Source organism: Suncus etruscus, chromosome 11 (genome assembly GCF_024139225.1).
Source record: "Suncus etruscus isolate mSunEtr1 chromosome 11, mSunEtr1.pri.cur, whole genome shotgun sequence".
Classification (NCBI taxonomy): domain Eukaryota; kingdom Metazoa; phylum Chordata; class Mammalia; order Eulipotyphla; family Soricidae; genus Suncus; species Suncus etruscus.
Window position 1 is genome coordinate 99,114,143 of NC_064858.1, and position 110,781 is coordinate 99,224,923.

Below are 110,781 nucleotides of genomic sequence, written 5' to 3' on the forward strand. Positions count from 1 at the left end.
CAGGGGTTCCTCTGGCTATGTGCTCAGAAGTCGCTCCTGGCTTGGGGACCATATGAGACGCCGGGGGATTGAACCGCGGTCCGTCCTAGGCTAGCGCTGGCAAGGCAGACACCTTACCTCTGGCGCCACTGTGCTGGCCCCTCATAGTAATTTCTAAGTGGGAAAGTTGTAGTGTATAAAATGATAGAGTGAAATGATGATAAAAAGTGAAAATGACTAATCACTTTTAGGTCTGAAAATAGGGAACTAGAGTGAAAAAGATTTGTGGTGATGAGAAAATCTCGAGCATTTTAATGTTTATTTAAAAAGTAATTGTTAGGGCTAGATAGTACAGTGAATGAGGTGCTTGCCTTGCACATGGCTGACCCCACCCCATCAGATGGATCCCTGAGTACCATTAGAGTGATTTCTGAGTGCAGACCCGGAAGTAAACCCTGAGCATAGCTGAGTGTGACCCCCGCCTCCCCCCCCAAAAAAAAACAAACAAAAGCAAGCAAACGGAAACATAATACTAAAATTAAGCAAACAATTTTTGGAGGCAAGGAGGTGGGCAGCATCGAGGGCATTTTAAACATTGTTTTGGGGATAAAGGCAATGCTATTCTTCCTCCCAAATTGTCATTTCTTTAAGTAAAAGCTACCTAATTTTGAAGTGAAGCACAGACACACATACTTTGCCTTACAAACCAGGGAGATGGTGCAAAAGGCTGTTGTGCACAGGAAAGCCCTGAGTTGATCCCCATCCCTGCGTGGCTCCCCTGAGCACTGCTGAGCATGCCCTCTCCATCAGCTCCCCCCAAAGAAGAAAAAACTCACCCTCAGGAAAGGGTTCTATTATTTCAGTCGGTTTAAAGGTATTTGGTGCTGGTCTCACTTGAAGTGATAGGATAATTCTCTTTCTATTCAGTTCCGTGGTGGAGCAAAACAGAATCGACTCTACAGTCGTCGTCCTTCAGACATTTCTAAATTTCTCAGTCTATTTATGAACATCAACAAACACTTTGTGCATACTTCTGCCATGGCTTGAATGCGTCTATTTTCCTTTACTTTAGCTTAACTAGTAATGGAATTCCTGAGGTTTTGAGAGGAATAGTGTTGGCAAGCTTCGTTTTCAAACTAAAGGCAAATTAAGATACCAAGCAAACAGAAGGAGACTATTACTTGAGAAAGTCATCTTAAAACTCTGCTGACATTTGCAAACCCAGTGTCTTATATTTATACAAGCTTTAGATAGGAACTGCTATTTTTCTAAAATTGTTGGTTTAAAAATAATTGTTACATTTGTGCGTTTAAAAAGTTGCTTCTAGAACACTTTGGTTGTGCCTGAGTTCAGCCTTTTCAGCAAAATATTCAGACATTTTTGGGCATCAGAGTTTTGGTCATATTCTACCTCAGATCAGTTAAAATAATATATCTATTATCTTATAATAACAATAATAAGATGGATTGCGGATATGAAGAATTTTACATGTTCCATTAACATTTAATGTAGTATAAAATGCTAATTGGCCTCTGTACCTGTTAATAATGTGCTACTTTCATCTGAATTAGGAAATTTGAATGAGTATTACTAACATGATAAATGATAGCACTTACCATTTTTATATTTATTTGCTTTTATTTTGGGGCCACAGTTGGTGATACTCTGGGGCTGTTTACTAGCTTAATTCTCATTAAACTACATGGTGCACGGGATTGAACCCAAAGCATGCATATTAACCCTTTAGCCTATCTCCCTGGTTCTATTTTTGTGTTCTTTTTTTTGGCCACACTCGTTGATGCTCAGGGGTTACTCCTGGCTTTACGCTCAGATATCACTCCTGGTTAGGGGGACCATATGGGACACTGGGGGATTGAACCATGGTCCGTTCTAGGTTAGCACAGGCAAGGGTGACACCCTCTTGCTTGCACCACTGCTCAGGCCCCTATTTTTGTGTTATGTTAACCATATTGTTTCATTGTTTCTAGAAGATAATATCTGTAAGATCTTCATAGGATAATACTAATTACAAATATAACTTTCCCTGGTTAAATCTACTAAATTCCAATTTTCACCTGTATTGTTAGTAATCATCTGTGGCCTCAGTTATTTATGGAATACACATTGTGTATAAGAGCTATTCATATATATTATTTCTTGTTAAGTTTGGGGTCGGAGCAATAGCACAGTGGTAGGGTGTTTGCCTTGCACGTGGCTGACCCAGGACAGACCTAGGTTCAATACCCGGTGTCCCATATGGCTCCCAAGCCAGGAGCAATTTCTGAGCACATAGCCAGGAGTAATTCCTGAACGCCACTGGGTTTGGCCCAAAAACAAAACAAACAAACAAAAGTTCTTGTGCTATAAGTTTCTCCAGGATAGGAATGACAGTTTCTTAAATACTTGAGCAATTCTCCACAATGCATTGCTCTCTTGTAGATGGTAGATACTTCAGTTTATTTTTCTTTTTGCCTGTTTAATAGCTCCATATGCTGTACTTTGTGTTAGAGGTTGAGTATATGAAACCCAATAAGGTAAAAATTCTGCCTTTTATATTGCATAAGCTTTCAGAGGAGATTCTGAAAAGAAATAAATTACAGTACTATTTGTCATTCATTTTTGATAAGAAATTTGCGAAAGCCAGAGCTCTACTTCTAATAGTGTAGATTTTTTGATTTTTGTACTTTGACACTATGTTTGTAGTGTCTCCCAAGTTTTTGCATGTGTTTATCCTCCTAAATCCAGCATAACCCTAGTATCCATTTTATAAATGGGGAAACTGTCTTAGAGATGTTACATAACTTGCAGAAGGTCACTTAGCTAATACGTCAGAGAGTTGGGATACTAGTCTTCAATGCCAGGACTTTTAAGTGCTGTTGACATTTTAGTTCACTTAATTCTTTGTTGTCCTCTGCATTGTAGGATTTTAGCAGCATCCCTGCTTTCCCCGAAACCATGAATACGTTGACACAAAGAGGAACATAGGGCACAACATTTGAGAGGACACAAAATTTGAGGAGACAGACACTCATGATCTTTTGCAGCCCTGCCCTCATTATAATTGAGAAAATTCACCCACATCAGCTACTTGCTCCTGGGCTTTTTGACTTGTTCGTTGGTAACAGCAGGACAGTCAAATACCAGATTTATGTCACCGGTCTTTCGGAGAAGAGCAGTGACAAGCAGGAACTTCTTGGCACGTTTTGTCTCTCATCCCAGAACACTCTTAGATAAAAGTAGTAATAAGACATGGCTTTCATTAACACTAACTAATAGTGCCTTCTAAATATTAGATCTTAGAATCATTAAGTGACCTGTTTATAAAACAAAGAATTGCTTCAGACAAGTCAGGACAATGCAAAAAAGCATACATTGAATTTTATTATTATTATGTTTTTTTTTTTTTTAGTTTATTTATTTTGTACCTCCTCGTTGTTATGCCATTGCATTTTTGTTTATTATTTTCTCCTGTCTTTCCTTCAGTATAATTTCTTTTTTTGGGGGGTAGGGGGAGGTTTTGGGTCACACCTGGCAGCACTCAGGGGTTACTCCTGGCTCTATGCTCAGAAATCACTCCTGGCAGGCTCAGGGACCATATGGGATACCGGAATTCCAACCACTGACCTGCATGCAAGGCAAATGCTTTACCTCCATGCTATCTCTCCGGCCCCATCCTTCAGTTTAATAATATTCATACTCTTTTTTTTTTTGTTTGTTTGTTTTTGTTTTTGGGTCACACCCGGCAGTACTCAGGGGTTACTTCTGGCTCTACGCTCAGAAATCGTTCCTGGCAGGCTTGGGGGACCATATGGGATGCTGAGATCCGAACCACTTTTGTGCTTTTGCATGCAAGGCAGACGTCCTACCTCCATGCTATTTCTCCGGCCCCACAGGGAGCATTCTGTATTTTTGTTTTGTTTTGTTTTGTTTTTTTGGGCCACACCCGACGGTGCTCAGGGGTTACTCCTGGCTGTCTGCTCAGAAATAGCTCCTGGCAGGCACGGGGTACCATATGGGACACCGGGATTCGAACCAACCACCTTTGGTCCTGGATCGGCTGCTTGCAAGGCAAACGCTGCTGTGCTATCTATCTCTCCGGGCCCACAGGGAGCATTCTTAACTGGACTTGGGACCATATAGGGCTCTGGCGGTTGAATCAGGGTCATCTGCAAGGCAAGTGCCCTACTTACTGTATTGTTTCTCCAGCCATTAAGTAATTTTATTTTTATTGGTTGGTTACATTTATATTTGACTTATGTTAATACTGATTTTTTAAAAATAGTGTGGATAGGTTAAAGAAATCTCTGAAAAGCTGAAAGGTAAACAATTCTTATAGGTAATATCCATTTCTGAGTGTTGAGTGGAATTTAGGAGAGGTAACTTTTCAGGAGTATTGCTGTACAATTGTTTATTTAATGCATTGGGCCTTGATATAGGTCACTTTAAAGGATGTAATGAGTGTCCCAGCTAGGATGCTTTAAGAGGAATGGAGACACAAGTCTGAATGAAAATATTTTTGGGGAGTTATCTCCCAGATTATAAAAATATGACAAATATATAGAATACAGAAATTATGAAGGGTGAAGAAAGTGACACTTACCTTAATTTCTATTATCACTGTAAATATTTTTAGATATTCCTTTTCAGATTTGTTTATGTGTGTCCTGTCCTTTCACTCTCTCAAGTCATCTACTTTTGGAGAAAGAGTTGAAAAGAATACATGTCTTCTGTAAAGAACATGAGGTTTTTAGGGCCAGAGAGATAGTACAGGGAATCAGGAGTGTGCCTTTCATGTTGCTGATCTCAGTTCAGTCCTTGGACACTGTCAGGCCTGGCTCCTTTGCCCCCAAATGTGACATTTACACAAAAATGCCTGCAAAACATGACTGGGTTCCTATGCAGCAGGTATTTGTGGAATGCACAAATTGTGGTTTGGACCAATAAATTATTACTAGAATCTTAAATGATTCCTCAGTTTTGAGATTGTGTAATCACAGTAACTGCAACCTTGATTAATTTTTGATGGAGACGTTGGAAGTGCTGGGGTATGATCCAGAAAAAAGTGGCTTATATTTTGAGGCATAGAACTTAATGAGTAGTATATTATCTAAGTTAAAACCTGGAGCTTAGCTGAAGCTTTGGGATTATTACAGAAGCAAGGAAATGTAGAACAGACACGAGTTCAGAGACATTCATGATGATCAGAGCAGTGTTTCAGACATGTCCATTTGGGATGACCACTTCAGCATGTTATTGCTTATTTTTGTAAAATGATTTTTTTTACATTTACTTCAAGGGGAACTTTATATGGGCATTACAAGTATAAACAGGGGGGTGGAGAGATAGCATGGAGGTAAGGTGTTTGCCTTCCATGCAGAAGGTCGGTGGTTCGAATCCCGGCATCCCATATGGTCCCCCGAGCCTGCCAGGAGTGATTTCTGAGCATAGAGCCAGGAGTAACCCCTGAGCACTGCCGGGTGTGACCCCAAAACCAAAAATAAATAAATAAGTATGAACAAATATTACTTGCTGTATGTATGTATGTATGTATGTATGTATGTATGTATGTATGTATGTATGTATCTATCATCATCATCACTGATTTGTTATCATCTATCTTTGGTTTTTGGGCCAAACCTGAAACTGCGCTCAATGATTACTCCTGGCTCTGTGTTCAGGGATCAAACCTGGGTCAGCCTCATGCAAGGCAAATGCCTTACCTACTATGCTATTGCTCTGGCTCCATATCACTTGCTTTAAATATGGCGATGGAAGAATTAAAATTGTGACAGCACTATAGTATTATTAAATTTTACTTAGCAAGCTTTGGCTCTGGAATTCTATGAGCCTGAGTCTATTCAGTTAAAAAACAACATGGGGCCAGAGAGATAGCATAGAGGTAGGATGTTTGTCTTGCATGCAGAAGGATGGTGGTTTGAATCCTGGCATCCCATATGCTCCCCCGAGCCTGCCAGGAGCGATTTCTGAGAGTAGAGCCAGGAGTAACCCCTGTGCGCTGCTGGGTGTGACCCAAAAACCAAAACCAAAACCTAACAAAACAAAAAACCAACATGCTATCCTGGAGAGAAGGTACAAAGTTTAAGGACTTGTTTACCATGTGGCTGCAGTCACTGCAGTGGTTCAAATTCTGGCACTGCCTAAGGTCCTTTGAGAACAAAGCCAAGTGTGGCCCTCAAGCTAAACTAAGCAAATCAGAACCATAAACCAAACACAAACTAAAATGAAATAAAAATACTAAGATTTTGTATTGATGAGGCCTAACTTAAGGTTTGATAAATGAATAACATTCTTTTTTTTGAATAACATTCTTTTTTTTTTTTTTTTTTTTTTTTTTGGTTTTTGGGTCACACCCGGCTGTGCTCAGGAGTTACTCCTGGCTGTCTGCTCAGAAATAGCTCCTGGCAGGCACGGGGGACCATATGGGACACCGGGATTCGAACCAACTACCTTTGGTCCTGGATGGGCTGCTTGCAAGGCAAACACCGCTGTGCTATCTCTCCGGGCCCTTGAATAACATTCTTAAGACATGAATCATAACCATATGTGAGCACCCTCAAGTGGGTACATGTCCCCTGCTTTGGGAAACAGTAAGGTATGGCAGAGGAAGAGAAATCTTGTGGCAATAAAGGCAGCTATTTATATCTGTTCAAATAAATTGGGCAGGTGAGACGCAGGAGAGAGTTAGGAAAGAGGATATTTCAAAAAGGTAAACAAGGGAGCTGGAGCTATATAGTACAGCAGGTAGGCCATTTGCCTTGCACACTGCTGACCCAGGTTTGATCACTGAAGGGTCCCCGAGCCCATCAGGAGTAACTCCTGAGCACAGAGACAGGAGTGACTCCTGAGCACTGCCAGGTGTGACTACAGAGATAGCTCAGGAATTGGGGGCCAGAGTCACGTGCCTGGGATGCACTTTCTTTCCCTACATTATACTACTCCCTGAGCCACTGGGTGTGGCCCTTGTGATCCCTGACATTGCCGGGGCCTAGCGTTGAACCCTTCAGCCTGATTGACCGAATATAGCCAGAAGTGGCCCCAGATCTATGTATTGATTAGACCAAAAATAAAGTGATTAAAAAAAGAAAAAGGAAATTTAAGTGTGGTGCTGCTGAAAATTCAGAGAAAGGCTTGCAATAACTTACATATCAAGATGTGTTGCCTTTTATTAATATAGCAAAATTTTTCTACATTCTGACCATTCATCCCTGTTTGGATTCAGCCATCTCCCTTTTAACTAATTTATAGGAATGGCTCAAATAGTTTCTGTAGTTTGCATTTGTGTGTGTGTGTGTGTGTGTGTGTGTGTGTGTGTGTGGTTTTTGGGTCACACCCAGCAGTGCTCAGGGGTTATTCCTGGCTCCAGGCTCAGAAATTGCTCCTGGCAGGCACGGGGGACCATATGGGATGCCGGGATTCGAACCGATGACCTCCTGCTTGAAAGGCAAACGCCTTACCTCCATGCTATCTCTCCGGGCCCTTTTTTCTTGTTTTTGTTTTTGTTTTTGGGTCTCACCCGGCAGTGCTCAGGGGTTCCTCCTGGCTCTACACTCTGAAAACACTCCTGGCAGGCTCGGGGGACCATATTGAATGCTGGGATTCGAACTACTGTCCTTCTGCATGCAAGGCAAATGCCCTACCTTCTTGCTATGTCTCTGGCCTTGTAGCTTGCAGTTTTATCTGCACTTAGTAAGTGAATAAAAATGTGAAGAAATGGTCCAGAGACATAGAAGAGTTGGTAGGATGTTTGCCTTACATATCTGCCTGATTTGGGTTTGATCCCCAACACCACAGGAATGATCCCTTAGCACAGAGCCAGGAGTAAGCCATTCAGTTGTGCATCCCCCAACCCCCTGCCTGCAAATGTGGAGGAAATGCATGGCAGTGATAAGATAAATCTATTTCTGATTTCTATTTATTTGTTGTTTTTTTTCTATGAAATCCCACAGTGCCCGAGGGCTGCTCCCTATGTAGTGTAGTGCTCAGGGCTACTCCTTGTGGTACTTGGGTATCCAAGTGGTATGTGGGATCAAACCAGGACTCCTTGGAGAGCATGTGCTTCATTCCTTTGTGCCATGTTCCTGGCTCTGTTACTAGCTTTGGGGGTCATTGTTATAGTTTGTGATTCTCAGGAGTTATTCCTGGTGGTGCATAGGGGACCAAGTGGGGACCATAAGATCAGTCAGCTGCATTCAAGGCAAACACTCTATCTGCCATACTATCACTCCTGCCCCATATATTCTTATGATTTAGATTTAGAAGAACTGTTTGATAAATGAAGTTTTTAGATTTAGATATAAACATAAATTAGACTGCATATAATGGCAAATATGTACATGTATGAACACACAATTCCTATTTCTCTAAAGGCAGAGAATTACCCCCTTTTACCACGTCTCTTTTGGATCCTTTTTGGAGAAGATTTGATCTATATCTGTGGGATTAGGGAGTCATTTTGAGAGATAGATACTCAGTTTTTGTCTGAGTAATTTCCAAGGTATGAAGCAGCACTTTGGTTCTACTCATAGGCAAGTTGTTTTCTCTTCACATTTACTTATGTATATTTTATGATTTGGGGGCCACACCCAGCAGTGCTCAGTGCTCACTTCTGCTCTGCACTCAGGGATCACACCTGGTGCTACTTACGGTATCATCTGAGATACTGGCGGTTGTAATTAGTTTGGCCTCATTTAAGAAAAGGACCCTATCCACTGTACTGTTGTACAGTTCCAGCCCCCAGATGTTTTTACTTGTGATTGGGTGGTAGGGTGGAGTGGGGAAAATAAATGTTTTAACTAGGTTTATTTCTTATTGTTTTTCTTAAAATGAAATTTCATTCTGAAGCGCTAACATATTTTAGAACTTCTTTGATTTTTGTAACAATGAAATCATCTTGTGAATTACCCTTAATAGCATTGCGTTGTCTTTTGCATCATTTCAAAGAACGGAACATCCAAGCAGCACCCATGTGCTTTCGGTGCCTTGTTTTGAAGTTGAAGATAGGTGGCCCCCAATTAAGGTTAACCTCTTTCAATTAAGACACATTAAGGACTTGGAGCACTTAAAAAGCATCAAATTGCTCCATTTGATGAGTCAGCCTAAATCCTTCACTCTCGTAAGAGAAACAATCTCAGAGCCCGAAAAGCAGGCGCAGGAGATAGAGCAGAGAGGTCAGGCTGCATGCTCAGTCGGTCCCACATCCCTTACCACATTGTGCGGTGTGGCCCTGGGACTCCCCACCCCCAACCCCAGCACCACCTGCCATTGGGGGTTGAACTGCAGGCCTTGGGATTTAAGGGAGTATTCACCCGAATCCCTTAAGCACAATTTGGGAGAACAACATGGTGGTCTGAGGCCATAAAACCTGAAATTCCGTACTCAACCACCATTTAGAATAATGTCCTTTATGCATCTGAAAGGCATTCAGAACCCCCAAGCAACTAACCAACAATCGTGTTTGCAATGTGTCATGTTTCATTTGAGAACTGCTTATTGATATCTGGTATAAAAGAGAGGTGTTAAAAAAGTAATTGGTGGGGGGGGCGCAGGGATAGCATGGAGATAGGGCGTTTGCCTTGCATGCTGAAGGATGGTGTTTCAAATCCCCTGGCATCCCATATGATCCCTTGTGCCTGCCAGGTGCGATTTCTGAGCACAGAGCCAGGAGTAACCCTTGAGCACCACTGAGTGTGCGCCCCCCCCCCAAAAAAAAAGTAATTGGGGGATCGGAGTGATAGCCTAGTGGTAGGGCATTTGCCTTGTAGTCTGCTGACCCAAGACAGATCCGGGTTCGATCCCTGGCATCCCACATGTCAGGAGCCTTCCAGGATTATTTCCGAGTGCAGAGTCAGGGGTAACCCTTGAGTGTCGCGGGTGTGTCCCCGCAAAACAGAATCACATACATGCAAAGTAATTGGGGAGGGTGAAGTGATAGCACAGGGGGTAGGGTGTTTGCCTTGCATGCAGCCGACAGCTTCGATCCCTGGCGTCCTATACTCCTCCAAGCATGCCGGGAACGATTTTTGAGCGCAAAGCCAGGAGTAACCCCTGAGCATCGTTGGGAGTGGCCCCAGACAAACAAAAAAGATTGGGAGGTGTAAGAATGATTGTAGTACTAGGCTTTGTATGCTTGGCATGCCTTGTATGCTTTGATTTCTGTGCCTAGTGCACAGAGGAGTAAACTCTGAGTATCATCGAGTGTGGCCCAAAAACAATGAAAATTTGGATGTCTTTCTTTGTATTCTCTGCTCTTGAAAGTGCCGGAGTCTGTTGTCTATAGTAGAATTACAAATATTCTTTTTGAATATTTGTAAAAAATTGATTTTTTTTTGTTTTGTTTTTGGGCCACGCCCGATGATGCTCAGGGGTCACTCCTGGCTCTGTGCTCGGAGTCAGCGATTGCTCCTGGCTTGGGGGACCATATGGGATGCCGGGGGATCGAACCACGGTCCATCCTGGGTCCAGCCAGCTGTGTGCGACACTGCTCTGGCCCCCAAATAGATTTTTTCTTTTTTTGTTTTTTGGGTCACTCCTGGCAGCACTTAGGGATCGCTCCTGGCAGGGCAGGCTCGGGACCATATGGGATGCCTGGATTCGAACCACCGTCCTTCTGCATGCAAGGCAAACACTACCTCCATGCTATCTCTCCGGCCCAAAATAGAAGTTTTTTTTTTGTTTTTTTGGTTTTGGTTTTTGGGTCACACCTGGCAACGCTCAGGGGTTTCTCCTGGCTCTACACTCAGAAATCGCTCCTGGCACGCTTGGGGGACAATATGGGATGCTGGGATTCGAACCACCATCCTTCCGCATGCAAGGCAAATGCCTTATCTGTGTTATCTCTCCGGCCCCAAAATAGAATTTTTTTTTTTTTTTTTTGGTTTTTGGGTCACACCTGGCAGTGCTCAGGGGTTACTCCTGGTTCTACGCTCAGAAATCACTCCTGGCAGGCTCAGGGGACCATATGGGACCATATGGGATGCCGGGATTCGAACCACTGACCTTCTGCATGAGAGGCAAATGCCTTACCTCCATGCTATATCTCCGGCCCCCAAAATAGAATTTTTTAAGATATTTTTTTCAAGTTACTATTTTTGAATTAGTAATATGATTACTTTAAAAATATTTTAGAATCATTTTGGATAACTTTCAATTTAGCCTGGCAAAGCAGAATGTGATCCACTCTTTAGAAATATGATCTCCTGCTCATCTGGAAATATTTCTAAATTTCTTTTTCTTTTCTTCTTCTTTTTTTTTCCCCCTCCTTGTTTCTGGGCTACGGGTCACTCCTGATAATACTTGGAGGACTGATCATATGTGGTGCTGAGCATCATAGTGGAATTGGTCACATACAAGGCATGCACTTTCCCTGCTCTACTGAATCTTTGATTCAAGTAAGACTTAAAGTTTTTGGACCATACCCAGCAGTGCTCAGCGGTTACACCTGGCTCTGCGCTCAGAAATCACTTCTGGCAAGGTTGGGGGACCATATAGGATGTGGGGAAATCAAACCTGAGTCAGCCACGTGCAAGGCAAACGCCCTTCCCACTGTGCTATCGCTTTGGCCCAAGACTATTTTTTTAAGGTATCGGACATTCATTAGAGAATGAGACATATGCCTATTCTGATGGAATCTTGATGCCAGTGAGTGAAATGAGTAAAAAACAGCCAATATAGAGTCTGAATGATGACTTCAAAGGAAATGAAAGCGAGGTTTCCAGGCCCAGACCCTGGCATAATGACCCTTCTTTAGTCTTCAGGCATGTTTGTGTTCTGTGTCAGCTCTTCCTGTTGGAACGCTGATGTTGCTAAAAGGAAACCTGCTGTAGTAGCAGCCTGCATCCATTCCTTTTAAGGGCTCCATGCATTAATTTTCTGTCGCTGCATGACAAATGATGGTGCCCTACAACAGCACTCATTTATAAGCTTGCAGTTCTGTGTGTCAGGAGTGCAGACTTGGTGTGGCTGGGTTCTCTGCTCAGGATGTCTGTCTGTCACGGGGCTGAAACCAAGTCAGTACTTGGGCTGGATTCTCACGTAGACTCTCCAAAGTTCACTCTTCCAAACCCCATTAGATTGTTGACCTCAGCTGTAGGACTGAGGTCCTGTTTCTGTGATGGCTGTCAAGTGGGTGTCACTCTCAGGCTTTACATATTGCCTGCATTCTGCCATGTGGCCCCTTCATTCTCAGGTCAGGGATGGAGAACATTCTTCGTGCTCCACTTTTCTCTAATTATCCCTTTCTGGTTTTTTGGGGGGCACACACTTGATTGTGCAAATACCAAACCTGGTGTCCCTGTAGTCTCCCCAGTCCTTGTCCTTCCTTCACTCCTCCATTCTTTATTTCTAGAAAGGATGCATGCAGTTAGTTGTCACATTTACAGATAACCCTTGGGTTCTATCCTCAATGTCCAAGCCAAATATGCTTGCTTGCTTGCTTGCTTGCTTGCTTGCTTGCTTGCTTGCTTGCTTGCTTGCTTCCTTCCTTCCTTCCTTCCTTCCTTCCTTCCTTCCTTCCTTCCTTCCTTCCTTCCTTCCTTCCTTCCTTCCTTCCTTCCTTCCTTCCTTCCTTCCTTCCTTCCCTCCCTCCCTCCCTCCCTCCCTCCCTCCCTCCCTCCCTCCTTTGTTCCCTTTCTCCTCTCCTCTCCTCTCCTCTCCTCTCCTCTCCTCTCCTCTCCTCTCCTCTCCTCTCCTCTCCTCTCCTCTCCTCTCCTCTCCTCTCCTCTCCTCTCCCCTCCTCTCCCCTCCCCTCCCCTCCCCTCCCCTCCCCTCCCCTCCCCTCCCCTCCCCTCCCCTCCCCTCCCCTCCCCTCCCCTCCCCTCCCCTCCTCTCCCCTCCTCTCCCCTCCTCTCCTCTCCTCTCCTCTCCTCTCCTCTCCTCTCCTCTCCTCTCCTCTCCTCTCCTCTCCTCTCCTCTCCTCTCCTCTCCTCTCCTCTCCTCTCCTCTCCTCTCCTCTCCTCTCCTCTCCTCTCCTCTCCCCTCCTCTCCCCTCCTCTCCTCTCCTCTCCCCTCCCCTCCCCTCCCCTCCCCTCCCCCCTCCCCTCCTCCCCTCCCCTTCCCCCCCCTCCCCTCCCCCACTCCCCTCCCCCACCCCACCCCCACTCCCCTCCCCTCCCCTCCCCTTCCCTCTTCTCTTTTCTTTTCTTTCTCACCCGGCAGTGCTCAGGGATTTCTCCTGGCTCTACGCTTAGAAATCGCTCCTGGCGGGGCCGGGTAGGTGGCGCTGGAGGTAAGGTGTCTGTCTTGCAAGCTCTAGCCAAGGAAGGACCGCGGTTCGATCCCCCGGTGTCCCATATGGTCCCCCCAAGCCAGGGGCGATTTCTGAGCACATAGCCAGGAGTAACCCCTGAGCGTCAAATGGGTGTGGCCCAAAAACCAAAAAAAAAAAAAAAAGAAAAGAAATCGCTCCTGGCAGGCTTGGGAAACCACATGAGATGCTGGGATTTTTGGGGTCCTACTGAGCTGTGCTCTGGCTTACTCCTGGCAGTGCTGAGAGGATCTATGGGTTTCCTGGAATTAAACCCAGATTGGCTATATGCAAGGCAAGTGCTGAACCCACTGTCCTATTTCTTCATCCCAGTTTCATACTTATTTTCTTTTTTTGGCTTTGGGTTTTGGCCCACACCAGCAATTCCAGGGGTTATTCCTGGCTCTGCACTCAGGACTAACTGCTGGCTTTACTTGGGGTACCATATGGCATGCTGAACATCAAACACAGGTTGGCTGTATGCAAGACAAACACTACCCACTGTACTATCTCCCCAACCCCCGGCTCCCTTAGGTCCACACTTATGATGCTCACAGTTGTACAAATGTCTGTAGAAGTCAGATGTAATTCTAAATATGTTTTTACTTTCCATTTATAGAATGTGCAGATATCTTGTGCTACCTACCTAGTACAAGAAAGTGGAAGCAAACAAAACATCAGTTTTCTGTTCTAGGAGATGACTTGAGTTTATATTACTGTGGAAATATTGCCTTTTTTGAGGGAGATCACACCTGGCAGTGCTCAGTGGTTACTCCTGGCTCTGGTGCTCTCAGTGCTCAAAAGGATGACATTTCCTGACTACTGTTCTGTCACATCTTTAGTTAGCCGCTCCCCTTTTACAGCACTTCTGGACACCTGTGTTCTGGTTTTTATTTTGTTTTGTTTTGTTTTTGAGTCAGATCTGGCAGCGCTCAGGGGTTATTCCTGGCTGTACGCTCAGAAATCGCTCCTGGCAGGCTCGTGGGACCATACGGGATGCCAGGATTTGAACCACCGTCCTTCTGCGTGCAAGGCAAGCACCCTACCTACATGCCATCTCTCCGACCCCTCTCCCCCCCTTTTTTCTTTAAGTGATTGAACAGCAAGATTCACTGTAACATTGAAAAATTAATGTCAGGGCCAGAGTGATAGCACAGCGGTAAGGCATTTGCCTTGCATGCTGCCAACATAGAACGGACCTTGGTTTGATTCCTGGCATCCCAGGAGGGATTTCTGAGCTCAGAGACTGGAGTAACCTCTGAGTTCCGCTTGGTGTGACCCAAAACCAAAAGAAGAAAAATTAATGTCTTGGGGCCAGAATGATAACACAGTGAGTAGGGCATTTTTCCTTGCATGTGTTCAACCTGGGATTGACCGATATGGTTCATATGGTCCCATATGGCCCCTCGAGCCTGCCAGGAGCTATTTCTGAGCGCCACTAGGTGTGGCTCAAAAACCAAAAAAAGGGGCCCGCGAGGTGGTGTTGAGATACGGTGTCTGCCTTGCAAGCGCTAGCCAAGGAAAGATTGCGACCGCGATTTGATCCCCCGGCACCCATATGGTCTCCCCAAGCCAGGGGCGATTCCTGAACGCTTAGGCAGGAGTAACCCCTGAGCATCAAACGGGTGTAGCCCGAAAAACAAACAAACAAAAACAAAACAAAACAAAAGTCTTAAAATGAAGGGTATACATAATGTGGATTAATCAGTTTAATGATAAGGTTTAGTGATAAATAAATTTCTAAGACTCTATTGTCAGGTAGGGAAAACTAACATTCACTATCAGTGACCAATGTATCCCATAAGTTTTAGTTTATATTTAAAAGTATACAGGTGGTCTTAGTTACATTTAAGCAAGAATACCACTTAAAAGACTTGCAGTGGAGCATAAAAGTTCTATTAGACATGGAGCTATGTTTCTGCCAATAACTCGACATTTTGAGGACAGATAGCATCCCATTTCCAATTTGAGACTGAGCACAAAAATATCCTAGGGCTTAGAATAGGCATAGTAAATTGCACCAACAAAAACCTTTTGTGTATAGCGGAGGAAAGTCTTCAGTGACTGTACGTGATAAAATGAAATATAAGCGCTTTCTACTTAGCATAAAGTATATGGAACTTCTTATAGTATGGCGATCATGTTTCTGAATCTGACTTAATTTTTTCTGTGATCTTCAGTTTTGTCTTATTAGAATCCTTTCCCCATTCTCTTCCAAAACTTTTTATTTTCCTTCCTTCCTTCCTTCCTTCCTTCCTTCCTTCCTTCCTTCCTTCCTTCCTTCCTTCCTTCCTTCCTTCCTTCCTTCCTTCCTTCCTTCCTTCCTTCCTTCCTTCCTTCCTTCCTTCCTTCCTTCCTTCCTTCCTTCCTTCCTTCCTTCCTTCCTTCCTTTTCTTTGGGCCACACCCGGTGGTGCTCAGGGGTTACTCCTGGCAGGCACGGGGGACCATTTGGAACACCAGGATTCGAACCAAACACCTTTGGTCCTGGATCAGCTGCTTGCAAGGCAAACCCCACTGTGCTATCTCTCTGGGCCCAATTTTTCATTTTTATCTTCATTTTTTAGTCATGTTTTTATACGACACTAATCTTACATTTTCCCTAATTTTTAAAGAAGTATGGGACAATACATAATGTTGTCTTCAGATGTCTTTTATTTTCACTCCAACATTGTTTGGGTTGGCTTATAAGGCATGCTTATTTTGCATAAATTTTCTTCGCAGAGAAGAGACACTTCTAGTATTAACACTTCTGGGAATTGTTTCAAAGTCTTAGTTTATTGTCTTAATGTTAATAAGACTTTCAAAAACCTGTTTTTTAGTCTAACATCCCCAAAGAATATATTTGAGTTTGTTGTTTTAATTGGGTTCTGTACCATTTGGTTTGATCCCAGATCCCTCAAAAATTATAATTAACTTTTAGTCTTTCTAGTTTAGCCAGTATTTTAGAACAGAACTACAAATGCAGTTATACTTTTATGCTGCTAAATTAGGGGGAGAAACTGATAGGTACTCTTTAGGGGAAATCATTTTAATAATATTATTATTATTATTAAGAATATATTAAATATATTTTAGGAGACTGTAGTGAATGTTAATATGGTGTTTAGCTCTTAGATAAGATTTTGGTGACAGGAGACCAAGAAAGTACAGTGGTTGGGCATTTGCCTTGCATGTAACTGACCCAGGTTCAACCCCTGGCCCTCAAAGGAAGTTTCCCCGAGCACTGCCAGGAGACATTCCTGGACGCAGAGAGCCAGAAGTAAGCCCTGAGCACCATTGAGTGCGGCTCAAAAACAAGATTTTGGCGACAATAGTAAAATGTTTTTTCCATTAATTTCTGGTAGGCTCTGGAAATTTGTATGATTTTTTTTTAGGGGTGGCAGGAATCATACTAGCAGTGCTCAGGGACCACTTTGGGTATTCTTCCTGGTGTGCTCAGAGGATCATGTGCTTCTATAAGGAATGAACCTTGTGCTCCCACTTGAAAAGCATGTATTCTGGCCCTTTGAGCGAGCTCTCTGACCTGTATAACAATTTATAGTTACCAGTTAAATGTAACCTCATAACTTTATTATAATTTGAGTTATGACTTAGTTAATAGCTGACGTTAAAGGGTATGTTGCACCAAGATTTAACCATCTTGATAAATGATCATTAAAACAAATTCACAACTTAATACATAACAGTCCATGGTTTTGTATGTGTACACATGAGAATAAATGTATTTTCAGTGAATTAGAAATGATTAGTAAAGAATTCTAGCAGTAGATATTATTCATTATTGATTTTCTGAATATGATTGACAAAGCTGATCTGTTTCTTTTATTCATGGTACACTCTACAATTCCTTGTTGATAGGCTCAGATAATGCAGTGTTATATGTTAACCTAAGAGGCATAATCAGGAAGATATGTACCCCCAAAAATTCACATAACATATTCAAAAGAAATAATAATTCATCTTCAACTCCTTGGTTAGTGGATTGACTAAAAACATGGATAGAATTAAGTCATCTTAATTTGAGGCCTGGCTCTGCCATGATTTAGCTATTGCTTGAAAAATGATAAAATATCATTTCTGGTTTTTTTTTTTTTTTTTAAGAGGGGTGTTAGAGAGACACACCTGGTGATGTTTAGAGGTTATTCCTGGCTCTGCACTCAGGAATCATTTTTGGCAGTGTTCAGGGGATCTTACGGGATGTCAGGAATCGAACCCAGGCTGGCCACTTGCAAAGCAAATGCCCTATTATCTGCACTATTACTCTGGCTACTATGATATCATTTCTTTGACTCAGTTCCTTCCTCCCTCCCTCCTCCCTATGGTGGCTGCAAAGAGACAGCACCTGTGGCTGGAGTACATGCTCTGTACGCAGGATCCTCATGTTTGAGCCCCAGGTTCTGTCTCCAGCCACATATTCCCCCAATCCAAAATACAAAAGATGGTGCCTTTGACATAAGGTTTTTATGATGATTAAATAAATAGAAAATTGCTGAAAACAGTTACTGGCATATATAGTAAGCATAATACAAACATTGATTAAATAAATGTAATTAAAAATGACAGATTACAGAACAGTTTGTGTGTTTTGTGTTGGTCCTTTACCAGAGCTATTAGCCAGAAACCAAAAGAGTTTAGATAGAACATTTTTTAAAGTTCTGTCTGTCTATAATTTCTGTGCAACTCTGGCTTCAACTCTGAAGTCTGCTGCCTGAAGAGTACTTTCTTCCTCTGACCATGGCAGTGACCAGATAACCTGAGCAGGGCTCTTTCAACTCTTACTACCTTAAGATCCCTACTCACTTCTGAAATTAAAGTTTTTTGTTGGTTTTTCTTTTTATTGCACGGCACCAGGTAATGTTTAGGGGTTAATTCTTATTCTGTACTCAGGAATAATTGTTGGTGGGCTCAGAGCTACCGTCTGGGATTCCAGGGATCGAACCTGGGCAAGCCGCATGCAAGGCAAGTGCCTTACCTGCTGTACTATGGCTCTGACCCCTAAAGAAATACTTTTTTTTTTTTAAATTTTAGTATAAGTAACAGAGTTGCAGTAGTGTTTAGATTTCTGGTTACTGCACAACTTCACCACCAAAGTGCCCATGACCACTTCCTGGTTATGGTTAGTTGATGGTTCTAGTGTCACCTCCCTCAGCACCACCCATTGTGCTTTAGATCATCCACTTACGAACCTATGTTACTTCCTGACATCTTGTTCGTTTTCCTTTCCTCTCTATCCAACCTGGAACTCTCAGGTCTATAATACAATGTCCAGAGTTTATTATTATTTTTTTATACTGTGAAAAATACATTTTAATCCCCCCAAAATATGGAATGCTTCACGAATTTGCGTGTCATCCTTGCACAGGGGCCATGCTAATCTTCTCTGTATCGTTCCAATTTTAGTATATGTGCTGCCAAAGTGAGCACCAGAGTTTATTATTAATAGATAATTAACCATATTCTTTTTGTGTGTATGTGTTTTGGGGCCACACTCAGCTGTGTGCAGGGCTTACTGCTGGCTCCACACTAAGGAATTACTCCTGATGGAGCTTGGAGTGGGAACCATATGAAATACTGGGAGTCTAACTTAGAATGTCCATATGCAAGGCAAGAGCCCTACTCACTGTACTATATTGCACAGGCTATATCTATATACCACAGATATATGAGATCATCTTGTATTTGTTCTTTAGTCTGACATATTTCTTTCAGCATGATACCCTCACTTTGAGGAATTTTTATGTGATCCCAGGTGTGTGTGTGTGTGTGCGTGCGCGCGAAGTATAGAAATCAAAACGTTTGGGCCCGGAGAGATAGCAGAGCGGTGTTTGCCTTGCAAGCAGGCGATCCAGGACCAAAGGTGGTTGGTTCGAATCCCGGTGCCCCATGTGGTCCCCCGTGCCTGCCAGGAGCTATTTCTGAGCAGACAGCCAAGAGGAACCCCTGAGCATCGCCAGGTGTGGCCCAAAAACAAAAACAAAAAAAAAATCAAAACATTTACTGGTAATAAGTTATTTGTTTGCATAGATGATACTAATAGTGCCCAAAACTCATTCCTGGTTCTGTGCTCATGCCTTACTCCTGACAGTTCTGGGAGTATTGCAGTATCGGAATCTAACTCGATAGGATCAGTCATAAGCTAGGTAATGCCTTACTCACCGTAGTGATTTTTTTCTCTAAAACTTGTAGAAAAGTGACAGGACTTCCCAAACCCAAGTTTTGTGGCCCACACAGTTTGAGAAACAAAGAACCAGAGAATATACTGAGATAGTAACTTAACTCACTTCACTGGAAAGATCACAGTTCTGGTCATAAAATTTTTGTGGTTCTACTTATGACCCATTTAGCTTGCTTATTACAGCCTATTTACTTTGAAGTAGGCACCTTTGGCTGGAGAGATGTTGCATGCAGACCTTGCATACAGAGGTGGTTGCCTTGCACATAGCAGACCTGGTTTCAATCCCGGCAATCACAAATGGTCTCTGAAGACCATGAGGAACCATCCCTAAGTGGAGTAAGGAGTAAACCCTGAGCACCACTAGTGTGGCCCAACAAACACCCCGCCTCCCCTTAAAAAGCACTTTTTATAGCCTCCTGATATTTGGTTTCATATAAGATAGGAACTCAAGAAACTCTAGAGTTAAATACTTAATACATAGCATAAATGGTAATACATTGCGTAGGTATAGGCCAGGAATTAAAAATTCTTCACTCTTCTTAAATGGTTTTGTTACTAAACAAAACTCTTATTTTTTTTTAATTTATTTTTTTTATTTTTTTATTTTTTGGTTTTTGGGCCACACCCGGCTGTGCTCAGGGGTTACTCCTGGCTGTCTGCTCAGAAATAGCTCCTGGGAGGCATGGGGGACCATATGGGACACCGGGATTCCAACCAACCACCTTAGGTCCTGGATCGGCTGCTTGCAAGGCAAACACCGCTGTGCTATCTCTCCGGGCCCACAAAACTCTTCTTAATCTCATTGTGGAAATGGGATTATAATTTTCTTCCTCTGATTCTATCTCAAATAATGGAATGAAGCAGTCAATTTAATGTGAGCATTTATTGGTACACAAGACATATGGTTGCTAGTTAAATGTTTTCCTTTTTTAGTGTTTCCACTTTTAATTTTTGAAGTTGTGTATGAGTTCCTCTCTTTTTGTTATACTTTATTTATTGTTTTTGTTCTGGGTCAGTTCTCTTTTTGATCACTTTCCTTTTTTGAGTTTGTATGCACCTGCCCACAAATTTCATTATAATTGGGAGTGAGTCTGGTGGCTCCTGCCATACCCAAGGAAGGGCCGAACAGTTCATAGTTGCAGTGGTTGGGCCAGGTGATTTGATGTTGCTTATCGAAGTGATGCTTGTATTACTGGGGTCATTCCTGGCAGTGGTTGGGGTCAGTACTGGGTTGGGGGGTGTGGGGGGCGCCCATGCAGCACAGAGTATTGAGCTTGGAGGTCTGTTTTACACATGCCAAACAGTCCTTCGAGCTCCAGTCCTTCGAGCTTTCTCTCTGACTCTTTGTAAAGAGTTTCAAAGAATGCAGCAACATCTAAAGTGAGAGAGATGTTGAACTTATTTCTTCAAATGCTTTTCTAATTCTTTGAGGCCCAGTTCAGTGCCTACTATCTCCTTTGCAATTGTGGTCTTTCTTTCTCAATTTATTCCCTTTATGGTTATAGTTAAAGTACTGTTCAGTCATTTTATTATTCTGTGTTTTTCATAAATTGTTGTCATGTCTTAATTATGGCAGCCCCCCCCCCCCACTTCTTACCTCTTTTGCACTGCTAAATTTCAAATTCTTTGGATGAAAGAGTTTTGTCTTTTCTCCTTCTCTGCCATATTCCCGGATGAGGAAGTGCTCAGTGTTAAGGTTTTCTTTGGTTCCTGTATTTCTGACACTATTCTCTTTTGAACATACCGTAAGAGTGTATACAGTGAGTCATATAATGTATATGACTTTAAGTTTTCTCTGGTTGTTTGAATATTTAATACTGTTCATTGACAAATGGAATGAACAACTAACACTGGAAAAGCAAATCAAGTCTTAACAATTTTTATCTTTGCAAAGAGCTTTATTAATGTTTAAAAGAAATTCATTAGACTAATATAGTTTGCTCATGGTTTTAATCTTAAGCTTTAAAGCGTTTTCTCTCTGGAATGAGGTTCTTGGTTTTGACTTTAGAAGAAATATGTTAATTAGATTATGTTTCGTTGATGAATTTGTGCCCACAAAAATGTGACTTTTGAAAAGCTGCAAGTTGTTACAGTTCTTGCAGATAAGATTGTTTCCTGTTTTCTTCTGCATATTTAGTACTTTGTATATTTTTCCGTGAGGTAGCCTTTTAGTTTGTCCATTTGAATCACTTGACATTCAGGCTTTAAATATAAAGTTCAACTCTGTCATCACTGGTGCTTATAAATGCTAGTCATTCAAAATGTCAAAATTTGGACTTAACCCAAGAGTTATAAATAATATAAGCTTTTACGTAAATATATCCATATATTCTGAGGGAGAGAGGGATAAATAAAATACTGCATTTATAGAGTGGTTTTGAACAGTTAGGCTTTAGAATTGCTACATGCCCGAAGTATTTCTCTAGTGAATTGTATACTGTATCAGTTCACAAATTGTAATATAAGAAAGATTTTGTACTGCTGACCTCAGTACTATTCAGAAATCTAATAATTAGCAGAAATCAACATATTAGCTTAAAAATACTTTATACAAGTTTTATCTTAATAGTATGAAATAGTTTTATTTCTTAAAAGTAAATTTAAAATTTCATTTTAAAATTAAAGTTCAGAAATATGTAACAGGGGCCGGCGAGGTGGCGCTAGAGGTAAGGTGTCTGCCTTGCAAGCGCTAGCCAAGGAAGGACCACGGTTTGATCCCCCGGTGTCCCATATGGTCCCCCCAAGACAGGGGCGATTTCTGAGCACTTAGCCAGGAGTAACCCCTGAGCATCAAACAGGTATGGCCTGAAAAACCAAAAAAAAAAAAAGAAAAAAGAAAAAAGAAAAAAAGAAAGAAATATGTAACATATAAAAGTTGAATAATAGGGGCCAAGCGGTGGCGCTAGAAGTAAGGTGCCTGCCTTGCCTGCGCTAGCCTAGGACGGACCGCGGTTCGATCCCCGGCGTCCCATATGGTCCCCCAAGCCAGGAGCGACTTCTGAGCGCATAGCCAGGAGTAACCCCTGAGCGTCACCGGGTGTGGCCCAAAAACAAAACAAAACAAAAAAACCCAAAAAAACAAAAACAAAAAAAGTTGAATAATAGGCTTTTTCCACTCTGGAGTAGCCTATGATCTCACTTGAACACCTCTCTTTCTCCGCACTTGTATCTTTCTAGTAAATTTCTTTCATTAAAAAATTCTGCTTTGGGGGCCAGAGAGATAGCATGGAGGAGGTAAGGCATTTGCCTTGCATGCAAAAGTATGGTGGTTTGAATCCCCGCATCCCATAAGCTGAGTTTACCAGGAGCAATTTCTGAGCGTAGAGCCAGGAGTAACCCCAGAGCACTGCCAGGTGTGACCCAAAAACCAAAATAAAATAAAATAAAATAAAATAAAATAGTCTGCTTTGCTAAAAACAAAGAAGTAAAAGTAAAATAATAGTCTTAGTCCCAAGAGGAACAGCTTTTTTTTTTTTTCATTTCTCACCTCCAATGTCCAATCTTTAGAAACAGTTTCAATTTTTAAGCTGTTTGTTCCCAGATTTGCTCCATTCCCCCTCTCCCCCAAGTCAATTCTGACTTTTGTTGGCTTTTCATTTTAGATAATAGTTATTGACTTGTTTCTTTATTGTTTTGGGGGTCACACCAGAGGCTCAGAACTTATTTTCCGGTCTCTGCTCAGGGATCAGTCCTAGCAGTGCTCTGGCTGCATCACGCATAGGAAGCATCTTACCTCCCTTACCCCTGTACTATCTCTTTGACCCTGTGCACTTATTTCATAATAAAAATGAAAATTTGTTGTTTGTACCTGTGTTTTCTTTCTTTTTTTTTTTTTTTTTGGTTTTTGGGCCACACCCATTTGACGCTCAGGGGTTACTCCTGGCTATGCGCTCAGAAGTCGCTCCTGGCTTGGGGGACCATATGGGACACCGGGGGATCGAACCGCGGTCCATCCTAGGCTAGTGCTGGCAAGGCAGACACCTTACCTTTAGCGCCACCGCCCGGCCCCGTGTACCTGTGTTTTCTTAGGGCTGTTCTTGGCTACACGTCGGGCTTATTCCTGGCTTTGTGCTCAGGAGTGACACCTGACAGTGCTCTTGGGACCACAGTTGTCCTGGGGTCCAGGGTTAACCACACGGGAGAGAAGCACCTTTTCCACTGTCCCATAACTTTGGCTCTACTGACTCTTTTCTTTCTTTTTATTTTTGTGCTACACCTGGCTATTCATAAGACTTACTCCTGTATCGACATTCAGGGGCCTCTCTTGCAGGGCTGAGGGGCCTTGTGGGATGTCAAGAATCAAACCCAGGTCAGCCGTGTGCAAGGACAAACTCCCTGCATGCTGTACTATTGATTAGCTCTGGCTTTTGTACTGATTTTAAAACTTTAAAAATAGGAGGATTTTGGAGTCAGAGAGATAGCATAGCGGTGTTTGCCTTACAAGCAGCCGACCCAGGACCTAAGGTGGTTGGTTTGATTCCCAACGTCCCATATGGTCCCCCGTGCCTACTAGGAGCTATTTCTGAGCAGATTGTCAGGAGTAACCCCTGAGCACTGCCGGGTGTGGCCCCCCGCCCCCCAAAGAAAAAAAAAAAGGCTGACTTGCAACAAAGAGCATTTGGGCTGGAGAGATAGCATGGAGGTAAAGCCTTTGCCTTGCATGCAGAAGGTTGGTGGTTCAAATCCCGGCATCCTATATGGTCCCCTGAGCACTGCCGGGTGTGACCCCTCCAAAACAAAACAAAACAAAAAAAATAATGAGGATTTGGCCCAGAGTGATATACAGTGGGGTTGGGGATTTGCCTTGCATACGGCCAAACTGGGTTCAATCCCCATCGTCCCAGAGCCTGCCAGGAATAATTTCTGAGTACGGAGCCAGGAGTAACACCTGAATGCTGCTGAGTGTGCCCCTCCCAATCAAAAAAAAAGATTTGTTATTTTATTTTATTTTATTTTATTTTATTTTATTTTATTTTTTTGGTGTTATACATTCTATGACTGAACCCGTAGTATGAAAATCTTTGTAAACCCAATTATTATAAATTTTATTTTTTTTAGCATTTGTTATTTTAATCTATTCTACTTCCTGCAAACATTTACACACATTTTCTTTTCTCATCATTTATCTTATTCTCATTTATGGAATATCAGATTTTGGTGGTTAAGCCTTTATTTGCTATTAAATTACTGTGGACGTGCAAATATTTTTTACTGTTGTGTTCCTAAATTCACTGATTGCACTTCTTTTTTTGCCGAGCTTAATGTTTTTTAAGTAATCAAGTAAAAATGTTTATGCTCTCTGGGCTTATTAATTCATTTGCGATTCTCTGAAAAAGTTAAAATTTTGCTATGATTGGATACATCAGATCACTAGTTCCGCTTCTTGGAGACATCCTGTTCAGAACCTGACTTTGACATAATTCACTGTTTTTCAGAAAGCATTCTGTATTGCTTTCAGTTATGATTTTTTTTCTTTTTCATTTTGCTTTTGGGCCACACCCAATAGTGCTGGGGGCTTACTCCTGTTTCTGTGCTTAGGATTCACTCCTGGTGGAGCTTGGTGGAGTAGAAAAGTGGCACTATATGGGGTGCTGGGGAATAAAATCCTTAGGCAAGTGCCCTACTATCACTCAGGCATCAGAGTCTGATTTGCAGTCTTCAAATGTGCATCTCTAGACTTTTATCAGGAAAGGTTGGTGGGTGGGTGGGTGGGTGGGTGGGTGGTGGTTGGTTGGTTTGGTTGGTTGGTTGGTTGGATTGGAGCTGTGACTGGGTATAGGGTTGGGCATTACAAGCAATGATAAACGGGCCCTACGGCTACCCTGGCAGTACTTGGTGCTGGTGGGGCGTTCTGGTTCTGAAGCTTAAATTGAAGCATGAATTCTAGTCCTTGAATTCTCTCTCTGACATTGAACATTGGTTGTTTTGCTTGGTTTGCTTTGGGGACCACACAGGGCAACGCTCAGACTTCCAGCTCTGAGCACAGGAATCCTAGCGGGGCTCTGGGTCTATATGAAGTACCTAGCATTAAACTCATGTCAGCCATATTCAAGGTGCCTTCTTTGCTGAACTGTTCTGCCAGTCCCTCCTTTAATTTCTGATTTTTTTTACTTCTCTTTTCCATTTTGTTGGTGTGGGAATAAGGTCACTCACTTAATTTCAGTTATTGCTTGAGGGTCAGACAGTTTGGTTTTGAGGCTCACAGACACTTAGTGGTCATGCATGGGCGATCTCTCACTTTGTTTTGATACCTGGGAGTAAACAGTGCCACAGCATCACACTTGCCATGTGATCTGTGGAGAATCTAACAGCTTTATTGCTTGCAAAGTCTGAGCCAAATTCCCTGGCCTCAGACTTACCAAAGGTGAGATTTCAGGAAGGAGTTAATCATGTTTTGCTGAATGCCTGCTTCTACAAACCCCATATGTCTTTTTAAATTGTTATTAATACTGTTTTTTTGTGATTATTGTGGGAGGCACTACTGCATATGCTTGAGAGGCCATGCAGTGTCAGGGATATCAATTCCAGAACCTTTCTCATATGCAAGGCATGTGCTCTACCAGAAACAGCCTGTTTCTTGTTGTGTTGTTGTGGGTTTTTTTTTTTTTTTTTTTTTTTTTTGGTTTTTGGGTCATACCTGGCAGCGCTCAGGGGTTGCTCCTGGCTCTACACTCAGAAATTGCTCCTGGCTGGCTCAGGGGACCATATGGGATCCAAGATTTGAACCACCCTCCTTCTGCATGCAAGGCAAATGCTTTACCTCCACGCTACCTCTCCAGCCCCTTGTGCGTTTTATTTATAGTTTAAAATTTAAACATAGGAAGACCAAACTAATGGCCAAAGGCAATTTATAACAATATTGGCAATATGATTATAGTTGGTAGATGCACTATAGATGGTAGTCGATAGCTGCAGCTCCCCATTTTGTTGGCGGGGGTTGAGTTCAAAGACCTACTGCAATCCACATTCCCCTGTTCTCTTCTCTTCCCCCAGAAAACCGAACATGGTGCTACTGTTCTCAGACATACTTTTTTTTTTTTTTTTTTTTTTGGTTTTTGGGCCACACCCAGTAACGCTCAGGGGTTACTCCTGGCTATGTGCTCAGAAGATGCTCCTGGCTTGGGGGACCATATGGGACACCGGGGGATCGAACCGCGGTCCGTCCAAGGTTAGCGCAGGCAAGGCAGGCACCTTACCTTTAGCGCCACCGCCCAGCCCCCTCAGACATACTTTTTGCTCCTGTTTGCTTTGCTATGAGAAGCTATGCTGTACCTGGGCAGTGCTCTGGGACACAGACTGTGTACCCAGAAACTTGTAAAAAGTCACTTACTCACGGTACAGTTGAGGTATTTCCTTCTCTCTGCAACTTTTGAATGGTCCAGACAGAGTTAGTTGCTCCTGGGCCTAATAGTGAATAACTTTGTTGAATAATTGATATAGAATATATACTGACATGAACTAAATAACACAGGGAAAAAACTCTATTCTCTTACATCTCTCCACACTGCTGCATAACTACATGTGATCTGTCTCCATGTGCCTTTGTGAACTGTTTAAAGGGCATACCTTTTTATTCTGATGCAGCTTTTGTTCCACAATTTATAATAAATAATCATGTACCAACTGAGTCAGTAATCCACCTGAAGTAATTGAATTTTTTATTTCTCTGGCAAGCTTATTGTCACTGTGACCTTCATCCACCAGTGCCTATTGAAAGCTGTGCCAGCAACTGTCTTGTTTTTCTTTTTCTTTTCCACTTCTTATTCATTCAGCTGTATGTATGTGATTGGACACAGTGTTTGAGCGTATTGTGAGGGCTAAACAAAGCAGCGTATGTAATATAAAAAAAAACAAACAGAAAGTCTCAGTGATATGTGGTTCTCTTACTATTACGTTTTCTTTTTTCTTTCATCCAGCCTCTCAGTATTATTTCTCCAGAATCTCCCTAAGTCCTGTTTCTTTTGAGAGTCACACCGGATAGTGCTTAGAGTTTACTCCCAACTTGGCATTCTGGAGATTGTGCGGCAGTAGAGATCGAACCTGGGCCTTGTTGAGCTCTCTCTTCAGCTTTCTTTCGTCAGCCTACACCAGCACCACCAGCGTGGTGTTTGTGGTTTTACAGCTCCATTGCTTTCTAATAGCCAGAGACACTCTGAAGGATCTATTAACTCTGTGTGTGGCTCAATTTTAAAAGAGAGGGAATTGCAGTATATGTGTCTTGGGTTTGACACCTTTGAAAACTTTCCTTTGTCTCTTTATACACATATTCTCTCTGTTCTCTTTTAGTTACTTTTTGTTTTTGAACCTTATTTTGATGAGTTTGCTAGCCTTCCCCTTTTTTTTTTCCATTTAAATGTTTGACTATTTCTCTTGTTTTGTGACACACATTCTTTCTAAAAATAGGATAGTAATCCCACATCTAGCCTTAGATATTTTTTAGTTCTGTATGTACAATCAGGTGATCAAAAACCTTAGAACTTTTGGTAAGGGCTTATGGTGATCCTTAGGTAGGTGAATTGTGACTAGAAATGTTTCTTTTCTCTTCTTAAATGGCACCAAATTAACTTAGTGATGTTTATATTTTATATTTAACGTTTGATATTAATTGAATCAGCAGCCCATAACACAAAATAAATCTGTTCCGGGCAAAAATGATTCAACTTTATAAGGATCATTTTGAGGGCACTGGAGAGATAGTATGGCATGAAGGATGCTGTGTCGCACATAATCAACCTGAAGTGTGATTCCCAGCATCCCATATGGTCCCCCAACCACCACCAGGAGTAATTCTTGCCTGTAGAGCCAAAAGTAACCCCTGAGCATTTCTGGGTATAGCTCAACTACCCATCTCCCAAATAAAAGAAAAAAAAAAAGGAATCGTTTGGGGGAGCTTACTTTATAAGAATCAATTATTGGAGTTACACAGAAATGAATTGATTAATACTAAAAATGATTCATGTAGAATACATGATTTTTATATCGATAAGCACAAGGTATAAGTTAAATAGTTACAGTTCATAAGTATATATTCATCATTATAATTATACTTATATGATATATTTATATAATATGTATTATAATTATACAGTATAAGTTAAGTAGTTATAATTTATAAAGTTCGTAAATGAGAATTTAGCTGTTGGGTTTTGAAATCTGTTGCTTTGGATTTCAGGGTTTTTGTTACTTTCAATTCAGAATCAGCACCATTTGCTGTTCCGTTTCCTTTCTCTTTGAAGAACAAGCTGAAGGAGTTCTGACATCAGTCAACTGGAAATCAGAAGATTAAGTTAACTCAGGTTTAAGTTATGTCTGTCCTCCATGGACCCTAAAATTTCATGGGCTTAAAAATGGCATATTTCACTCTTCGACCCATCCTAGTAGTTATGGCCAGAGGTTCCACACGATTTGGTTGTGGTGTCAGGTATCTGAAGGCAGCGCTGAACTATTGGCCAGGCGTGTGGTTGTCATGTGGGGATGAACTCAGGGCCTCGTGTTTGCAAGTCTGGCAGTTTTGCCACTGAGCTAGCTCCAGCCCCAAATTGCATGGTTTAAAAATAAGACAAAAATGCACATTTCGGCCAAAATGTAGGGTTTTTTTCGCTGCTGAACTTGTAGTGTCAGGTATACACTAGCTATCAAATTACTTTTCTTAATGTTTGGTTCTTTTTCTTCAATTTTAATCTGAAGAGACGATATCACTTTCGGGCCCAGAGCTCATGCTTTTCATGGGAAAACCTGCATTCGGGGTTTTATCCTTAGTATCATCTTTTTTTCAAGCTCTCCTAGGTGAGCGTCAGAGCCAGGAGTAGCCTAGCATGCACCCCCCCAAATTAACTAATTAATTAAAAACTGTAAAGTTTTTAAAGCTATGTTTGATTTTCTTTAGATAATTCTTTTTTTGTGTGTTTGACTTCGGTGAAGCCAGATCTACTAAAGATGTGAGGGAAGAGAAAAGAACGTAACAGTCTTCTCCAGAGTGGAGATAGGCAGGCAAGCAAAGAAACAGAGAAGCAACCGAGGTGCCTGTGCAAGGGAGCCCAAGCTTGCTGAGCGGTGTTTAGATCACTCTTTGTTCTTTTAAAACATAGTTTCCCTGGCTCCTGAGATTTAGAGGGAGGCGGGAGGGGGAGCAGACTTCTTGGTTTCATTTTCCCCACACACCTTGTATCACGTTTATATTGACAAGTCATAAAATTAACAGATTTGAACATGGACTTCCTAGACACGGAAAAAGCATTAAACTGATGCCGAACTGTCAAATAGTATGATTTCTGTGGAGAAATCTGGCAGAAGACTAAGGGAGTGCTTTACCTAGGAAAAATCAGTTTTGGCACCCAAGTTTTGGTGAAACACTTGCTATGCCCTGTCTTGATAAATAATGAATAGTTTCATTGTATCCATATTAATAATTAAATTATTGACTAAAAAGAGGAATGTTTAAAGCCTCTTGACGGTAATTTAAAATTTTTGGCCTTTAGTTGACCTGTAAGAAAGGAAGGAACATCATGGTTCTAGAACCTCTAGTGGGAAAAAGCTCCTGTGACTTTTTTTCGACCTTGTTAATCAATGATACTCTACTCCGTACTAATATTTTCATTACCTTTCAGCATGTCCTCATTCTTCCTCGCAAGTTAATTAGGATTAGATAAACACATTTTTGTTTTGTTTTGGTTTTTGTGCCATACCTGGCAGTGCTCAGGGGTTCCTCCTGACTCTACGCTCAGAAATTGCTCCTGGCAGGCTGGGGGGACTATATGGGATGCTGGGATTCGAACCACCGTCCTTCTGCATGCAAGGCAAATGCCTTACCTCCATGCTATCTCTCTGGACCCATAAACACGTTTTCTAAGTCAAGAAAATGTTTTATATAAAGTTTATCAAAATAAGGTGTCTGAAACGTCACACTATAATATGTTCATTGGTTGAAAGTGAGGAAAGCTATTGTATTTCTTTGGAGTGATTTAAACACTTTCAAACTCAAACCCTACTTTGGGTTTGAATTCAAAAACCACATTTCAAGCTGGGCTAGAGAGATGGTCTATCGGATAGGGTACTTGCTTTGTATGCAGCAGACCCCTGTTCGATCCCTGGTATCCTATGTAGTCCCCTGAACCTGCCAGAATGATCCCTGAGGGCAAAGCCAGGAGTAACCCCTTAGCACTACCAATGTGGCCCCCCCCACCAAGAAAAAAACAATACAAACATAGCTTGTGCTTTACTTTTTCGGGGGTGGGCTCTTTTGGAGCCACACCCAGCAGTGCTCAGATTACTCCTGGCAGGAAACCGTATAGGGTACAGGGGATTAAATTCAATTTGCTGCATGTAAAGCAAGTGCCCTATCTTCTGTATTATCACTCTGATCCCAACTTGGTTTTCATTCATTGAATTGGATTAGGATTTTGGCCACACCCAGCAATTCTTAGGACTTGCTCATATTATTATGCTCAGGAATTTCTCCTTGGGGTGCCAGGTTTTGAACCCGGATCTGCTTTGTGTATTATCTCTCTGGCCTCAGAGAGGGTATAGTGGTTAGGGTGCTTGCCTTGCATTCAGCAAGGTTTGATCTCCATCTCTACCTATGAGCCCGCAAAAAGTGATCACTGAGCACAGAGTCAGGACTCAGCCCTGAGTATCTCCAGATGTGTAGCCTTAAGAGCCCAAATAAATAGAAGGATATTGGGCAGAGCTCTTTGGCTCATCAAATTGTGAGGGTTAGGAAATCAAAACCAGGGCAAAATAGCCAGAAAGAATGCCCCAAAAGAATTTCAATAGGATGCTGGTACCATCTATAGACAGACTAACAGACGCCACAGCCCACTCCAGGGACTCCACTTTGATGACTCTCAGTGATGACACCTCTGGCCTTGACCTGACTTTGCTGCACTTGCTCTGCTGTCAGTCTGAGAGTTCTTTTCTGGTTCTTAATTCTCTCACTCATAGCGGTTAGCGATCTGTTCTGACAGTTTTCTGGGCTGGGGCAGGTAGGTTTGGCAGAATCCCTGTCTTCTATGAATTGGACATAGGGTTCTCCAAGTTAAAATGTGGGGAAAACATTTGGCTTTCTGGAATAATAAATGGGGAAGGTCAGATAGTTAAAAAGAGAAAGACCACATTCTAAGCAGACCAAAAGAATACTAGGAGCTGAGGACACAACTTAGTTGTAGAGTACTTGCCTTGCATGTGGAGGTCCTAAGTTTGATTTCTGGCACAGAGAAAGAGAAAGAGAGGGAGAGGGTAAAGGTGAGGAAAAAAAGGGATAGAGAGAGAGGGAGAAGAAAAAGAAAAAAGTAATAGCTGCTCACTGCTATCTTATGTCTGTCTGTTGAGTACTCACTGTGTACTGGGCACCATTATAATAAGTCAGTCATCCGACCAACAGAGTAGTAAATAAAGCGCCCAAGCATTCAGTTTGCCTGTGCAGAGCCAGGATTCTAAGCTTCTGCTCAGAATCTATCTAGACTCAGAATTAGGGCTATTGAACTGACTCTTTGAACCCCTGATGTATTTAGCTATGCTGTTTTAAAAAATAAAAGCCATTAGGTCCACTCAGCTTTTTATTAAGCAGCTTTGTATAGTATATATATATATATATATATTTCAACATTTTAAATATATATTATATATTCAGCTTTTTAAAGTAAGTTGGAAATGTGTGGCCGAAATTTGCTTTACTTTTATGAAATTTTATTGAATATTTTCTGGCTCTTTTCCAAAATTCTTTTGTGCCTGTATTGTAATTTCACTTGGCTACAAGCTTGCTTTCTGATTTTTTTTTTTTTTTTTTTTTTTTGGTGGTGGTAAGGCCCACATCCAGCAGTGCTCAGGGGTTACTCTGCTCTATGCTCAGAAATCACTTCTGGTAGACTTGGGGTATCATATGGGATGCTGGAGATCAAATTTTAGCTAGCTGCATGCAAGGCTAAACACCTTACCTACTGCACTGTCTGTACCCTTTTTTGGTTTTGTTTTATATTTTTTGTTTTGTTTGGGAACCACAGCCAATGATGCTCAGGGATTATTCCTAGCTCTGCAATCTAGAATTACTCCTAGCAGTGCTCAGGGGACCATATAGGATGCAGAGGATCATACGTAGGTCAGCCACATGTAAGGCAAGTGCCCTACCCCCTCTAATATCCCTGGGATCTTGCTTTCTGACTATTAGTTCTTAGAAGTCAATTTAGAAGTCAACTTAGAAGTAAAAATTGATAAAGACCAGTAGAGAAAGAGAAATATACATACACATGAGCTTACAAAGCTTTATCATACTGTTATTTGTAATGGTAGACTGAAAATATATACTTAATATTGAAAATAATTTGCCCCCTGCTTTAGAAAAGTGAGAATCCCTGCCTTTTCTGGAGTAATCAGTTAAGTCTCTGTACCACTTTGCACTATAGATTAACTTATGCACTTCCATAGAACTTAAAACTTAAAAAATGTGAGATCTAGAAGCAACAAGCAGATATAGCTATTTAACTTGGGACATATCCAGTTTGGTTTGGGGAGAACCATAAAGGCAAACTCCCACAGTTACTATGATGTCAGCCAAACTAGAGTATTTCTTTATAAGCCGCAACTCTTGCTAAATTATTCATTTCTCTAGTACAAGTCTGTCCTGTAAATTTTCTGTGCTACCAGAACATCACTTTATAATATTGTTTGACTCACTCATCCCTCTAGGATTAAGTAGACGGTTTTAATTTTGTGAAAGTAAGCGAATCAACGTTTCTTTCAGTCACATACATCTCTTCAGACACCATAGTATGGGTTGGTGCTAGAATAGAGGTTCACAAGTTTATTTGGCCAGACACCCCACCCACCCAGGAAAAGAAATCACTCAGCAATCCCCTCTTAGAAATATACCTCTTTAAGTAAATAGACCTAAGGCTACTACCAGCCCGTTGGATTGTTTGGCACCTCACTCTGAGGAGGGTAGTGTTGGTATTTCCACTTTGGGGAATATTGTTACAGAAATACTTGATGTAAATCAAGTTATTTTATTACATATATATGTATATATATATTTATTTATTAGGGGAGAAACTTGGGCCCATATCCAGTGATACTCCTAACGGGTTTGGGAGACACGGGGTACTGGGGATTAAATTCAGTTTAAATTAAAGTTTAAATTAAATTCAGTTGCCTCATGCAAGGCAAGCACCCTATCTGCTATACTATTGCTATGGCCCCATATATACTTAATATTGAATTTACTTTGCCTTTATTTTTTCTTTTCTTCTTTTGGTTTTTGGGCCACAGCTAGTATGCTCTGGGGTTGCTCCTGGCTCTGCATTCACGAATTATTCCTGGCAGGGCTCAGGGGATCATGGGAGATCTGTAGATCCGAACCACGTTTGCTACATACTAGGCCAGCATCCTACCCTACATACTATAGTTCCAGCCCCAAATATGCTTTTAGTTCTTATCCAGACTGATCTTTGCTAGAATAGACTTTTACTTGGTTTAGGTTTTTGTTGTTTGTTTGTTTGGCCACACCCATTTGATACTCAGGGGTCACTCCTGGCAAAGTGCTCAGAAATCGCCCCTGGCTTGGGGGGGACTATATGGGATGCCTGGGGATCGAATCACGATCCTTCCTTGGCTAGCGCTTGCAAGGCAGACACCTTACCTCTAGCGCCACTTCACTGGCCCCTATTGTTTGTTTTTGGACCATACCCAACACAAGATTTACTTTTTGCGCTCAGGAATTACTCCTGGCAGAACTCGGGGGACCATATGAAATGCTGGGGTTTTAACTCGGTTGACTGTGTGCAGGGCAAGTTCCTTACCCATTGCTCTATTATTCTTTTCGATTTTTTGGTTTTTGGGCCACACCCAGTGACGCTCAGGGGTTACTCCTGGTTAAGCGCTCAGAAATTGCTCCTGGCAGGCTCTGGGAACCATATGGGATGTTGGGGAACAAACCCAGGTCTGTCCTTGGTCAACCGCATGCAAGGCAAATGCCCTGCCACTGTGCCATCACTCCGGCCCCCTGCACTCTTATTCTTACCTTAGTATATAAAGTTTAATTTGAAAACACAGTTTTCTATGAATTTTTTGTTTTCAGTAGTGTAAGCTGAATACAATGGATTTTTGTATATGAATGCAATTGATGTTATGTTCTCTCAAATTTATTTTTCCATAACTTTGCTCTGAATTCATGTCTCTTTTAACTGTTTTTGTGAATAAGTAGCCTTCAAATGGGCAGTAGTCTTTTATTAACCTACCAGGTTGAAAACAGGATGTTACAATATTCAGCTTCTTATCTTTATGGACGTATGAGCTCCATTGGTCATTTATATGGATAGACTAGAGCATTGAATCATCCAGCCCAGACTATCTGAAAGAGCCCTCCCAAGGTATTGTTACTACTGAAAAGTGTACAAGCCTTTTCTAGTTTCTTTGAACTTATGGACTATACTTGGAATTTATGGATTTGTTTAATTAGCATTTGCAGTCAGTTCTAATATATGTAATAAGTACATATATTATTCTGTATATTATGTACATATAATGAAGCTAAAATATATCTTACACTCTGGGAAGAAGTACCATTTATATACGAACTTCAGTTCTTTGCTAAGCTGTTTCATTTCTTTACCTATAAATATAAATTATTTCAGTTTTTTCCCACTCTCAAAATCTGTTGTTATTTCTAATATGGCTAATTTATGAGATTCGTCTTTCTCACCCTCCTTCCTAACGTTTTCTCCCTACATGCCATTTAAATATAGACTATACACCAAGTGTTTATGTGTGATGAAAGCAGCCCAAGGAATGGGTAGTTATTAAATTTTGTTGAATTATCTGATTGTTAAACTAGAAGTGTTAGGGACTTTAGGAGAAATTATTTTATAGCAGTGTAGAGAAAAACTTGCATTGAGTATTTTACAATATACATTTATATTTATGAGACATGAATTTTACTTTTCAGTTCCCTGCAGACTGGTTTAAGATATTGAGCATGCTCTTTTCTGTTTGCTCCTTATTTAGTGCTTCGCATAAGAAATCATCTTTAGAATTTAGTTGTGGTGGGGCCAGAGAGATAGCACAGCGATAGGGCATTCGCCTTGCATGCAGCCAACCCAGGACTGAAGGTGGTTCAAGTCCCCACATCCCAGATAGTCCTCTGAGCTTGCCAGTAGCAATATCTGAGCAAAGAGCCAGGAGTAACACCTGAGCACTACTGGGTGTAAACCAAAGAAAAAAAGAAAGAAAGAAAGGGAGGGAGGAAAAAAGAAAGAAAGAAAGAAAGAAAGGAAAGAAGGAAGGAAGGAAGGAAGGAAGGAAGGAAGGAAGGAAGGAAGGAAGGAAGGAAGGAAGGAGGGAGGGAGGGAGGGAGGGAGGGAGGGAGGGAGGAAGGAAGGAAGGAAGGAAGGAAGGAAGGAAGGAAGGAAGGAAGGAAGGAAGGAAGAAAGAGGGAAGGAGGGAGGGAGGGAGGGAGGGAGGGAGGGAGGAAAGAATTTAGTTATGGAAAAATGGTCTTTATTAAAGTGCTGGAAGAATTTAGAACCTATTGAATAATTCCTTCATGTAGATTAACAGAGGAATTGAGGGGAGGTTGTAACTCTTCTTTACTGATACCAAGATTTGAAGTTATAAAGTATTCCCAAGAAAGTAAAAGGGTTGACATGAGCTTTGTCAAGACTATTTTCACTTTTGAGGACATTCACGGGTTGGGTGCCTAACTAAAGATGTTGTCTGATGACATCTTCAAGAAGAGGCTATAATACTTAGATTTTTATTTTTGGAATCACCGTGAATTACAGTTACAAAATTGTTTATTGTTGAGTTTTATGTGTATAATGTTCCAAGAACACCAGTCCCTTCACCAGTGTCCACTTCCTTCCACCAATGTCCCCAATTCCTACCTGCCCCCAGTCTGCCTCTAATGCAGGCACTTTCCCCCCTTCAACCATTGTCCTAGTGCTGCCTATTCTGACCTGTCCCCTGCCTCCCACCCCCACCCTAGTGGCAGATTTCCTACTGAAGACTTGCTCTTCTCATGCTCTTTATTTTATTGCCTTTATATATGAGAGAGACCATTCAGTATCTGTCTTCCCTGCAACGAACTTTGTAGCCGGAAAAATACTCAACGGTAGCATAGAAACAAAAACAAAACCCTCCCAAAACACGCCAAGATCCTCTGCTAAACAGTTGACTCAGGTTCCCCAGGAATCAGATCAGTAAACCATTAACTTGCTCATTACAGGTGTACTCTGTATGGTGGGTATCTTACTGTGTGTTGTATTAAAAATAAGGCTGAGAAATAGTTCAGATTTATGGCAGGTATGTGGGCATCTTGGAGACTGTTTGATACATGGCTCTACATGGCTCCCTAGTCCCACCAGGGTAGACATGCTGGCTTCTGAGCAGTCCTGGATAGCGTGCTAGAGCTGTCAGCCTACTCCAACCTGAGGATTGCTGGGAGTGCCCCTGGGCCCCTATCTACTGGGTGTGGCCCCTACTGTCAACAAGAATGGGAAAAGCAGTGTGAGCTCAGATTCCATGATGTTTCCAGGAATGTGACTAGAGATAACTGACTCTGGAAGGCTGTGGAAGACAACTGCTATCGAGAAGGAGAGATTATGTGTATCACTTTTATGCAGAACTCTGTCTCAGACCCCTCCAACATAAACTATAGAAATCCATTGCTTTTATCTAGTGATAAGTTTGTTTGCATAGTGTTTTGGTGTTGTGAAAGGGATACTAAAAGTTTAAGTCTCCTTATATGCCAAAAACATTAGTTTTGTTTTGTTTTGTTTTGTTTTGTGTTTTTGTTTTTGAGTCACACCAGGCAGCACTCAGAGGTTATTCCTGGCTCTATGCTCAGCAGTTGCTCCTGGCAGGCTCGGGGACCATAGGGGATGCCGGGGTTCAAACCACCATCCTTCTGCATGCAAGGCAAACGCCTTACCTCCATGCTATGTCTCCGGCCCCTCATATTAGTTTTTATGATAAATCATGTTACCTCAAAAAGGACAAAGGGCTTTTTTGGGGTGTGTGTGTGTGTGTGTGTGTGTGTGTGTGTGTGTGTGTGTGTGTGTGTGTGTGTGTGTGTGTGTGTGTGCTAGATTTGGGTTTTTTGGGTTTTGAATCACACCAGTCCATGCTGAGGACTTAACTCTTAGTTCTTTTTTGTTTTTGTTTTTTGGGCCACACCCATTTGATGCTCTGGGGTTACTCCTGGCTAAGTGCTCAGAAATTGCCCCTGGCTTGGGGGGACCATATGGGACGCCGGGGATTGAGCCGCGGTCCTTTTTTGGCTAGCGCTTGCAAGGCAGACACCTTACCTCTAGTGCCACCTCGCCAGCCCCAACTCTTAGTTCTTTTTTTTTTTTTTTTTGTTTTTGGGCCACACCTGGCGTTGCCTGGCTGTCTACTCAGAAATAGCTCCTGGCAGGCACGGGGGACCATAAGGGACACCGGGATTTGAACCAACCACCTTTGGTCCTGGATTGGCTGCTTGCAAGGCAAACACTGCTGTGCTATCTCTCCGGGCCCCCAACTCTTAGTTCTTTTTTTGGGGGGGGGGCTGTTTGACACTCAGGGGTTACTCCTGGCTATGCGCTCAGAAATCGCCCCTGGCTTGTGGGGACCATATGGGACGCGGGGATTTGAACCAATGACCTTCTGCATGAAAGGCAACTGCCTAACCTCCATGCTATCTCTCCGGCCCCAATGCTCAGTTTTCTAAAAACAAACTCTAACATATTCTTCTGGTTTACCCAATAGTGCTATAGATTTTTCATAATGTATGACAGTTATCTTTCCCCTTTTGTTTTCTTATTTATCTTAAGTGACTTTAGAATAGTGAAACAAATTTTTATAGTGAAGAGCCTGGAGTTATGTATGACTTCTAGGGGACAAATGTGTTGTTTGTGACCGATAGTTTTATTCCACTGTACTGCAGACAATAATGGTCAAAAATAAAAGATTGAGGTTTTGTCTACTGAAGCTGTCTCTTTCGAGTTTGAGCCAGTTATTTAACTAACCACTCTGTGCAATGCTGATAGCTTTCTTGTAGGGAAGCCTGCAAATTCAGTGAGCTAATGTAAATATGTGGCACGTAGCTTAACAAAGCTTACTTTAATATCACTGGTCTTCTCTCTGGTGGTTTAACTTGCTTAGTCTGATTTCCAAATGAGTGGGGGCATTTGTGCAAAAAAGAGTCTTTTTTTCTGTTCCCCGCCCTTGTACATACACCCCACAAGCAAATTTTAACATTCAGTTTCATCACCCATCTCTTCGACCCCCTTACTAATTGTTTTCTTTGTCCTTTTAGCTTATTTTTATACCTTAGGTTTCATAGGCACATAACAAGTGCCTTGTGAACCTTAAACCAAGTGAAAATGGATTATTCAGATGAAAGGTATGTGGATAAGTCAGTTTGGGGGCAATTCTGGAGAACTCTTGCCAGAACTGGTATCTTTGTTTTGGTCTTCAGAGACTATTAAATGGGATCCCTTGAGTCATACTTGCTGTTTGCTCTGTCCCCTGGCTATCTCTCTCTTAAGACCCTGAAGCTTGCCAGCCACACACAGGAGGTTTAAGAGACCTTAGCCCCGGGGGAGTTTGTTTATTTAAAGGAAAATGATTAAGTTCCAACATCACTACCATGTTACAGCTAGTCTAGTCCTGTTAGCTATTGAGTTCTTGTTCTACTTCCTAGTGACGCTGCCTTAAGGGAAGATGAATGTGAAATTAAATTGTTCAAGATTACTTTGAAACTTTTTACTGGTTTCCAAATGGAAATTCTTGAAAGAGGAGCCGGATCAATAGCATGTGGCCGTACTGGGACTGACCCAGGGTCAATCCCTGTCATTCTGTACGGTCCCCCTAGTCTGAAGAAGTTGAAGAAAAGGGAATAAAATTTATTCTGCTTGTTGTCTATTCAGTTTATTAAATTTTTTTTGTTTGTTTTTTGGGGAGTCACACCCGGCGGCGCTCAGAGGTTACTCCTAGCTCTGTGCTCAGAAATCGCTCCCGGCAGGCACGGGGTGGGGGGGCATATGGGATGCTGGGATTCGAATCATCGTCTGTCCTGGATCCACTGCGTGCAAGGCAAACACCCTACTGCTGTGCTATCTTTCTGGTCCTGTTTATTAATATTTTTAGGCCACATTTATTTATCTTCTAATTTTTTTTTTTTTTTTTTTTTGTGGTTTTTGGGTCACACCCGGCAGTGCTCAGGTGTTAATCCTGGCTCCATGCTCAGAAATTGCTCCTGGCAGGCACGGGGGACCATATGGGACGCTGGGATTCGAACCGATGACCTCTTGCATGAAAGGCAAACGCCTTACCTCCATGCTATCTCTCCAGCCCCTTATCTTCTAATTTTTAAGGGTACTCATTCAAATCTTTCACTGCTTCTTCCTAGAGTTCTGGTGTAGATAATTTCAGAACCAAATGACAGAAAGTCTATATATAGTATGCTAGCTCTATTTCTTTATTGAATCTTTGAGGTTGGTACCTTAAGAATCTTCTTAACTATCAGGACCAGAGCAATAGTACAGCAAGTAGGGTGTTTTCCTTGCACACAGCTGACAGAAGGTGTTTATAGATCCTGAGGTCACCAGAAGTGATTACTTAGTGGAGATAGAAGTGACAATGAGTACAATTGTATATGACCCCCAAATAATAAACAAGCAAAAAGATTCAACTCTACAGTGTTTGGACACAAAGATACAATAATGGATGACATGACATTTGTGTTTTAAGTAATTATCAACCCCAGAATTTATGTCTTCTTTCTTCTTGTATATATATTTTTTCTTTTTTGGTTTTGGGCCACACCCTGTGACACTCAGGTTACTCTTGGCTATGTGCTCGGAAATCGATCCTGGCTAGGGGGACCTTATGACATGCCAGGGTTCGAGCTGAGGTTTGTCCTGGATCAGCTTCATGAAAGGCAAATGCTCTACCGCTGCACTACTGCTCTGGCCCTTATACTATATTTTCTGCCCTATAAGAAAATCAGAAGGAGATGGATTGGGCTTGCCCAGGGTCTCTTTAAGTAAATAAGGGTCTCTTTAAGTAAATAACTTATAAAAGGAATTGGGGGAAAAGTAAGTCATGGAGATTATCTGTTCTATTCCAGACAGAGGGAAAAACAAGCTCTGAAGTGAGGACACTCATACTGTTTTTCGGGGAAGGAAAATTCCAACAGGGCTGGTGGAATGTATAGCAGGGAGAGTGGTGGGTCATGAGGTTAGAGAAATGAAAGAGAGAAATCAGATTGTAGTCTCTATGGACCTATATTAGGACTTGACTTTGAAACTAGTGAAATAATCTCAGTTCGAGGGTTTGGACAGAAGAAGGGCATGATTTGAGTTTCTTTTATAGAGAACTAATCTGACTTTTGAGGTGAGCCAGGGGGAAGCTGAGAGGTCGGCATGGAGAACATTTATGTGTGTGGATATAACACAGATGAGAACCAAGGTGACTTGGCCATTCAAAAATGGAAGTGAACTCCCCACACTGATCATTTATTTATGTGTGGATAATAATGACTGTAGGTGATGATGATCAGACTAATTGCTGGATTCAAGTTTTGTCAACTTGGTAAACTCGTTCTAAATAGCAGCTATTGATCATGTTTTGCTTGCACACAGGCATTACTCCTGGGAGTATTCAGGGGCCAGCCCTATGGCATGCTGGGGATCCAAACCCGACAGTGTGCGAGCCTGCACCCTACGTGTTGTACTATCACTACTCGGCCTCTTAAAGATAGAAACCAATAATAAACAGAAATGCAGTATTAGTATTTGATTTGTAGTTACCCACTTATGGGTGTTTGAGTTTTTCTTTTTTAATTTTTGGGGGTTTGGGGCCACACCTGGTGGCGCTCAGGTTTTACTCCCGGCTCTGTGCTCAGAAATCACTCCTGGCAGGCTTGGGGGTCCATATGGGGATGCTAGGGATCAAAACTTTTGTCTGCCGCATGCAAGGCAGATGCCCTACCACTGTGCCATCGCGCCAGCCCATTCATTTAGTCATTTATGTATGTATGTATGTATGTATGTATGTATGTATGTATTTATGGGTTTTGGGGGGGGTTGGATCACACCCAACGGCACTAGGGGTTACTCATGGCTCTGTGCTCAGAAATTGCTCCTGGCAGGCTTGGGGGAACCATATGGGACGCTGAGGATTGAACCTGTCTAGGGTCAACCACTTTGCTATCTCTTTGGCCTATTTTATTTATTTATTTATTTATTTATTTATTTATTTATTTATTTAGTGGTTTGGACCACACCCATTTGATGCTCAGGGGTTACTCCTAGCTAAGCGCTCAACCGTGGTCCTTCTTGGTTAGTGCTTGCAAGGCAGACACCTTATCTCTAGCGCCACCTCTCCGGCCCCTGTTTTATTTTTTTTTAATGAAAAGTAATATTGATGAAATACTAATTCGGATACAGGATGGAATGTAGAGAATACTGGGTTCCTTGAGGGTTCTTTTTGTTTTGGGTCATACCTGGCAGTGCTCAGGACTTACTCCTAGTTCTGTGCTCAGGAATCTATCCTGATGGGGCTTGGGTTTCAAGCTTGGAACTCAGGTTGGCCATGTACAAGGCAAATAAATGTCCTACATGCCCTACTATCTCTCCAGCTTCTTGAGGGTTCTTGACACCAGTCACTTTCAGTTCTTATAAAAGAATTTCTCATAGATACCTAGCTATATCCACAGGACCTTCCATATACACAAATAGAAAAGAAAAAGATCACTGTCCAAGCCATATTTTGCAGTATTTAGTGGGATTGCATAGTTATTCTCTTTCTAGAAACCTTCCCCAAAGATTTCGCTAACATAATTGCCAAATGATAAATGCTTTTGGTCCCGTTACTTGAAAGTCGAGGCTCTGTCTATGGCTTTTTGTGAACTTCGCTTATTTGGGGGAGGGGAGGGAAGCAACAGTTATACTAGTATGTGGGCGTTGACATTAGTGGCACAATTGTGTAAGAAGTGGCATTGTGGGGCCGGAGAGATAGCATGGAGGTAAGGCATTTGCCTTGCATGCAGAAGGATGGTGGTTCAAATCCCGGCATCCCATATGGTCCCCATGCCTGCCAGGAGCGATTTCTGAGTATGGAGCCAGGAGTGACCCCTGAGCGCTGCCCAGTGTGACACAAAACCCAAAAAAAATAAATAAATAAATAAATAAATAAATAAATAAAATAAAAAAAGAAGTGGCATTGTGACACTTTGCCATTTTGAAATAAAGTCAGGTTAACTATTTTATCAGTTTATATTAAACCATCAATTAATTTTTCAGAATTAATTTTCACAATTGTCTAAGGTTCTTGAATGATATCAGTAAATAAAAACGACAAAATTGTGGGGCCGGAGAGATAGCACAGCGGTAGGGCGTTTGTCTTGCACGCAACCAATCTAGGACAGACAATGGTTTGAATCCCGGCATCCTATATGGTTCCCCCAAGCCTTCCAGGAGCGACTTCTGAGTGCAGAGCCAGGAGCAAACCCTGAGCACCACCAGGTGTGGACCCCATCCCCAAAAGGACAAATTGGCCAATTTCTGGAACTTAATTTTTATGGATGCAAGTTGGGAACAGATAAATATTTAATTCACTGTAAGTCTACTGGCTATGTGCTCAGAAATCACTCCTGGCTTGGGGGACCATATGGGACGCTGGGGGATCAAACCTTGGTCCGTCCTAGGTTAGCACGTAGCAAGGTTACCACTTGTGCCACCGTTCCAGCTCCCATAGGACTTTTCTTTTTGCCTTTTCCCCCCTAGTCTTTAAAAAGTAAGGTTTGAAAGCTAAAGAAGGCTGTAGATTTGTAGACATGGCTTGTATGACATAATGTAATCTGTGGCGGGATTGCCCATATTCCATCCCTCAGCCTTGCTAATGCTTTTAGTATGAATTTACATATTCTGCTTGGGGCTTCAGGGAGCACCTGGTTGTGCTCAGTACCTACTCCTGGCTCTGTACTAAGGGGGAGACTCCTGGCAGGGGTTTGGTGCACCTTATCCACTGCTGGGACTTGAACTGGGGTCAGCCACAAGCAAAGCAAGTATACTATCTCTTCAGCCCCCATTTAGTGCTTTTTAATGTTACTCAGAACTGTTGGGATATTCCTCTAGTCACTAAAATGTAGATAGTTGTCCTTAAGGATTTTACATTTTTGTTATACTATTTTTTTTAATGATCTCATTTTTATTTCAGAGATGACCATTAAGAAATAGCTGCCTAGATGTAGAAGTGATGAAGCAGTCCGTTTGTCCTGGCATAAAATGCAGCTGTGGCTTTTCAACCAGATTAGTAAGTGTGACTGCAACAGTTTGTTTAAATTTTTTCTTATTATGTCTATTTTTAAAAGCATTTAATAAAAAATATAGTGGACACTTTAAAATTGTTAATTTGTCTTTCTATTTTTACTTGAATTGCTGAACTAGTTCTAGCTATAGATATAGGCCCAGAAAATGTGTATTATGTACCTTTTTATGAACTAACCATAATGATAATATGAAATCAGTTTTAAATCAGCGTATTTAGAAATATACACATATAAAGGGACTATTATCTTTATTTATATATATGTGTATCTAAAAAATAACTACTATACATACTATCTGTCTGTGCACTTACAAAAGCACACACATGTATAGGTATATATCTGCTAAATCTATGATTGTTACGTAAAATGATTTTAATATTACTACATAAGCAGATATCTAACTTTATCTGTCTTGTTTGCTGCATGTTAAAAAAAACTCATAATTTTGATCGTAGTGTTATAGAGTATGTTTCTATGTATCTTTTAAAATTAAATTTGTTTCAGGTGTTTCTAAATACAGTGTTTCTTATTAGGGTAATGAAATATTCTGGAATTAGATACCCGTGATAGTTACAAATTGTAACAGCCACTTGATTTTACATCTTGCTGTTTTTTTTCAAAGTTATTTATATTTAAGAAAACAGAGTACCTTTGAGAATATTAAATCCTAGCAAGACTGAATACCAGTTATTAATATCGTAGAATATAAAAATATGCCAACCATCAAATACCTACCAAATTGACTTGATAGGACGTAGAATAAGTGTCCTTATGAAATTATCCAGTTCTTTGATTATTAGTCATTATCTCAAGTCTTAGCGATACTAAATCTGTCTAGTACTTTGATGTACTTACCAAGTTGATTTTATAACTTCATTTTCAAGATACTTTCTGTTTTGAGACTAACATTTCAATTTTTCTACCTGAGATTTTTTTAGGAACACAGTTTTGTGTATTTTCCTCAGAAGAGACTTTCACAAGGTAAGAAATTGTGTTAATAAAGTAATATAGTTTGAGTGCAAGCTTTAAATGTTCTGTTGATTTCTTTTTAAAGAAATTCTAATCCCCAGTATTTTATATTTTTTCTTATCACAAGGGGCTCAGGATTTGTTAGTTACCACTCCTTTATTCCTTCCAAATTTGCTACTAGTATGCAGCTTATCTTGTCTTAAGATAGGATTTAAAGGGCGTGAGATAAATCTTCACCTTTGAAACACAAATATTGCTTATCTTAGTCATAGCTTATTCTTAATGTTCTTTTTCTTGTTTTGTTTTTGTGCAAGATCCTGGTGATGCTTAGAACTTATTCCTTGCTCAGAGCATAGTCTGCTTGAGGGACCACCTGGGGTGTCAGGGATGAAACCTGGGTCAGCTGTGTGCAAGGCATGCATTTTACCTATTGTACTGTCTCTCGGGCCCCACCCAATTCCTAGTGTTCTTAATCGAGGAGTAAATCTGTCTACTTTAAGGACAAACTGATTTAACCAAGGAACAATCTAGAGATTGTAGTCACTTAACCTTAGATTTCCTAAATAACCACTGAATAAAATTAGCACGAATTTTTGTCCACATAGTTACAGAGAAAATGATTTCTTTCTTTGCGTGAATACTGTAATGTTGATTTGTTTGTTTTGAACATGCCTGTTTACTTAGATCTCTACTTTGAGAGTGGGAGCAGTCCTTTTGAGGGTATAGAATGAGCATTTGATCTCGTCTATTTTGGAATATAGTATTCCTCTTCATCCCACTTACTTGCTAGTGATGTGAAAGTTAGACAAACTATAGAAAAGCCCTGTATCTTTTATTCCAGAAAGCTGTATTTGTGTTGGGTTCAACTTTTATACTGCAGGCTCAGATAAAGATTAGTTAGGAGTAACCCAGTGCAATCCTAGATTGTTCTGTTCTAGAGCGTCCTTGTATATGTTAATTGCTTTTAATGTTTGGTTTGTTTTTGAGCCTATAAAAGATTATGAGAAATTTAATGTGTGATGGAACAAGGGAATAGAGCTTATTGAGTATATCAGTCTGTTGTTATCAGACTTCCCAGTTGAAGCATGTTTTTTGTTCAAATTTGGGTCTGACACTGGTTCTTGATTGTTAAGACTGCAGATGCTCCAGTGCAGTTTAAGTAAATTTGAGCCTCAGAAATGTGGGTACCTTTCTCATTTTATAAAAGAATATAATTAGCTCAGATATCTTTGTTCCATGATCCACCCTTCTTTAGAATTCCATATGAGCAGCCTTGATTTAATTTTTCTTTTAGCTACTGGCTTTGAAATGAAACTTAAAAGAAAAAAAACCACCACCAACAAAAACCCAAAAACTCAGAATAGGTTGCAACTTGACACAAATTGCTGCCACAGAACAAAAGTGCTGATCAAGTTAAATCAACCCCTGTAATGTGTACTGAAAGGAAAACCTCTCCTCTCTCCCCCAATTTGAAGAACAAGCATTTTCCCTGGCAAGAAGGGCTGACTTTAAATGGACCAGCTGTCCATATTCGGAGCCTGGGGTTGCTAAGGTGACCAGGACTGTTTAGGGAAGAATGCCGCTGAGAGGGCAAGTTCTTGATGTGTGAGCTGAGGCAAGGAATGCGGTGTGATTGTGCATCATTCTTCCTAATCACACACTCCCAAAGTGCTATGTGGGCAGCATGCAGAAAGTACTAGTCTGCGTGTGGGAGTGTCTATGTGGCTAACATGGTTTGGTTTTCATGGGAGTTTAGAGTTTAGGTTTAAAATGTACTTTGCATGTATATGTATGTTTTTACGTGAAGGGGATGGTACTTGATACTGGTTGGAATGTGAATACTTTGTTTTATTTGACGGGGTCATAGTTTTCTATTGTTAGAAGTTATTTTGGGTAAATGCTCTTTCAACTCATCCTTTCGGTCAGATAAGTTGTAATAGTTCCATCAATTGGTCATTGTAATTCTGTTTAATTCTTTGGCTCTTTCAAATCTCAGAATTACTGTAAAATCCTAAGAAAATATTTATTTGTCCTTTTTAAATATAAGCAAAAAGTTCTTACTATCTTTAGAGAAGATCTCTTAATACATTAAGTTTTTCTTCTCTGAAGCATCCAGAGATAGATTTGTCCTAAGGTTAAAAAAAGCAGTGATTTCAAGGAGCAGTAGGAAAAGTCAAAGGAGCAATAGTAGGAAATGTCAATGGTCAAAGCATATTGCCAATATTTGAAATAAAATATAGGGTTGTTTTTGTTTTGGGGTCACACCCATAGCGCTTGGGGGTTACTCCTTTATGTGCAGAAATTGCTCCTGGCAAGCTAGGGGAACCAAATGGGATCCTAGAAATCGAACTCGGATCCGTCCTGGATTGGCTGCGTGCAAGGCAAATGCCCTATCGCTGTGCTATCTCTCCAGCCCCTGAAATAAAATATAGGTATAGGCATTAATATAGAGACATAAGCATTGAGGGTTTTTAAAATCTGTTTCCAGATCCCAGCAGTGAGGGAATATATATGTAATATATGTTAAGATGTGAAGTAATTTGAGCAGCGGCAAGCCTGTATTATGTTTTTTCCTAAATCAGTGCCCTTGCCGTGGCGTGATTACTGTTCAGTTGCTTTTTATAAAGTATTGATTTCGTCTTTGAATTCAGTTAGTTACTTGAAATTTATCTGGCACATTTGATATCTTTTGATGGCTTCTTTCTTTATAACCTGTTGCCTCAATCCCAACTTAATAGATAAAACTGTTTCTATGTATACCTTAAAAAAAAACTTTTATTGGGGCCGTAGAGATGGCACAGCGGTAAGACATTTGCCTTAGACGCAGAAGGACGGTGATTCGAATCCCAGCATCCCATATGGTCCCCTGAGCCTGCTAGGAGCAATTTCTGAGCATAGAGCCAGGAATAACCCCTGAGCGCTGCCAGCTGTGACCCCCCCCCCCAAATCTTTTTAACAGTTTATTCTATGTTTTTTTCTTCAACCGTCTCTTAATCATTTCCTATCTAAAGGTCCCAAAGATAACTTTTCCTAACTGAAACTTATGGTTTGCTTTCACATTTAATTTTTAGATCCCTTGGTTATTTTGTTTGTTTGTTTATTTATTTTTATTTTTGGACCATACCCAGTGATGCTCAGGGGTTACTCTGGGCTATGCACTCAGAAATTGCTCTTGGCTTGGGGGACCATACGGGACGAGGGGGGATTGAACCGCAGTCCGTCCTAGGTCAGCTGTGTGCAAGGCAAACACCCTAACACTGCACCACAGCTCTGCCCCCTCCCCCCCTCCCCGGTTATTTTTGTGAAACTTTACTTTCAGTTTTTTCTCCTCCTTTTCTTTCTTTCACATTATGGACAAATTCAGAGCCTCACAAATTCTAGGACTAGAGTTAGAGTTAGCTTGTATCACTAAACCATATATCTAGCCTGGGTCTTTAGACTATCAGATTCACTAGTTCAATATTAAATAGTGAATGATATTCCTGGCTCATATGTTAGTTAGTACTTGGGTAATATTAATATGACCACTCCAGTCTTTTTGAGGGCATTGTTTGAAGGATTGTCTTCCAGCCTTTGACTTTAAATTTGTGTTTGCTCTCTGACTATTCAAGTGTATTTCTTGCAGATTTTGTAATCCATTTTGCCATCCTTTATCTCTCTCTCTTTTTTTTTTTTTTTGGTTTTTGGGCCACACCCAGCGTTGCTCAGGGGTTACTCCTGGCTGTCTGCTCAGAAATAGCTCCTGGCAGGCACAGGGGACCATATGGGACACGGGGATTCAAACCAACCACCTTTGGTCCTGGACCGCTGTGCTATCTCTCCTCCGGGCCCCATCCTTTATCTCTTAAGTAGTGTATTTAGATCGTGAACATTTGAGAAATGATTGTCATGGTGTTTTGTCTCATCTTTCTTTAGAAGTTCTGTGTGTTTGTGGGACTTTTCTTCCTTAAGGCAGACCCTTCAGTTTTTTGCAGTCTATTTCAGTTATTTTAAGTCTGTGAAGTTTCTGAGATATTTTTTTTATACCTAAAGTTGTGAGGTTTTTTTTTTTTTTTTTTTTTTTTTGGTTTTTGGTTTTTGTGTCACACCTGGCAGCGCTCAGGGGTTACTCCTGGCTCTGTGCTCAGAAATCACCCCTGGCAGGCACGGGGGACATATTGGATGCTGGGATTTGAATCACTGTCCTTCTGCATACAAGGCAAACGCCTTACCTCCATGCTATCTCTCCGGCCCCTAAAGTTGTATTTTTTATTCCTAAAGAGTCTAGCTCAGTGGTCCTCAAACTATGGCCCGTGGGCCACATATTGTATTTTATCTGTTTTGTTTCTTCATTGCTAAATAAGATATACGCAGTGTGCATAAGAATTTGTTCATAAGTTTTGTTTTTACTATAGTCAGACCCTCCAGTGGTCTGAGGGACAGTGAACTGGCCCCCTGTTTAAAAAGTTTGAGGACCCCTGGAGCTGGTTAAAGTGGTGAGGCATTCATTTTATTAGGTTTTTTACTATCTTTCCCCCATTGTCTTTGAGGACCTGTCAGAAGAGGGTAAAGGGTCTCTCCTTTGATAGTTCACTGTAAGCCTTAGGACTTTCCTTTTTCTGTAATTTCCTTCTTGATCTTACTGGAATTCTATCTTTATCATCTACATCTTATCTTGAAGTTTGTGATTTTGTCCCCAGCTGAAGTTACTCTATTATTGAGACCTGCCACTGAATTTTTTATTTCACCTACCAAATGTTTTAGTTCTGACATTTCTGCTTGTAATTTTCTCATTTCAGCTCTCATAAATTCTTGTGTTTTATTGGCTATCCATTGCATTATTTCTTTTTGTTTTTTTTGTTTGTTTGTTTGTTTGGGTCACACCCGGCGGTGCTCAGGGGTTACTCCTGGCTGTCTGCTCAGAAATAGCTCCTGGCAGGCACGGGGGACCACATGGGACACCGGGATTCGAACCAACCACCTTTGGTCCTGGATCGGCTGCTTGCAAGGCAAACACCGCTGTGCTATCTCTCCGGGCCCCATTGCATTATTTCTTTGAGCTCATTAAACAACCTCATTTTTCACATAGAAATCATTTTCAGAGAGATTATACAGATGTTCATCTGTAAAATCTTATTTGAATCTTCTGGGTAACTATATTGACCTATGAGGGGGTTCTGTGCTACTTTACCATACTACGTGTGGTAATTTAGCAGTGATTCTTTTCAATATACTTTATCAGTGTATCCCCCACTACCAGGGAGGACTGGAGGAACTCGGTGGGTGGTGGTCTCTTTCTTTCCCTATCAAAAATATTCCCTTCCAATCTGGTATTCCTCTGGAATTGTATAAGACCTTTTGCACTGGTTTAAGGAATGTGTTCTTTGGCCTGAACTTGCTGTTAACTCTGTGATTAGGGTTCTGTTGTTTCTTACTCCCATCGCTCCTTTTGTGGGATTTTGAGGGAATGTTGATTAGAGCATGTCTAATACTATTGGCCTGGTGTGGTTGGGGTAGCCAAGCTGTCCTGGTGAAAGTTCAAAACAAGAGGCCAAGACTTGGACCTTATGGAATATAGAGGGGAGTCATTTACAGGGAGTGAGGAGTTGATGGGCTGCCAGCTCAGGAAACCAGGCCTTTTGCTGTGTAGATTTATTTTTTTATGTGTTTAATATCATTGAGCTATGAAGCCACCTAGGGCCAGAATTTTATTATGGGGAATTGAATCCTGACTGAATAGTTCACTTCGTGTTTTACTTATTCTTCAATTAGATTTGATAAGTTGACCTTTCTGGAAATTTGTTTTATATAATCTCATGAATCTTTTGTGTCATTATCTGTAGTATTCTATCTTTATGATATCTGATTTTGAATGGTTTTCAAAGTATGCTCTTTGGATTATTATAGGTCCCTGAGATCAGTTTAGAATTTAAAACTATTTTTGTTTTTGTTTTTGGGTCACACCCGGCAGCTCTCAGGGGTTCCTCCTGGCTCTACGCTCAGAAATCGCCCCCGGCAGGCTCGGGAGACCACGTGGGATGCCGGGATTTGAACATCGTCCTTCTGCATGCAAGGCAAATGCCTTACCGCTGTGCTGTCTCTCCCGGCCCCTCAAAACTATTTTTGTAGTAACATAGTTTTTGTCCTTTTCACACCTTTGCTATTTGCAGCAATGCTGCAAAAAAATGTTAGCTAAAATGGCACCATACCAAATTAAAGCAATGATACCACACTGACCTCTTACATACTTGATAGTCATGTAAGACTTGATTTTTTGTTTTTGCTATCTCCGTAACCCAAATAAGAAGCATTCATAGGCCCGGAGAGATAGCATGGAGGTAGGGTGTGTGCCTTGCATGCAGAAGGACGGTGGTTCAAATTCCAGGATCCCACATGGTCCCTGAGCCTTCCAGGATTGATTTCTGAGCATAGAGCCAGGAGTAATCCCTGAGCGCTGCCAGGTGTGACCGAAAAACCAAAAAGAGAAAAAAAAGAAGCATCCATAGAGCATTTTTGCTGTCTACTGATGCAATGTAGTGCCTATTTAAGTTGTGAGCTGAATATTTTCTGTAACACCCCACCCTTTATTTTAATTGAAAGCACTAGAGAAGTAAACTCTGGTTATTCAGTGTTACATATATGACACTTGGTTTTCTCTAAGATGAACTAAGAAGCTTCAAGAAAGAGTGTAGGTATGGTACCAAGATTAGCAATGTAGGGGCCGGAGAGATAGCATGGAGGTAAGGCGTTTGCCTTACATGCAAAGGTCAGTTGTTGGAATCACGGCATCCCATATGGTCCTCCGAACTTGCCAGGAAAAGGATTTCTAAGAATAGAGGCAGGAGTAACCCCTGAGCGCTGCCAAAAACAAACAAAATAAAAAAAAAAAGTAAAGAATAGCAATGTATATTTTAAGTGATTATTAAAATATTCTCTTTGCATAGTATAGTTTTATGCGAAGTTAGATTTTATTTATATGTTTATAGACTTGAACTAGTATCTAAGTGCCTGAGACAACCCAGTGGCAGAGAGCCTCCTTTACTATCCAGGCTGTTGCTATGCCCACAACTTCTCTGTGCAAATGTGGTCAATGCCCTGATGTTTGGAGTCCCTGGTGCATTGAGAGGAAGTTCTGGTACCCTAAAACCAAATGTGTATGATTACCACAACTAAAGTTTGTGCCTCCCAGTTAGCACCCACTTGTATCGTCATAACAAGAAATAAAAGGAAAGAGGGAAAAGAACCCTGTTCCTACAATATAATCAGACACTAAGACTTACAGTATAAAATAATACTTATTTTTACTGAGTTCTTTTGGCTTGTGTTAATGTAATAAAAATCTTAATTGATGTCAACCTATGGTAAGCTTATTATTCTAAATTAGAGCAATAAATTATAGCTACTTAAACAACTCCTGGATTGGAGTGCAGGATTATGCGATCGAGCAGTGCTCCAGGGACTACATGAAACTGACAATCAGACCAGAATGGATCGCATAGAAGGCAGTATTATCTCTGTCTCTGTCTCTGTCTCTGTCTCTGTCTCTCTCTCTCTCTCTCTCTCTCTCTCTCTCTCTCTCTCTCTCTCTCTCTCTCTCTCTCTCTCTCTCTCTCTTTGTCTCCCTCTTTTTCTCTCACCCTCTTTCTCTGCTCTTGAAATAAGTTTTGAAAGCATAAGATGGATAAGAGAGCTACCAGTGACCAGACTCAGTATGATTTGGACAAGAAAACAAGTAACATGTAACATAGTACTGGTTTATAACCCCCCAAAATATATATAAATGGATAAGTAACAATCTTCCATGGGGAAGAACTTCAAATAATCTATATCTATATTCTGCTCCCAACACCATGGAGCTTTAGCATATCAACACTTATTAGATCAGGGTTCTACAGAGTGACTTTCCTTCAGAAAGTACCTAGAGAAAGGAGATTGGAGAAGTGTAATTTTATAGAGCAATTATCTCAACCAGGAGATCAGATTTAACTTAGAGTCATGAGTCATGTTGATAGTATGCATTCAAAGGATGTTTATGCTATGATAAAAATGACATTTCTCTCTTTTTTCCTCCAAATCCATAAGTCTTGTGTAATTATGAAAAAACATGGGACAGGGCCAGAGAGGTAGCACAGCAGCAGGGCAGGGCATTCATTGCCTTGCACGAAGCTGATCCAGGACGGACAGTGGTTCGAACCCCTGCATCCCATGTGGTCCCCTGTACCTGCCAGGAGCGATTTCTGAGTGCAGAGCCAGGAGTAATCCCTGAGCACTGCTGGTGTGACCCAAAAACCAAACCAAACCAAACAAAACAAAACATGAGACAAATACTAACAGAGGGACATTTTATAAAAATGCTTTGCCATTATTTCTCAAGGCTGTGACAATCATCAAAAAAAGGAAAATTGAAGACACTGTATAGCCCAGGGGAAGCCAATGGGATATGATGATTAAATGTAATCAAGTTTTCTGGATGAGATCCTAGGACAAGAAAAGGACTGAAGAAATTAGGTATGAACTTAATAGTGTTTTTATATTAGTACTCGGAAAGTAACAAATGTTACTTGCTATCCTAATGCAAGATGTTAATAGGCACCAAGGAGGGAGGGTAGGGTTTTGTGAACTCTGTACTGTCTTTTCCAGCTCTTTCCAAATCTCAAATTCTTCTAAATAGAAAGTTTATTTAAAAAAATACTGCACACCTCAAACCCAGAAGCCATGTCGTTTATAACTTTCACATATTTTTGCTCATATTCTGCTCTTAAGTACATATTACTCCTGGAGCAACTCAAGTTTTTCAAAATAATAAAAGAGTAGTTTTCTTGAGGGTGTTGCATAACTAGTTCTTTCAAACAGGCTCAACATTTATTGATGCTGTGTTTGTTGCCAACTGAAGGTCTACTGACAACTGGCAGAAAGCTGTGCTTATTATAATCATTAGTCCCTAAAACATGAAAATTTTTTCATCTTCAAGTTACCAAAATTCTCATGAAAATATTAGCTATAGCTGTGAATGTGTAATTTGCCGAAAACTCCTTATTTTTTAAAGTTTTTCAGAATAATTTTGCTTCAACAATTAAGTGATTTACTTTTTTTTTTTTTTTTTTTTTTTTTTTTTTTTTTTTTTTTGGTTTTTGGGCCACATCCGGCGGTGCTCAGGGGTCACTCCTGGCTGTCTGCTCAGAAATAGCTCCTGGCAGGCACGGGGGACCATATGGGACACTGGGATTCGAACCAACCACCTTTGGTCCTGGATCAGCTGCTTGCAAGGCAAACGCCGCTGTGCTATCTCTCTGGGCCAAGTGATTTACTTTCTTTGAAAATAATTTTTCTCGTGACTAGGATCATTTAGTAGGAAAATAGTATTTATTCACCCCTCTGAGTATTTTTGTGTTGGTGGGAAGGAAAGGGAAAGAATGGATTTTTGGGTGTTTTGCCTTTCTTTGCCTTAACAAAATAAACCTTAATTGTAGGGTTTTAACTAGCAAGTGCAGGTGTAGCAGTTGGGTGTAGCTCCAGTGGTAAAACACAATCCCTCCTAGAGGGAAAGGTGGAAGGGAAATTGGGGACATTAGTGGCAAGAAACGTTCACTGGTGAAGGTTGTTGTACATTGTATGACCGAAAATCATGAACAACTTTGTAACTTTAACTCACAGTAATTCAGTTCAAGAATTTATTTTTTTTTTTCTTTTGAGGGCCTGAACAATACCTCAATGTTGTAGAGCATTGCATGTGGCCAGCACGGTTCGACCCCTAGAATCACTTATGATCCTTTGAGTATCATCAGGAGTGATCCTTGAGTGCAGAGCCAGGAGTAAGCCTGAGCACTACTAAATATGGCCCAAAACCAAAAAAAAAAAAAAAACCCAAAAAAACCCATATCTTTTTGCCACACCTAGTAGTGCTTGGAGCTTAGCCCTGACTTTATTATGTTCAGGGCTTAGTCCTGGTTGGATTGGGGACCATATAGGTGTTGGGGATCAAATCCAAGTCAACCATGTACAAGGCAAGTGCTCAACTCATTATATTGTCTCCATCCTCAATTACATATTTTTATTTTAACCATATTTTTTCTAATAGTTTACTATCTAAAACAGCTGTATTAAAAATATCACTAGCAACTCTGTGAAGGAATTTAATAATCAGAACAGGCAGGTTAAAGGAAACAACAGGCAAGCAATGAAGACTGAATTAGGGGCTGGAAGAGATAAGACTGAATTAGCTAGAAAAAGCAGGAAGCTGTTAATACCTCTAGATTTAGGGGACATGAAGTGGGAAATTTTCAGCCTATAACTAAAGAGGGTTGCCTAACCAAAACTATCAGCAAAGAAAATTTATGGTTCTGCAGCCAACTATGTTCTCATCTGGCAGTGTTCTGTGCAGGTAAGGCACCTAGAAAATGGAGTGGGGTGAATCCGAAAGGGTCAAATGAAAAATAATCAGCAATACAAACAACTTCTAAATTGCCTTACAACCAGCAAGACTGGGGCAAATGCAGTCACCATGTCTGCACACGGCCAGCTCCATAGACTCACTCTGTTATGGAAAGAAATCAAGCCATGCAAAATTTTGGGTGCACTGGCCACACAAATGAATGCTAGCAGTTTCAAGTGCCAAGTCCCTGCCATGCTGAAGCCATAATTTCTGCACCTAGCACCCACAATTGCCTCTTTGCCTAAGACCAAGCTTCACCAATCTGACCAAGACTTTAGGTATGCCAGTATTTGGGGTCATATCACCAGGAATTTCTTCTGAGTGAGTTTGAGTACCCTTCCACAACCTTCTTGTACTTCCAGAAGACCTGACAGGCAAAAACACACCCCACAAAAGCTTCAGTATCAGTAATAGTGCTAGGAATGCCTGGACTGAAGGCATGTGGCCAGCCAAGGTTTGGCTATGCATTCTGAAATCGCTCCTGGCTCGGGAGATCATATGGCATGCCTGGGGATTGAACCTTGGTCCACCCTAGGTTAGCGCGTGCAAGGCAGACACCCTACCGCTGCGCACCACCGCTCCGGCAGGGCAACGCCATTTTTTGTTTCATATTGTTATCCCCATAGGAGCACATCAGTATAGATGTATCTGAAGCCACCTAATGTTCAGAAACAAATGGGAATGGTTGACTAGCAACAAGAGCTTTCTAAACCTTCTACTAATGACTTAATGATCTCATTGGAGTTAAAATAATTTTCACAAATTTGCTTGTTGCTGAACTTTATCTCTCTCTTTTATTTTTATTGATTTCTTGCTTACCAGTAAATAAATATATTATGATTAATTATGTCAACTATGTAATTCATGCTCTTTAAATAATGTAAAATTAAAAAAATTACTAACAGAAGCAAGATGGTGGAATAGGAGGTACCTACTTGCTCTATGATCACAGCAGCAAATTTGTAGCAAAACTTAAGTCAATCCAACAGAAACCAACCTAACATTCCAGTGAAGCTTTCATAGTAAAGGACAGAAGGTTCACACCCAGTTTGGTGACTAAGAAATGACCTCACTAGGATAGAAACTTTACCTCAGATCTCAAGGTTCAGAAATTTTCTTTGGATGGTAGGCTTAGACATTGTGGTCAGTACCTGGCACCCCAATCCTATAATTTTATACTTAGAAAAATGGAATAGGAGGCAAGAAACCAAAGGGTATCAACTGTGGTCCAGCTTTTAGGTTGGCAGTCTCACAGACTATGATAATAGAATTGATGGAAGCCATATTGGATCTCTATGGCAAAGGACCCTGAGGGTAAATCCCTGAGGAGAGGTTCAACTCCTAAGTAGCTGAACTAGCTGGGAGATGAGGTAGTTATCAAGATAGCTCAATCTACCTAACAGAACCAGCCCTGCCAGTTCACCTTTGACTGTTGGAGCAAACTAGCCGCATCTTTGCACGCAAAAAGCACCTTATGAATTTGTTGAAGCCACTTAGCAAAAGGGCCCCACTATGTGCTGTGCTCTCTTGCCAGCTTTGGAGTGTATAGAGAGAGGTTGAAGTCCCAGCCTCTTCTTCTTCTTCTTCTTTTTTTTTTTTTTTTTTTTTTTTTTTGGTTTTTGGTTTTTGGGCCACACCCGGCAGTGCTCAGGGGTCACTCCTGGCTCTCTGCTCAGAAATAGCTCCTGGCCGGCACGGGGGACCATATGGGACACCGGGATTCGAACCAACTACCTTTAGTCCTGGATCGGTTGCTTGCAAGTCAAACGCCGCTGTGCTATCTCTCTGGGCCCCCAGCCTCTTCTTAACCCACCCTGCCACAGGTTCTCCAGCTGCTTCCCTGGTCTGAAACTCAGCAACTTCTCTGATGACATTGAACTCATCCTGGTTGTTCTCCAGAAGGACTCAGACTTAACCCACAGGTGTGATTTAGCACACACTGCCTTAAGCTCTTGTTCACTATCCAGGCCCAATTGAGCTTGGTATTAAAAGCAGTATACCATTCACTCAAAACTACAAATCTCCCAAATGATGACCAGCCCGTATGGAGCACCATACATAATGGGAAATGGGGAACTAACTCTCCAGTAATGGATCAAGATTATTGTCTGGAAAGAAGTCATACTAAAACAGAGCTATGCAAGCTCACTGTAGAAGAATTCAGTGCAACAGTCCTATTCACTGTTGCTTACTGAAATGAGGATAAATGAGAATTTCAGCAAAGGCTTTCCAACGTCTCAGTCCACACAAATCAGACATAAAGAATACAGGACTTGGAGCTGAAGAGATAGCACAGTGGTAGGGTGTTTGTCTTGCATGCGACTGACCTGGGACGGACCCAGGTTCAATTCCTGGCATCCCATATGGTCCCTCAAACTTACCAGGAGTGACTTTTGAGGATAGAGCCAGGAGTTACCCCTGAGCACCGCCAGGTGTGGCCCAAAAACAACAACAACGAAAAGAATACAGGACTGTGGGGGCAAAGTGATAATACAGCGGGTAGAGCTTTGCACATAGTAGACCTGGGCTTGGCCCCTGCACCTACCTCATGTGGTCCCCTGATCACAGAACCAGGAGTAATCCCTGAGCACTGCCAGGTATGACCCAGAAACAAAAACAATGCAGTGGGGGCCAGAGTGCTAGCATGGCAGTAGGGCATTTGCCTTGCATGCTGTCGACCTGGGATAGATCTGGATGGATCTCCGGCATCATATGATCCCCTGAGTCTGCCAGGAACAACTTCTGAGTCCAGAGCCAAGAGGATAAGCCCTGCACCGGTTGTGGTTCAAAAACAAAACAAAACAAAATAAAATAATGCATTACTTGCTCTCTCTCTCTCTCTCTCTCTCTCTCTCTCTCTCTCTCTCTCTCTCTCTCTCTCTCTCTCTCACACACACACACACACACACTCTAGAATTAGTGAACAGAATTTAAAAATGAAAAACAACAAAAAAAGTAAAATATCTGTATAGTTCCGTATAAAACATTCACATCAGGGCCCTCAGAGATAGCACAGCGTTAGGGCATTTGCCTTGCACGTGGCCAACCCAGGATGGATGATTTCCCCGTATCCCATATGGTTCCCCAAGCGGCAATTTCTGAATGCAGAGCCAGGAGAAACTGCTGAGCGGTGCCGGGTGTGGGGCCCCCCCCCCCCAAAAAAAAAGCGTTCACATCAGAGCTATTACAGAAGAAGAGAGTAAAAGGCAGAATTCTTATTTGAAGAGGCAATTGAGAACTTTAAGCTGAGAAAGGAGTTATACACTTATATCATGCTCAGTTTCAGACAAAATAAACCCAAACAAATGTACCCAACACATTATACTTAAAATGACAAAAATTAAACATAGAATGCTAAAAGAAGCAAAAGGAAACAGTCACATAGTAGTTGAGAATCCAGTATAAAATCATTAAATAACTGAAACTATCAGACTTAGAAGTAAGCGGCAGATTATATTCAAAGTATTGAATGGAAAAGAACTATAACCTAGAATATTTTGTCCAACTAGATTATTGGATTTGAAGGAGTGATAATAGCTTCTCAGACAACAGTTAAGGTATTCATAGTTTCTTTTTTTTTTTTTTTGGGGGGGGGGGTCACACCCGGCAGCGCTCAGGGGTTACTCCTGACTCTACACTCAGAAATCACTCCTGGCAGGCTCAGGGGACCATATGAGGGTGCCGAGATTCGAACCACCGTCCTTCTGCATGCTATCTCTCCGGCCCCTATTCATTGTTTCTTAACTTGACCTCCTAGACATATTTAGATGACATCTATGAAAAGGGAAAGCATTCGGGGGTTGGGGGAAGCATTGTTCCTCGGGGCCAGAGCAGTAGCACAGTGGTAGGGTGTTTGCCTCACATGCTGCTGATCCAGGACAGACCTTGGTTCGATCTTCGGCATCCCGGAGCCAAGAGCAATTTCTGATCACAGAGCTAGGAGTAACCCCTGAGCATCACACAATATGGCCCAAAAAGCAAACTGGAAAAAAAAAAAAAAAAAGAAGGCAGTGTACCTAAGACATAAAATTTGAGATTGAATGAAGATAATAATGATGATTTAATTTTTTTTAGTTTACTGATTCTTTTTATTATTTTTTACATGCAGTATTGAGTATAATAATGATAGGCATTTGATATTCTTCTCAGTTCAACATTTGGCCCAAAGCAGGATTGATCTATATTAATTTCCCTTTCTTTTGAGAACGAATCGATTCTCTTCATTGGATTATATTTTAGATATTTTTTAATATAGAAGAGCAATAGCCTTATGTTCCTAAACTATAGAAAAAGAAAGGAACACTATTTAGTAGTAGAGTTATTTAAATAAAACTCATTCAGGTAGATTTTAAAAGTATTAAAATTATGAGAACATAATTAACCATAAACTTAGATGGCAGCTTATTTTGTCATTTTAGATGTGTTAGGACTCACAAAGTTGGACTGGGGACGTAGCTCAGTGGTAAGGTGCAGACCTCACGTGCATCTTTGATCCTTAGCACTGCAGGGATAAAAAAGGGAAAAAACGCTTTTGTCCTTTAACTGCATTTTATAGAATTAAATAGTTTTTAAAACTTCTTGGAAGTATTTATATTTTCAAAGTTTATAAAAAGTCATTTTAGGGGCCCGAGAGATAGCAGAGCGGCATTTGCTTTGCAAGCAGCTGACCCAGGACCTAAAGTGATTGGTTCGAATCCCGGTGTCCCATATGGTCCCCGGTGTCCCATATGGTCCCCGGTGCCCCATATGGTCCCCGGTGCCTGCCAAGGGCTTTTTCTGAGCAGATAGCCAGGAATAACCTCTGAGAACCACCAGGTGTGGCCCAACCCCCCCCTCCAAAAAAAAAAAGGTTATTTTATATCTCTCCTTTTAGGTTTTTGGTTTGGTTTGGTTTTTGGGCCACACCTGGTCATGCTCGGGTTACTTCTGGCTATGCACTCAGAAATCGCTCCTGGTAGGCTCGGGAATATATAGGATGCCTAGGATAGAGCCCAGGTCTGTCCTGGGTGGGCCACATGCAAGGCAAAATCTACCACTGTGCTATGTTCCAGTCTCCAAAAGTGCCTTTTTAAAAAAAAATGTTTGCTCTTTCAGACTAGCCAATCACCAGCATTATTGATGCTAGCTCCTATATTTTTTCTGAATCATATCCTCCTTTCATCATCATCATTGTTCAAGTCAAGGGCCAGAACAGTAGTATAGCAGGTCGGGCACTTACTTGTCTTGGACATGACCAACTCTGGGTTTCATTTCTGGCACCCATATGGTTCCCTGAGCCCACCAAGAATAATTCCTGAGGGCAGATCCAGGAGTAAGAGTTGCGAACCAGGGCCCGGAGAGATAGCACAGCGGCGTTTGCCTTGCAAGCAGCCGATCCAGTACCAAAGGTGGTTGGTTCAAATCCCGGTGTCCCATATGGTCCCCCGTGCCTGCCAGGAGCTATTTCTGAGCAGACAGCCAGGAGGAACCCCTGAGCAACGCTGGGTGTGGCCCAAAAACCAAAAAAAAAAAAAAAAAAAAAAGAGTTGTGAACAAGTAGGTATGGCTCAGAACAAAAATCCTCACATATAGTCCATTGTCAGTGCTAAACAGCCTTCATACTTCTAATACAAGGTAGGCCATGCTGGTGGTCGATGTTTTAAATTCATCTATGATGAGTCATAGATTCAGAGAGATCAAGTAAACAATGCTGAACTCTCTAACCTTCAAGCCCAAGATATCTTTACTGTATTAAACAGCTTGAAGAGGAGAAAATGTTGGTTGTGTATTGTTTTAAAATACATTTGAATAACAGCTGTTGTAGACCATACATCAGTTTTATGATAAGTAATATCTTGCCTTATTCTACCTTCTTTTTTTTTTTTTTTGGTTTTTGGTTTTTGGGCCACACCCGGCGGTGCTCAGGGGTTACTCCTGGCTGTCTGCTCAGAAATAGCTCCTGGCAGGCACGGGGGACCATATGGGACACCGGGATTCCAACCAACCACCTTAGGTCCTGGATCGGCTGCTTGCAAGGCAATCACCACTGTGCTATCTATCTCTCCGGGCCCCTTATTCTACCTTCTATTTTCAAAATTACTGTTTCAGAAAATTAAAAATGAGAAGGTTCTAGGGTTGTGGAATGACTCAGTAGGCATGAATGCATACTTTGCCTTTGGGAGTCCAGGGTTTAGTTCTTAGCACTGCAGGGTCTGTTAAGCACTGTCCAGAGTGGTTCCCAAGCACAGCTGAGTAGATTCCCTACCCTTCCACATGCAGTTTAAGACTTTGATAGTTTTTTGGCAGTTAAATATCAAATTTGTTGGGTTCACAGATTTTTGTTCAAGGATTTAGGGGCCAAAGACTGGAGGGCATGCTTTGCATGAGTTTGATCCCCAACATACCACTGGATGCCCCCCCCCCCCAAACCAAAACCAAACAAGATTTATAAGACAGAATGGAACAGCTTAGGAAGTCTGACTATTTTTGGCATAAATTTGTTTTCTGCACACATTCATCTTTTTTAAAAAGGAAATTTTCTTACTTGCTTTCAAATTATGTTTTACCATAAATTGTGCCCAGAGGAAATAGTCTAGTGACCTTAGCTCCTTAGCTGTGCTTTTCGAGTAGGGCTTTTCAGAATTATCTTCATCATGTATAATTGATATCTTGAGTAAAGATCAAGGTAAATTTGAAGGAAAACAAACTGTGAGCCCTTTACGGGAAGGGTGCATATTATTTTTGTTAGAGTGGTAGGCTGGGAAATTCAGAATTTTAAATTCAGTTTCCAGTAAAGAATTTTTAAAATTTTTATTTCCCCCTTTGAAGAATGGAGAAAATAGTCCCCAGCAGTTTGCACTACAAGATTGTTCTCTAGACAAATATTTATCATGGCTTGAAAGAACATTGAGTCTTACGTGCTCTGAAATATTACAACTTATTGCAACTATCTTCAGCATCAGGGAAGGAACAAAGGCAAGAGATTTTGAATAGCCTCTCATTAGTGCTAGTTGAGCCAGAGAGATAGTCCAAAGGGCTGGAGGATGTGCTTTGCATTGGGGAGCCCCAGGTCTGCTTCCCTGTACTGCACAGTCCCCCTAGCACCGTGTCAGAAGCAGCCTTATACTGCCATGTGCCGGTCAAAAATAAGCCTAAAAAGAATAGGAGGCATTGCTGTTACTTGTGATGTATTGTTCAGTGAGTTTTAAGAGGCACTTTCCAGTATTATTCACTGAAATTGGGGCATAAGCCTGACAAGCAATAGTTTTCAAATGAATAACAATAGTAAAAGCAACATAGTCCTCATAAAACTGAAGGATCATGGGCCTGGAGATATAATATGGTGGGTAAGGTGCTTACTTCGTACTTGGCCGACCTGGGTTCTTCTATTCCCCAGACCCCAAGCACACCCAGTAGTGATTCTTGAGCGCAGAGCTAAGAGGAACCCCTGATCTTTGCCAGGTATGTTCCCCCCAAAAGCCAACCAAATAAAACACATGTTGTCCTCTTTGATATAGTGTTGAGTATCCTCACCTGTCACAGGGAAAACCTGGATCTGGTTGCCCCAGAGGGAGGTTACAGCTGTTCTTTGTGCCGGGTAGGGTGCTTGTGTTGCACGCAGCTAACCTAGTTCAATCACCAGCACCTACAAGGTCCCCTGAGCACCATAGATGTGGACACCCTCCCCCCCAAAAAAAGTTATCACATAGGTGGAGTGAGGTTGGTTAATTTTAGTGATGAGATTGGTGCTAGAACATAGTCTGCTGAAAACATAATTTGCATCTATGAATAATTTTGTAAATTATGATATCTTAGTAAATTTTTTTGGTTTTGGGGTCACACCCAGTGGCACTCGGAGGTTACTCCTGGCTTTGCACTTAGAAGTCGCTCCTGGCAGGCTCGGGGGACCATATGGGATGGCAGGATTCGAACCCCTGTCTGTTTGAATCAGCTGCATGCAAGGCAAAAAAAAAGCCTTACTGTTGTGCTATCTCTCTGGCACCCAGAAAAATCAAATTTTTTGTTTGTTTGTTTTTGGGTCACACCCGGCAGCGCTCAGGGGTAACTCCTGGCTCCATGCTCAGAAATCGCTCCTGGCAGGCTCAGGGGACCATATGGGATGCCAGGATTCTAACCACCAACCTTCTGCATGCATGGCAAATGCCTTACCTCCATGCTATTTCTCTGGTCCCCAGAAAAATCAATTTTTAAGTGACTTCTTTAAAGTAGTTCTGCTTTCTTAAACATGACCAAGTATTGGAAGGTAAGCAAAAAGGGGCTTTAGTACTTAGAATTTCAGTTTGAACTCCCATAAATTAAAGGATATGCAGTTAATTGATTTTTAGAAGAAGATGCACTCAAACACAAAATATTCCTTGTCTTTCTATATAGTATCATTTTACCCATTCCTGTCCCTCTCCTTCCCTTTGTTATTATGATATTTGGTGTCCTGTATGACGTTTTTTGTGGTGTCCTGGGTGTCACTATTGTGCTGCTGGATTTCTTACCGTAGTGAAAAGGATCAAACTCATGACCTCATGGACTCAAGGCAGATGTTCTGCCACCGAGCCACATTTCCAAACCCTTTGCACACTTACCTGGTTACTGAGTGCACAAGGATTTAAAAGTAGATTTTATTGGATGTTTAACACCCGGCGATGGCAGCAGCGCTCAAATGTTACTCCTGGCTCTGCACTCAGCAGTTGTTCCTGACCGGCTTGGGGGACCATATGGGATACTGGGATTCGAAACACCTTCCATTCTGGGTCAGCTGAGTGCAAGACAAACGCACTACCGATGTGCTATCTCTCCAGCCCCCATTTTATTTTTTATTTGTTGTGAGGAGCCACACCCAGCAGTGCTCAAAGCTTATTCTTGGCTCATTGCTCTGCAGTAACTCCTGTCAATGCTTGGGAGATGATATGCAGATCAAGGAACCAAACCCTTATCTGTGGTGTGCAAGGAAAGTGCCAAATCTCTGTACTATCACTCCAGTTCCTCAAGAGTGAATTTTAAAAGAATACTGATGCATTATTTAATAGGTATTATTTAATACCGTTTAGATCATATAGTACTAAGACCATATACAGTCAACATAGTATGAGTATGACTGTAAACAAAGAATTAAAACTGTTTTTTTTTTTTTTTTTTATTTAAACACCTTGATTACATACATGATTGTGTTTGGGTTTCAGTCATAAAAGGAACACCACCCATCACCAGTGCAACATTCCCATCACCCAAGTCCCAAATCACCCTCCTCCCCACCCAACCCCCGCCTGTACCCTAAACAGGCTCTACATTTCCCTCATACATTCTCAATATTAGGACAGTTCAAAATGTAGTTATTTCTCTAACTAAACTCATCACTCTTTGTGGTGAGCTTCCTGAGGTGAGCTGGAACTTCCAGCTCTTTTCTCTTTTGTGTCTGAAAATTATTATTACAAGGGTGTCTTTCATTTTTCTTAAAACCCATAGATGAGTGAGACCATTCTGCGTTTTTCTCTCTCTCTCTGACTTATTTCACTCAGCATAATAGATTCCATGTACATCCATGTATAGGAAAATTTCATGACTTCATCTCTCCTGACAGCTGCATAATATTCCATTGTGTATATGTACCACAGTTTCTTTAGCCATTCATCTGTTGAAGGGCATCTTGGTTGTTTCCAGAGTCTTGCTATGGTAAATAGAGCTGCAATGAATATAGGTGTAAGGAAGGGGTTTTTGTATTGTATTTTTGTGTTCCTAGGGTATATTCCTAGGAGTGGTATAGCTGGATCGTATGGGAGCTCGATTTCCAGTTTTTGGAGGAATCTCCATATCGCTTTCCATAAAGGTTGAACTAGACAGCATTCCCACCAGCAGTGGATAAGAGTTCCTTTCTCTCCACATCCCCGCCAACACTGTTTATTCTCATTCTTTGTGATGTGTGCCATTCTCTGGGGTGTGAGGTGGTATCTCATCGTTGTTTTGATTTGCATCTCCCTGATGATTAGTGATGTGGAACATTTTTTCATGTGTCTTTTGGCCATGCGTATTTCTTCTTTGTCAAAGTGTCTGTTCATTTCTTCTCCCCATTTTTTGATGGGGTTAGATGTTTTTTTCTTGTAAAGTTCTGTCAGTGCCTTGTATATTTTGGAGATTAGCCCCTTATCTGATGGGTATTGGGTGAATAGTTTCTCCCACTCAGTGGGTGGCTCTTGTATCCTGGGCACTATTTCCTTTGAGGTGCAGAAGCTTCTCAGCTTAATATATTCCCATCTGTTAATCTCTGCTTTCACTTGCTTGGAGAGTGCAGTTTCCTCCTTGAAGATGCCTGTAATGTCCTGTAGTGTTTTGCCTATGTGCTGTTCTATATATCTTATGGTTTTGGGGCTGATATCGAGGTCTTTAATCCATTTGGATTTTACCTTTGTACATGATGTTAGCTGGGGGTCTAAGTTTAATTTTTTGCAAGTGGCTATCCAATTGTGCCAACACCACTTGTTGAAGAGGCTTTCCCTGCTCCATTTAGGATTTCCTGCTCCTTTATCAAAAATTAGATGGTTGTACGTCTGGGGAACATTTTCTGAGTATTCAAGCCTATTCCACTGATCTGAGGACCTATCCTTATTCCAATACCATGCTGTTTTGATAACTGTTGCTTTGTAGTACAGTTTAAAGTTGGGAAAAGTAATTCCTCCCATATTCTTTTTCCCAATGATTGCTTTAGCTATTCGAGGGTGTTTATTGTTCCAAATGAATTTCAAAAGTGTCTGATCCACTTCTTTGAAGAATGTCATGGGTATCTTTAGAGGGATGGCATTAAATCTGTATAATGCCTTGGGGAGTATTGACATTTTGATGATGTTAATCCTGCCAATCCATGAGCAGGGTATGTGTTTCCATTTCCGTGTGTCCTCTCTTATTTCTTGGAGCAGAGTTTTATAGTTTTCTTTGTATAGGTCCTTCACATATTTAGTCAAGTTGATTCCAAGATATTTGAGTTTGTGTGGTACTATTGTGAATGGGGTTGTTTTCTTAATGTCCATTTCTTCTTTATTACTGTTGGTGTATAGAAAGGCCATTGATTTTTGTGTGTTAATTTTGTAGCCTGCCACCTTGCTATATGAGTCTATTGTTTCTAGAAGCTTTTTGATAGAGTCTTTAGGGTTTTCTAAGTAGAGTATCATGTCATCTGCAAACAGTGAGAGCTTGACTTCTTCCTTTCCTATCTGGATTCCCTTGATATCCTTTTCTTGCCTAATCGCTATAGCAAGTACTTCCAGTGCTATGTTGAATAGGAGTGGTGAGAGAGGACAGCCTTGTCTTGTGCCAGAATTTAGAGGGAAGGCTTTCAGTTTTTCTCCATTGAGGATAATATTTGCCACTGGCTTGTGGTAGATGGCCTTCACTATATTGAGAAAGGTTCCCTCCATTCCCATCTTGCTGAGAGTTTTGATCAAGAATGGGTGTTGGACCTTATCAAATGCTTTCTCTGCATCTATTGATATGATCATGTGGTTTTTATTTTTCTTGTTATTGATGTTGTGTATTATGTTGATAGATTTACGGATGTTAAACCAGCCTTGCATTCCTGGGATGAAACCTACTTGATCGTAGTGGATGATCTTCTTAATGAGGCATTGAATCCTATTTGCCAGGATTTTGTTGAGGATCTTTGCATCTGCATTCATCAGTGATATTGGTCTGTAATTTTCTTTTTTGGTAGCGTCTCTGTCTGGTTTAGGTATCAAGGTGATGTTGGCTTCATAAAAGCTATTTGGAAGTGTTTCTGTTTGTTCAATTTCATGAAAGAGTCTTGCCAAGATTGGCAGTAGTTCCTCTTGGAAAGTTTGATAGAATTCATTAGTGAATCCATCTGGACCTGGGCTTTTGTTTTTCGGCAGACATTTGATTACTGTTTTAATTTCATCAATGGTGATGGGGGTGTTTAGATATGCTACATCCTCTTCCTTCAACCGTGGAAGATTATAAGAGTCCAAGAATTTATCCATTTCTTCCAGGTTCTCATTTTTAGTGGCGTAGAGTTTTTCAAAGTAGTTTCTGATTACCCTTTGAATCTCTGTCATATCAGTAGTGATCTCTCCTTTTTCATTCCTGATACGAGTTATCAAGTTTCTCTCTCTCTCTTTCTTTGTTAGGTTTGCCAGTGGTCTATCAATCTTGTTTATTTTTTCAAAGAACCAACTTCTGCTTTCGTTGATCTTTCGGATTGTTTTTTGAGTTTCCACTTCGTTGATTTCTGCTCTCAGCTTTGTTATTTCCTTCTGTCTTCCTGTTCTTGGGTCCTTTTGTTGAGCATTTTCTAGTTCTATTAGCTGTGTCATTAAGCTACTCAGGTAAGCTCCTTCTTCCTTCCTGATGTGTGCTTGCAAAGCTATAAATTTTCCTCTCAGTACTGCTTTTGCTGTGTCCCATAAGTTCTGAGAGTTTGTGTCTTTATTGTCATTTGTTTCCAGGAACCTTTTTATTTCCTCCTTGATTTCATCTCGGACCCACTGGTTATTGAGCATGAGGCTGTTTAACTTCCAGGTGTTAAAGTGTTTCTTCTGAGTCCCTTTGGAGTTCACAAATAATTTCAGAGCCTTGTGGTCAGCGAAGGTAGTCTGCAAAATTTCTATCCTCTTGATCTTATGGAGGTATGTTTTATGTGCCAGCATGTAGTCTATCCTGGAGAATGTCCCATGTACATTGGAGAAGAATGTGTATCCAGGTTTCTGGGGATGGAGTGTCCTATATATATCCACTAGGCCTCTTTCTTCCATTTCTCTCCTCAGGTCTAGTATATTCTTGTTGGGTTTCAGTCTGGTTGACCTGTCCAGTGTTGACAAAGCCGTGTTAAGGTCCCCCACAATTATTGTGTTGTTGTTGATATTATTTTTCAGATTTGTCAGCAGTTGTATTAAATATTTTGCTGGCCCCTCATTCGGTGCATATATGTTTAGGAGAGTGAATTCTTCCTGCTCTACGTACCCCTTGATTAATATAAAATGTCCGTCTTTGTCCCTTACAACCTTCCTGAGTATAAAGTTTGCATTATCTGATATTAGTATGGCCACTCCAGCTTTTTTATGGGTGTTGTTTGCTTGGATAACTTTTCTCCAGCCTTTTATTTTGAGTCTATGTTTGTTCTGACTATTCAGGTGCGTTTCTTGTAGGCAGCAGAAGGTTGGATTGAGTTTTTTGATCCATTTAGCCACTCTGTGTCTCTTAACTGGTGCATTTAGTCCATTGACGTTGAGAGAAAGAATTGTCCTGGGATTTAACGCCATCTTTATTTCAAAATTTGGTGTGTCTTTTGGGTAGTCTTGTCTTAGATTAGGTCTTTCAGTTTTTCTCTTAAGACTGGTTTTGTGTCTGTGAAGTTTCTGAGCTGTTTTTTGTCTGTGAAACCATGTATTCTTTCATCAAACCGGAAAGTGAGTTTTGCTGGGTATAGTATTCTGGGTGAAGCATTCATTTCATTCAGTCTTGTCACAATATCCCACCACTGCTTTCTGGCATTGAGCGTTTCTGGTGACAGGTCTGCTGTAAATCTCAGGGAAGCTTGCTTGAACATGATTTCCCCTTTTGATCTTGCTGTTTTCAGAATTCTGTCTCTATCTGTGGGATTTGTCATTGTGACTAGGATGTGTCTTGGGGTGGTTTTTCTGGGGTCTCTTTTGGTTGGTACTCTTCGGGCATGCAGGATTTGATCACATATATTCTTTAGCTCTGGAAGTTTCTCTTTAATGATGTTCTTGACCATTGATTCTTCCTGGAAATTTTCTTCCTGGGTCTCTGGGACTCCAATGATTCTTAAGTTGTTTCTGTTGATCTTATCATAGACTTCTTTTTCGTCTGTTCCCATTCTTTGACTAATTTTTCCATTGTCTGCTCATTTGCTTTAAGTTTTTTGTCCAATCTCTCCTGCTGTATGGAATTGTTATGTATCTCATCTTCCACAGCACCAAGTCTATTCTCAGCTTCTGATACCCTGTCCCAGAGCTTATCCATTTTGTCATTCACTTCGTTTACTGAGTTTTTCAGGCCTGTTAGTTGACATGTTATTTCAGTTTGGAGTTTTGTCATTTCTGCCTTCATATTTTCTTGGTTCTTATTAGTGTTCTGTTCAACTCGATCCATGGTTTCTTGGAGTCTGTTGAGCACCTTCCATATTGCTAGTCTAAAGTCCTTATCTGAGAGGTTGATTAGTTGTTCAGTCATTATCTGGTCCTCAGAATTGTCATCTTCATTCTCTATGTCTGATGCTGGCCTGCGCTGTTTCCCCATTGTCACATTTGTATTGTGGGTTTTTCTACGTGTTGTAGTGGTATTCATTGTCTATATGATGTAGGCAGCACACTCCTCTGGCTCCTCCCTTTCTGGATGGGCTGACTTGCCTCTAAGGGAGGGGAGTCCTCCGTGGATGAAGCCTCACACTGGGTCAAATCTTAGGCCCGAGCATGTAACAGAGAAGACAGTCCAGAGAGAAATGTTTGCTTCTGTGATATAGCGCCGTTCTTAGTGTGATTTTTCCTTCTTGTTGCAATGGAGTTCTTTCCTTAGAAAGAGTGCACGGCCGCGTAGCGAAGCGGAGCGGCCGTGCTCCTCTGAGCCTCTTTTTGCCCCACTCGCAAGAGTTTCACGCAAGAGGACAGTAGACAGACATAGACAGGTCACACTCACAGTCTTTCACAGCTGAGCCCCACTGGGCCGGTGTACTTTCGCGGATTTTCCCCGCCTGGTGTCACACACAGGGAGCCAGCTTTTGCAAAGGATAGCCGGTTTTTATGCTCTGAAGTCCCTCCCTGAAAATGGCGTCTGGGCGAGCGAGGTTTCTGGAGGCTCTTTTTGCCCCACTCGCAAGAGTTTCACGCAAGAGGACAGTAGACAGACATAGACAGGTCACACTCACAGTCTTTCACAGCTGAGCCCCACTGGGCCGGTGTACTTTCGCGGATTTTCCCCGCCTGGTGTCACACACAGGGAGCCAGCTTTTGCCAAACTGTTTTTTTAAAAAAAATAGTACAGAGCCTTGGAACTCACCTCAGATCATCATTTCAAGAGGAACAGCCAACACTGAAGCCACCCAGATGGAAAGTCTCTCTGGTTCTTCTAGCACTTTAAGGGGGAAATGTGCTCTTTTTATTTTTGATTTGGGAACTTTGTGTTATTAATTTTTAAAATTCCCTTTTAGAGTTTCATGGAGTTGTCAGAACTTATTTTGTCTTGAAAATACCAGAAATATTATTTTGTAGCACTCAACCAATGGAGCACTTTTTTTTTTTTTTTTTGATCTTTGGTTTTTGGGTTACACTCGATGGCACTCGGGTTACTCCTGGCTCTGTGCTCATAAGTCACTCCTGGCAGACTTGGGGGACCATCTGTGATGCCAGGATTCGAACCACTGTTCATCCTATGTTGGCTGCATGCAAGGCAAATGCTTACCACTGTGCTATTGTTCTGGCCCCAAATGGAACATCTTAAATCCGATTTTAGTCTGTAATCTCAGTGGTTTCTGAACACTTAACAGCTCTAAACATTGTTGGCACAGAAGCACCCTTTTTTGGCTTTAAGGAAGATATTAAGAAAGACACAGAGGAGAGAGACTTGGAACATCACGGAGGAACTGAAGCACATTTCTAGAAGCCCATGATTGTGCACCAGTTGTGTACCAGATGTGCAATCGCATTATTTTTGTTTGGCGTTAATTTGAAGTTTATATCTATAAACTCCTAGTATTGGGGGACCTTTCAGGAGAGTCCATGAGATATGTGAGTTTTGGGCATAACTTTGCTGGCTGCAAGGACTTTTAGCCTGAGTGGATCTTAACTTCAGTGTATTGGCAGGCTTCCAGCATTTACTAATTAGGTTTTGCCTCCTCCTGGCAGTTTCCCTCAGCTACTGTGTTCTTGAGACTCTGTCCTAACCTGTTTTGCATGTAGTCTGCCTTTGAGCTCTGCATAAACCTTTTTAGCTTTCTTTTCTTTTCTAAAGAATCTCTTTAAAGTATTGACCTAAATAATATATACTTGTTAGTAATTTATGGATTATAAAAAGCAACTTATATAATATAGAAATATAAGGGGGGAAAATGCTTTTCCAACCACCAAGTGAATTAGAGTCAATATTTTAATGGGCTTTAATCTAGGGTTTGTTTCCCCCCCTTGGCTTAAAAATGTATAGGGAGTGAGGGGGGTAGCTTAGTTTTTGTTTTTGTTTGGGGGCCACCCCAGCAGCGCTGGGAGAACTGTATGCTGTTCAGAGGATCCACATGTAATGCTAAGAATATCAAATCTGAGTCTCTTGTGTGCAAACCATGAGCTAGCCATTAAGCTAGCTCTTTAGTCTCATGCATATGTTTGCTATTTTTGCTTTGTTTTGTTTTTAAATGAGAATCCTAGGGCTAAGTGTTATTATAATGGGTAGGGTGCTTGCTTTGCACATGACCAATGTAGTTCAACCCCCTAGCACCCCAGATCGTTCCCCAAGTCCTGCCGTGAACACTGCTAAGCTCCCCCTGAGAGAGAGAGAGAGAGAGACAGAGACAGAAAATATCCAGTCAGATTTGCCAGTAGCACAAAGTATTATTTTAAAATAAACTTTTTTAGAATGGTAGAGTCTATGACAGATTCATAGAAAAGTTAGTCTTGCATATTCTTTACTAGTCTCTAATGTAGGGGTATTTATTTTGGTATTTTAGTTTTTTTGTTTTTTTTTTTTTTTTGTAGGTTGATTGGTTTTTGGCCACACCTGGTAGTGCTCTGGGCTTACTCCTGGCTCTGTGCTCAAAAATTACTCCTGACAGGTTCAGGGGACTTTATAAAACACTGTGGATTGAACCTGCGTGCAAACCAAATGCCCTCCTCACTGCTATTGCTCTGGCCCCTACTCTCCTAATACCAGTCTTATATGACTGGTACATTTGTCCAAATAGAGAATTTACACTGGTAGAATACTATTGACTAAGCTACAGATTTTATTTGGGTAATCCTTGTTCCACTCATATCCTTTTTTTTACTTCAAGATTTCATCCATGATAGCATATCTATTTGATAAGAACAATTCTGTTCTACTTAACTTTATACCATTAAATGTTTTTATTAGGTAATCTTTAAACAGTGCTTATTAATGATATCTTTCAAGCTCTTTAAATGAAAAAAATAGTCCCTGATGTAAATATTTCCGCCTAGCTTTTTTACTTTGAGACATTTGTGATGATAGGAAGTGTTAGAAAACATTGTCAAATACTTTTATTAGTGGCATATTTGAATCAAGTGTGTTTAAATAATAGCATGTAATAAAATTTTGTAATACATTGTTTTCAGAATAGAAAAATAATTAGTTTATTTTCCTTTGGAATCATTTAAGAACATTTTAGATTGAGTTAGATCAGAAACTGAAGCATGAAAGCATTTTGTTTTGAGGATTACTTAGAGTTGCTTGGCAACTGACTTTAATGTATTTTAAGCAGATTATGTGTTGTAATATACAGCCAGTATTTGACTTAATGTGAGTGTAGTAGCATAATAAACACCTGATTTGGAAATACAGCTTTATGACAGTCTAGTCACACCTGTATACTCAATTGTGAAAATTACCCTTTTATTTTTTATTCTTTTCCCTTATTAGTGTTTGTCTACTTCTAGAATACGCACACTGTATAAAAGTTAACATTCCTGGGGCTGGAGCGGTAGCGCAGTAGTAGGGTGCTTGTTTGCCTTGCATGTGACTGATCCAGGACAGACTTGGGTTCTATCCCTGGAGTCCCATATGGTCCCCCAAGCCAGAAGCGATTTCTTTTTTTATTTTTTATTTTTATTTTTATTTTTTGGGGGTCACACCCGGCGTTGCTTAGGGGTTACTCCTGACTGTCTGCTCAAAAATAGCTCCTGGCAGGCACGGGGGACCATATGGGACACCAGGATTCGAACCAACCACCTTTGGTCCTGGATCGGCTGCTTGCAAGGCAAAGGCCATTGTGCTATCTCTCCGGGCCCAGCAGAAGCGATTTCTGAGCGCATTGCCAGGAGTGACCCCTGAGCGTCAACGGGTGTGGCCCAAAAAACAAAAAGAAAAAGTTTACATTCCTTGGGATTTTCTTGGATATCTTATTTTGTTGATTTTTATGACTTAGTTAATAAATAATAATCTATATACTTAATATGAAATTTGAAATTAGAATAGCTTGCATTTTACATGTTGTTTTAAAGAACAAAACCATAGCCAGGGGCTAGAGAGATAGCATGGAGGTAGGGTGTTTGCCTTGCATTCAGAAAGACAGTGCTTCAAATCCCGGCATCCCATATGGTCCCCCGAGCCTGCCAGGAGCGATTTCTGAGCGTACAGTCAGAAGTAACCCCTGAGCACTGCTGGGTGGGACCCAAAAACCAAAAACAAACAAACAAACAAACAAAACCATAAGCCAAATGCTTTTAAAAAGCTCTAAGGAAGATATTGTAAAATTCACACTTTGATTTTATCTTTTTTTTTTTTTCCTTTAATGAAGGGTTTTTCTTTAATGAAGATTGAATAGCCATTTATTACTTTGGCACCATTATTAGGATAACTGAGTTGAAGAATACAAACATGAAATTGTGACACATACTTTCAGGAAATAGAATGTACTATTTTTTGGGGGGGGGGGCACCCGTTTGATGCTCAGGGGTTACTCCTGGCTAAGCGCTCAGAAATTGCCCCTGGCTTGGGGGGACCATATGGGACTCCGGGGGATCTAACCGCTGTCCTTCCTTGGCTAGCACTTGCAAGGCAGACACCTTACCTCTAGCGCCACCTCACCTGCCCCAGAATGTACTATTTTTATAAGGTCAGAATTATTCAATCTAGTGTTCAGAGTGATAAATTCTTCCTGGAAAATACCTATGCTTTATTACTGCTATCAAACAATCACATGTCTTCTTTCTATGATGAAATCTGAATTTTTATTTGGAAAGAGCTACATGATCTATCACACAGAATGTTCATCACATTGCTGTTGCTAGAGAACAATCTTTGATAGTTTGAACAGTGTATTAAACATAAAGTAGGAAACTAAGTGTTTCTTTGAGAGTTCTCAAGGTTGATACTCTTTTCCTGGATTGAAGGCGCTGTTTGGGATGGCTGCCCTCTGTACTGGTTTTCTTATTGAATTAACTAAGGCAGTGACTCAGCTGATGGTTTGCAAATCTAGCTTGGGGCAGGTATTATGGGCACCTAGATTTAATTATGTAGATTTCATCATCATTGTTTCTGTTTATTAGTGTTTTAAAGTTATTGATTATGGGCCGGGAAGGTGGCGCTAGAGGTAAGGTGTCTGCCTTGCAAGTGCTAGCATAGGACGGACCGCGGTTCGATCCCCCGGTGTCCCATATGGTCCCCCAAGCCAGGGGGGATTTCTGAGCGCATAGCCAGGAGTAACCCCTGAGCATCAAACGGGTGTGGCCCAAAAACCCAAAAAAAAAAATAAAGTTATTGATTATTTCATTATTATTGCAAGTATCAAAGGTAGAGGTTGTATTTTCTGTTTTGATTTTTCTCTGATTTTAATTTTAGCAAGCCATTTTGATACCACTTTTTCAGTATTTGTGAAGTTGTTGGTAGGTGATAAAGATAGAAATTCTGTGTTACTGTTTCTAAAAGGATGAAAGGAACATGGTCCAGTGCGGTGCAAGATGATGAGGTTTAGATGTGTGATATCTGGAAGAGGGACTCTGAAGTTCAGCCTACAGTGACACTGAACTTCAGGGTGAAATTTATGGGGAAAACGTTGAAGTTTCTAGCTATTTGGTGTGGCTTTATAGGTCAGATTGGGGCATCAAAGTTGATATAAAACACCATTAATTTATTCTTCAGAATTAAGATGAGGAAATGGCTCAGAGAGGTAGAGCATATTTTTTGCATGTGCTGATCCCTGAGTGCAGTCCCTAGCACCTCCAGGGTTGAGCATCTGTGTAATCATCAGACCTGCTTTTCTGGGAGTGGCCCAGGCTCCTTAGCACCATTGAGTGGCCTCTCTTCCCTCCCCACCAGTAGAAGTTTGCCTTGCGTGCAGAAGGACGGTGGTTCGAATCCCGGCATCCCATATGGTCCCCCGAGCCTGTCAGGAGTGATTTCTGAGCGTAGAGCCAGGAGGAACTCCTGAGTGCTGCTGGCTGTGACTCAAAAACCAAAATAAATAAATAAATAAATAAGTAAATAAGTAAATAAAATAATAATAATAATAAAAAGAAGTTGTCTTCGTATGTAGATTTTTCTAGAAGCCTTTATAAGGGAAAGTATTTTGGTTAGGCCATTAGTTTTATCTTTAAAATTGTAGGGGGAATCTGGAGCTTCCCTGAGTAATGTAAAGTGGCCTGCTTTCTCATTTGTTTTTCATAGTTTCCCAAATAAACCATGATATCCAGCTGACTAGGACTGCTTGCTGCTTCTAGAACAGGGCATGTTCTTCAAGGCTTCTGTGCTTTTGCATATCCTCTTCTGAATCTGGATTGCCTTTGCCCCGCTAAATTCCATTTCTTTCCAGAGTTAACTTCAAGACTAACTAAAAGCTTTCTAAAAGCTCCTGTGTTATATCTCTCTTTCATTCTGCTCTGAATTGAGTGTTATGATTACATGGGCCCATGGATCTGCTGTATATATATTCATTGTCTTGGCCGTCACCTTTACTAGCATTGAACTCAGAAATTATTTATTATCACTGTTTTCAGCATTTAACTAATTCGTTGCTTTGCCAAGAGAGTTGATTCTCAGAAAAATACTTGCTGAATGTCTCAGTGTGTGGATGAAGAACAGAATGAACCCATTTTTATTTTAATAATATTTTAATTTTAAATATTCAAATTTTAACACTTTAATTTGGGGGGGAGGGTTGGGTCACACCTGGCAGTGCTCAGGGGTTACTCCTGGCTCTATGCTCAGAAATCGCTCCTTGCTGACTCGGGGGACCATATGGGATGCCGGGATTCGAACCACCGTCCTTCCGCATGCAAGGCAAATGCCTTACCTCAACGCTATCTCTCCAGCCTTCACTTTAATTTTCTTAATGATATCAGCTTACAAATGACTCTTGCTAAATAATCTTAAACAAGGGGTCTGAGCGATAGCCCAGTGTTAGGGTATTTGCCTTTCACGTGGCTGATCCAGGACGGACCTCTGTTCGATTCCCGGAGTCCCATATGGTCCCCCAAGCCAAGTAACCCTTGAGCATCAACAGCTGTGGTCCAAAACCAAAAAACCACCTAAAAAAAATCTTAAGCTTGGCTCGACAAAAATGCCTGAAAAAAAGAAATATTATCTAGCGATATTTTAGATTTATTCATAGGAGAATGATTAATTAATGTGCTTATTAATCTTGCTGGTCTTTATTATTTCTTACAGAGAAAACAGAAATGAGAGGAATCTGGTTTAAATTGCAATACAAGAAATTTAGATTAAACATTAAGAGTGACCAGAAAGTGAAGTCCCAGATACTGAAGTGATTTGTAAGTAATGTAATTGATTTATTTTTTGAAGTTAGCATAAAGGGACAAAATGTGGAGGTGAATGGAGGGTAAATGATTTTGGGTAAATGGAGGGTAAGTGATTCCCCAACATTGCTCTTAATAGAATGAAAAACCTAAAGGAGGGACTGGAGCTATTGCTCAGTGGATAGGGCATTTACCTTGCTCTCGGCCAACCAGAGTTCAATCCCCTGCATCCCATTTGGCTCCCTGAGTCTGCCAGGGAAACCCTGAACACAGAGCCAGGAGTAATCTCTGAGCACCACCAGATGTGCCCCCCCCCCCCCAAAGCTCAAAGGAGGAATAATTTTTAGGGGTATGCAAATAAAACCATGTGATAAATCATTACAAATACTTGGGTACCTTTTAAAATTTGTGGATAATTTAAATGACTGGCTAACAAGGCAATTATTTTGCAAGTGTCCTTCTTAGTAAATTGGCTGTGGTTTAGGTGACAAGTAGAATGTTCTCTTTCCTTAAATTTATTTATTTATTTATTTTTGTGGTTTTTTGGGGTCACACCCAGCAGTGCTCAGTGGTTACTCCTGGCTCCATGCTCAGAAATTGCTCCTGGCAGGCACGGGGGACATATGGGACCCCGGGATTTGAACCAATGACCTTCTGCATGAAAGGCAAGCGCCTTACCTCCATGCTCTCTCTCCGGCCCCTAAATTTTGTTTTTTATTATTACTTCCCCCACTACCCAATTTTCTTTCTTAGAGTAAAAGAACTATAAAAATTCTTAATGTGGTAAGAATGAGTAGACTACTAAATCTTATTAATAAAAACTACCTACCGAGCAATTTAAAAAAAACTTTGCAGAAAAAATCTTGAAACAAAGGAAAAAGCTTTTAAATGCCATTTTGTTCCTCTGATTGTTTTTTATAGTTAAATACAGCAGTTGGCTGTGCCCAAAATTCAGTTATACTATTGTATTTTTTTTTTTTTTTTTTTTTGGTTTTTGGGCCACACCCATTTGACGCTCAGGGGTTACTCCTGGCTATGCGCTCAGAAATCGCCCCTGGCTTGGGGGGACCATATGGGACGGCGGGGGATCTAACCGCGGTCCTTCCTTGGCTAGCGCTTGCAAGGCAGACACCTTACCTCCAGCGCCACCTACCCGGCCCCTACTATTGTATTTTTAACTCTAGGTATTCTGTCATAGATGTATTCGAACAGAGCTGCTGAAGTTTAAACCAAATTCGCCCTCAGTGCTAGTGAACTGAAAGAACAAATATACCTTCCCTAAGCACCACATTTATAATGACACTCATGAATAGAGTTCACTGTTTTCTTTCATTTCATGAGAATCATATTGGAGTAATTTAGGACAGTTTTCCTAAATTTATTAATGTGGCTCTTGTTATGAGGATGATGTTTAAGTTCTAGGCTTCTGTATTTACAGTGCAAAGAATTCTTTTTTTGGTGGGGGGGGCACACCTGGCGTTGCTCAGGGGTTACTCCTGGCTGTCTGCTCAGAAATAGCTCCTGGCAGGCACGAGGGACCATTGGGACAGCGGGATTCGAACCAACCACCTTTGGTCCTGGATCAGCTGCTTGCAAGGCAAACGCCGCTGTGCTATCTCTCCGCGCCCCAAAGACTTTTTTTTTTGATATGAGACAGAATCTCACCTGTAGTGGCAATATAATAATTATTTTATCTTTTTTAAATGCTCTTTAATTTTCTGAATGCCTTTATAACCATAATTGATTTGGTTTTCACAATTACTGTGAAATAGGCGTCCTAATCTTCTGAATGAGCAAATTCAGATAGAGAAAGATTAACTGCCAAATACATTATAATGTTTTATAATAAATAACAAAATTTCAGTCACTAATGTTTTACTAAGTGCTTACATATGAAGGGAAAGTTTTAAGAGTTTTACTTGTATTGATTTCTAAAAATTAGGGGTTTTTTTTAGGGGCCGGAGAGAGAGCATGGAGGTAAAGCCTTTGCCTCACATACAGAAGGTTGGTGGTTCGAATCCTGGTGTCCCATATGGTTCCCTGAACCTTCCAGGAGCAATTTCTGAGTATAGAGCCAGGAGTAACCCCTGAGCGCTGCCGGGTGTGACCCAAAAACGAAAAACCAAAAAAAAAAAAAAAAAAATTTAAGGTTTTGGGCCCGGAACGGTGGCACAAGTGGTAAAGCCTAGGATGGACCGTGGTTCGATCCTCCGGTGTCCATATGGTCCCCCAAGCCAGGAGTGATTTCTGAGTGCATAGCCAGGACTTACCCCCGAGCGTCACCAGGTGTGGCCCAAAAACCAAAAAAATAGATCAGGGCTTTGAACTCAGATCTAAATGTAATTTTGTTGCTTCCTGTAATTATCTGTTGATCTTGGGAAAGCTTCCTTATTTCTTTGCCTTGATTTTCTCATTTAGAACCCCAAAATCATTTTACCTAGCTTGTAGGGTAACTTATAGATATAGATAGTTTCATCTGTGACCTTCTGCTTGTAACATACAATAAGGGCTTTACAATTAGATCGCTATAGAAAACAATAAGCCTTAGTATTTAGTATAATTTTCTTCTTTTTTTTCTTTTTTTCTTTTTCTTTTTTTCTTTTTTCTTTTTTTTTTTTTTTGTTTTTGGGCCACACCCGTTTGATGCTCAGGGGTTACTCCTGGCTTTGCGCTCAGAAATCGCCCCTAGCTTGGGGGAACCATATGGGACGCCAGGGGATCGAACAGCGGTCCGACACCTTACCTCTAGCGCCACCTTCCCGGCCCCTATATAGTATAATTTTCAGCTTCAATTTCATTTTATTCTTTTTGACTATTAATGATAGCGATATAGGCATTTTATAGATGATTTATAGATAATTAGGTTATACCTAATTTATTAAATGTCCATTTTATAGGATTGAAGAGGTAGTAGCTCAATGAGTTAAGCGCATACATTGTTAAAGGGACCATCGTATGTGGTGGACCTGGTTTTGGTCCCCTGGGCACTACCTCTCAGAGCAGGGTGTGGCCCTATAACAAACCATTTTATATGACTATTATAATGCCCCTTTTCCTCTCATAACCTCACAATCACTACTCAGTTCTTCCACTAGTGGAAGCAGTTAAATAAGCTGTGGAGACTAAGGCATCCATAGTCAGAGGTACAGAGCACATACAATTGGCTTCTGCTCTTTCCAGGCATGTTTTGATTTAGTTGTTGGGAACCTAGAATTGTACTTGTCTTATAGACTTATCCTTTAATTTACATAATTATTTTGGGTGCTGGGTGTGGATCCAGGGTCTGTCTCTGGTTCTTTTTTTTTTTTTTTTTTTTTTTTTGGTTTTTTGGGCCACACCCTGTGCCGCTCAGGGGTTACTCCTGGCTATGCGCTCAGAAGTTGCTCCTGGCTTCTTGAGGGACCATATGGGACACCGGGGGATCGAACCGCGGTCCGTCCTAGGCTAGTGCAGGCAAGGCAGGCACCTTACCTCCAGCGCCACCGCCCGGCCCCTGTCTCTGGTTCTTGTAGAAATTGCTCTATTTTTATTTATTGGGGTGGGGAGGCCACACCTGGCAGCACTCAGGAGTTATCCTGACTCTGCACTCAGAAATTACTCCTAATAGGCTCAGGGAACCATATGGGATCTCAGGGTGGGGTGTGGTAGATTGGGTTGGGGAGATCAAACCCAGACTTGTTGTATGCAAGGCAAATGCCCTACCCATTGGGCTATCACTCCAGCCCCAGAAAACATTATTTAATTTTTTTTTTTTTTTTTTGGTTTTTGGGCCAGGGGTTACTCCTGGCAGGCACAGGGGACCATATGGGACACCGGGATTCGAACCAATCACCTTAGGTCCTGGATCGGCTGCTTGCAAGGCAAACTCCGCTGTGCTATCTCTCCAGCCCCAAGAAAACATTATTTTAAATGAGGTGTGAGGTGTGTTAAGAAGTCTTAACACAAGGGGCCGGAGCCATAGTGCACGGTAGGGCTTCTGCTTTGCACGCTCTGACCCAGGACAGACCTTTGTTTGATCCCTAGCGATCATATGGTCCCCTAAGCCAGGAGCAATTTCTGAGCAAATAGCCACTAATAACCCCTGAACCGCGGTCCGTCCTACGCTAGCGCTTGCAAGGCAGACACCTTACCTCTAGCGCCACCTTCCCGGCCCCTCTTTAATAATTTTTATTTTGACCAAAGTGGATTTCAAATCTTCCACAGTAATATTTTAGGTACATAGTGACATTGAATCAGGGGCATTCCCATCACAAATGTTGGCCTCCCTCCACCCTTGTTTTCAGCATGCATCCCATATCCTCCTCCTCTGCCCCCTGGACTGCTAGTATAAGTGGTCCCTTCTGTGTCTAGTTTGTTGTAGATTGGGTATTGATTCTGTTGTCATTGGCTTTGGATTTGTTGTTTAAGTCTGATCATTTTTTATTTCTACTCAATGTTCATATAACTGTTTGGTCTTGGTACCCTCCATTATTTCCCCCTCAATTTATGAGGCAGAACAAGATGGTTCAAGTTATGTGGTTCTGTTTGAAGGAAAGAAAAAGCGGGGTGGGGGGACAAAAATCAAACAAGCAAAAAACGGGAGGAGTCCTTTAGAGGCTATAAATAACAATTTAAGAGAAGAAAAGGAAAAAGGAAGAAACACATAACAACAATATCAAAAAAAATTAAACCAAAAAAAAGAAAAAATGAAAAGCACCACAGTAATAAAGAAAAAAAACAAACAATAACCATGGTCCTGAAATCAAAACAAAAAAAAAAACAAACAAACAACCACAGCTGACAAGCTGTTTGTACTGCAAGGCAAACAAAACCTACAATACTTTTGACAGTTCTGATAAAACCATAAAAATGAAGAGGGGCTGGGGTTACAGCTCAGTGGTAGAATACTTGCCTTGAGTTTCATCTTAAGCACAGGAAAAAAAATAAACCCACATCCCCCCCCCCCTCTCACACACACACACACACACACACACACACACACACACACACACACAAACACAACTGATAGTGGAGTGGTAGGGCGTTTCTTGCATGTGGCTGACCTGAGACAGACCTGGGTTTGATCCTTGGTATCCCATATGGTCCCCTGAGCCTGCCAGTAGCAATTTCTGAGCACAGACTCCTGAGCACTACTGGGTGTGGCCCCCCAAAAAAACCTAAACATGTGTGTGTATGTGTGTGTGTATGTGTACATAAACATACATAGATGTTTATACATAATATGTATGTATAAATAAAGGATTCTCAAAGATGGTGGAGTTGAAATTAAAATACTCTCACCCCACTGCACCCCTAACCATAAAAAAGTTGCTTTGGTAATATTTTATGTATTTTGAAAATTGAAGAGAATACATAGTTAATTTTAGCCAATTTTCGCTTTTAGCGGATACCCATTCCCCTTCTAAGGCTAAGTTATATGCAGCCTGCACATAGCTCGTGAGAGAGAGGGAAGGCCAAAGGAGCTCTTTCTGCAAATTAACACAGACATCTGCTTAGCTGCTGACTGCTGGCTCTCTTCACAGAGATGCAGACAAGGACAGAGACCATTGAAGCTATCTATACCTTTCCCACTGTTGCAAACCCCGCCACCTAAAGTGATTCCAGGAAATGGTGCCTGATACCTTTTACCCATTGCTATCATTTTCCCCTTTGGAGAAACCGGCATGAAAGACAATCGCATTTTTTAAGTTGTATATATTGATAGAACTAAAAAGTAACCATGCACAGCCAGGGAAAGATATAAAAGACCTAAAGAAGACCTATGCTTATACAACTCAGGCACACCCATTGCTCAGACAGTTTAACAGGATTTTTAAAAGTAAAACAATAGATAGTTAGCTTATTGGATACAGATTTAAGAAAAGCGACGAGAGTTGAGTAATTTGCCTGCCACTGACTAAAACAAGGGCTCCTTTAAATATGGGAAGGCACCTTGTAGGTGTCTGGCTTCACCCCTCATTTTGTGGCTGAAGACAGGTCTGGTATGAAGTCTTTTGGGGCTATCCATTACCTGTAAAGAAAAAGCCAAGTTCACTGGCGTATAAGGACCATGCTATGTAAACACAGTACTAACTCTATTGTGTTTTGATGTGCAATGACCTGATTAATAACAAATTTGTATATACCACATTCATTTTTTAATGGTACTTATATATTAAGTGATTTAAATCTTTTTTGGGGAGGGGGGGTCACACCCAGCAACACTCAGGGGTTACTCTGGCTCTGTGCTCAGAAATTGCTCCTGGCAGGCTGGGGCGGGGGTGGGGGGGGGCATATGGGATGCCGGGATTTGAACCACCGTCCTTCTGCATGCAAGGCAAACACCCTACCTCTTTGCTCTCTCTCTCTCTCTCTGGCCCCTTAAATCTTTTTTGTTGTTGGTTTTTGGGCCATACCTTGTAGTGCTCAGGGCTTACTCCTGACTCTGCACTCAAAAAAATCTCCCCCCACCCCCACCCCACCCCCATCATTAGATCAATTTTTTTTTTGTGTGTGTGGTTTTTGGGTCACACCCGGCAGTGCTCAGGGGTAATTCCTGGCTCCAGGCTCAGAAATTGCTCCAGGCAGGCACAGGGGACCATATGGGACGTCTGGATTCAAACTGATGACCGCCTGCATGAAAGGCAAAGGCCTTACCTCCATGCTATCTCTCCGGCCCCATTAGATCAATTTTTAAGACTTTTGTTAATATATAGATTAGCTAACAAGCAGTGGTGTCAGAAGTCTCAAGGAAAGTTACCCTTTTAAAAGAAGTAAGAGATTCTCAACTCTTTTCTGTCTGTAGATTGTCAACAAGAAAGTATGGTGTTTTGAAGTATGATTAGACTCCCGATGCTGCAGCAGAGGCTAAGACTATTAATGGCCAGATCTCGGTAAGTGGAAGTTTACTTTCAAAAGAAGTTATTAAATCTAAAAATTGTGGGTTATTTTTTTTAAACCAGACCTTTTAATGTTTTCTCGAGTTCAGTCTGCCTTCAAATTTATTGTTCCCTTCTGCTCCCACAGAATTAGTGGCTTGTATGAAATAAAAAACAGTGTTGATTAATTGAAAATAGTCCACAAAATGACTACAATTTTTTTTTTATCTTTCCCAAAAGGAGTTGCCTTTTGTTAACAAATGTGTGCCAGCTACTTTTCTGTGCTCTGGAGGGAGCCAGCCTCTCTATTTGTGTGTTTGCCAAGCTCTGGCCTTGGCAGGGTACCTGCTGATGAGGTCACATGGTTGGTCTTGCTTCAAGTGCTCGCTGTATTAAGGCAGAGTGTTGGGACTTACATAATTCTCCCAGTAGTAATGGATCTTGGGTTGTGGGTCAGGAGGAGGAGTTGGAAATGGGATGAAAAGTCCCTGTGGAGCAGAGTCTCCTATCTGGCAGGACTCACCACAGCTGCCTGTTGTTCCCACTGTTTCGGTTTTTCACTCATTGAAGCCTTGTCTCACTCCCTTTTTTCTTTTCCCATTGCTTTCTGCCTCCTTTTTCTCCCGTTTTGGTCATTCTCTCTTTACATCTTTTTGACCAGACCTGATGATTCATCATTCCAAGCCCTTTCTTGCCAGTAGCCTTTCAACTTCTTGTCCTCTTACCCTTTGACCCAAGGTCAGTTGAATGGTCTTTTATCTCTCTTTTTCTCCCCCCAGTACCCCCCCCCCCCACACACACAGCATCTCTGACCCCCACCATGGGCTATTTAACAGCCTTGCTAATGTCTTTGGGTCTCTTTGCTAGGAACAAGTCCACCGTTCTCAATTCTTTCATTCTTTGGAAGTAGAGAATCTGAGTGCCCACTTTACCTTTTCCTCAGTATTCCAGGATCCTTTTTATCTCCTCAGACTCATTCTCAGAGGGGAACCCCAGTCTGAGCCATTGAGCTTATTCCTCTCCGTACTCCCAGTGTTTCAGTCAATCACTTACCCCTTCTCTTTTCTTTGCTTATTTCTTTTCTTTTTTCTTTTTTTTTGTTTTGTTTTGTTTTGTTTTGTTTTTGGGCCACACCCGGTGGTGCTCAGGGGTTACTCCTGGCTGTCTGCTCAGAAATAGCTCCTGGCAGGCACGGGGGACCATATGGGCCACCGGGATTCGAACCAACCACCTTAGGTCCTGGATCGGCTGCTTGCAAGGCAAATGCCGCTGTGCTATCTCTTCGTTCTTTGCTTATTTCTTTATTTTCTCACTTTTTCTGACCTATGGTGAACAGGCCTGCATAAATCTATATGAAGACTATACAGAACAACAAAAATTTTGAACTGCACCTGTCTACACTGGATATCTACATTTCACATTTTACATTTTACATCTTGTTTTATTTTTGAGCCACACCTGGTGTCACTCGGGTTACTTCTGGGTCTGCACTCAGAAATCACTTCTGGCGGGCTTGGGTTGACCGTATGGAATGCAGGGGATCAAACCCCAGGCAGCCATATGCCAGGCAAACTTTGCCCTACCTGCTGTGCTATCGCTCCAGTCCCAACTTTTTATATTTTGGCACTCATGGAAGCGAGTGGTTCTTTGTAGGTATGTGTCTTCCATCACTGTCCAGCCTTAACCTCTCTACCAGCAGTTAGACCTTGTTACCTTTATTTAAATAAAAAAAAAAGTTTTTTGGTGGGGCTACTGGTCCCACACCTGACTGCTCAGGATCAGCTGAGTGCAAAGCAAGTATCCTATCCTCTGTATTATCTCTTCTGCCCAGTACTTGTACTATTGATTCAGCCCGGAGTTTTGTTTTGTTTTGTTTTTGTAAGGGCTTCCCACCCAGCAGTCCTTGGAGGCTATTCCTCCAAGTAACAGCTTGGGGGGTTTCTCCTAGTAGTGTTTGGCTGGAGGGGGGGGTTGCTTATCTTGCTTTCTAGACTCTCAACAAGCTGAAAACTAGGCTAATCCCCATTGCTTCCTCTTGAAGATGCTTTGTTTTTCTGTTTGATTTGGGAAGAGCTTTCTTCATCTTCTACACTGGGAACTTTGTAGCCACTGTGACCAGCCTCAGTGTTTGTTCTAAGAACTTTGATTGTCTTTGGGTGCTAGAGAGATGATAGATACATCAGGTAAAACACTTGCCTTGCACAGAAATGACTTGGCACAGCATAAGATCGTGTCCTCGTGCTCTCCCAGCCCAGCCAACAGTGATCCCTGGGCACAGAGCCCAAGGAGTTGGCACTAAGTACAGCTGGGTGTGGCTCCAAAACCAAAATCAGATAAAAGGACTATTTTATTGTCCTAATTTTGTTTTGTTTTGTTTTGTTTTTGGGTTACACCCACCAGCGCTCAGGGGTTACTCCTGGCTCTGTGCTCAGAAATCGCTCCTGGCAGGCTCAGGGGACCACATGGGACTCCGGGATTCGAACCACTTTCTTTTTGCATGCAAGGCAAATGCCTTACCTCCATGCTATCTCTCCAGCCCCCAAGTCTTTCACTTTTAATTATGTTCTTTGAGGGTCTCTGTCTTTACAGTGTTCTCACTGCTCGCCCAGGCTCACAGTTCCTGTCCATGGTGCTGGTTTGTCTTTCTGGGGTCGCACCCATTCAGTTGTGGCGCGCACACACACACACACACACACACACACACACACACACACACACACACACACCTGACTGCAGTATGGTTTGTCTTTCTGGGGTCGCACCCATTCAGTTGTGGCGCGCGCGCACACACACACACACACACACACACACACACACACACACACACACACACACACACACACACACACACACACACACACACACACACACACACACACACCTGACTGCAGTATGGCAGGAAGTTGCTTGTGGCTTCAGGGATTGGAGACGGCAAAACTGCAGGTCACAAACAGCAGAGGTGCCAGGATTGATTTGATTGCACGTGGAAACACCAGAAATTGAACTCTCAGCATTAGGCTTTAAAAGGACCCATTCCAGACCAAGAGGCTGAGCTATTCTAGCAGTTATTAAATTAATCCTTTGCTTTCTTTCTGTTTCTATTCTGGTTTGGAATCAATAGCATATTTAATTTTTCAGTGGTCTCCAACTCTCCTTAGTAGAAATGAGTGCCCAGGGAGTGGACACCCCACTTCTATATGTCTATGCAACAACAGAAGACCAGTAGACTGTGAGTGTAGCAAGCAGATATAATTGATTTTTGTATTCCTTTTGAGAGATAGAATGTCAAAACAGTCTTTTGAAGGGCCAAAGCAATAGTACAGCAGGTAGGGCATTTGCCTGGCATGCAGCCAACCAAGGTTCGATCTGCAGAATTTCATATGGTCCCGAGTCTGCCAGGAGTGATTTCTGAGTGTAGAGCCCCCCCCCCAATTTTTTTTTGGGGGGGGCCACACCCGGCAGTGCTCAGGGGTCACTCCTAGCTGTCTGCTCAGAAATAGCTCCTGGCAGGCACGGGGGACCATATGGGACACGGGGATTCAAACCAACCACCTTTGGTCCTAGATCAGCTGCTTGCAAGGCAAACGCTGCTGTGCTATCTCTCCGGGCCCGCCAAAAAAAAAAAATTTTTTTTTGTTGAAGTATCTTTTGAGGCTAAAACTAGTCATTTACTCCTAAGGTCAATAAGAAAGATCCATATGTGTTTTAAGGTTTCCTTTCTATTTCATTTTTAGTGAGGTACATGATTTACAACATCGTTACTGATAATTTCTTGTGTGCATTTTTGCAACACCCCACTTACCACTAGTGTGCCTTTTACCCTCCACCAATGCCCCAAAGACTTCTCCCATTCCTCACCACCACCCCCTCAACAGTTTTAAGCTCAGTTCTTCAGATGAACTTTCAAGTCCCCTGAACACAGCTGGGAGCAACTATCAAACACAGAGCCCCTGAACACTTGTAGGTGTGATCCTAAAAAAAGGCAAATGACAGTAAACTCTTGATAGCTGGAGTATGGACAAAGGTTGTTTTTGAAACTACATACTGAGTGGACCAGAGAGCTGGAAAGGCAATACAAGACACTGTCTTTGTATGCAACCTACCTGGGATCAGTCCCGGACACCCATCACCACCACATAATGTCACCCTGAGCAGTCCAGATGTGGGTCCCAAAACAAACAAAAAAGAAACCAAATTAAAAGACACTATACTGGGGGCTGGAGAGGTGGCGCTAGAGGTAAGGTGTCTGCCTTGCAAGCGCTAGCCAAGGAAGGACCGCGGTTCCATCCCCCGGTGTCCCATATGGTCCCCTAAGCCAGGGGCAATTTCTGAGCGTTTAGCCAGGAGTAACCCCTGAGCATCAAACGGGTGTGGCCCGAAAAAAAAACAAAAAAAACCAACAACAATATATTGACTTACATTACTTAATGGATCAGATGGAATAAGATTTACACAGGTTTGTCCACAATTGGCCAAGAAAAGTGGAAAAATAAGGAAGTAAACAAAGGAAGAAAAAAAGGCTAATGATAGGCTAAAACAGAAGGATGAGAAGAAAAAATGAATTTCAGAGTCCAGAGGAGGAAGAGTTTGGTTCTCTGAGCTGTACCCCTGTTTCTCAAGGAACCCCAGAATCCAAATTACAATAAAAGAAAAGGAAAGAGGGAAGGAAGAGAGAAGGGAGAAGAGAGATTTGTCCTCTGACAGGAGAGGAAAAGAAGGGATGCCCAAGCACTGTAGCAAAGTTGAGTCATTCAAAGATGGAAATAAATACTTGAGACTTCTAGGCTGCAACACAAGCACAGGTGAGACTAGAAAGCATCCTGAACAAGAACGGGAACTGGAATTCCACCCAAGGGGTAGCTGGCCCATCCGTGTTCCAGAGCAGCTCCATGTCGATTACCACAGTAGGCAGAGTCATTTTCTCTCTCCACCCATTTCCCCATGATCTTCCTAGAAGGAAGAAAGAAACGTTGTCTCTTTATTTTCCAGGGCACTGAATACACTAACTGACATAGCAAATGCTCTGTCAATGTCTAATTTAAAAAATAAAAAAGCGGGCCGGGAAGGTGGCGCTAGAGGTAAGGTGCCTTGCAAGCGCTAGCATAGGACAGACCGCGGTTCGATCCCCCCCGGCGTCCCATATGGTTCCCCCCCAGCCAGGGGCGATTTCTGAGCGCATAGCCAGGAGTAACCCCTGAGCGTCAAACGGGTGCGGCCAAAAAAACAAAAAAATATATAAAAAATAAAAAGGCAACTAAATTATAGAATGAGAAAGAGCAAAAGAGGGACTGGAAGGATAGTGGGTAGGGCACTTGCCTTGTACTTCGCCAACCCCGGTTTGATCTCAGGATTCATATGGTCTACCAGGTTTGGGATTTTTGGGGCTCTGCACTCCAGAGTCACCCCTGGCAGTGCTCAGGGAACTCTCTCGGGTGCTGCCACGTGCAAAAGATGTACTCTACCTGCTGTTCTGCTACTACGCCCCATTAAGAGAGAAAAAAAAAGATCAGAAGAAGGAACAGAAAGTAGAATAAAACATAGAATTATTTAAAGCAAACGGTTAATTGGTAGGAACTTGGTATTTGCTAACCCAGTGGTAGGTAGGGGTCACTCAGTGGTGCCAGGATTAGGCCTCACACATGCAAGCAAGGACAAGTACTCTGCCACTTAGCCACAACTCCAGCTTTGATTGTGAAGTTAATTAACTTTACTATTTTGTCATTTCTTTTGGATTATACACCTAGTGTACTTTTCCCTCAACTAAGGACTTAGACCTGCCAGGCATTCATCATCTTTTTTTTCCTTTTTTAAGTATATTTCAGCTCACAAGAGATTTGGTGCCTGGTTGGTACTGTGTTAGGCAAGGACAGTGCAAAAGTAAGGTCTCTCCCTGCTGGGATGGAAGCTCAGAAGGAAGTAAACTGCTTTGTGGGAGACCTACAAGCATCACTTGCTCTTTAGGTTGGAGTTGGGTGACTTTCTGGGACCTTTCCTCATAGAGTTGAATCTTGGGAAAAGGCAACAGTAGGAGACTAAGAGGACACTTTGCTGGGGGGAGCATTTGAGTGGGCCTGGGACGGGACAGGCCTGAAGCAGAGAATGGAGAGGTGCAGTGAGAGACCTGATTGTGAAGGACCATGATAGACTGACAAGTTTTACTTTTTCCCTGAAGATTGTGAAGAGCCTGAAGAATTTTTAAGTAGGTTTTAGTCAGATTTTGTATTTTTATTAAGTAGCTTCTTGTGTTATCTTCACTACCCCTTTCTAGTATCTCTTGTTCCTCCCATTCCTTTCTCTTGTTTGTTAGAAAACATCTGAATTTTGACTGCATATATCTGAGGCACTTGTGAATACTTTTTGTCATAGATAATCTCTTACCTCTAACCTTCTCTGAGAAACAAGTATTAAACAGTGTTCTATCACTTAGCTAGTATTCTGTAAATTAATTTGTTTTTCTCTGTCCTGTTTGCCATTGGAACTCTTATCTTGTGAAGTATGTAAAGGATAATACAATGAATAGTAAGAACCAGACTGTAGGGCCAGAGAGAAGAGATAGCTCAACAGGCTGGAACACATACTTTGCATGTAGGAGGCCTGGGTTTGACCTCTAGCACTGTATGGTCCCTATACACCACTGGATACAGCCAAAAAAATAAAGCCAAATAAAACCAAAATGAAAAAAGAAATGGAGCCAGAATACCTGCCAAGCCAGAAGTTTAGCATTCCTTTGGAAATTATCGAAGAGGTACATGAAATTCTTGATAAACCAAAACCCATAAATTCCATGAATGGCTTGATTTAAATAGTGTTGCACATTAAACCTTAAACTGATTTGATTTAGATAATCTTTAAAAAAAAAAGGCAGAAATTTGCAAATTAAACTTGAAATTTGAGATTTCTGTGTGGTCTACCTCACAAAGTTAATTCTTTTTACTGAGCAAAATTCACTAGTTATGGGAAATCTTGCTACAATCATAAACTTTCTCAGACTCAATTATCTTCTTGTAATACAAAGGCTTATCTTAGCTGATTTCTAAAGACAATTCTGTTTTGTGATTTACTGTATCCTACATCTAATAAATTTTTCCAAATTATCTTTTATGTAGCATTCACATGGTCTTCTGAAGAAGCCATGGGTAGCTGTTGTAGCTGTCCAGATAAAGACACTGTCCCAGATAACCATCGGAACAAGTTTAAGGTCAGTAAAACCGGTTGAGTTCTCAATCAATGCCTGCTTGGATTTTCTTTTACTTTACTAATAAACATTAGCTTTTATTTCCCCATTTGACTCGTCTGCCTTCTCTAGTTTTAGTAAATAAGACACACACCCCTTTTCTTACAATATGGAATCCTCTTTTCCTTTTCCTCTGGTCTTCTGTATCCAATTAGCCACACCATTCTGGCAATATTTTCTTTTAAATGCCATTTTATAGGTTCTTCTATCCCATCATGACCATCCATCATTGCTTCATTTCTGGATAATTTCTGACCTGGATTCTACCTCTAGTCAACCCTGTGAGCCAGCCTGCAGTCAACATCAATTTAATCTTCCTCGTCAAATTAATCTTCCTCTTTCATCATCCCCCAAATTCTGTGGTCTTCTTCTGTGAGGCTAAATGCTTTATTTACTCCTTACTCATCTAGTTAGTCCTTTCAGAGTTCAGCTCAGTTAACGAACCTACCTTGTTGCTTTATGACTTTGAGATTTTGAGAAGTCACACTTGCCATGAAATTTATGTTCAGTTTGTATAGAGTGGAGAAAATAGTATTACCTGCAATCTAGAGGATTAGACAGCAAAAACACAAAAAATAAATCCATAGCCCATTCCCAGGGGTTCAGTTCTCTGTGTTATCTATTTTTCATAGTCTCTGGCAATATCAGAAACTCAGCAGTAAAAGGCTTCTTTTTGTTATACTCTGTGCCAGTCTTATCTTGGTCTCTGCGGAGACATAGTGAACGTTCTTTGTCTCTGCTCTAGCACTGCATATGTTGGACCTACCCTGTGATTCTTGTTCCAACTCACTTTCTTAATGTTATTTCCTTCCAAAATTCCTGAGGCCCAACTAAAGTCTCCACATGTGAACGAAGTCTTCTCACAGCAATCTGGGTTCCTACCTTCTGTAACTGTTACACATATTCGTCAATCATACACAGATCATCGGTATTGGCTTATTTGTATATATGATCTCACTGTTAGGAATGAAAGGTCCTTGCAAATGAGAAGTAGATAGTAAATGGTTACAGAGTCCCTGCTCTGTGCCCACATGAGTTGTTGAATAAGCCAACGAAGAAATGAATAACTGAAGTAATCAGTAATGGTACGTTTTCTGGATAAATTAGTGCATCGAGTATATGACAGTCATATGAGAGCATACAGTAACAGTAATTAAGCATTCTCTTTTTAGGTCATTAATGTGGATGATGATGGGAATGAGTTAGGTTCTGGAATAATGGAACTCACAGACACAGAATTGATTTTATATACTCGAAAACGTGACTCAGTAAAATGGCACTACCTCTGCCTACGACGTTATGGCTATGATTCAAATCTCTTTTCTTTTGAAAGTGGTCGAAGGTGTCAAACTGGACAAGGTGAGTAGTCTCTTCCTCCCCTGCCCCAAACAGAATCACATTTGGAATATTTTTTTGTATATAAAGTTTAAAGTAGTAGTTTACTTTTTATCTCTCTATAGAAAAATTTCTTTTTTTTTTTTTTTTTTTTTTTTTTTGGTTTTTGGGTCACACCAGGCAGTGCTCAGGGGTTATTCCTGGCTCCAGGCTCAGAAATTGCTCCTGGCAGGCACGGGGGACCATATGGGACGCCGGGATTCGAACCGATGACCTCCTGCATGAAAGGCAAACGCTTTACCTCCATGCTATCTCTCCGGCCCCTCGATAGAAAAATTTCAAAGTGGATTGGTTTGATTAACCAGTTTTCCAGTTTCCTTAATGCAGTTTCTATGTCCAGAATTTTCACTCAGTCTAAGTCTTCAATTCTGGATTTTACATTTCTAGATTTTTTTTTAATAAATGATTAGTCCCAAACATTGATAACTTATTAAGGAAAGAACCTAAACTTTGGAGTCAAATAGAGCACAGCGTGTGATTGTGTTTTTTTTTGCCACCAACGGTTAAATGGCCTTGGGAGAGTTACATGACCTGTCAAACATTAGATTCTTCTCCGTTAGGAATGATAATCCCCACCTTACATAATTAACTTAATAGTTAAACAAGATAACAAAACAAGATAACAGTGGTAAACAGCATAATAAAGGCCTGGGCATAAGGTGACGCAGCACCCTGGAATGCTGAGTTTTGGGCTCCCTCTACTGTTCAAGAGCAGACTAGCCTGTGTACATCAATTGTGTTTTAGGCTGCCTTATTTGGGACAGTAAAAGAAAAAGTATTCTGTGACCTTTCTTGATGTGTTTTGAAACAGGAAATGCCATTCAATTTTCAGACATCTGTTTAAATGACTTTTCTTGCTGGTTGCACACAGCGGCATACTGGAACAGTTTTCATCTTTACCAGGTCTTCCTTTCTTTTCTTTTCTTTTCTTTTTTTTTTTTTTTTTTTTTGGTTTTTGGGCCATACCCGTAAACCAGGGCTTACTCCTGGCTATGAGCTCAGAAATCGCTCCTGGCTTGGGGGGGACCATATGGGACGCCGGGGGATCGAACCACGGTCCGTCCTATGCTAGCGCTTGCAAGGCGGACACCTTACCTCTAGCGCCACCTTCCTGGCCCCATCTTTTCTTTTTAAGTTGTAGAAATCACTTTTCCTTTTTGGTTTGTATTTGTAGGAATCTTTGCCTTTAAGTGTGCCCGTGCAGAAGAATTATTTAACATGTTGCAAGAGATTATGCAAAATAATAGTATAAATGTGGTGGAAGAGCCAGTTGTAGAAAGAAATAATCACCAGACAGAATTGGAAGTTCCTAGAACACCGCGGACACCTACAAGTAAGCACCTGTTTCCTGCTATGCTTTGAATGCCTAAATGTTTATAAGATATAAGCCACAGAAGTTCAACCTATGACATTAAAAAATACCATTGGGGGCCCGGAGAGATAGCACAGCGGTGTTTTCCTTGCAAGCAGCCGATCCAGGACCAAGGGTGGTTGGTTCGAATCCCGGTGTCCCATATGGTCCCCCGTGCCTGCCAGGATTTATTTCTGAGCAGACAGCCAGGAGTAACCCCTGAGCACCGCCGGGTGTGGCCCAAAACCCCCCCCCCCAAAAAAAATACCATTAGTATTTGCCTTGCATGCGGCCAACCTGGGTTCAATCCTTGGCATCCCATCTGGTCCCCCAAGCCTGCAGGAGTAATTTTTGAGTGCAGTGCAGAGCCAGGAGTAAGGCCTGAGCACCATTGAGTGTGGCAAATAAATAAATAAACCCATTGTTTAACGCTGATGTTATTTTCTTTTTATTGTTAGCTACAATTATAAACAAATATGATTTATATTTTATATATGAGAACTTGGGGAGGGGTTCACACCCAGCCATGGCTCTGTACTCCGGAATTACTTCTGCCAGTGCTTGGGGAACCATATGGGACGCCGGGGATTGAACCCAAGTTGGCCTACTTACTATACTCCCTGTCTGGGCTGTACATATGAAAATATATTAAGTGTATAATCTAACACGTGAGTGGAAGGACATGTTTGTGTTCGTATTTTTGCTATGTCTTGCCAGAAACACCTGCCTTAATGTTCTCAGTGCAGAATGAATTCTCATTCATTTTTCTCCTTTCTGTTCTCTTCTCTATCCTGCCTTTCTTCTTGAACAAACCAACAAAATCTCAGCTCCAGGGTTTGCTGCTCAGAACTTACCTAATGGATATCCCCGCTACCCCTCATTTGGAGACGCTTCCTCCCATCCGTCAAGCAGGCATCCTTCCGTGGGAAGTGCTCGTCTGCCCTCCGTTGGCGAGGAATCCACACATCCTTTGCTTGTGGCTGAGGAACAAGTAAGCTAGCATTGTCTTCTAGCAGGAGAGTGGATTGCATGGAACAAAAGTGTTATGATGCTAGTTCTTATCCATTTCTTTTTATTTTTTGGTTTTTGGGTCACACCTGGCAGCGCTCAGGGGTTCCTCCTGGCTCTATGCTCAGAAATCACTCCTGGCAGGCATGAGGGACCATATGGGATGCCGAGATTCAAACCACCGTCTTTCTGCATGCAAGGCAAATGGCTTACCTCCATGCTATGTCTCCGGCCCCTCTTGTCCATTTCTATCAGTTTTACTCTGATTGAATATGACTTTTATGGGAAGCAGCAAATAAATGGCATATCTTAGATAGATGTCTAAAAATTTAAATGTGTACAGATATTCTTTATATATAGGAAAGGGGTTCTTAAACTATAATTGCCCCAGTTTTGCATTTTATTTTGTAATTGTTGAAGTTTTATGGATCGCTAGATTTTATAAATTTATTAATTGTGGACCTTCCTGCGTGCCAGCTGCAAGGCCTTCGTGTGCCACAGGTTTGCCATTGCAGCCATAGACCATTCCTGATGATACTGAGTCTGACTCTGCTGGCCTAAGAGTTCAGTGATTGGGTTTAGGGGACTCTTGGGTACTAGGAATTGACATCAGGCACCTCCCTGGGCCCAGCCAGGAGAGCTCTGAGTACAGAGTCAGGAGTAACCCTGAGTGCCTCCAGGTATGGTCCCAAAGCAAACCAGAAGACCAAGCAACCTTTATTAAATCTAGTAAGATTTCTTTCTTTAAGACCAGTTATTTGCAAATAATGATTGATTACTCTATCTCTTCCTTTCTAAAACTCTTTCTTGTGCTGGGGGTCCAGCAAAAAATGCCTAGGACATAGAGGAGAGATATGGGGTGCCAGGGATGGAACCTTGTGTAATGCAGAGCATTTACTATATGAATCAAACTGCACCCCTGGCCCTTGTCAGTCTAGGGTGACAGCACCAGTGGTAGAGCATGTGCTTAGCATGCCACTTCCAACACCACCGGATGTGGCCCCTATAAAATAAAGTGCGAAGAAAAAGTTAATGAAATTGACTGCTATATTTAGACATCTTTTGGGGGAGGGGGGGAGAGGAGGTTTGGGTCACACCCAGTGGTGCTCAGGGGTTACTCCTGGCTCTGCGTTCAGAAATTGTTCCTGGCACGGGGGGTAGGAGGCGGACGACCATATATATATAGGATGCCGGGATTTGAACCACCATCAGTCCTGGATTGCCTGTGTGCAAGGCAAACGCCCTACTACTGTGCTATCGCTCCAGCCCCATTTAGACATCTTTTTTTTTTGTTTTATTTTGTTTTCTGGGTTTTGTTTGGTTGGTTTGGGGTTTTTGTTTTTGATTTGTTACCGGTTTTTGTTGTTGTTTGGTTTGTTCTTTGGTGCCACACCTGGCTGTGCTTAAGGCTACTCCTGACTCTGCTCTTAGTTCAGGAGACCATCTGGAGTGCCGGGGTTCAAGGCTGGGTCTGCTGCATGCCATGCAAGCATCTTACTATCTCTCCAGGACCTTATTTTGTTTTTGTTTTGTTTGTTTTTGGTTTTGGGGCCATACCTGGTGACACTCAAGAGTTACTCCACGCCATGCACTCAGAAATCATCGCTCCTGGCTTGGGGGACTATATGGCACGCGGGGGGATCCAACCGTGGTTCGTCCTAGGTTAGCCGCGTTCAAGGCAAAGGCCCTGCCACTGCTCCACCGCTCTGGCCCCTATTTTGTTTTTATTTGTTGTTGTTTTCAGTAAGTTCCGACTCCCTTTCCTCATTTGTTTCTTGGATGTTTTAGGTGCATACTTACGTCAACACCACGGGTGTGCAGGAAGAGCGGAAAACACGGGCCAGCGCACATGTGCCGGTGGAGGCGAGGGTTTCCAGTGCTGAAAACAGCACACCGAAAGAAGAGCCAAGTGGGATTGAGGACAGGGACCCGCAGGTTCTTCTTGAACCCGAAGGAGTCAAATTCGTCTTGGGCCCCACCCCTGTTCAAAAGCAGTTAATGGAGAAAGAGAAACTGGAGCAGCTTGGACGAGATCCAGTCGTCGGAGGCGGTGCAAATAGCTCAGACTGGGACACTGGCTACGACAGTGACGAGCGGAGAGAGGCACCCTCTGCGACCAAGCTGGTGTACGAGAACATCAACGGGCTGTCCATCCCTAGTGCCTCGGGGGTCAGGAGAGGGCGCCTGGCATCCACCAGCGCCTCCGACACGCAGAACATCAACAACTCTGCGCAGAGGAGAACTGCGTTACTAAACTATGAAAACTTGCCGTCTTTGCCTCCGGTGTGGGAAGCCCGGAAGCTCAGTCGGGACGAAGAGGACCCTGTAGGACCAAAGACCCCCTCTCTCAATGGCTACCACAATAATCTCGACCCGATGCATAACTATGTAAATACAGAGAATGTCACCGTGCCAGCAAGTGCTCACAAAATCGAATACTCGAGGCGGCGGGACTGCACGCCGACGGTCTTTAACTTTGACCTCAGACGCCCGAGTTTAGAACACAGGCAGCTCAATTACATCCAGGTGGACTTGGAGGGTGGCAGTGACTCGGACAACCCGCAGACCCCCAAAACGCCCACCACGCCCCTCCCGCAGACCCCGACCAGGCGCACCGAGCTGTACGCGGTGATCGACATCGAGAGGACTGCCGCCATGTCTAACTTGCAGAAAGCCTTGCCCCGGGACGACGGCACCTCGAGGAAAACCCGGCACAATAGTACTGATCTGCCCATGTGAGCCTGGGAAGCGTTGCGTTGTGTGCACCTTCGTGACTTTTTTAATTTCAAATGAAGATACAAGTGCTTCATTTTTTCCCTTTCTAAACACGAATTCCTTTTCTAGACTGATGCCGAAGTTTTCCTCCTTTTGAATATCTCATGTGCTTCTCTAAGGGAATGAATGTAGAGCAGGTACTCGTTAAAGAACACTAATTTCATTGCGTACTAGTCCTTATTGTACAGCAGCACCCCATTTTCACAGTGCCTATTTAAAACGAGAGATGAAGCGAGTGACAGGCGGGTTGGTTTTTATCGGTACTCTGGACTTACGCCTCTCATTCATGTCTAAGGCGTGGCATTTAGAAAATTTGATGAAAACCTTGATAACGTGCATTGCTGAGAGATAACTCTAGGCTTTGAAAGTCATTTTTGTTGATTAACTATTCAGGACACGTGGCCTCCGACACGTAACACGAGGAATTCTTTGATTTCTTTCGTTACTGGCTTTTGGACTTGAGCCAAAACCTATGTCAAGGAAACACAAGAAACACACCTCCTTGTAGTCCAGGCAGTCCCGTCCGTTGCCTTTAGCGGTACTAAAAAGTTCCCTGTCTGTGAGAATGGTTGGTGGTTGGTGGGTTGAAGGGCAGGAAGGAGACCAGTTTTCTGTTTACTCCCTCACAGCGTAGCTAAAGAGCATACCCAGATGTCTTCATTAGAACTGGCAGAATTCAAGGCTCAAGAATCAGTCTCAGGTCACTTTACCCGGAACACTTTCGAAACTCTAAGCCAGGATCTCTCTAAAGGATTTTTCTTTCCCTTTAGGTGATGATTCAGTAACCTTGTTCTTCAAAGGATTTTGTGCCATTAGGTTTCCACCGACCTTCAGTTTCCTTTGGTGTTTGGGACGTCTTATTGGTTGGCTGTTTTTTTCCCTTTTTCACTTTAAGATGTTTGTATTTGTATATACTTTTGAAATTGGATTATGTGTTCATTGTTTATTAGTTTGCATTGTTGTCAGATTGTGGTTTTGAAGGTTCATTTGGAACTTAACTGTTAGTCTGTAACAGGGTTGCCCTTGTCCAGTATTTATTTATATGCTGTTTACTTTTCACATTGATAAAAAAAAAAAAACATTCTCTCCATTTTCAAGTTTGCTCGCGTCCAGATATGATCTCAAAAAAATAAAAAAAAAGAAGCGGCAGAAGCTACTTTCTTAGACCAGTTTCCGAAGGAGGTACTGTTTCTTGGTGGGCGCTCTCCCCCAGCACTTTAGCACTGAGTCCCTCAGTCACGCGCTGCAGCTATCCTCTGCCTGCCCACTGCCGTTCACCTTGGCACTGCTCTCCTTTTACTCTAAACGGATCTTTGATTACCCTTGTTTTCAATATTCAGATTGCTGCCCAGATAGCAGGTACCGTGGTAATGAGATTGTGTCATAATTTAAGAGCTGAAGTGAATGGAAATTTCATAAGTGAATGAGTCTATGTGTCTTAACTCTTGGAAAAATCAAGAATGTTTGTATTTCCCAAACATTAGAGAAGACGAGAAGGTAGAGTAGAAAGAATGTTAGGTAACCTGATGAAATAGTTTATTGTTTTCTTGAAGTATAAGGATGTTCAAAATTATGATCTGTATCTAGCAGGTGTCATTAAGGTTATTTTAGCATGAAGACGTTTGTCATAGAGAATCCAACCTGTTCAATAAACAGCCTAATTCTAGGACAGTCAATGGCGTAGCAGAACAATAGAGTGGGACCATTATGTAAAGAAAATAAATTATTAAAAGTGTCTATCATTTTCAGTGCCATTGGTTTATATGCATAGCATAATTTTATTTCTTTCCTTTTTTTGTGAACTTGGTGCTTACTAAAGTGTTCACTGTTGTCTAAAAAGAGCAAAGGCATAGGTGTACTGTTTCCATTTTTAACATTGTTCCATGTATGCTTTCTTCGGAATAGATTGCTAATTGTGCCAAATTCATGTGAAGTCTTGTCGTGTGGAATAAGAATTAGGATGGAGCCAGTACACATGATTTTCTTCCAAACAGTCGAGACAGAATTCACCTCCAAATGAAAGGGCTGACCTGTGTATATTCATTTCGGAGATTGGATACTTTCTATTCTTTCTTTGCCTCAATCGTTTTCCATTTTCCACTCCAATTTCTGGCTTGTTTTGTATTCCTTTAGGTGACTCCAATATACTCAATACAGTTTATGCTTTAAATACTAGATGCTTTAAGAATGAAAATGGGACCAATTTGTCTGCTAAGAATTTGATTTTAGGTACTGTGTTAGGAAGATGTGTCCGCCTGGTGTTCATTTCTCGGTTGCTTCTGGAAACAGCCTATGTTCTGACACAGTAGAAAGTAATGTGAACACTAGAACACTCCGCGTCCTTCGCAGTCGTCTAGTCACGGGCATTAAGCTCTGTCTGTCCTGGAAGAACGTTCCTAATGCTGGGCACATTTTAGATTGAGATGTTTTATTGGCATATAGTGTGGCTCTCTGCCTCACATTTGCTCTGATTTTAGTTATTCCATTCTGTTAATAAACCACATGATCCCACATTTTGGTTTTAGGAATATCATCATTGTTTGTATCCTTCCCCCAATAGAACCCTTTATCCTTATTAATCATTTAACAGCTTTTTATCTCAGATCAGTTGGTAATTGATATATGGGTAGTATCTGTATTTTTACTTTTTCTGTCCTATTCCCAGCTTCATCTTCCTTTATATATATATTATATATTAAAAAAAAATACGGTGCCTTCCCTCCCTCCAGGATGATTGGCAAATAGATCCTTTTTTATTTACTGCTGCTGTGGAGTGATGAGATATGCACTTTACTCTTGAAGACTCAGCAAAAAGCTTCTCACTTCTCAGTATGTCCAGAGTATATCACATTTAGGACTTAGGAAAATTTGCCAAGTGATCCTTGTTTTTATAAATATCAATGTTCACCCTTAAGTTCAATGTTATAAGTAAACCTCGTGTCTGTTTATTCTCTTCCTCCCTACCCATGGAAAAAAAATAAACTGTGGCACAACATATAAAAATGTACCTCAATAATGTTCTATTAAAAATGGGACAGGGGCCTTATGTTTTCATAATTTCCCAATAATGTGCCACCACCGTATTTTTGCCTCCAGGTAAAGGATTTTACTAGCTGAAAAGTACTCCCCACTCTTCCTCCTCCAACGCCCATACTGTCCCTCACCCATGATACCCAGATGTTTTGTGCAATGTGTAAGTGTGTGTGTAAATATACATACATATATATAAATCTCCTAGAAGTAGACATACCACCAGAATCATTCAGAAGTAACAGATTGGCATCTCATTCATATTTCGGAGATATGAGGTATATGGTACTAATTACCTTTTCCCTTCATGCTTGCCAAATTTGAATAAAGGCATCGGTACGAAATTACAGAATGCATAGAGAATGGTTTTGGCTTGAAAAATCAACAAGTACTTTAGGACATACCACGTTGTATCTTCCCAAACCAGCGCCCTTTCTACCTTTCCTCTTTCTATCACTGTTCCACAGCTCTGCGTCCTCGTTTTTGGGATAGAACACAATTCTTTTGTAGCATCTTTACAATTGCAGTTCTATGACAATTGGACAATAAGCATGGAAAAGGACTGGTATTAATAGTACAGTAGTCACCGGTGTGCCACAATTGCATTAGTAAATGCAAAGTATACATTTTATAAAGGACAAATTTTGTGTTACGTTTTTATTTTCATTACATTGTATAATATTGTAAGATTATTGTATGTCCTAATTTGCATTATAAATGTTTTTTTCCTACATAAAGGCATAAATATTGCAACTTTGTATAAAAGTAGCTTATTAGATTTTTAATTTTTCTTTTATAAAAAATTGTCTAACAGTGGGACTACCATTGCCAAATTGTACATGGAATACGAATTTCATCCCCTGTGGTTCATTTCTTTTATAAACATTCCTTATTTCTCTAATAAAAGACATAAGTGATACTGTACTATGCATAAATTGTATTTCAGTACTGTTTCCTATCAGCATTTCAAGTTTTGGTTTGCATTTTTAATATTGGCGAATTTTACCACTGTTGGTTGAAGCCTTGTATATGTAACATCTTTTGCCTTCTATCCTTTCCCACTCTTTGTTCTCTTTCTCCCATCAGTGCCAACTTCAAACATTTTGTAGCATGGCAATAAAATAGAACTTTTACACGGAGGCCGAGTGTGGCTTTTTGGAGGAAGTGAGAGACGGGGGAAATGTCCCTCTGATTGCTGTTTGCATTTTGACTCTTTTTTGCCATATAAGCCATGTCTCCAGGCATGAGAAGTTATCTCAAATCGATGTAAGCCTGATTTTTAAGGACAAGTGTGAATGTGCTTTTAAGCTTTCTTTTTGTCATAACAAATAAGAACTAATTTTTTTTTTTTTTTATCTCTGGAAGAAATTAGAGTTCTTGAAGTAGAATCCAATCCTCTGTTAACTGGAGTACTTAGAGAATAAGCTAATAATTGAATTTTGTTCAACAAGGGCTGAGCAACACATTCTTCAATGTGTCCTTATTTATTGTACAGTATTAGTAGACCATCCTAAAAATTATATGTAAGATACGGTTTAATCTTAGGTGATTTAGGATCTTCCAATGCCTTACTGTTGTCTTTCTGGCATAAATTTTCACAATGAGGTACTCAAATGGATACTGGAACTATCTTGATAGCTGGCTAAACACTGACCTTAAGCATCATTAAAAACTGCTTTGTTGAATGTAATCTGATCTTATGGTTACTCTCCCCTTCTTGCCGAAAGTAGATTGCGAGAAAATCCCAATAAAATTTGGTTGGATACCTATTTAGAGTTTTACTGTATTTATATCTCACACATTACTTGGAACTTGGAAGAGGTTTTATTTCTAAGTCTCATTTTCCTAGTTTCATTTTCTTTTGTTGTTGTTGTTTTGTTTTTTGGGTCACACCCAGCAGCGCTCAGGGGTTACTCCTGGCTCTACGCTCAGAAATTGCCCCCAGCAGGCTGTGGGGAGGGGACCAAATGGGATGCCGGGATTTGAACCAACGTCCTTCTGCAGACAAGGCAAACGCCTTACCGCTGTGCTATCTCTCCAGCCCCTCTTAGCTTCATTTTCAACAAATGTATGATGAAGGGAGGTTTACAGTTTATGTAAGTAATGACAATTTGTGAGCATTTGACAGACGCTCACAGATAATTATCAGAATGACCAGAATCAGACTATTTCAGGCGTCTGGTTGGCCCCAGCTCCGTGACTTCAACTGTGTATTCAGTCATAGAATGCAGAAAACCCACCCTGGGTAGAACTCAAGCTGGAGTGCTGGAGTGGTAGCGCAGGGCATAAGGCATCTATCTGCCTTGTGCTCGCTGACAGACCATGGTTTGATCCCCCAGCGTCCCATATGGTCCCCCAAGCCAGGAACGATTTCTGAGCATGTAGCCCGGAGTAATCCTTGAGTGTCACCGGGTGTGGCCTAAAAACAAACAAACAAAAAAAAGATGGAGCTCATTTACATGGTGAGAAGTGTGGACAACTCCACAAATCCTGCTTTGTCTGTGCCAAATGCCTCAGAACATAGAAATTGTCTAAGATGTAGCAGAAAACTTGGAAAATGGATGTTTTCTAATAATTTGGGAGGGTTTTTCTGTTAGTTTTTCTTTGAAAATGGTAGCTATTTACTTGTTCTTATTTAATTAAATGAGCATAAACTATGTCCTGTTCTAGTTAAAAAAAAAAAAGGCAAATTTTTTTCCTCCGAAGAATTTGTTGTTGTATAGCCCTTCTAATGAGGAGAAGTGGACAATATTCTCCCCATCTATCCCTGACTAAGCACTAAGATAAAAATCATATAATGGGGGCCTGGAGAGATAGCACAGCGGCGTTTGCCTTGCAAGCAGCCGATCCAGGACCAAAGGTGGTTGGTTCGAATCCCCGTGTCCCATATGGTCCCCCGTGCCTGCCAGGAGCTATTTCTGAGCAGACAGCCAGGAGTAACCCCTGAGTTTCGGGTGTGGCCCAAAAGCCAAAAACAAAAAACAAAAAAAAAATTTTTTTCCAGTTCTTTATTTTTTTTTAGCAGGGCTCTGCACTCAGGAATCACTCAGGGCAGGCTCAGGATCATATGGGATGTCAGGGATTGAACCCGGATTGGCCTCATGCAAGATAAATAACACACTGCCTCCTGTACTATTCCACCAACCCCTCATTCCAGTTCTTTCACATAAGGAGTGTGATGAAGGGTAGCATAAATGCACACACTAAGGGTGGCCATTAATTCCGGGCGAGGTGGCTTTTAGGGCATGTTTGGAGGAAGTGGTCCTTGTAGTAAATGAGAGCCGTTGTCAATTAGTGACGGAGGAAGTGTGTCTTGGAGATAAGAAATAGATAGCACAGCGGTGTTTGCCTTGCAAGCAGCCGATCCAGGACCAAAGGTGGTTGGTTCGAATCCCGGTGTCCCATATGGTCCCCCGTGCCTGCCAGGAGCTATTTCTGAGCAGACAGCCAGGAGTAACCCCTGAGCACCACTGGGTGTGACCCAAAAAGCTAAAAAAAAAAAAAAGAAATAGTGCAAAGGCAAAGTTATAGAAAAGAATGGGGCTGGAGCTATAACACAGATAGACAGTGGGTAGGGCGTTTGCCTTACCTGTGAGAGTTATTAAACTTAGAGCATCACATATGGTCCCCCTAATCCCTGCCAGTAATGGTTTCTGAACCCCGACCATGCCAGATGCAGTTTGCCATGCTTAAATTGCCAAAACATTTGGGTGGCGTGTTTGAGGGGCCACACCCAGTGATGCTCAGGACTTCTGACTGTTCAGGGTACCATATAGGATGCTAAGGATAGAACTTGAGTTGGCCACATGCAAATGCCCTTGCCAATGTGCTATCTCGCCAGTCACCTATTAAGATTTTTTATTTTAAATTGAGCCACCGTGGGGCCAGAGAGATAGCATGGAAGTAAGGTGTTTGCCTTGCAATCAGAAGGTGGTTCGAATCCCAAATCCCGGCATCCCATATGGTCCCCTGAGCCTGCCAGGAGCAATTTCTGAGCACAGAGCCAGGAGTAACCCCTGAGCGCTGCCGGGTGTGAACCAAAATAAATAAATAAATAAATAAATAAATAAATAAATAAATAAAAAAAAATTGAGCTACCGTAAGCAGTGCTCAAGGCTCTTGGCTCTGCACTCGGAAATCGCTCCTGACAGGCTCAAAGGAACAATATAGGGTGCCAGGGATCAAACCGGGGTCAGTACTATCACTCCAGCCTGAGTCACCTGGAACTTGTTTGAAAAGACCTTTGTATATGTAAAATAGATTCTAGTTATAGGCTCATTGAATTATTCTAGACAAGTTTTTCACCTGTAAATGTTGAGCCTCCAAATGTCCCACAGATGTGAAACACATTTTTGTCGTGAGAAGCTACCTCATGCTCTGGGCCCTGCAGCCAAGTATGGTTTTGTTCCTCCATCATTTACTTAAATGATGTTTATTTAAACTACTAAGGACCCCACTATTTTTGAAAACGTTTCCCCTGCACCACCACTAGAGGTCAGCACCATCCCCGCTGGGATCCCCAAGCCATCTGTCAACAAAAGCAATCAAAATTGGAGACACCATTTACTGTTTTGTCATCAGTGGGTTCTTTTCATAGACATTGTGGAGTGCTTCAGTAAGTTTTAAGCTATTTTTTTGAACATATAATTGGCTTACTTTAAAGATGTTGGCAGGACCAGAGCAATCATTCATTGTACGGGCAGGGTTTACAGATAACCCACCCAAGTTTTATATGTAGCACCCCTGATGGTCTTCTGAGCTCACCAAGAATGGTTCCTGAGTGCAGAGCCAGGAGTAAACACTGAGTGCCACAGGTGTGGCAACAAACAACACACAAAAATGAAATAAAGTTGTTTTTGGCCGTAGACTAGAAAGACCTGCATCCACTGACAAAACTCACCCAAAGCCAGAATTGTGTAACAGCTGGATATGACCAAGGTTTTCCGTTTTTTTTTTGTTTTTGTTTTTTTGTTTTTTGGGTGGGGGGCAATACCCAGCAACACTCAGGGGTTACTCCTGACTCTGTGCTCAGAATTTTGCTCTTGGCAGGCTTGGGGAACCATATGGGATGCTGGGGTCAAACTCTGGTCCATCCCGGGTCGGCCATGTGCAAGACAAATGTCCTACTGCTGTGCTATTGCTCCAGCTCCTATTGAATCATTTTTCTAACTGCAATTTCTTCATTCTCAAGATATACTAGAATTTTTATAGTTTGTATACCCATAAAAACACTGTTTTGAAATTATTTTTAATCAATATATCATTATTAATCTTTTATTCTGGGGGCTCATACTCAGTAAGGCTCAGAGCTTTTTCCTGGTACAGGTCATTTCTGGTGGTGCTGCAATAGATATCAAACATGGGTTGGTTGCATGCTAAGCGAGCACCTGTACAATCTCTGCAGTCTATTTTATTGATTCACAATTTCGTGGAATCTCATGAGTTTAGTTTTATCCAACTACATGTGTGTAGGTCTCAGCACCTCCATAAAAAGCTCTTTGGGTATAATGAAACATAATTAGGGAACAACAAAGAGCCAAAGACATCAGAACTGGAAATTTTTTCACAGAACTAAGCTTACTTGGTACAGACGTGCAGAGGCCTTGGGGACACTGGTAGAGAGAAAATGAATCTCTGGTGATGGTGGTGGTGCTGATAAGAAAAGTATAATGTGGGGGGGGGGCGGGGGATAGCATGAAGCAAAGGCTTTTGCCTTGCATGTGGAAGAATAGTGGTTCAAATCCTGGCATCCCATATGGTCCCCTGAGCCTGCTGGGAGCAATTTCTGAGCGTAGAGCCAGGAGTAACCCCTGAGGGCTGCTGGGTGTGACTAAAAACCAAAAAAAAAAAAGGAAAGAAAGAAAAGTATAGGGCCCGGAGAGATAGCACAGCGGTGTTTGCCTTGCAAGCAGCCGATCCAGGACCAAAGGTGGTTGGTTCGAATCCCGGTGTCCCATATGGTCCCCCGTGCCTGCCAGGAGCTATTTCTGAGCAGACAGCCAGGAGTAACCCCTGAGCACCGCCGGGTGTGACCCAAAAACCAAAAAAAAAAAAAAAAAAGAAAGAAAAGTATAATATAAACCATGGTACTTTAATATAAATAGTAAAGAACAAACTCATAATTTTCATCCATCATTTCCAGTCATGAAGTATAGGATGTTTCTGTGTTTTTTCAGCTTTATGTCACAACAAAATCACCCAACCTAGATTGCTATTTAACAAATTCTTTTTTTGTTTTTGTTTTAGGTCCACACCCATCGGTAGGTAGCACTCAAGTTATTCTTGGTCTATGCTCCAAAACTACTACTGGCAGGCTAGGATGACCATATGGAATAGTAGGAATCAAACCCGTGTCTGCTGCGTGCAAGGCCAATGTCCTCCCTATTATGCTTTCATTCTGGCACTACAAAACTTTTTAAAGGAAATTTGGCATTTAGTGATAATGATAACCTAAAGAACTTATTGTAGGCTAGGACAGTGTTTCGAGGAATTTAATCTTCACAACAGCTCTATAGGATATACTATTACAAGAAGTTATACAAGTGAAGAGATTTCATAGAGTTAGTGTTATTTGAAGCAACATTGAATAAAAAGCCAATTTGAGCAGATAGGATGCTTGCCTTGCGCATGGTTTACATGGGTTCAATCTCTGGCACCACATATGGTGCCTTGATCTTCCCCAGTGATCCCTGAGTCAACCATGTGTGTCCCTCCACCAATAAAAAGGCTAACTTGAGCCAGAGTGATAGTCCAGTGGGTAGAGCACGGGCCTTGCCCATGAGCAACCATGCTTGTTCTCTGACATCCCATATTTTCCCCCAAACCCATCAGGAGTAATTCTTGAGTCCAGAGCCAGGAGTAAAGGAATAACCCCTGAGCGCCACTGGGTATAACTTAAAAATAAAAACTAAACTAAAAGATAATTCACTAAAAACAACTTTGTATTAAAGGGAGGAGAGAGAAATAGACTGGAGGTATGTGTCACAGGTTGTGAAGTGGGAAAAAAAGGGGTCTTAGGGACCAAGATCCATGAAGTGAAGTGAAGTGAAAGATGAGATAGGATCGAGAGAGTCTACATTACACAAAAATGTGGATTTTGGAATGGAGGGGTAGAGTGACAGTAGGGTACTTGTCTTGCACATGGGTGACAGACTTGATCCTTGGCATCCTGTATGGTTCTTCCAGCCTGCCAGGAGTGATTTCTGAGCAGTCAGAAGTAAAACCTGTGCACAGCTGGGTATGGACCAAAACAACAACAAAAAAAGTGGATATCTGATATTTCACCAGCTCCTGAAGTCCTGTAAAGCCTACAAAATAATAAAATAATTAAAAAAATAAAAAAAATAAAACCTACAAAATAATAAAATTTAGAGTAGTCATGTTTAAACTGGGACAGCTCCATAGACTCAGTCTTTTTTCAACCAAGATGTAAACTAAGCAGTGAAAGATTCTGGGTACACTGGCCCATGCAGCACAAGACTGGCCATCTCAGGTGGAGAGGGAGGGCCAAGCCCCACCTTGCCAAAGCCATGCTTGCTGACTGCATCACCCAGAATCACTATTTCCCCCAATGGCCTGCCTTATCACACTAACCCTCTGATTCCCTGTGGGGACATGATCTGACCAAACTTCAGGTATACCAGTTATTGGGCTGATTTCACCAGAGCTTTTATCTCCTTTCAGGAAAATCTGGCAGCTGTAACAATGTCCACAAATGCAATCACCATAGTAAAATTGGGCCTTGTTCCAGGAGGCCCTGCACCTCATATATGACCCTTACAATCATAGTATTATGTAAGATGACTCCCCACTATTAACACAAAACCAAGGTGTTCCCCAAATTTCCTCTTTCCTTTTCACTTAGCCCCCCTCCTTTTTGGGGGGGTCACACCCAGCCAGCTCAGGGGTTCCTCCTGGCTCTACGCTCAGAAACCGCTCCTGGCAGGCTTTGGGACCATATGGGATGCCGGGATTTGAACCACCGTCCTTGTGCATGCAAGGCAAACGCTTTACCTCCATGCCCCTCACTTAGCCTTTTGATATGTAAAAGCCCACCTGGATCACTCAGCCTTCCCCCTTTTAGCGATTGGGTATTGGTTTAACAAAGAAAGCAGTTTTGACTTGGTGCAATCAGAAATACCACCAGGCAAAAAACAGACTCTGTGAGTCTCTCCTGACTGGCTTGGTTTATTCTTCACAGATACCCTACCTGCTTCAGACCCATATGCCTGGGGGGTTGGAGGTGCAGTGTGTGAGGTGGTATTAAACGTGCTATTTTATAACTGGCATTCGAACAGTGACCTGAAAGGTAAAATACAGATAAAGCTCCATTTGAGGGGGACCAACAGCAGGGAGATGAGTGGGTCCCCCACCCAGATTCTGGCTCAGTTACTTCCATCCCAGACAACCTCAGCAGCCTACTACAGAAGGCAAAGATGGAGGAGAAGATGGAGGGTTCAAGCCCAGCCCAAAGCCCAACTGAGAAGCTACTTTGAGAATCTCCCGCATGGGGCCTGCGAGGTGGTGCTAGAGGTAAGGTGTCTGCCTTGCAAGCGCTAGCCAAGGAAGGAGTGCAGTTCTATCCCCCGGCGTCCCATGTGGTCCCCCAAGCCAGGGTCAATTTCTGAGCGCTTAGCCAGGAGTAACCCTTGAGCACCAAACGGGTGTGGCCCGAAAAACCAAAAAGAAAAAAGAAAAAAAGAGAATCTCCTGCGACTTTCTCCTAGGTTATTCTCTTGATCCTATTTGCATAGGTTGCTATATTGCTAGTTACCTGTGTTCTACCTATATAGAATTTAAAAGCTACTGTTTTGTTCCGTGCCCCCCTGCAAACAGAAAATTTTGGATCCAACTTTAGTGGTTTAATATGAGTTTGCACAGTTCTGGGAAAATGCATAATGTTGTTAGATTTTTAATGATTCTTAGCTATCCTAGTGAATGTTTCCCAATTGCTGCAATGTTTGATTGTATATATTATTTAACAATTATTCTCAAAATTAGGTCTGCAAAAATGTTCTAATGTCTTTGTCCATAAAAGTTGATGGAAAAGAATCTTGGGATACTATAGACTCTTGTTATAGTGCTCATTATAAGAATGGTTTTAGATTTTTTGTTTTGTTTTGGTTTGGTTTGGTTTGGTTTTTGGCCCACACTCAGTGATGCTCAAGAGGTTACTCCTGGCTATGTGTTCAGAAATCACTCCTGGCTTAGGGGACCATATGGGATGCTAGGGATTGAACTGAGGTCTGCCCTGGGTCAGCTGCAAGCAAGGCAAACGCCCTGCCACTGCACTACTGCTCCAGCCTCTATAAGAATGTTTTAGCAAACTTATTTTCAAACTATATTTATCTGCAGAAATGTTCTTGTGATTTTGTTTACAGATGTTTATGGAAAAGGAACTCTAATGCTATATAGGCTCATAATATAGTGCTTAGCATAAGAATGTCTACGAATTTTTAAATTAAGGGACTAGAGAGATAGCACAACAGTAGCATGCAGCTGATTCAGGATGAATGGTGGTTCGAATCCTGACATCTTTTATGGTGCCCCCATGCCTGCCAGGAACGATTTCTGAGTGCAGTGCCAGGAGTAGCCCCTGAGATTTGCTGGGTGTGACACACACACACACAAAAGAATATTTTTCTTCCTTCCTTCCTTCCTTTTTTTTTTTTTTTTTTTTTTTGGTTTTTGAGTCACAACTGGCAGCTCTCAGGGCTTGCTCCTGGTTCTCCGCTCAGAAATCGCTCCTGGCAGGCTCGGGGAACCATATGGGATGCCGGGATTCAAACTAGATGCAGGTTGAATTTGACTCCGCATACTTTGCCAAACCCTAGGGCAAACTAGCTTATTTATAATTGTATCATAAGGCTAGAAAACAACTGAGCAATAACAGTCTCAGTCTGTGCGGCAGTCAAAAGCTTGCTAAAATCAAATTTAAAAAAGATTTTGGGGGGACTGGAGCGATGGCGCTAGAGGTAAGGCATCTGCCTTGCAAGCGCTAGCCTAGGACGTTCCGCGGTTTGATCCCCGGTGTCCCATATGGCGCCCCCAAACCAGGAGTGATTTCTGAGCACATAGCCAGGAGTAGCCCCTGAGCGTCAAGGGGTGTGGCCCAAAAACAAACAAACAAAATTATTTTTTAAATCATCACCAATTACAAATCAGTTATTCATGACTGAGTTTCAGGCATATAATTTCCAACACCAGTTCTTTCACCAGTGTCCACTTGCATACACCAGTGTCCCCAGTTTCCTTCCTGTGTTGGCCTGCTTCTGTGCTAGGCCCTTTCTATCATCTTTCAGTATCCCATCCTTCTCCCAAGCAACCATTGCCCCCCACGATTGCCAATGTTCCCAACCCTGACCAATATCCCCCTCCTTCTCCAGAGGCAAGCTTCCCATTAAGGACCAGTTCTCAAGATCTGTTCCTTTTGCCTCTGGGCATTTTCTATTTCTTCATTATGTCTCTTTGTATCCCATGTGTGAGAATAATCATTCTTTTTGTTTGTTTGGTTTTTTGTTGCTGTTTTTGTCTGTTTGGGGGGGGGGCACACTTGGCGGCACTCAAGAGTTATTTCTGGCTCTGTACTCAGAAATTACT

General features: G+C 41.6%; 1 protein-coding gene and 1 non-coding gene across 2 annotated transcripts; one reads left to right on the forward strand and one right to left on the reverse strand.

Moving 5' to 3' along the window:
* Positions 1 to 18,559: 18,559 nt before the first annotated feature.
* Positions 18,560 to 18,666, reverse strand: LOC126023443 (U6 spliceosomal RNA). The gene has a single exon (XR_007500566.1). It is a non-coding gene; the product is annotated as a U6 spliceosomal RNA (small nuclear RNA).
* A 24,966-nt stretch (positions 18,667 to 43,632) lies between these two features.
* Positions 43,633 to 97,116, forward strand: FRS2 (fibroblast growth factor receptor substrate 2). Its single transcript, XM_049782758.1, has 9 exons — positions 43,633 to 43,705; positions 44,650 to 44,702; positions 76,444 to 76,547; positions 83,317 to 83,404; positions 90,496 to 90,587; positions 91,796 to 91,982; positions 93,193 to 93,351; positions 94,197 to 94,360; positions 96,166 to 97,116. Exons 5-9 carry the CDS (start codon positions 90,522 to 90,524, stop codon positions 97,114 to 97,116), a joined length of 1,527 nt encoding a protein of 508 aa, XP_049638715.1. The 5' UTR covers positions 43,633 to 43,705; positions 44,650 to 44,702; positions 76,444 to 76,547; positions 83,317 to 83,404; positions 90,496 to 90,521.
* Positions 97,117 to 110,781: the final 13,665 nt, after the last annotated feature.

Excerpts from the sequence above, each read along its gene's own strand:
- FRS2 (XM_049782758.1), top strand. The coding sequence starts at position 90,522 with ATGGGTAGCTGTTGTAGCTGTCCAGATAAAGACACTGTCCCAGATAAC. Across the intron at positions 91,983-93,192 it reads AAGGTGTCAAACTGGACAAG|GAATCTTTGCCTTTAAGTGT; the intron begins GTGAGTAGTCTC and ends TTGTATTTGTAG. Across the intron at positions 94,361-96,165 it reads TGCTTGTGGCTGAGGAACAA|GTGCATACTTACGTCAACAC; the intron begins GTAAGCTAGCAT and ends TGGATGTTTTAG.